The sequence below is a fragment of the Camelina sativa genome, chromosome 5 (assembly GCF_030686135.1).
Source record: "Camelina sativa cultivar CO46 ecotype springtype chromosome 5, ASM3068613v1".
Taxonomy (NCBI): domain Eukaryota; kingdom Viridiplantae; phylum Streptophyta; class Magnoliopsida; order Brassicales; family Brassicaceae; genus Camelina; species Camelina sativa.
In genome coordinates this window covers 36159235-36300418 of record NC_141884.1, presented here as the reverse complement: position 1 = coordinate 36300418, position 141184 = coordinate 36159235, and the positions used below count along the sequence as shown (strand labels likewise).

General features: G+C 35.1%; 18 protein-coding genes, 3 long non-coding RNA genes and 2 pseudogenes across 24 annotated transcripts in view; 17 read left to right on the top strand and 6 right to left on the bottom strand.

Moving 5' to 3' along the window:
* Positions 1–604: 604 nt before the first annotated feature.
* LOC104787900 (uncharacterized) lies at positions 605–2310 on the top strand. Of its 2 annotated transcripts, XR_015557763.1 has the most exons (4): positions 605–861; positions 1286–1442; positions 1712–1868; positions 1958–2310. XR_015557763.1 is itself a non-coding variant. In XM_087451143.1 (3 exons), the coding sequence occupies exons 1-3, from the start codon at positions 675–677 to the stop codon at positions 1767–1769; spliced, it is 402 nt and encodes a 133-aa protein (XP_087307269.1). In that variant the 5' UTR covers positions 611–674; the 3' UTR covers positions 1770–2310. The 2 variants fall into 2 exon arrangements, 1 of the variants encoding a protein (XP_087307269.1); XM_087451143.1 differs by having other exon boundaries at positions 611–861; positions 1712–2310.
* Positions 2311–6013: 3703 nt separating this feature from the next.
* LOC147944814 (uncharacterized) lies at positions 6014–6846 on the top strand. The gene is made up of 2 exons (XR_015598293.1): positions 6014–6249; positions 6373–6846. It is a non-coding gene; the product is annotated as an uncharacterized LOC147944814 (long non-coding RNA).
* A 4321-nt stretch (positions 6847–11167) lies between these two features.
* Positions 11168–12696, top strand: LOC147944813 (uncharacterized). The gene is made up of 3 exons (XM_087512731.1): positions 11168–11315; positions 11471–11740; positions 11993–12696. Exons 1-3 carry the CDS (start codon positions 11168–11170, stop codon positions 12694–12696), a joined length of 1122 nt encoding a protein of 373 aa, XP_087368857.1.
* Positions 12697–14592: 1896 nt separating this feature from the next.
* On the top strand, positions 14593–18935 carry LOC104787899 (alpha-xylosidase 1). The gene is made up of 3 exons (XM_010513556.3): positions 14593–15378; positions 15467–16128; positions 16852–18935. Exons 1-3 carry the CDS (start codon positions 15158–15160, stop codon positions 18717–18719), a joined length of 2751 nt encoding a protein of 916 aa, XP_010511858.2. The 5' UTR covers positions 14593–15157; the 3' UTR covers positions 18720–18935.
* Positions 18936–19892: 957 nt separating this feature from the next.
* On the top strand, positions 19893–21504 carry LOC104787898 (CBL-interacting serine/threonine-protein kinase 9-like; annotated as a pseudogene). The gene is made up of 8 exons (XR_015557762.1): positions 19893–20073; positions 20152–20241; positions 20353–20478; positions 20579–20686; positions 20790–20905; positions 20996–21068; positions 21149–21222; positions 21309–21504. The product of XR_015557762.1 is annotated as a CBL-interacting serine/threonine-protein kinase 9-like (transcript).
* An 11093-nt stretch (positions 21505–32597) lies between these two features.
* LOC104787897 (ethylene-responsive transcription factor ERF118) lies at positions 32598–34150 on the top strand. The gene has a single exon (XM_010513552.2). The coding sequence runs from the start codon at positions 32779–32781 to the stop codon at positions 33790–33792; it is 1014 nt and encodes a 337-aa protein (XP_010511854.1). The 5' UTR covers positions 32598–32778; the 3' UTR covers positions 33793–34150.
* A 914-nt stretch (positions 34151–35064) lies between these two features.
* LOC104787895 (tetraketide alpha-pyrone reductase 2) lies at positions 35065–36613 on the bottom strand. The gene is made up of 4 exons (XM_010513550.2): positions 36326–36613; positions 35870–36234; positions 35422–35774; positions 35065–35322 (listed from the first exon to the last, which is right to left on the bottom strand). The coding sequence occupies exons 1-4, from the start codon at positions 36429–36431 to the stop codon at positions 35181–35183; spliced, it is 966 nt and encodes a 321-aa protein (XP_010511852.1). The 5' UTR covers positions 36432–36613; the 3' UTR covers positions 35065–35180.
* A 6668-nt stretch (positions 36614–43281) lies between these two features.
* On the bottom strand, positions 43282–44307 carry LOC147944812 (uncharacterized). Its single transcript, XM_087512730.1, has 3 exons — positions 44105–44307; positions 43790–43927; positions 43282–43597 (listed from the first exon to the last, which is right to left on the bottom strand). The coding sequence occupies exons 1-3, from the start codon at positions 44305–44307 to the stop codon at positions 43282–43284; spliced, it is 657 nt and encodes a 218-aa protein (XP_087368856.1).
* A 4881-nt stretch (positions 44308–49188) lies between these two features.
* On the top strand, positions 49189–51704 carry LOC104787893 (3-ketoacyl-CoA synthase 6). The gene is made up of 2 exons (XM_010513549.2): positions 49189–50661; positions 50979–51704. Exons 1-2 carry the CDS (start codon positions 49617–49619, stop codon positions 51425–51427), a joined length of 1494 nt encoding a protein of 497 aa, XP_010511851.1. The 5' UTR covers positions 49189–49616; the 3' UTR covers positions 51428–51704.
* A 3027-nt stretch (positions 51705–54731) lies between these two features.
* On the top strand, positions 54732–57388 carry LOC104787892 (zinc finger protein CONSTANS-LIKE 6). 2 transcript variants are annotated; one of them, XM_087451142.1, is made up of 3 exons: positions 54732–55969; positions 56096–56295; positions 56709–57388. In XM_087451142.1, the coding sequence occupies exons 1-3, from the start codon at positions 54959–54961 to the stop codon at positions 56731–56733; spliced, it is 1236 nt and encodes a 411-aa protein (XP_087307268.1). In that variant the 5' UTR covers positions 54732–54958; the 3' UTR covers positions 56734–57388. The 2 variants fall into 2 exon arrangements, with proteins under 2 accessions (XP_087307268.1, XP_087307267.1); XM_087451141.1 differs by lacking the exon at positions 56709–57388 and having other exon boundaries at positions 56096–56526.
* Positions 57389–59407: 2019 nt separating this feature from the next.
* On the bottom strand, positions 59408–60874 carry LOC104787891 (LOB domain-containing protein 42-like). Its single transcript, XM_010513546.2, has 2 exons — positions 60388–60874; positions 59408–60120 (listed from the first exon to the last, which is right to left on the bottom strand). The coding sequence occupies exons 1-2, from the start codon at positions 60575–60577 to the stop codon at positions 59603–59605; spliced, it is 708 nt and encodes a 235-aa protein (XP_010511848.1). The 5' UTR covers positions 60578–60874; the 3' UTR covers positions 59408–59602.
* A 7646-nt stretch (positions 60875–68520) lies between these two features.
* LOC147944811 (uncharacterized) lies at positions 68521–68977 on the top strand. The gene is made up of 2 exons (XM_087512729.1): positions 68521–68673; positions 68756–68977. The coding sequence occupies exons 1-2, from the start codon at positions 68521–68523 to the stop codon at positions 68975–68977; spliced, it is 375 nt and encodes a 124-aa protein (XP_087368855.1).
* Positions 68978–69079: 102 nt separating this feature from the next.
* On the top strand, positions 69080–69976 carry LOC147944810 (uncharacterized). Its single transcript, XM_087512728.1, has 3 exons — positions 69080–69599; positions 69689–69792; positions 69884–69976. The coding sequence occupies exons 1-3, from the start codon at positions 69080–69082 to the stop codon at positions 69974–69976; spliced, it is 717 nt and encodes a 238-aa protein (XP_087368854.1).
* A 2632-nt stretch (positions 69977–72608) lies between these two features.
* LOC104787890 (uncharacterized) lies at positions 72609–73465 on the top strand. Its single transcript, XR_015598094.1, has 2 exons — positions 72609–72682; positions 72766–73465. It is a non-coding gene; the product is annotated as an uncharacterized LOC104787890 (long non-coding RNA).
* Positions 73466–81481: 8016 nt separating this feature from the next.
* On the bottom strand, positions 81482–82052 carry LOC147944809 (uncharacterized). The gene is made up of 2 exons (XR_015557069.1): positions 81876–82052; positions 81482–81717 (listed from the first exon to the last, which is right to left on the bottom strand). It is a non-coding gene; the product is annotated as an uncharacterized LOC147944809 (long non-coding RNA).
* A 7704-nt stretch (positions 82053–89756) lies between these two features.
* Positions 89757–92500, top strand: LOC147944808 (uncharacterized). Its single transcript, XM_087452813.1, has 5 exons — positions 89757–90428; positions 90836–90968; positions 91080–91662; positions 91750–92125; positions 92268–92500. Exons 1-3 carry the CDS (start codon positions 89905–89907, stop codon positions 91374–91376), a joined length of 954 nt encoding a protein of 317 aa, XP_087308939.1. The 5' UTR covers positions 89757–89904; the 3' UTR covers positions 91377–91662; positions 91750–92125; positions 92268–92500.
* Positions 92501–93880: 1380 nt separating this feature from the next.
* LOC104789706 (MADS-box transcription factor PHERES 2 pseudogene) lies at positions 93881–94816 on the top strand (annotated as a pseudogene).
* Positions 94817–95036: 220 nt separating this feature from the next.
* Positions 95037–95684, bottom strand: LOC104787889 (uncharacterized). Its single transcript, XM_010513544.3, has one exon. The coding sequence runs from the start codon at positions 95568–95570 to the stop codon at positions 95286–95288; it is 285 nt and encodes a 94-aa protein (XP_010511846.1). The 5' UTR covers positions 95571–95684; the 3' UTR covers positions 95037–95285.
* A 7219-nt stretch (positions 95685–102903) lies between these two features.
* On the bottom strand, positions 102904–104959 carry LOC104787888 (uncharacterized). The gene is made up of 4 exons (XM_010513543.3): positions 104690–104959; positions 104329–104537; positions 104169–104232; positions 102904–103773 (listed from the first exon to the last, which is right to left on the bottom strand). The coding sequence occupies exons 2-4, from the start codon at positions 104493–104495 to the stop codon at positions 103456–103458; spliced, it is 549 nt and encodes a 182-aa protein (XP_010511845.1). The 5' UTR covers positions 104496–104537; positions 104690–104959; the 3' UTR covers positions 102904–103455.
* A 5669-nt stretch (positions 104960–110628) lies between these two features.
* On the top strand, positions 110629–112929 carry LOC147944807 (uncharacterized). Its single transcript, XM_087512727.1, has 5 exons — positions 110629–111075; positions 111760–111980; positions 112100–112245; positions 112300–112832; positions 112900–112929. Exons 1-5 carry the CDS (start codon positions 110629–110631, stop codon positions 112927–112929), a joined length of 1377 nt encoding a protein of 458 aa, XP_087368853.1.
* Positions 112930–119235: 6306 nt separating this feature from the next.
* On the top strand, positions 119236–121069 carry LOC104787887 (zinc finger protein JAGGED-like). Its single transcript, XM_010513541.2, has 5 exons — positions 119236–119507; positions 119604–119698; positions 119818–119946; positions 120192–120276; positions 120377–121069. Coding segments are annotated over exons 1-5 (759 nt in total). The 5' UTR covers positions 119236–119505; the 3' UTR covers positions 120825–121069.
* A 12740-nt stretch (positions 121070–133809) lies between these two features.
* Positions 133810–135788, top strand: LOC104787886 (putative xyloglucan galactosyltransferase GT17). The gene is made up of 2 exons (XM_010513540.3): positions 133810–134982; positions 135292–135788. Exons 1-2 carry the CDS (start codon positions 134021–134023, stop codon positions 135701–135703), a joined length of 1374 nt encoding a protein of 457 aa, XP_010511842.2. The 5' UTR covers positions 133810–134020; the 3' UTR covers positions 135704–135788.
* A 4781-nt stretch (positions 135789–140569) lies between these two features.
* LOC104787884 (adenylate isopentenyltransferase 1, chloroplastic-like) overlaps positions 140570–141184 on the top strand; it is a 1648-nt gene continuing 1033 nt past the window's right edge. The window contains exon 1 of the mRNA XM_010513537.3: positions 140570–141184. This exon is cut by the window's right edge and continues 1033 nt beyond it. Coding sequence (XP_010511839.2) covers positions 140970–141184 — 215 coding nt within the window. The 5' untranslated portion in view covers positions 140570–140969.

Below are 141184 nucleotides of genomic sequence, written 5' to 3'. Positions count from 1 at the left end.
ATTAAACTGAAAAAAATATTAAACAAAATTGATCAAACAAAATTAAACAAATTTTTTTAAAAAAAAAAATGAAAAAAATTATAAAAAATTAATAAAATTAAATTTAACTATTGAAAAAAAATTAACTGATCAAACAGAAACTAAAAAAATAAAATTAAAAAATTAAAAAAAATTTAAAATTAAAAATTAGAAAATTAAAATTAAAAATTAACTGATCAAACAAAATTAAAAAAAAAAATAACTTTTGAAAATTTGCTAATTTTAGAAATGAGACACTAGACCAGAAGATATGTTAAAAATTGTATGTTAATAAAGGCAACAAAAAATGAAAGCTGAAAAAAATATAAATATTAAATAAAATATAAATATTTTAGGGTAATATTAGTAGATAGCACAAATATGAAGAAAAATAAAGAAAATACCACAACAACATTTTTTTATAGGTAAATACCATAGGACCCACGTTTTTTTGGAGTAAAAAGACACAATCACCCTTTTTGTTTTATGGTTAGGCCATCTTTATTGGTGTAACACTTAGGGTGTTCTTGGGCTTAAAAAAATTAGAAAAAATGATAAAGTGGGCTTAGATCAGTAAAACTGATCTTATTCTAGAACTGTTTTATGTGTTGTTCTTGTGTGACGTATTCCATTTGTATTGGAAACAAATTTTTGCGATGGAGAGAAAACTCTCGTATCAATTTCTTCGAAATTGTCGACGGTTCGTTTTTGTTCTCTCCCAAACGCCGAGACGGCGATTTCAACTTCTTGTCTTCTATATTGTGTCGATCTCATCTTCTCAATTCAAAACCTTGAGACCACTCTCCAGCTCTCTCCGTTCTTCTTCCGTCTCTTTCAGTACCGGTTAGTAGCTTTCTCCTCCCCTGTTTCTCAATTAAAATGGCGAAATTGAATTTAGATTATGTGAGAGATGCATTTTGGATTCAAGTGAATCTGAATTTGGGTAATCGTACTTATTCAATGGAATCAAACTAGGAATTTGATGAATGATTCTGGGTTGCTGTAAAAAAAATCAGTTGCTATAAATCTACCTTGAGGCTTCAAGTATTGTTCTTTTCTTCAGTATAGATGCGTATGTACAAGAATCTTAGTTTCGTGTTGCTAAAGTGAGTTCCTTTTGTTGATTTCGATCTCAATTAGTTCTGATATTGAATGAATTGTTGTGTCAAGGTTGAGTCTTGAGCATTGTTTGTGTCAAGTTTTGGTTATTGATGTGTACATGCTTTTGTTGATGTGACTAGTGGTGACCATGCTTCTGTTGTTGCAGCTGCAATGGCCGAGAGTGCATTAAGGAAGCGGGACTTGAATGGGAATGCTTCTTCTCTTCCTCGTCGTCCCAAGGTACCAAGAGGAAATTTGCCTCATTCCAAGAATATTCCTGAAACTATGGGTAATGTGCTTGTACCTCCTCAGCTCAAGGGAAGGTTAGTCCATCACCTTGATAATATTTTGGCTCTCGTTTCATTTACAATTTTCACTTTATTGAATACTATGGTGAAAAGGCTATGGAGTGTTATTGTTAACAATCATTGAAAGAGTTGAATGGGGACTTTGTGCGTGATTTGTGTTTTAGGAGGTTATGAATTGTTGACATTCTAGGCATCTTCATGAGAACTAGCTCCTGAAATAGATGCAGTATCTTGTTTAGAAACACTCTATGATCTGAATAACTTGTGATTTTATTTATCTGCAGGAGCAATTTTTGTTTGCTTTTCATAATTGGGTCATTTGTGAAGAAGGGAAGCCAATAAAGAGAGCTTATGATGGGTTGCTGCTTGATGCTGGAGGAATTCTTCTGCAATTGTCGAAACCTGTTCATGAAACCTACGCTTCCTTGGGCCAAAAATATGGTCACTTTCTTACACTCCTTTGATCTGTACCAAAGACCAACTTTTACATATTCTCCTTTAAGTTGATTTCTGTTTTGTTTCAAGTTCAGGTCTCAAGACAACTCCAGCTGAGATCAAGCAAGGTTTCAAGAGAGTTTTTTCTGCTCCTTGGCCTGAGAAGTTGCGTTACCAGGTCCTTGAATGAATGAGTGAATCTCTCTTTGTAACACAGATTATATATTTGGTCATAACTTCAAGTTGAAGCACACTGGTCCAGGGATTTGGTCTGTGGCTAATTCTGGTGATGATCTGTTTATGATGATCTGTTTATGATGAGAACTTCAATTTATGATGATCTGTTTCATGTTTTGGTATTAGTTCTCTTATTATTATATACCAAATTTTAAAGATTTTCTAATTGTAATATGATTGCAAATATTAATAAATCATATGATCTTACACATGTTCTCCCTATAATTAACTTTTGAGCAAAAGATCTTAAGTACTGATCTTAGATTATTTTCCTAATTTATATAATCTAAGAACACTAAAAAATGTTATGCCTATAAAGATGCCCTTAGATAGAAAGAGTGAAAGATTTGGTGTGATTTTTAAAAATAGCATATAATATTTATATTTTACATGTTTTTTTTTTTTTAATACGATACCGTTTTATATATCTGGAGAAATTGTTTTCTTTTACAAGTTACTGGAAGCAATAAACAAACGATTTGGGAAGCAGTTAGGACTGAAAGGTAGAGTGGAGGTTATGACGGTTGGAAGTTGGAGAACCAGTGGTGGAGATAAGTATCATTGATGTCTGAGGGTAGCAATGCGGAAGAAGCTCTATCCAATCCTGTGAGTTTTCATCTCATCAGTAGTTGGATATCTTTTCTTACCCTTGTCCCTGAGAGAATAGTTGCAGAGTGAAGTCGTGCATTCCTTTGAGCCCAGATGTTGTATAAAAGCGCTTGGAACAACAGTTTGCAAATTGTATTAAGCTTCCTATTTGTGGTAGGAGACTTTATCCAATTTAAACAACCAGTGAAGGTAGATGGTAAGTTCGGTTGAAGAGGAGCGAAGAAATCCAACCATAGTACCTTTGAGTATGGGCAGCTGAAGAACAGATGGTCTCTAGTCTCCTCCCCTGAAGTACAGAGTAGACAAGAAGAGGGCACTTGTAGATTCCAACTCCTCAGTCTATCCCTTGTGGTTAGCCTGCCTAGCACTGTTAACCAAGCCATAAACGCCATCTTCGGTATGTTTTCCTTGAACCATATCTGAGTGTGCCAAGAGACTGCAGGGCCCATAGGATGTAGTTTCCTCCAAGTATGCGCTGAATTGAAGGAACCTCCGGGTTGATCTTGTGTGAGCTTCCATCTATAGATGTCAGCCCCTTCTGGATCATTTGGTGGATTAATATTGAGCAAACAAGCTCTAAGTAATTGAATAGTTGGGTTCCTTCCCCGGGATATCGCCCATTCCCCGTTAGAAACAGCCTCAATCACCTTAAAGTGGAGTCCTATACCTGAAAGTCGCGGCCCCAAATCTCCAATTACATCAATAAGAGGTCCTAGTCCTGTCCAGTTATCATGCCAGAAAAGAGCTCCAGTTCCTGAAACAAGTTCACAATGAATAAAGGGTCTGGCTAGTTCCCTCAACTTTACCAACCTTCTCCAAATCCAACTCCCTATGCTCCTGAAATCTGAAGTCCAGAAACTCCTTCCTCTTATCAAGTATTTTTTGATCCACGATACCCACAGAGAACCAGCCAGAGAGAAGATTAACCAAATTAGCTTAAGACCGAAAATCTTGTTCCAGTCTATCAGCCTTTTAAGGCCTAGGCCTCCTGACGATTTCGGGGAGCAAACTATCTCCCAAGAGACCTTGGCTCCTCGAGCTGAATCTGACACTCCCTTCCACAAAAAGGAACTGCAAATACGCTCCAACTCTTCTAGACATTTGTTGGGGAGAAGGAAGATTGAATTCCAGAAGTTTATGGTGCTGTTAATGACTGATTTAAGCAATTGCAGTCTACCTGCAAACGAGAGATGCCTATGAGTCCAGCCAGAAATTCTACCTTTGACTTTATCAATAAGCGGTTGATAATCAGTCGGAGAGAGCTTTTGAGTAATCAGTGGAACTCCCAAGTAACGTACAGGTAAGGCTCCATGTGATAATCCTTGCCGAGAAGCTATTCCACTGATGTCATTTCCATCGAGGAACAGACATGATTTAGCGAGATTGACTCCTAGTCCAGATATTACCTTAAAATTCTCTAGTACATCAAGAATTGCAGCCAGGGAGGATTTTGTGCCATCGAAGAAGACTAGAAGGTCATCTGCGAAGCTGAGATGTGTAATGAGAGGATCAACACAGAGAGGATGAGGCTTGAAACTGTTTTGAACAGCAGCAATATCCAGCTTCTTTGATAAGATGTCTATGACTAGAGTGAACAAGGGTGCAGAGATAGAATCTCCTTGTCTTAGACCCTTCTTGCCTTGGAAGTACCCAACTAGCTCTCCATTTAGTGCAACCGAAAAGGAAGGAGAAGAGAAACAAGTTGTCAACCACCCCATAAACACCTCTGGTAGGTCATAGGCTTTGAGGATGTTAATGAGGAACTCCCAGTCGATGTTGTCAAAAGCTTTTTACATGTTATATTGAACTAAATAACGTTTAGTTGTAAACCCAAACCGACAAATAGTCTCGTTTTAATTGTAAAATCTAAACCCTAACCATCTAATTTCGTTTTAATTGTAAAATCTAAACCCTAACCATCTCATTTGTGAATCCAAACCGACCTATAATTTCGTTATAATTGTAAAATCTAAACCCTAACCATCTCATTTGTGAACCCAAACCGATATATAGTTTCGTTTTTATTGTAAAATCTAAATCCTAACCATCTTATTTGTGTATCCAAACCGACATATAATTTTGTTTTAATTGTAAAATCTAAACCCTAACCATCTTATTTGTGAACCCAAACCGACATATAATTTCGTTCTAATTGTAAAAAACCTAACCATCTCATTTGTGCCCAAACCGACATATAATTTCGTTCTAATTGTAAAATTTAAACCCTAATCATTTCATTTGTGAAGCCAAACCGATATATAATTTCGTTCAAAAAACAAAAATGACATGATATTTTTAAAAATAACATATAATATATGTAATGGGTATAAAGTAACTGTATATAAGGATAGAGAATGTCATGTGGGCCCTATGGTAGTGATTTTTGTGATTATATATTTTATCTGTCTTCAAGAAAATAACGGCACAAACATGAAGGAAATTAGAGATTTTAATATCTAAAAAGTAAAAAGGTAAAGTATAGAAGAAGAAAAAATTCGAAGAGGCAGAGGAGGAAGTCACGAGAATGGAGGAAGAGAATATAGGCAATGGCACTTACACGTGATGTGGGCCTTAACAAACCACGTGTTTAAGGCCCTGTTTCTTCACGCCCATTGGCCCACCCTTTCTCCTCCTAAGCATCCTTTATTAAAGAAAAAAAAAATTGTGTCAGGCGCAGCAGCACACATTAAAAATATCTTTCTGATTGATGATTTAACCGCCGTATTGTATAATTGTATTTGTATGTATCAGACATATATAGTTCAGCAAGATATAGAACATCACCCATGTTGTACGTATAATTAGATTTGTTAAAACAATTAAGAGTAAGGGGTTTATATAGTATAAATAAATTTAAACACATTTTGTGTAATTTAGCAAAATGTTTAAATAGCTTCAAAAGATTATCTATGTAAATAACTGGATCAAAAAAAAATTGTGATAGTGTAATCGATTCAAATCTGCACAAGTCGAGTTGTTTAGAAGTTTTGATTCTTGATATTAGCATCGAAAACAAAATTTATTGAATCTCTTTAACTAACTTTTTACTATGAGTTTACCAAAATGAACACCATATAAAGCCATATAGACTCATATACGATCAAAATGTGATTATATATATCCAAAGAAAAGAAGAAAACGAAATGGTAGTGATCGAGATCTGGAATAGAGATTTGTCTTTATATTTTAATGGGAGAAGGAGAAAGAGCCGAGGCAGAGCAGAGACGGGTGAGACCGTTTTGTGTCCTCGAGAACCACACTTATGCTTTCCCCCATAAAATCCATTTCTTGTCTATCGTCTCTCTACTTCTTTTTAATTTAATAACTACATTACTACTAAATTACTTATTTATTACGGTTCTGCTTTGTTAGTTCAAAAGAGTAAAAACCATACTCGTAAAATAGATATAAAAATTGTGTTTCGTCGGCCGGTGGAGATTTTGAAGAAAGTTAAACCGGTTGATGCCGACAAAAATAACAAGAGAAGATGATTTAAACCGACGATACATTATTGTGTGCTTTTTCAGCCGTCGGCAACGTGGTATACGTATACCTAACTTTTACAAGACCTATATTTGTATTACGTCTTTTTATTTTAGTTGAAAATTATATTTTAGTTTGTTCTTATTATTAGTCTATTTGCTTATTATAATTTTATATGTAGAGTTCAATGTTCGGAGTATGTTTCCAAAAAGAAGCCAGGTGATGGATGCATCTGAAATACAAATTTGGATCTCGTGAATCCTTCACATCATCAATACATGTCGATTAAATTATTTGTAGAGATGAAACAAACTAATGTGATATAGTACTTTAGCTTGTAGACAGTGTGCAACTCCGGAATCGAGACGCTACATGTATGATGATATCGATCTTGGAATCTTCTTCATTTTTTATATTTTTTCTTGCACTACCTTAATTACTCTTGTCGGAACTCCCTACCCAAAACTCAGACTTCGCATCTCGTATGTATTTTGTTTAATAATATCGTTGTCATGGAGTACTATCTATTTCATGCATGGACAGACATTATTTTGTTATTGACACCGGCGGTGAAATAATATAGCATTATTGTAAACGAAGTTTTGTATAATTTAAGACAAATGCATATAAGATTTTAAAATATATAGTTGAACGATCTCAAAACACATATATATATACACTGACAAGTGACAAACTACACTAGTTCAGAAAGTGATGCTACTATATATATAATGCAAAGCTAGTTACATTTTTTTTTAAACCGCATAGTAATTTTGTATATTGGTGGCTAATTTATATGTTTTCGTATTTTAGGTAGTTTTAGAATTTTAATTTATAGTCTACACTCTAGAGACTCTAGAGATGAGGGTTTTAGTAGTTTGATATATTATTTATTATTATCATATATCTTTAATTTAAATTTATTTATAAATGCAAGGATTTCTTAATATATAAAGTTATTTATATATTATTTGTGTCATCTTCACAAAGAAACTAAGCAAATGACAAACTTTGAAGTTGCTAAAGTATTCACCTAGATTGACTTGCACCAACCGTTTCCAGAATTTGTTAACAAAAGATATTGAAAGAGTTCTAACAAAAATACAAAACGCTCTCTGACCCATTTCATGAGGTAGACTTCTTTATCCTGTTTCTTTGATCTCCCTGAGCCGGTGGCGGCCACCGCCGGCGACTCTCTTTCTGATTATGGCCAAGAAAAAGCGTAAATCCGCACTACCTGCTCCTCTCCAGTCACTTTCTCCTCCCGGATCTGCTCCCCCTCTTCTCCCCACCCCAAAATCCAGAATTTGTTAACAAAAGATACTGAAAGAGTTCTAACAAAAAATACAAAACGCTCTCTGACCCATTTCTTGAGGTAGACTTCTTTACCCTGTTTCTTTGACCTCCCTGAGCCGGTGGCGGCCACCGCCGGCGACTCTCTTTCTGATTATGGCCAAGAAAAAGTGTAAATCCGCACTACCTGCTCCTCTCCAGTCACTTTCTCCTCCTGGATCTGCTCCCCCTCTTCTCCCCACCCCAAGAACTAAAGTAGATCTAATTGAAGATAGGGATCAGATCTCACCGCTTCCTCCCACAGTGGTAAAAAATTCAGCATGTCGAAGCCCCTCTCACTTGGGCTGAGCGTACATTTGGCGGACCTTGCTCTCTCAAAAAATGTGGCTCCCCTTTTCTCCTAAAATCAGGTGAGCTCTGTGTCCAAATCCCTAACAAGGTCATTGAGGAAAGTAAACCTCTATGGTAGAGTTTCATTGTCGGGCAATTTTACCGCAAGGCTCCCTCCTTTGGAAAAATTCGAGAATTGGTTAACCTAATTTGAAGCAAGTGGCAGCATGATATCACGGTCACAAAGCTTGACACCCCTAACTCCTTCCTTTTCAAGATCTCCAATGCCTCGACGAGGCAAAGGGTAAAAAAGGAAGGTATTTGGTCTATAGACGGCTCCACCATGTTTGTAGCTGAATGGACTCTGAGGGTTCAACCTTTGAAGCCGTCTCTCAGGACAGCTCCGGTATGGATCGAGCTTCGAAATGTTCCTTTTGAATTGTACAATCCTCTAGCGTTGAGTAGAATTGCAAGTATTGTGGGACATCCTATACGCCTTCACAAAGAAACTGAGCAAATGACAAACTTTGAAGTTGCTAAGGTATTCACTGAGATTGACTTGCACAAGCCGCTTCCAGATTTTTTTAACGCCCAGATCGAATCAGGTGCTACTAGTCGAGTTGCCGTCTCATGTCTGCATCTTCCCCCCATCTGCCCCCTTTATGGCGAAGCAGGACATTCCTCTAAGCATTGTACAAACGCTCCACCTCTTTGTACGCTTTGTAAGAGAGCATTTCACGCTGAGGAAATCTGCCTTTGGAGAAAGGGGAAGGAGAAAGAACCTCTTGTAGCCCAGGTAGTAAATTCAAACATAGCCTCTTATGATTCATGGAATATTCCCAAGGCTACAATCTGGATCAAAAAGGCGTCCAATGGTGCTTCTACTTCAAGGTCCACTGGGAATGAGATTGTTCTAAACTCTTATACCGCAGAAAGCCATGAGGTTATGGAAACTGCACAAGATTGCAACCTTGAAGACTCTTTGCCCCCTCCTGCTCATGTCAAGGAAGTGGAAACGAACAAGGAAGGGGAACCTGAACAAGGAGAGATTGTTGCTACCTCCCCTGGCTGCTCCCCCAAACCACCTTTTGCTCTGGTGCGTTCCTTGGATGAAGATCAAGGGGCATTTACTAAGGTCTTATCAAAGAGTCGAAAGAAGAAAATAAGAGCCAAACTCAAGAATGGCTCTCTTCAAGCGGGAAGGTTTTCCTTCCGTCACTAAATCCGTTTATATCAACAATTTTTTGTGATGCTGATGTTTTGTTGGAATGTAAGAGGGATCAATGATCCAGATAAGCAGCAAAGTTTTAGATCGTGATGCCAACGACAACGTCCAGTTTTTGGATGCCTTTTGGAGACTCACGTCTTAGAACACAACGGGCAGACGGTAATGAAAAAGATTCTGCCGGGATGGAGTCTTATCTCAAATTACGAACACTCTCATATAGGGAGAATTTGGGTTGTATCTAGTAAAGTTGTGAAGGTTACTCCTTATAAGAAGACCCGACAACATATCACGTGTGGGATATCTTGGCCTGAAAAGGAGATAAATTTCACAGCTTCTTTTGTCTATGGAGCTAATTTACGAAATGATCGCCTAGCTCTATGGAAAGATCTCATGGATATGTCACTACACACCCCTCTGCGAGGTCTTCCTTGGCTTGCTATTGGAGATTTCAATCAGACACTTTTACCTGAGGAACACTCATGAGGTGAAGATTTTGCAGTTTTCTCTGGAGGCTGTCGAGAACTTCAAAAATGCATGGATGATTCCGGTTTGATGGACTTTCCAGCTCATGGTCCTCTTTTTACTTGGTGGAATCATCAACAGAGAACTCCTATAGCGGAAAAGCTTGATAGAATTTTGGGCAATTTTTACTGGTTTGAACAGTTTTCGAATGCTATAGCTACTTATGAGGAACCTTTATTCTTTGATCACGCTTCTTGTTGTATCATATTCCAAGAGAGAGGTCCTAAGCCCATCAGACCTTTCAGGTTCAACCACCACTTAATGCAGCATGAGCAGTTCCTTCTCCTAGTTCAAGACAGTTGGTCCTCCATGGAGGTCTCTGGATCTCAAATGCTGCAGATAAACAAAAAGCTCAAACTCCTTAAGGGAAAACTTAGAGAGTTAATCAGATCAGCATTCTCAGGTATTGAGAACAGAGTGCGAGTAGCTTTAGCTGATCTGCGAGCAGCTCAGAGAGTCCTCCTCACCTCTCCAACCCCAGAACTAGCCGAAGCCAAAAGGAAAACTTACCTTCATTTGTAAAAACTGTCTGCTGTAGAGGCTATCTTCCTTCGCCAGAAGTCAGGACTAAAGTGGATTTCAGACGGTGATGAGAACACTAGTTACTTTCACAAGTCAATGTCATAAACAATGCATTCCATGGAATTAAGAGATTGCGTCTTGAAGATGGATCAGTAATCACAGACAATACTCTGATCAAAAATGCATGTGTGGAGTCCTATTCTTCCCTCTTTGGTTTACAAAGTACCATCCCTTGCCTCCGAGCCTCCATTCAAACTGTCCATCCTTTCAGGTGTTCAGAAACTCAGAAAGCCTGTCTAGAAAGAGGTTTTACTGCTTCTGAGATTAAGGCAGAATTATTTGCCCTACCTAGTGATAAAGTCCCTGGCCCAGATGGTTTCACTGGAGAATTCTTCAAGAACTGTTGGAGCATCGTGGGGGAAGAGGTTACATCAGCAGTTTAGGCTTTCTTCACTCAAGAAAAAATGGAACCTAGTTGGAACTCGACGGTTGTATCTATGATCGCAAAGACTACAACTGCTGAAGAGGTTTCAGATTATAAACCTATCTCGTGTCTGAATGTGATTTACAAGGTAATAAGCAAACTGTTAGCGAGAAGGATACATAACATTTTGCCAATGATGATCCAGGAAAACCAAACTGCTTTCATTAAGGAGAGACAGATTGTGGAGAATGTTCTTCTAGCTTCAGAACTTGTCCAAGGCTATAATAACAGTGGAATCTCCAAACGTGGTATGCTCAAGATTGATCTTAAAAAAGCTTTTGACTCTATTGAATGGAGTTTTATTCTGGATATCTTGCATGCGACAAACTTCCCAAGTAAGTTCATTCTTTGGATCAGTCAATGTATCAAAACAACTAGGTTCCCAATCTCAGTTAACGGGGAGCTTTGTGGTTACTTTAAAGGCAGGAAAGGTTTAAGGCAAGGAGACCCACTCTCTCCTTACCTCTTTGTTATTGGCATGGATATCTTCTCACGGCTCCTAGACCTGCGGTTCCAGTTGGGTCAGATAGGCTATCATCCCAAGGCGACAAATCCAAACGTTACTCACCTAATCTTCGCTGATGATGTAATGATGTAATGGTATTCTTTGACGGCGAATACTCATCCTTGAGGGCTATTGTCAACTTGTTAGACTATTTTTCCGGAATCTTGGGTCTAGTCTTAAACAAGAACAAATCTGAGCTGTTCCTAGCTGGCTCCACCTTGGCAGATCAAAGTAGAGCAAGTTTGGATTTTGTTTCTCTATTGGATCCCTTCCGGTTAAGTATCTTGGTCTCCCTCTGCTCCCAAACCCTCTCACCCGTTCTGATTGTGAGTCGCTGGTGCAAAGGATCAGAAATAAGCTTCAATCTTGGAAAAATAAACACCTTTCTTATGCAGGGGGATTACAGTTGTTAACCTCTGTTATTCAGAATATCACTGCCTACTGGTGTGCAGCTTTTATCCTCCCGATAAAGTACATTAAAGATATTGAAAAACTTTACCGCAGATTTTTGTGGTCAGGTGCATCTGACATCCCCAAAAAAGCAAAGGTCAGTTGGAGAATAGCTTGTACCCCTAAAGCAGAAGGCGGTCTAGGGCTAAAGGACTTAAGAGTGTGGAACAAGATTTTTGGCCTAAAGCTAATATGGCAGTTATTCTCTCTCTCGGGTTCTCTTTGGGTGGTTTGGTGCAGGAACCATAAGCTGAGAAGAAAGTGTTTTTGGAAACTCTCCTCTTCGAACCATGGGTCTTCTATGTGGAAGCAGTTGCTTAAGCTTCGGGACATAGCAAAAACGTTCCTCTCATGCAAAATTAGAGATGAGAAATCTTGTTCTTTTTGGTTTGATAAATGGACTCCTTTTGGAGATCTGTTTACATTTCTGGGACCTGATGCACATCTTTGACTTGGTCTACCTTCAGACTCTACGGTGGCACAAGCTCGAGCAAGACATGGGTGGATCTTTATAGGAGCTCGAAATCACAACGAGGAACTGTTACTGAGCCACCTCACAGAGGTTGATCTAAGTGATGGCGTCAAGGATACCTATCTCTGGGCTAGGCCAAACGGTGGTGCACAAGACCGATTTAGCTTTGCCGAAACATGGAACCTTCTAAAGCCTCCATCCACGGAGGTCACTTGGCACAAACAAGTGTGGTTCTCAGGTCATGTACCTAAGCACGCTTTCATTATGTGGCTCTGCTGTCTAGATAGACTCCCAGCACTGTCTCGACTCAGAAACTGGGATTTGATAGAGGATGATTCTGGTTACTTATGTGAAATCTATTTCGAGACAAGAGATCATCTCTTCTTGCAATGTCCATATGCTTATGACCTCTGGAGGTGGTGTCTTTCTAAGATGACACTCCCTTTCGTGGGCTTCAACACATGGGATCGGCTGCTCCTATGGCTCCAATCTTCCCCAAATGATCACAAACTGACTACCCTGAAGCTTATTCTAGCGCACACAGTTATTTATACTCTTTGGCATGAAAGAAATGTTCGTGTTTTCACTTGTACCCGCACTCCAGTTGAAGGTCTTTTCAACCAGATCGACAGGAGGATACGTGACATCTGCCTGGCAAGAAGCCGCTACCCAAAGCTTCAGGATCTTCTCTTAGTTTGATTTCGTTCTCTCTCTCCCTCTTAACTCTGATTATCGCTTATTTATTATATTGGTTCTAGTACCGGGCTTGTTCACCCCGGAGGTCGTTGTCGTTTTATTAGGCATTCTTATATCTAAACTACGTACTTCTATATGATGTTATAAAACAAGAAATTTTAAGAAAAAAAAAATTTATTTGTGTCATACTAACTATTTTTACTTATATCATATTAGCGATAAATAAATTTATTCTTTAAGACTCAAGACTATTTTAAAACTTTTACTTTTGGGTTTCTTTTTTAGAAATCGAATCTTAAAACTAAATTAGAAACTTTTCGAAGACGAAAGAGTTCCACATAGTCTAGTTAGATGTTAACGTATATATTTGTTTTGTTGAAAACGTTAATAAATTATAGAAGCGTTATGAAAATTTATCTTGTTTTTCCTTTGATGGAAAACAGGTCAGGCCTTTTTCACCCACGAATATTTCATGATATTTTGATAATGAAATTGTAAGAGTATAGGAAAAAAGAGAATAAAATGTGTAAGGACATAACTAACGTAGAAATTGAGCAGACATAGGAAATTAGTTTGGGAAGCGAGAATCACGCTTCAATTTAGAGACCGAGAGAGATTGAGATGTATGGAACCAGCCACGTTGAAACATATCACTCCTTTGGATTTTTTTCTTTTTTCTTTTTCTGCTTTATTAAATCAATATTTTTTCTTTCACAAAATTCAGTCTATTTCTAAGTTTATTGCTTTATTGGTCATCGCATTAATTCTCAAACAACGTAATAACAAGATATCTCTGGTCCATGTGATCATATCAAGATATTGTATAAAAAGTTGGAGAAAAAAAATCAAAAATAAAAAAACTTGTGTAATAGTTTAATGGTGAAAATATAATTTAAAATTTTTAACTAATATACAAACATTGTAATCTATAAATTGTCATAACATTTAAATAAACTTAAGTTATGCATATATGTGAATATATCTAATAAATTGAAACAAGGAAAATACTTCCTATGTCCTCAGTTACACGATTTTTTAAGTAAAATCACAAAGTTCATAAATCATATTTTTTTGTTATTTAACATAGGAGATAGGACATAGAATGTATTTATTTGAATATCCTAATTATAATACATTACATTGTATTTTAGGCTAATGGTGAATAACTCCAACTTTCTAAGTTCTTCTTCTAAAAGAAAAGCTTTTTTTATCCTTTTTTTTTTAAAAAAACGCCAATGCCTTTTTGGATTCATTACTATTTTACACTTTTATTTTTTTTACACTTAAATCATATAGTAATGCCTTTTTGGATTCATTACTATTTTACACTTTTATTTTTTTTACACTTAAATCACACAGTAATTAACTCAGGTCAGCACATTAACAAGCTCGAAAAAACAATCTGTAGAATTTTGAAAGATTTTAGTAAGTTTTTAGGAGAGTTGATTGTGTTTTAGAGTTTTTGTATTTTAAGAAAAGAAAATAAAATGTGATTCTGTAAGATTTGACTATTAAATTTTGGGTGATTTTAAAATATTTTACAACATAATACCAAAAGAAAATTAGATCAATAGTTGGAGCTATGTCCTCAGTTCATGTACGATGGTGATATATATATATATATATATATATATATATATATATTTTTTTTTTTTGTGTCCAAATAATAATCTGATCGAACTCTCTATGAGCTCAAGGGAGATTACTTATATCCAGAAACTGATCCAAACCAATAGAATTTATTATCCCTTTACTCTGCCTCTGATGATGCTGCGGCAAACCCAGAAAATTCGACGGCTCAGATTGAGACCGGTAGAGAAGGTGGCTGTTGATTGGTGGGGGTTTTTGACTTCAAAATCTTCAGTTTTTTTTCTCTGAAATCTTCAAAATTCCATCTCTATAGGTATGATTTTGATTGTCATATTTTTCAACTAAAAACAAAAGAATGTCTCTTAAAATCATTCAAAGTCGGAAGTTTTAAAAAAATTGTGAATATTGAATAACAAGAGATTTTAAATAGATTTTAAAAATTACTGATTGAATAACAAAATAATTTTGTATTATTTTAAAAGATTTTACATAATCTTAAGTTGAATAACATAGGATTTCAGAAGATTTTTAAAAATTCTTTTTTTTTTTTTTTGTCAACAATCCTCAATTGAATAACAAAGAATTTTTAAAATACTCTAAAATAACATGTCAAATTCAATACCCCTTGACACTTTTATCTTTACGGTTGGGCTAAACCGATTTACTGAAACGGTTCTTGTAAATTATTAAAATGAACAGCAAAAAAAAATCATTTTCTACTATTTATATCCCCTCGTTTAGTGTTCACAAAACTTATCAATAACTAAGCCTAAAAAGAGGGTTGGTTCTTTAAACCCCTCCCTCCCTCTCTCTCTCACCCCATTCAGTACACCACAGTGTAAACTGTAGAGTGTTAGACTAGAAACTAGTAACCATGGCCATGGCCTCTTCTTCTCTAGCTTTTTCTCTTTCTCTTCTTCTTCTAGCTTTAATCCTCTGTTTCTCACCCACCCAATCCTCCAACACCATCGGCAAAGGCTACCGTTTGGTCTCAATCGAAGAGTCTCCAGATGGTGGCTTCATTGGTTACCTCCAAGTCAAACAAAAGAACAAAATCTACGGCTCTGATATCACCACTCTTCGTCTCTTCGTCAAGTAAGCAACCATTCACAACTAAAATCCTCTGTTACGCTCCCTACACATCTCTTCTTGATTTCTAACCGTTGGATTTGGTTTCTTACAGGCACGAAACAGATTCACGTCTCCGTGTTCACATCACGGACGCAAGAAAACAACGATGGGAAGTCCCCTACAACCTCCTCCCACGAGAACAGCCACCACCGCTCGGCAAAGCCATCGGAAAATCAAGAAAGTCTCCGATTACAGTTCAAGAAATCTCCGGATCAGAGCTCATCTTCAGTTTCACAACAGATCCGTTCACTTTCGCCGTGAAACGTAGATCTAACCACCAAACACTCTTCAACTCCACAAGCTCACTTGTGTTCAAAGACCAATACCTAGAGATCTCGACTTCTTTACCTAAAGACGCATCGCTCTACGGTTTAGGTGAAAACTCACAAGCCAACGGTATCAAACTCGTACCTAACGAGCCTTACACTCTTTACACTGAAGACGTTTCAGCTATTAATCTCAACACTGATCTTTACGGTTCTCACCCCATGTATATGGATCTGAGGAACGTTGGAGGTAAAGCTTTTGCTCATGCTGTGTTGTTGCTTAACAGTAATGGTATGGATGTGTTCTACAGAGGTGACTCTTTGACGTATAAAGTCATCGGAGGTGTTTTTGATTTCTATTTCATCGCCGGACCTTCGCCGTTGAATGTTGTTGATCAGTATACTCAGTTAATCGGACGGCCTGCTCCAATGCCGTACTGGTCTTTAGGTAAAAGTTTCATTTATTGCTCTGTTTTTTTGGTTGTTGCATCTCTCTCTCTCTGTCTCTTTTGTCTTAATGTTTGGTGCTAACTTAATACGGTAGGATTAGTGAATCTGTTTGTGGTCCTGTGGTGTTTAAGTATTAGTCAATGTCTTAATGAAGAGTATTAGTATAAAGATTCAGGTTCCTATGAACTTTGACTAAAGTCAAATAAAGAGTCACGTGAAAATAGATTTTGTGTATCATTCATTTGTAGTACCAAAACGGAGTGATTGAAATTAGTTAATTAATGGTCTATTAAATTAGTATTAAGTGTTGTTGTTACAGTTTTGGAATGCCACATTTTTTTCATTGTAAAGAGTATCTGATTTTTTTTTTTCCGACACAACTTTTAAAAAGCTTTACCCCTTTTTTTGTGGGAGATATTGCAAACAGTGAAAAGTCTCGCTTTCTAATTGTGGGTTTTTTTTGGTCAATTAAAAGATAAGATCAACAAATGGCCTTTGCTTTCCTCTTTTGTGATCATTTTGCTTGTGTGGGGTTGGAAAAAATGATTTAAATGCGATTTTATTTGGCCCTTATAAGATCTTGGGATTGGACCATTGTAGCCATGGACCACGGTTCTTGAAAATGAATGCGAATCTTGATTTTGGCCATGTGATAGATTTATAGCACATCTTTGATTTTACTATTCTCTTTTATTTATTTCTTGATTTTGTGTTGTTGTAGGGTTTCATCAATGTAGATGGGGATACCGTAATCTATCAGTTGTTGAAGATGTGGTGGACAATTACAAAAAGGCTAAGATCCCTCTTGATGTGATTTGGAACGATGATGATCACATGGATGGTCACAAAGATTTCACTTTGAATCCTATAGCTTACCCTCGTGCTAAGCTATTGGCCTTCTTGGACAAAATCCACAAGATCGGTATGAAGTACATTGTGATTAATGATCCTGGTATTGGTGTCAACGCTAGCTACGGTACATACCAAAGAGCCATGGCAGCCGATGTGTTTATCAAGTATGAAGGAAAGCCTTTCTTGGCTCAAGTGTGGCCTGGTCCGGTTTACTTCCCTGATTTCCTTAACCCGAAGACGGTTTCTTGGTGGGGCGATGAAATCAAACGTTTCCATGATTTAGTCCCCATTGATGGTCTTTGGATCGACATGAACGAGGTGTCCAACTTCTGTTCTGGTTTGTGTACAATTCCACAAGGGAAGCAGTGTCCTAGTGGGGAAGGACCTGGTTGGGTTTGTTGCTTGGACTGCAAGAATATAACCAAGACGAGATGGGATGATCCTCCTTACAAGATCAATGCTACTGGAGTTGTAGCTCCCGTTGGGTTCAAGACTATTGCCACAAGTGCTACTCATTACAATGGTGTTCGTGAGTACGATGCTCACAGTATCTATGGATTCTCTGAGGCTATTGCCACTCATAAGGCCTTACTTGATGTTAAAGGCAAACGTCCCTTCATATTGTCACGGTCCACTTTCGTTGGTTCGGGTCAATACGCTGCTCATTGGACCGGAGATAACCAAGGAACATGGCAGAGCTTGCAAGTGTCTATCTCAACCATGTTGAACTTTGGTATATTCGGAGTTCCAATGGTTGGTTCAGACATTTGTGGATTCTACCCTCAACCAACAGAGGAACTCTGTAACCGTTGGATTGAAGTTGGTGCGTTTTATCCATTTTCAAGAGATCATGCCAACTACTACTCGCCAAGACAAGAGCTTTACCAATGGAACACAGTTGCGGATTCTGCTCGTAACGCTCTTGGTATGAGATACAAGATCCTTCCTTTCCTCTACACACTCAACTACGAAGCTCATATGACCGGTGCACCAATCGCTAGACCGCTCTTCTTCTCGTTCCCTGACTACACCGAGTGTTACGGCAACAGCAGACAGTTCTTGCTTGGAAGCAGCTTCATGATATCCCCGGTTCTTGAAAAAGGCAAAACAGAGGTAGAAGCATTGTTCCCACCAGGTTCTTGGTACCACATGTTCGACATGACTCAAGCCGTTGTGTCCAAGAGCGGGAAGCGTGTAACTCTCCAAGCTCCTTTGAACTTCGTGAACGTTCATCTTTACCAAAACACTATATTACCAATGCAACAAGGCGGGTTGATTTCCAAAGACGCGAGAACCACACCGTTTAGTCTCGTCATCACTTTCCCTGCAGGAGCTTCTGAAGGTTACGCTACTGGGAAACTTTACCTAGACGAAGACGAGCTTCCGGAGATGAAGCTAGGAAACGGACAGTCCACGTACGTTGACTTCTACGCTTCGGTCGGAAACGGAACAGTGAAGATGTGGTCACAAGTTAAAGAAGGGAAGTTTGCGTTGAGCAAAGGATGGGTGATTGAGAGAGTGAGTGTTTTGGGACTTAAAGGAACAGGACAAGCTACTGATATTCAAATCAATGGAAGCCCAATGACGGAGAAGATTGAGGTAAGCTCAAAGGAGCATACTTATGTGATTGGTCTGGAAGATGAAGAAGAGAACAAGAGTGTGATGGTTGAGATTGCTGGACTTGAGATGTTAGTTGGTAAGGACTTCAATATGTCCTGGAAAATGGGTATGCATTAATAATTTACATGTGAGAGAGTTTGGTAAAATTATTGAGGAGGAGAATGAGATTATTTAAGAACAAAAGGTATGCTCAATTCTTTTTCTACATTTCGGATTATAAGAAAGAAAAAAAAATATTAGAGGTTTGGTTTTTTTAGATTGTGTCTGTGTCTTTTTTATTAGAAGATGTTTTTAGTCTGAATAAAAATTGGAAGCATAAGTACTATTACTATCTTTTGGCCTTTGAGTTTGTGATTTTTTTCCTGACGATTAGATAAGTTTTTGTGAATTCCCAAAATGTTTCAGACTACAGAGGACCATATATGTTTTTTGTCGACATATCTTTCTACAAGATCGATGCAGAGAAATTGGGATTTTCGAAAAAGTCATATCTCGTATAGTTTTGTTTCACACATTTCAGCGAGGTTGGGCTTTGGGTTTAGGTTTGGACACTAATCATAGACTTTGGAGTTTCAGCACCCGACCACAACTAATTAGGATCCATAAAATACAGCTAAAAATAACACAAGTTACATAAGACTATACAAATAACAAACCATAATCTATAAAGTAGACTTTGCTCATTCCTTGTGCTGCCACCTCAGCATACCAATGTGTGTAATAAGGCCTTAACAAATCGAGTTAGCCCATTTTCGTTCTCGATTATTTCCTTTTTCTGTGTTTCCAAGCCCAGTTCATATTTTCTCTCAGGACCCAAATATCATTATCCGTTTGCTTTGTTCTCCAAATAAACCCTTTCTGCACGAATGTCTTCTCCACCGTCTTCTGCTGTGCGACCTCAACCTCCCCGTCTTCATGTTTCCTCCCTTCTATCGTTATCGTTTGGTTTACCTCTGAAACCGTCTAATCTGTCCTTCAATACTTTCTCTTTCAATAGTAGTCCCACTACTTCTCATTCAATTTTGTGTTCCGCTTAATCATTCCTTTAATGTTTTCTCTATAAATAGTAGTCCCACTACTTGTCATTCAATTTCTGGTATTTCAATTCCTATATAACGCCATCTTCTCCAATTTCATTCTTTTTACAATTCCTCCAATATCTGAAATTTCTATTATCTATTATGGATTCTAATGTTCTTTCATTCGCTAATCTGAAGGCCGGACGCCTACACCAACAGATTATAGGGAGGATGCAAAGCATATAAAGTGTTCTGTATGCGCTCCAAAGATAGAATCATATATAGGCTCTAATTTCGAGGGCATATTTGTTTAACTTGCGGGCAGGTTTTGTCGGACAAAGGCTATGACGGAGCAGCAGCAGATATCTGGTCTTGTGGTGTAATTCTATATGTGCTCATGGCTGGTTACTTGCCTTTTGATGAAGCCTAATCTCATGACATTATACAAACGTGTAAGTTTTCTCTTCCTCTGCTTCTTCTTACTTACTTTTCCTCAGTACTTTCTTAATCTCATCTTTGGTGTACTTCAGATATGCAAGGCTGAGTTTAGCTGCCCACCATGGTTCTCTCCAGGTGCCAAGAGAGTCATTAAGCGTATTCTCGAACCCAGCCCTGTAACCGTAAGCACCTCTTACATGAATGCATAACTTGAGATGTGTCAACCATAAGATCAAATGGTCTAAAATGTGCAAGAGCTTAACAATACTTCTTTTTTTCTGTCTGTATTGCAGAGAATAAGTATTGCAGAGTTACTAGAAGATGAATGGTTCAAGCAAGGATACAAGCCGCCATCATTTGATCAAGATGATGAGGACATCACCATAGATGATGTTGATGCTGCTTTCAGTAACTCCAAGGTAAAAAAAAACCATCCGCGCCATTTTCCCAATATTCTTTGTAGTTCATTTACAGTAAAGCAACTAATACTACTCTGCTGTGCATGTGTTGTTACTATAGGAATGTCTTGTGACAGAGAAGAAGGAGAAACCGGTATCCATGAACGCTTTCGAACTTATCTCTAGCTCAAGAGAGTTCAGTCTTGAAAACTTGTTTGAGAAGCAAGCCGTACGAACTCTTTTTCTACTTACTATTTGTTTCGATTGTCTAATATTATCATATGCATATATGGGGTAGTCTAACTAAAGCTGTTCTTTTATTGGTGTTGCAGCAACTTGTGAAGAGAGAGACGCGGTTTACATCTCAACGATCTGCGAGTGAGATAATGTCGAAAATGGAAGAAACAGCAAAGCCATTAGGCTTCAATGTCGTAAAGACAACTACAAGGTTTGTTTGTTCGTCTTCTTTATTTTGTCTGTGTCAAATTATGTCTTTGTAGCTCCAACATTATAAAACATTTGTTTGATAAAATCGCAGATAAAAATGAAAGGAGACAAAAGTGGTAGTAAAGGTCAGCTCTCCGTAGCTACAGAGGTAAGAAGAAAGATAGGTTTTGGTGATAACAACACTCCGGTTTGGTGAATACTGTTGTTTATCTAACTGTTTTGGTTTGGTCATCGATTTAATAAGTGTTTGAAGTTGCGCCATCGTTGCATGTGGTAGAGCTTAGGAAAACCGGCGGTGATACCCTTGAGTTTCACAAGGTAAATGTTTCAGTTCAATCTTTATCCGGTTCAGATCCGGTTAACACCTCGAGTAATTGGTTTATGTTTGAAATTATTTTTTGCAGTTCTACAAAAACTTCTCATCTAGATTAAAGGATGTAGTCTGGAATACTGATGCAGCCTCTGAAGAACATAAGCAATAAGATATAATAACAAATTGTTTATCAATTCAGATTTTTTTAAAAATTAAAGTCGAACTTGTATAATGAATAATTGGTAAAATTTGGAGTTGGCAAAACTAAAATATATTGCTAACAAAAAGAAGCCGAACTTATTAGAAGTGGGCTTATATGGAGGAGGTATAGATCCATAAGTTAGCCTTAGCCATATGCGATCTTCCTCAAAACTCGGTTTTGGCTTACTTTTATGTTCGACTCAAACGTCCAAGTCAAACAGTTAAATTAGTCAAACGTCCAATAAATGAAAGGGATCGTTGCGTCATAGTCGGGAAGTTCACTAATCGAGTATTGTTGAAACAATATTGTCACTTTATGGCTACGGTTTTGGCAAGTGGCAACGATTCACACTTCACAATAACACAATACCGATATGGAATACAATGATAACAAAATAAATTAACTGGAAAACAACGTACAAAGTGTGGATCTAGATTTTTTTTTTAAATAATGGATTGGTTAAGAAACTGCAATTCCAAAAGTTATTTTTATGCTTTATAGATATATATTACACACACACACAAATGTTGTATATATAACCAATGATAAGACTATAAATTGTCCATGTCAATGATAAAAACTTAGAAAGAAATTGTGGCGGATAAAAAAGACCTGAAAAAATTGTCGCTACTTTGTTGCTAAATCCATAAACTTTTCAAAACAGATGACTATGATTTGGCAACAGAAACATGTGTAACAGATAAATTGGTTGCGTATTAGCAATTTAACATAATCAATCTATAATAGTCGATATAAAAAGAAAATCAGTAAACATTTTGTCGTGGCGTTGTAATAGATTAGTACTGTGATTTAATATTATCCATTTAAATGGTTTTCAAACAAACACTGTATCATCTACTTTAATCGTTACAAACAAAAATTTAATTTAAGGAGTAATTCATACTTTTTATAGGAGTTAAGCTAAGCCTACACATCTGTTATCATTCAGCGTACTAAGTACTACAGTACTATGCATATGATATTACACGGCCAAAATAAACCCTTTTATCAATATCGTTTTCAATAGACGAAAAGGTTTCTTCCATCTCTATTTCATTTATCACTCCCTCGATTAAGGAATAGTTATCTAATTTGTGTGTTTTTCCTCTAGAGTTGTGTCATCCAAGGTTCGATCAATGTTACCCACCTTGCAAAATTTGAAGACTCGCTGCGTGATGGGGGCCTATATATTATGTTAGACTTTGAAGTCATCATAAGCAACTCATGTTTCAAGCTTACTTCAATATGTTTCATATCAACTACTGTTTTTGAAAAATTTGATGAGTCTTTTGGGATTTTCCCAAAAGAGTTTTTCAGGTTCCGTACTCATGAGTAGTTGATTTCTCTTGCCAACACCAATACTGATCTTCCAAGTCTGTCTTATTTTTAAACCTTTCAATGTTTCCTGCTTCCAATATTAATTAGATCTCTTGAAGCTCAGTTCCATAATCGATAGTCTGTGAGCTCGCTGCTTTTAGATGGGTCAACCTAAAAAAATGTAGACAATATTAAGAGTGGGCGTCTTCAATTTCCTTTGTAGACCAAAAATCACTTCTGTTGTTTTGTCAAGTTAACCAGTTGTCCCCCCTCATGGTTGCGTCTTAACTTTCCCTCTCTGCTCCCTCATTAGATGTCATGGGCCAAGTATGTTCAAGCATGGCATATAGAAATAGAATCACAGAGACCTTGGAGAGGATGTTAGTAGTCATGTCCCTTGAAAGGTTTGACCCTCTCTGACTTACACCTACTTCCGTGTACGCTGAATACAGTTCTTACATTAACCCTTTTTATTGCTTTTACACTTGTATTTTTTGTTTGGAAGCGGGGAGAAAGTTCGTCTCATTGCTTTTGACGATCACGCAACTTCACTTGAGAAGGTTTTGAGGGAAAAAGAAGGCGGGGCTAACATATTGTTGGCTACTAATTTCAACCCAAAGTTATTTGGAGGTATGTCATATTTAAAATCCCCACAACAATTCAGACTGTTTCCTTTACTGCATCTTAAACTAGGATGTCCACTAACGATAAGCTATTCACCAGGTGAACTTTACCTCAATGCTACTTCTGGGACCAAATTTTATTCAGATTTAGACTTCACAACAACTGCTCAGTTTGCCGATAGGTAGTGATATGTTTTATCCTGTAACGTTTTAAAATACTAATTCACACTAACTTCGACATGTCCCTTAACCATATTTTCGTCCATTAACAAGCAGGCTAAAGGGGAAACAGGAAAAAGACACCAACTATATTGCACCAATCCATGGTATTTCGAAGATTGAACATATATCTACCGACATCTAGATCACGGAAACAAAAGCTCAGTCTTATGTAGACAAAAAGGTCTCCTCGATATCAAGAACCCAAATATCTTTACAGTTGCTGGAGAATTTCACGGTCTTGGCAAAGATCAAAGCTTCGTCAGAGACTCTCTACACAGCCGTGGCGTAGCTTTGACCCATGACGTTGTTCTTAACGTAATCGGCACACTGAACCGAAATCGATTCCCACAGGACAAGATTGTTCATCCCCGCCATGATTTTGTAGATCGTACAAGGCAAAGCGATATCTTCTTCACCTGCTTTCTTGTGCATTCTTCACCTGTTTTAAACGTAACGTCTTGCCATCAAAGTAAAATAAGTAATTTTATTTCAAACATGTATAATTTTATTCTATACATATAGCAATTTAGATTTAATAAAACATAACACATACGGCACTATAACACAGCTCAATAACAGTTTATTCTACTGAAATGCAATTTTTTCAAAAGGATAAAAGTAAAGCGTGTACACTATGAAGGTCTGTTGCTGAAAAGATCCTGGGAGAAAAAGAAAGCAACATGCATATATACGGTAGAAAAAAATAAAATTCTTACACATTTTTGAATAAAAACAGTTTCGACACAATACTAACTGTAATTAGTCAAATTATACATATACCCACATTAAAATTTAATTTAGTTTTAACCAAAAAAAAAACAATTTACATATTTTGACAAAATACCAACTCATTCGAATTTTTCTAGACTTTAGTATAACTAATTTTCATATTGAGCAATTTGTTATACAAATAATCCTATTTTAATATTTTATTTTTAAAAAGGAAAATAAATTATACTTAACGCAAAACATATCTGTATTACAAATATCAAACAAAACAACATAAGCAACCAAAATCAAATACAAAAACCAAAAAAATAATAAGCACACCAAAATCCAAAACAAATGCCTCAAAATAATAACTAATCGAATGAAGCAAAGAAATCCGTTGATACGGGATCAAGAGAGAAATCAGTTGGATTTAAAATAGCAAACAGTTTATGAACAATGGTACAATTAATATTCAAAAAAATAGCTTAAATAATCCGGTTCTTTGGTTTTCATATTCAATGCTTCATCTTCCAAATTCATATATTATATATTACTTCTTACATCATACTATAATATTATTTAAAACAACCACAAGCCAGCGAAGCTCAAAACAACCAAAATATTAACAACATATATAAAACAATCTTCTCAAAAAAAAAAAACAACATTGCCATTCTGTAATTATCATTGGCTAATTCATTAAGCTATGAGTCACCAAATTTTACATATCTACCGTTGATTAGATGCAATCTAATGGTCGAAAATCAACACTTACCTAACCCTTCTTCTCTTATTTTATAACATGTCGAAAAATTTAAATTCTATTATTTTCCATCAGGTTTTTAATCTTCGACGCTTGTGTGCCAGATCCAAAAGGTTTAGTTCGTTTTTTCACAATCACTGCCAAAGGAAAAAAGGGTAATACGTTTCTTGACTGTTCCAACTCTTACGATTTCCTCATTTCCCTTTTGCTTCTCTTCTCCTTTTCAGGTTTTGACTCTACAAATCTTATAGTTTCCTTCTTTGTTCAATAGAAATCTCATGTACCAAGTTTATATTTTTTTAACTCTTTTGGTCAATTTATTGTAATAGATCTTCTCTTATCATTTTTAGGTTCTCGAGCTTCTCTTTTGGTGAACCGATTTTAAACATATGTAATTTTTTATTGTATTGAGTTTCTTAATTTTGTTAGTATTAAATTTCTTTATTTGATTGTTTTTTAAAAGAAAAACAAAAAAAAAGGAATCATTGCTATCAATACAGAGAGGATTTCAATGGAACCAAAATCTAACAAAAAAACGAAAGTATAAAATAAATATACAATACCAACATAATAATATATACAACAAAACTGATAATACACTTTAATCCAACTACCGCACGTAGCGCGGATCCATTACTAGTAAAAATATATTTTAGGCTAGGATGATAAAACCACTTACGTAAAATTAAAATCTATTACCCGATCGTACAAGACTATACTTATATCATAGAATTAAGTGAATATATCTATTAACTGATCGTATTACGCTTTCCACAATAACTATCCGATAATAACTTAACAACAATATTATGTATGTCAACATTTACTGCGCCATGCAATGTTTTCAAAACCGGACCGGACCGGCGGTCGAACCACGTTAACCCGCGAACCGGCAACATGTCCGGCTTGGGTTAATATCAAAACCAAAAAGAAATTGAACCGGTAAATAACCATATCAATCTGCCAAAAAACCAAAAACCAGTGAACCATTAAACCGGATACAACCGGTTTCTATTTTTTTTTATAAAAATGAGTGCAATTAATTTAATTAATTATCTTTTCTAGTTTTCTTTTTAGTAAATTAGCAATAGTAGGATTTCTTAGAGAATTGTTCTACACTCTTATTCTCTTATTGTTTTTAAATTTGAATTTCTAAAATATTTTATTAGTACTGGTTACACTTTGAGTTTGTTATACTTTGAGTTTATTACTTTTTAAGGTTTTTTAAAAATATTATGATTATTGAAATATTTTCTTTGGCATATCCAATTATATTATAGTTAATCATTGAAAAAAAATAGAAAACCTATTCATACCTATTATTTATAAAAATATCATTAAAATCAATTAAACCCAGTCGACCCCGGTCGAATCATGTTGACTCATGACCCAGAAGCTTTCCCGGTTCAGTTATCGGTCCGGTTTTAAAAACATTGGCGCCATGTTATCAATCTGTCGAATTGTATATTGCGTCACCAACTCACCATTAAATGTGGACAGTTATGTTCTAACTTGTATCGTTGTGTCATCATCATTCTGTATGTCTACACATTTAGTTCGTTTATGTTTGAATTTCGTATCTAAAGATGATGCAATCGCTTGAATATGTCATGTAACGGTCGATGATCTATGGTTTTTTTTTTCCACTCAAGATTGTTTTTCTTATAACCAACCATTGGCTACACAAACGTTTAATATAAAGTAGGATAGAATATCAAAGCCTATGCAAAAAGAGTAATGTAACTTATTAACTTGTCGCCCTCTTGACGGTCGACGTCCTTATCACAAAAACACATGCTAAAAATCTTATAGTAAAGACAAGAGAATCTAACAAAAGTTAGGCAAAGATCTGTGACTTCTCTCAACTAATTCCAAAAAAAGCCTAGTAGATGAAAAGTCCAGCCCAGAAGATCCAATATTCAAAGCCCCTACGACTTTTATAATTATTATCATGGCTCACACATCGATCATACAATAATTTTATCATACTACTAGTCTACTAGTATTTGCTCCCTTTTGACAAGTCGTTGTTGTGTGGGTTTAACTTAAAAAAAGGAATAGTTTAATCTTTACTTAAGAACAAGTAAGACTGTTACTGTACATAGTCGTGGTTGAGAGGTGGGGAAAAGAAGCTTCTACTCTCCAACAACTTTTGTGAAAAAACTATTATCAACTTGTCGGCTTTATACTTCACAATTCGTTTATTATTTGTTAGATCTGTCGATTATTTCACACACACTATTTGAACCTTTTTTTCAGGTATGTCACGAAATAGAGATTTAAAAAAAAAACACATAATGATATTATTAAACAGTTTGTTTTTAACCTTACCCAAAGTAAAGTAGTTTGAATAACGAATAACAATACCACTGCTGACAGTTAAAATATATTTTTGTTATAATAAGGTTTTGAGTTTTGACCATATTTCACATCATACCAAAAAGATAATAATATTAGTAAATTGTTAGTACTATTTAAAAAAACAAGTAGGCAATAGAATAAATGAAAATTAAAGTAAAAATTTCGGTTGTAATAAAAAAAGGTGACGTTGGGGAACGAGCGGAACAGAGTCCATCGGACAAGACGAAAGGACACGTGGAGACTGATGAATACGTGGCAGGAGATGAGAGATGGTTAGGTGTGGTTTAACAGGTTTTTTTTTGGGCGGCAAAATTAATTTTGGCGGGGAAATAAAAGTACAGAGGACAACAGACACAGTGGGTTGGGTTGCATTGAGCCACGCGCCACCGTTTACGTGCCCCACTTACCTTCTTCGTCCTTTCTCTGGTCCTTTTTTTTCCTTTAATTTCTTATAAGTTTGATTTTTTCTTTTCTTTTTTTTCTGTAAAATAGAAATATCATACAAAAGTAAATCTTTAAATTATTAGTATAAGATAACTGACTAATTATTTTTGGTCTTTATGCTAAAGCCGCCGGGACCTTTAACACCAATGACCAAACCAAACCAAACCAAACCAAACTAAATCAAACCGCTAGACTATGGGCTTATTGTGTGATCTCTAGTTGTAACATTTCATTTCCGGCCTTCATTTTGTATTAATGAGTGGAATTGTTGTTAGATACGTAATCTGAAACTAAATCAGTAAGAGGTGATGTTGAAAATTTCATACAAATTAAGTAAATAATTGGTTTAGTGAATAACAAAATTCTGATTTTTTTTGGGTTAATAAGTGTTTTTTTTCCTCAAAAGATTATGTACTAACAAAAAAAAACTACTGTAAAATACTAGTAATACTTTTGTCTTAACAAGAAAATGCTAATACTTACGAATGAATTCATAGATTTTTGTGTTAATTTGTGGGGTATGAACTGTTAGTTCTTTAATTATGGTACGTACGTGCAGTGTTTTCTGAGATTAGTGATTACTAATTAAAGAAATTAGCTGACAATTTAAAAATCAAATTTCTTTTGATTAATTAAGACCAATTTACTACAAATAGAGTAGTTGATCATGAATGCATGCACTGACCTAACACATCTTAATCAAAACGGCTTATCACGCACCAAAAGAACATTTGGTTATAACTTATAACGTGACAAAAAACAAAAACAAAAACATTTGCTAACATGTTCATTCATGTTATAAAATATTAATAGTTTTGGATTTTGGAATGAATCTTGTTGTGGGGGTACACTTTTTATGGAGCTCACGTGATACAGTGCAAGGACCATTAGAGGACCTTTCTGCCCTCTGCGAACTTGGCAGGTGGCCAATGAGTCGATGCTTCTTCTTCTTCTTCTTCTATACCTACGTGGTTCTCCCATGAACCCATATCTTCATCTCACGTGCATCTCACATGCCATCCACTTAGATTCTCTTTTTTATAACTCAACTTTTCTATATTTTGCTACTTATTATTACCCACACTGGGGTCGTGTTCGTGGCCATATTAAATTTTGTCACACATCTAGATACTCTCTTTTAACCAATTGTGTATGCAATATGCAATTTAATTTATATCTCTCTTGGTAAAACCGAGTATACGATTTGTTATATTAGTACGAGGAAGAGCGAAGAAAAGACCTAAATGTTAAGAAAATTGCATTTCTATATGATAAATACGATAAGGTAAACTAAAAGTAGGACACTCGCTTTGTGTTTAACACTAATAGTAATACATAAACCATCTCTTTTTTTTTCTTTTTCTTCTTTTGTGAATTCCTGATTTCACTATCACTTTTACAAAGAAAAGGGTATTATGATTACTGTTATGAGGTTAAATTGTTATGATTGATGATAGAGAGATATACTAAAAACTCGCTTTTAGTAAGATTGAAGCAAAACATAGGAAGGATCTTTTTCATACACGTGTCGCATGTGTCATAAACATTCTTTGCTAAATCTAAACGAAAAATTCTACTAATATAAAATTAGCACTCTGGTTCCACACCTCCAGTCCAATAGATTTGTTATAATGTTGTTCCTTAAATTGACAGCTTGTTGATTAATTATTTTTTACTTTCATATACCAATTCCACGACCACTTCACTACTTTTTGTTAAAAGATTTAACAAATTTCTCAAACATTTGAGATCATAGAGTGAGTGAAAGTCAAGACTCATATCATGCATTATTTCTTGAATTATTTTTGACAACTCTCAAGATTCTCTAATATCCTAGGTTCAATTTGAATTATTAAAAATATTTCTAAGTTCAATTTGCAAAACAAATATATATATAATCATACTTGAAAATAAATTGGAAAAACTCATCACTACGAAGTCAATTTATCATTACAAAGTCCATCCCTTATTTAAATGAGCATAAAAATTTGACAATCTAAATGGTATGTCTTGTCCGCTCAAAAGTTTTGAAGAAACATAATTACAGTCAGTAATATTTTTAAAAAATTTAACCATAGTTTTTTTATAAGTCTGTAACATTTTGTTAAAAGTTAAAATTATATATTGTATAGACGAGAACTCTTCAGCCGGCGTAATGTGATTTCCATTTTCAATATCGGAAAAGAACGAAGAATATTATATTTCTCTTCATTCCATAATTTTTTTTTATCATTTGATAGTAATAATTTTTTCTCTACATTCTTTTACATTCTTTCAAAAATAAGGAACAATATAATAAAACTGTTCCTCCTCAAAATTGATGAGGAACAAATGGAACAGAAAAAGAATAAATATTAAAATTTATTTTTATATTTTAAAATAAATAAAAATATATTTATTAATAATATTTCAATTTTCTAATATAATAATTTTCATATTTTTATAATGTATTGACAGAAAAAATATTTATAATATGAATTTCATGTTAAATTAATCTTAAGGTTCTATTTGAAAATTATATGAATAATAAAATAAATTTAAAAGATTTATGTTTATATCATAAATAAAAACTAAAAATATTTTAAATTATCTTTAAAATTGTATTGTAGGTTAATATTAAAAATTGTATTGTAGGTTAATATGACATATCTAAAATTTAATTTAAATTTTTTTTTATTTTTAAAATAAATGTAAAATTCATTATATATACATTAAAAATAGTATTAGTATACTATTATCATTGAATTTGATTTATATAATATTTAATATATTTTAAAATACATTTTTATTGTTCAGTTACCATTTACTATTTTATTCATTCTCTACTAATTTTTCTTTCATAGTTACCGGTAGAAGTCTAGATTCTTGTTTTTAGATTACAACAACTTGGTTAGTTCAATTAATTTTTAATTCAACCACAATCTAAAACCAAATGTGGAACTATTTGATATTCAATGTTTTCACATATGTAAAAAAAATCTAATGAAAATTACATATTTAATTATTTAGGTTGAGATATTTTTTTAAAATATAGTTAAGATTCTGTACCAAAATTGAAAGATTTGTAGATAGATATATATCCAAATACGATTACACAAAAAGATATTCATAAAAAAATGGTCATATATACGAAGATTTATTTCTTATTTGTAAAAAAAAACTGTTTTTCAAAAAATACAAATGAATCTTAAAGAAAAATCAAAACACTAATTTTTTTTTTGATACTCATGTAGAATCTGTTTATTGAAAAATGTATAAAAAATGTGAAAACAGAAAGAAAAAAAGAGAGTGAGGTAGACGCGCTAGGATTCTCTTCTTTAGGCGGGCCATGATAGATGCATGAAGAGAGAGAGAGTCATGCGCCATTAATGTTTTTCTTTTCTTTTTTGTCCCTACTTACTTCTTTTTCTCTCACCATGCCAGCTAATAATATCTTTCTTTTTCATTTATAAATTATAATATTATATGTCTCCCCAAATGGAAAATATTTATTTCTAAATATTTAATACTCTAATATGTAACGCAAAAAAAATTAAAGTCAAAAGGAGCCACTAAAACAGTGTTAAATACTAGTACTGTTTTTTTTTTGTTAAGTATATTAAAAACGGAAGGTTTTTATTTAATTTCGAATACATTGAATAGGGGGAATTAAATCTTTTTTTAATTTCTTTGTGGTTGGGTCAAATTAAATGTGAATTTGCTATAAATTAGGAAAAGAATATATTTTTATTTCCTTACATTTATCACCATTTTAATTTACTGGGCTGTTACCAAATATTTTTATTTCTCATTTTTCCCTTATAAGTCGGTCTTTTCTTTTGACCGTCATTGAAAAAAGGGAAATAAATCACTAATTGTGTTTTTTTTGTTAAAAAATTCTCAATATAAAGAGCGTGAAAGCTTTTATTTTTATTATTCAGAGCAAAAAAAAAAAAGTGACAAAGAGAGAGAGAGAAGAAACAAACATCAACAAGGTAAAAAGAATCATTTTCATCTTCTTCATCTCCTTCTTCTGCTTCTTTGTGATTTGTTTATTGTTTATGATTTTTGTTTTGCTCTTCTTCTAGAGATTTGCGTCGTCTCTGAGGTGTTTTGTATAAACCAAAGCTTTTATTTTTTTATTTTATATATAGAAAATTGTCACGGATCCTTTGTTTTTTTTAATATACTGAGAGAGAAAAAATAATCTCATCCCCAGATTTCTTACCCATCTATCTTTTTGTTTATAGGGTTCTGGGTTTTAGCTGTTTGGGTTTTATTTGGTTTCTCACTATTTTGTGTTGTCTCTTTTGTCTTTTTGAAGAACAGGGGTAAGAAGAAGAAAGAGAGAGTGTGTGAAAAAGGTTTGGTTTTTTTTTAGGGTTTCTTGGTTAAATCGGAGTTATTTTCACCAAACAACAAAAAAAAAGGCGTTTGTAACGCTTTGATTTATGTCGGCTGGGTTTGAATCGACTGTGATTTTGTCTTTGATTCATTTCTCTTCTCCGATTTATTACTCATCATCATCATCTTCTTCTTCCACAACACCTTCGTCTTGTTTGAAATCTGGTCTGCTCAACGCTCTTCACTTCTGCTCTAAGCAGAGGCTTGTTCTCCAGACTCCTTCTCTTTCCATGCGCTTAAGACCCAAAAGGTTTCATCTTTTTTTCACTTTCACTTATCTCTCTGGTTCTGTTTTCCATTTTTGTACAGTCCGATCTGAGACTTTATTGCTTGGTTTTGTTTACAGGACTTGTTCTGGTGTTGAAGTCTTTGGGGGTTTTCACATAAAGCAGCAAAAATTTTCTTTTTTCATAGTTCGCTGAGAGTTTTGGGTATTTGATACACAAAAAAAAGTTTTGACCTTTTTGAGTGATTTTTTGTTCGTTCTGTATTCTTCTTGGGTATATTTTGTGGAGTTGGGTATAATAACAAGACAATGGTTGAGGTTAGAAAGGAACAGTCTTTGAGTGGTACTACTACTAGTGGTGGTGAGATGAAGAAGAGAGCTAAGAGAAACAACACTTTATCATCATCATCATCATCATCCCTTCCTCAAGAAACTCAACCTTTGAGAAAAGTTCGTATCATTGTGAATGATCCTTATGCTACTGATGACTCTTCTAGTGATGAGGAAGAGTTTATGATTGTTCCTAAGCCAAGGAAAGTGAAGCGTATCGTTCGTGAGATTAACTTCCCATCTATGGAAGTTGTTTCTGAGCAGCAGCCTTCTCAGAGTTCTTCTCAGGACAGTACTAAAACTGTTAGCAAGAAAGCTGCTGCTGCTGGTTCATCAGAAGCTCCTAAGGTGGTTACTAAGAAGCCTGTTGGTGTTAGGCAGAGGAAATGGGGGAAGTGGGCTGCTGAGATTAGACATCCAATTCTTAAAACTAGGATTTGGTTGGGTACTTTTGATACTCTTGAAGAAGCTGCTAACGCTTATGATCTTAAGAAGGTTGAGTTCGATGCACTTGTTGCTAAACCTGCTGTTTCTTCGTCTGAGACGAGTCAATGCTCTCGTTCTTCACCTGTTGCTCCTGTTGAGCAAGATGACACTTCTGCTTCAGCTCTTACTTGCGTCAACAAAACTACTGTTGAGGTCTCTAAAGAAGAGATCGTTGCTCCTACTCCAACTCCAAATGCTGCTGCTGGTGGAGACAAGGAATCGTTGTTCGGCTTCGACTTCACTGATCTACAAATCCCTGATCTTGGTATCTTTGAAGATGGTCCAAATGGGAATGACCTTGACTTTGATTGTTTACTCAATGATGATCAGTTTGATGGCTTTGGCTTGCTTGATGACATTCAAGGATTTGAAGATGACGGTCCAAGCGAGTTACCAGATTTCGACTTTGCGGATGTTGAAGAGCTAGCTGACTCTAGTTTCGGGTTTCTTGATCAACTTGCCCCTCTCAACATTGGTTGCCCATTAAAAAGTTTTGCAGCTTCATAGGGATACTTAAAAATGTTTTCGAGTGAGAAGAGTCTGTTTTTATCGTTTATGTTTTAGTAAAAGACATACAAAAGTGTGTGTTCCGGAGAGTGGTAAGATCTTAAGACATAAGGCCGGGTTTTGCAATTAGGAGTTGAGTTTAATTTATTAGTTCTCTCGTTTTCTTAATGATGTTTTGCTGATTCTGTTATTCTTTCAACCTCTCTTCTTCACTTTGGGTTTTTCCATTGTGCTTTTTAGAGCCGTCCAAAGTGATTAAAGAGTTTGATTTATTCCATTGTCAGTTTAATTACATCATCTTTTCATCTTTTTTGTTAATGATAAACAAAGTATCAATGGAAGCTTTTTTATATTTACAGTTTCTTTGATGTTATCGCCTTTTTATTTGTCTTCCTTCGATTGAATCCATATCTAGTTGTGGGGGGGTTAGATTCTGACGTGTTGCGATTCTAAAGAATCTAATGGAAAATGACAAATGCATGAATTTGGTATGGTCACTGTTTCTCTGCTGATTCGCCGCATCATCACAAAAACATCCATTATAGTTTTTATTTTATGGTTTATGATTATAGTTAACATTATTCTTCTCTTTGAAGAAAGGTTTGAATAGTAGTAGTAGTGAAGAGAGAGTGGGGGAATTAAAGAAGAGTATACACGGAAGTGGCAACAAGTCAGGGGGTTTGGTTTTGTCAGGTTTTTCTTATTAACTTCCAAAACACTATTTTATAACACAGCTGTATAGCATTTGGGATTTAATTATAAGAAAAAAAAAAGAGGTTGGTGATTGGGAATAAGGAAAAGTCAAAGGAGGAGTGTGTGTGTATACTGTTTATAGTATATTTAGTAACACTCTCCCACTACTTTGTGGTAGCACATGCTCTTGTAATATCTTTTTCTGTACGTGCGCGGTCAAGCATGTCTCCAGCACGTGATGTACTACTATAAGAACGAGAGGTTGAAATGCACATGAAAGTAGAGACTATATAGTATAAAGAATGTTCAGATTCATTCATACACATAATGAATCCAAGTGCTTTGTGAATTTGAGAGATTGTATTGTTTTTGTATACTAATACTGTTTTAAGTCTTTAACCTTTCTGGTTGAGTTTTTTTTATGTATTGGTTAAGGCTAAAAGGAGAGAGCCCATTTGCTTAAAGGCCATTGTGATTGTGAAGTAGAGAGTTCTGAAGTTTTTTTCTAGTATAAAATTTGATAGAATGCTGGTAGGATTTCAAGTGTAACAAGATGTTGTAAAAATCATGAGAACAAGATTAGAGCAAACTACTTGATCATCAGCTTATTGAATTTATACTACTTGCTAGAGTTCAATCCAACAGACATACATCGATCCATAAGTCAACAATACGATTGTAAATATATGTATTATTCAGAGCAGACCCTTCTTCTGAAAACTGATGATACAGTCATCAAACATCTCAGGTAGTGACTTGAAGGTTCCAAAACCCAATTCTTGTATCTTCCTTGTATCCATACTATGTGGACTATTGTCCCCTTCTTTGTTACTACATCTGAAATAATAAACAAAACACAAAAAAGAATCAACCAACCAACCAACCAACCAAATGTTATCATCGACTATAAATAAATCTAATGAGATTGAGATTTACTTGTTCTCAAATGGGTAATTAGGATACTTGTTTCTCATCAACTCAATGATCTCAGACCAATGAGCAACCGAACTCGAACATATGATTCTCCCTGATGCTTTAGGCTCTTCCATAGCCAATACATGTGAAGCAACCACATCATCAATATGCACAAACCCGACCGTGAAATTCGGGTACTCTCCAGCAAGACCCTTGACAATGGCGAGTATCATAAGAAGAGTACTTGTTGGTTTTGGTCCAAGCAATGGACCAACAACAAAAGAAGGATTCACAACTACCAAATCCAATCCTTTCTCTTCAGCTATCCTCCAAGCTTCTTTCTCACCTAGAGTCTTTGCATATCCATACCAAAGCTGTGCATTCATCATTCAAATTCACACAAAGTCACAACAAACCAATCAGTAACATGCAGAGTAAAAGATAAAAGAAGTGTTTTGTTTAATCTCACATTGAAGCGTTTGCAATATTCAGGATCACTCCAATGAGACTCATTGAGAGGGGAAGCTTCAGTGGCATCGAAACGGTAACGTATCGAAGAGCAAGAAGAAGTAAGAACAATCCTTTTCAATGTGGCTTTGGACTTAGCACAAGAGCTCATCACATTTGTTGTACCTTTTATAATAGGATCAACTAATGTCTCTTGAATGTTATGATCATTTGGAACAAGAACAGGGGAAGCTGTGTGGAATACTCCGTCAACACCATTCACTGCTTCATCAAAGCTTCCTTCAACGGTTAGATCAGCTTGGAGAATCTTTAGCCTCTGTTTCGCTCCTTGAAACTCCCATAAAAATCCAACCTTTGCTTCATCACCTTTTGAGACATAAGCTCAAATCTAATCAGAACACAGAAACTAAAGGTGGAAACTTTGTTGTGTGAGAGACAAAATTTGGGGGGACCTTACGTGGGTTTCGGACAGTGGTTCGAACGGTGTGACCGAGTTCGAGAAGTGATTTGATGATGTAAGAAGCAATGAAACCTGTTCCTCCAGTTACCAAGTACTCTGGCATCTTCTTTGTCTCTGCTACGAGTTTTTGGATTTTTTTTTGAAATTGCAGAGAGATTGTGATTAGGTTTTAATAATAGTGATCTTTGTGGATGTAAAAGAAGAGTGGGTGATTCATCGCATTCGTGTTTGTGAAATGACAATTTGTTTAGTGTTTAATCAAGAAGTGCCAGTTCACTATGATCTGGACCAAATATTATATTATAGACAGTTAAAGCTGAAGATGAAATTTCTAAAGGCCCAATCTCGTTGGGCTTCAAAGGTTTGTGATGGACAGATGGATTGTCCATCATCATTACTGTCGAATATTTCTTAAAAATATATAACCTACTCTACATAATATGATCTAGTTACATTAGCACTATTTTATAACTAATGTAATAATTTATAATGGTCACATCATTATTCATTTACAGAAGTTTTACTGTACTGTTATATCACAAATTCAAAATTTAATTCGGTAGTTTGTGTAAGTGAATTAAGAATAGCAAATTTATAAAAATACAGATGATTTTTTTTGTTTTTAATGAAAACATCGTCCTAATTATAGCTAGGATTGAGGAAAAATATTTAAAGTGGGGGAGGACAAAAACTAAGTTTAGATATATTTTTAAAACTCGTTTGTATATCCTACTATATTAATTGAGAAGTACAAATATGAAACTAACCTTAAAATGTGTAGAAAATTACATTCAATTGCCATTAGAAAAGATTAATTAAACTTAATTAACTAATTTAAATAAATATAATTAATTAAAAAACACTCACAGATTAAATATTAAAAAATCTAAAAAAATCTAAAAAAATATTTTCTCTCTCTAATAAATTATGGACGAAATTACTAATGATTTTTAAAAAAAAAATATATAAATCAATCAAAATTTCAAAAACTAAGATTTTATATCCAAGTATACAATACAATTACTTTTAATAACTAAATTCGAAAATTTTGTTAAGTTTTCAAATTATGATTCTCCTATCATCTTTATTTTATTTTACTTACAAATTGTTTGAAATTTTCATATAATACTTATAATATAAAATGCATATTTTTTTTCTGCATATGTTGTGATTTGATTTTTTTTAAAACTAAGATATATTACTCATTCTATGAAAATGTGTGTTTTAATTTCCACATTGGCAGGTTGGTAAAACTAAATTTATATAAATGATAAATTAATAATTTTTATTTGCTCATAATTAAAATATTTAAATTACGATTTTATATTTCATAAAATAATGATGCAAATACAACAAACAAACAATATAATATTGTAATAATACGTCAAAAATAAAATACTATAATATTGTAAAATAATTAGTATTCAAATAGACTAATAGATTTACATAACAATTTAAAATAAATATTATCTCAAATAAAATAACTTTTTTATATAAATAAAACAATAATTTTATTATTATATTATAATTTTTTCTTTTAAATGTTGACCCGTGCTTTAATCACGGAATATATCCTAATTTGATATTAGAAAACAACATATGTTAGAGAGGGGTCCAATATAGTCACAAATATATTATTATAATATTTAATAAAATCGAAATCAAAATTAATAGAGAGATATAGTTGGGAAGATGCCCATAATGATCAATCAAATATCACCCAATAATGTTTAACGTGTCACTTCACCATTGCTACTTCAACTATTTGTTTTCTTCTACAATTAAATCTCTATAAATTAATATTTGATAAAATAATATTTATCATAAAAAAAAAGTTTCATCCCAAAGCCAGTAAATTTTGAACATAATAAAGTAATATATTTAATGAAAATCCTATATAAATATATGGTTCATCAGTATTGTAAATTAATAATTATTTAAACTTATCAATATATATAAACATATATTAGTGAATATGACTCTTGCGTTATTTAATTTTCTTGAATTTATGTTAGTTTTATTAGAGTTTAATTCTAATATTTATATTATATCTAAACCTTTTGGTGTCAATATGATAATTGATTTTTTTTTCGTAACTAATTATACAAAATATTGGTTATAACCAAAATATTTTATTTAAAATATGTATATATATATATATGAAAAATATATATATATATATATATATATTTGAAAATATCACATTATAAAAAACTTTTTAAATTAATCTGATTACTTAATACCTTTTTAAATTTATCTGATTACTTAATACCTCTTTAAATTAATAAAATATTTTAGTTCCTCTGTTCTTAATTTATAGATGTATTACTATAAATTAATTGACTGGAAAGCCAAATGCAAGGAAATTAACTGTAACAACCGATAAAAGATGAAAGATACTATAAATAGAACATAATCTCAATGATAAATGGGAAAATCTAATGTATTGGATTTAGTTATAAAACAATCTCCTAAACTTTTTTTTTTTTTTGACAACAATAGAATCAGCTCAAAAAGCCAATTTGTGGGAAAAGAGTTCACAGACAAAACATGTTGCGGTGATAGTCGCGCTTGGCGTGTCAGGGAATCCGCTATGACATTCGCATAATTTCCTAAACTTTGATTTTCTTACTACACATAACAACAAGTACTCCATCTGCTTCTAATAGATTGATGTTATAGGATTTATTTGTGTTTCTAAAAGGTTGATTTTGTAGATTAAAACTAAAATAATTATTCTCCTTTATGCTTTTTCTTACATGACATTTATCTAGTGGGTTTTTTTTTCTTTTATTTATCTATCAAAAAATAATTATAAATTAATTTATAAATAAAACATAAATTTTTTCTTAATATGTGTGATAATGTTTAAACATCAATCTATTAGGAACAGAGGGAATATGATTTAGGAGCCGGAGGATTCTCGTAAACGTATCAGTGTTCAAGATGCTTTTATTGTTATCTTGTTATGAATTAGAGGATTTAGAGAACAAAATCTCTTGTTCTTATTATTCATAAGGTGTCTGAGGTAACATATATATAGTGTTACATAAGTCTTAAGCTAAACCGACCTAAAGTAGAACATGGCCGATGGGCCTTGGTCCAATGGACCGTAAGTATGGAACTCATAGTGGGTAGGTTATAGAAGTCCATTCCAAGTGTTTTACAACACTCCCCCTTGGATGATATAACCGTGCCTATGCTGGAAGGGATCGATGCAATATGCTTGGGGATGCTGCCTCATTAAAATCTTACCAGGAAAACCCAGTGGAACAAAACCATGGTGAAGGAAAAAGAGTATAGCACACATCACTCCCCCTGTTCCAAGCATCACTCTAAGTCCTTAAGTTTCCGCATTCCAATCTGGTGCGTGAGCTTCTTGAAAATTGTTGTTGGTAGTGCCTTGGTGAAGAGATCGGCTGAGTTGTCGCATGATTGAACTTGTACCACTTGAACTTCTCCGGTCTTTTGTAGTTCATGTGTGAAGAAGAACTTTGGTAGTATGTGCTTCGTCCGATCTCCCTTGATATAACCTTCCTTGAGCTGTGCGATGCAGGCCGTATTGTCTTCATAGATGACCATTGCTTCCTTGTCATTGTCCATGCCACTATCGGTCCGAATATGTTGAGTCATAGACCTCAACCAAACACACTCTCTGCTGGCTTCATGAATTGCTAGTATCTCTGCGTGATTTGATGAAGTCGCCACAAGACTTTGCTTCATAGAATGCCATGATATCGCTGTACCACCATGCGTGAATACATAACCAGTTTGTGACCTTGAATTATGTGGATCCGATAGGTAACCTCCATCAGCAAAACCAACTAAACCTTCTCTATTATAGTTAGTATAAAATAAACCAAAGTCTGTTGTTTCTTGTAGGTAACGCAGAACATGTTTAATACCGTTCCAGTGCCTTTTGGTTGGACAAGAGCTAAATCTTGCTAGGAGGTTCACGGCAAAACATATGTCTGGTCTAGTGTGGCTAGCCAAAAACATTAAAACTCCTATAGCACTGAGGTATGGCACTTCAGGACCAAGAACTTCTTCATTGTCCTTCTTTGGACCAAATGGATCTATATCCAAGTCAAGGCTTCTTACAACCATTGGGCTGGTCAATGGGTGAGCCTGGTCCATATTAAACCTCGTGAGTACCTTTTCTGTATATGCCATTTGATGCACAAGGATTCCATTATTTGTGTACTCAAGTTGTAGCCCCAAACAGAACTTAGTTTTTCTTAAGTCTTTCATTTCAAATTCTCTCTTTAAATACTCTACTGTTTGGGAGATTTCACCAGGGATTCCAAATATGTTTAAATCATCAACATAAACTGCTATAATAACAAACCCTTTGTTTGCAAACTTCTTAATAAATATACATGGACTGATTGGGTCATTCTTATAGCCTTCTTTAGCTAAATATTCACTTAATCGATTATACCACATTCGACCACTCTGTTTCAGTCCATAAAGGGATTTGTTCAGCCTAATGCAATACTGTTCTTGAGAACCACTCTTATCTTTGAACTCAATATCCTATGGTAATCTCATATAAATTTTATTATCCAGTGGACCATATAAGTATGCGGTTACAACATCCATTAACCGCAAATCCAGTTTTTCTCTTATAGCCAAACTTATTAAGTACCTAAATATTGTTGCATCCATCACAGGGGAGTATGTCTCCTCATAGTCTATTCCTGGTCTTTGAGAGAATCCTTGTGCTACAAGCTGAGCCTTATATCTCAAAATTTCATTATTCTCATTTCTCTTCCTCACAAAGACCCACTTGTGTCCAACTGGTTTAATTTCAGGTGTTGTCCTTAAGATCGGACCAAACACACTTCTCTTCTTTAAAGATTTTAACTCCACATCAATGGCTTCTTTCCCCTTTAGCCAATCTTTACTTTGAGTGCACTCTAATATAGACGTGGGTTCATGATCCTCATTTATCTCAAGTGCTACCTTGTATGCAAATATTTCATTGATGTCGACATCCTTTCGGTTCCATTGAATTCCAGACATGATATAATTTATTGAGATCTCATTATTATCAATACCTTCAGGTTCTTGAGGTTCAGCGTCCCAAACCTCATTGGTACCTTAGGATTTGCCGCAGCTATGTCTGTATTTTCTGTAATTCACTTAACCTCGGTCTGTTTTGCACCTTTAGACTTCCAAGTGTTCTTATCTTTGGAACCTAATGGTCTACCTCGTTTCAAACGTGGCTTAGACTCTGTAGCAACTTGATTATTCTGTTCCTTTTGAACATCAATACGTACTGGTGCATTACAAATTGGTATGTACGATTTTGTTACTCTCTTTGGGCCAGCAAAGGAATCTGGCAATTGATTAGCTAGCTTTTGTAAATGAACAATCTTTTGAACCTCTGCATCACATGCTAGAGTTCGAGGATCTTGCCAATTTAAGGATGTTTGATTCCATGTTAATTCCTTGACCAGCTTGCTAGTCTCACCACCTAACATAGGGAATTCGGACTCAACAAAGTTACAGTCCGCGTATCTAGCCTTAAATAAATCTCCTGTGGTTGGCTCAAGATACTTTATAATAGTGGGAGACTCATATCCAACATATATTCCAATCCTCCTTTGAGGTCCCATCTTAGTTCTCTGTGGTGGAGCAATAGGTACATAAACGGCACATCCAAATGTTTTGAGATGGGATATGTCTGGTTCTTGACCCGATAATAGTTGGGATGGTGAATATTTGTGTTCACTAGATGGCATGATGCGTATAAGTTCTGCTGCATGTAAGACTGCGTGTCCCCAAGCCGACACAGGGAGCTTCGATCTCATTAGCAATGGCCGAGCTATCAATTGTATTCGTTTAATGAAGGATTCAGCTAATCCGTTTTGTGTATGGACATGTGCCATAGGATGTTCCACACTCACCCTCATGGACATACAATAATCATTAAACGCTTGGGATGTGAATTCACCAGCATTGTCTAGACGTATAGTCTTAAGTGGAAAATCTGGAAAATGTGCTCTTAGCCTTATAATTTGAGCGAACAGCCTAGCAAATGCTAGGTTCCTTGTGGATAACAAGCAAACGTGTGACCATCTGGTTGATGCATCGATCATAACCATAAAATATCTAAATATCCCACAAGGTGGGTGTATTGGTCCACATATATCACCTTTTATCCTTTCCAGAAAGTTTAAAGTCTCTTTAGTGACTTTTACTGGTGATGGCCTTATGATAAGTTTCTCTTGTGCACATTCTACACAAGTGAGATGTTTAGGGATAACTTTTCTCTCTTTAAGAGTGTGCCCATTCGAATTCTTAATCAATTTACGCATCATGTTCGAACCCGGGTGGCCTAGCCGGTCATGCCATAGAGTGAATTGTTCATTGAACATTTTGTGCTTTGCCAAGTTAGCTTCTATCATATTGATCTAAGCATGGTATAAACCAATGGCTAGTGCAGGTATAGTCTCTAAGACTTTCTTATGTCCTTTCACATTTTCTGTAATGTATAGGAATTATTTATTTCCTTCACCCTTGGTTTTAATATGATAACCATTCAATCTAATGTCTTTAAAGCTCAATAAACTTCTCTTAGAGCTGGGTGAGTACAAGGCATCACTTAGTTCAATATGTGTGCCATTAGGTAATAATATGTGAGCTTGGTTGTAGCCTTCTATTAAGCTTGCTATACCCGCAATTGTACTAACATTGGCACTTTTCATTATGAGGTTTATGAAATATCTTTTGTTCTTCAATATTGTGTGGCTGGATCCACTGTCCACCACTAGTACACTCATATCCTCAGCCATTTCTATATAGAACAATAATTTGTATTTTAATTTAATAAGGCAATCAAGTATATAAAATAAAATATTTGAATTTAAACCAAAGTAATTATCCAATACATTGACTGAAATTAAAGCATAAAATCATAGAAATTAAACCAAAAATAAAACCAAAATTCAATCATCATTCTTAAGGCAATCGGAAGTCTCATAGGCTAGTGAGTCATCATTCTCATAGTCGAAGTCTCCTTCACCATCGAGATGCACATAGTTGGCTTCTGGGTTCTTCTTCAAGACCTCTTGATATGCATCAATAAGATGTTTGGGTGTTCTGCAATTCTTTGCCCAATGATTAGACATACCACATCGGTGACAAACCGATTTTGCCTTGGTTTGTGGTTTAAAAGACCCACGGCCTCTGCCACCACGACCACAACCTCCACGGCCGTAACCATCAAACCGGCTAGCTTGGCCTCCTCGACCACCACGTCCTCTGCCACCACGGCCACGGCCGTAGTGTCTTTCTCTGTGGACATTGTTGGTCTCCTTAGGCTTTTTGGGCTCCTTAGGCTCTACAGAATTTTTCTTTGCCAAATCAACCTTGTGGGCTTCTGGTAATGGGATTGTACCAGGAGGTCTCATAGCACTATTCATCAGCAACAGCTCATTTTTCTGCTCAACTAACAGTAAACACGAGATAAAGTCCCCATAGTTGTCAAAACCCTTTTCCTGATACTGTTGCTGAAGGACTATGTTGTGAGTGCTAAAAGTAGACAATGTCTTCTCTAGCAGCTCTTTCTCTGTCACTTCAGTACCACACAACCTAAGGAGTGAGACAATCCTAAAAAGCTCAGAGTTATACTCATCCATAGATTTGTAATCCTGGATCCTTAGGTGTTTCCAATCAAACTCGGCCTTTGGTAGGAGCACCTTCTTTTGGTGTCCATATCTGCGTTTAAGCTCTGTCCAAAGGCCAAGGGGATCTTCTATGAAGAGATACTGATTCTTGAGACTCTCAGCAAGGTGATGGTGTATGTGCTGAATGGCCTTGTACTTTTGCTTGTCAGAACACTCATTATCTTCTTCAATGCATTCGAACAAGTCCTTTGATTTCAGATGGATCTTAGTGTCCAATGCCCATTGCAAGTAGTTGTCTCCAGAAGCATTCAAAATACCATACTCTAGGTTTTTGAGTCTTGCCATCTGCATAAAACAGAAATAGACAACCGTTCATTAGCATGCGGTATTAGAGACCGAAACATGCAATCAATATTAATTCAGGTCATGCGGTATTTGAGACCGAAACATGCCTTAGGCCATGCGGTATTTGAGACCGAAACATGCCTTGCCTTACTTATAATTTTGTGGTTTAATTTATGCATGCAAGACAACAAACCTAGATAGGTACTAGCATGCAACAATTTCCTTTTTACTAGATAGAATTTCCTGCTTAAGTTTTCCTTTTCAAATTAGGATTTTAGTAAATATTGTTCTATGTTTTTAGATAATTACTTGAATTAATTTTAGGAGTTATCCTAATCTATGTTTAATTCCGATTTTCAAGTTTCAATTTTATGTAAGATCAATCAGATCCAATCCTAGAACAATAAAGCTAATGTTTCTTAAACTTTTAGGGTAATTACTAAAATTTATTTGGGAGTTATCCTAACAATTTTAACAACCAAAGAACATATCTATGCATTCGATTTTAAGTTTTAAAGTCATAGGGTTTAAGCATAAAACTTGTTTGTTGATTGTATACTTTGTAGTTTTAGGGTTCCAACAAGTTTTATGGATTGAATTCGATTCATAGGTTCTTAAGGAGGTTTTGATCTTATTTACCTTTCACCAATTGGATCTGACTGGATATGAACCGGGAGCTAACAGACCTCGGTTGTACCTCTCTCACTCGATCACGAACCTCGGACAAGAATCGAACAAAACTCAAGCGGGAACCGATCTCCTCGAACAGAACTCACCCCGAACCAAAGTAGACCACGAACTCGGATAGGAATCAAGCAAGGACAGATCGCCGACAGTAACCACGAACAAGGGAAGAAGGCGGCGGTTTTTAGGGTAAGGGTTTTCTCAGCTGGACCTTAGAGTCTATTGTGCTGATAACGTGTTATGAATTATAGGATTTAGGGAACGAGATCTCTTGTTTCTATTATTCATAAGGTGTCCGAGGTTACATATATATAGTGTTACATAAGTCTTAAGCTAAACCGACCTAAGGTAGAACATGACCGATGGGCCTTGGTCCAATGGACCGTAAAGTATGGAACTCATAGTGGGCATGTTATAGAAGTCCATTCAAAGTGTTTTACAACATATCCTACTATATTAATTGAGAAGTACAATTATGAAACTAACTTTAAAATATGTAAAAAATTACATTCAATTACCATTAGAAAAATTTAATTAAGATTAATTAATTAATTAATTAAATATAATAAATTAAAAAATAAAAATGCTGACAGATCAAATTTAAAAAAATCTAAAAAGGTAAAAGAAATCTATTCAAATCAAAACTAATATGTACTTAAAAAATTATAAAAAATAAAAATTAACTGTTAAGATTTTTTTTAAATACGGATAACTTTTTTTCAAGGAGACTGTTTTTTTTTTTTTAATTTTACATTGTCATGCCAATGATTTTAAATAATTATTAGTTTAAAAAAAATATTTTATCTCTGTAATAAATTATGGACGAAAATTACAAAATATTTTTTTTAAAAATATAACAAATCAGAATTTCAAAAACTATCCAAGTAATCAATATAATTATTTTTAATAACTAGATTTCAAAAATTTTGTTAAAATTTCAAATTATGATTATCCTATCATCTTTATTTTCTTTTATTTACAAATTGTTTGGAATTTTTATATAATACTTATGATTAATAAAATGCAGATTTTTTCTCCATATGTTGTGATTTGAATTTTTAAAAACAAAGATATATTACTCGATCTATAAAAATAAAATGTGTTTTTTAATTTTCACATTGACAGGTTGGTAAAACTAAATTTATATAGCTGATAAATTAATAAATTTTATTTGTTCATAATTATAATAATAAAATTACTACTTCATATTTCACAAAATAATGATGCAAATACAACAAACAAACAACATAAAATTTTAATATACGTCAAAAAATAAAATACTATGATATTCTAAAATAATTAGTAATCAAAAAAACATATATAGATTTACAGAACAATTAAAAATAAATATTATCTCAAACAAAATAATTTTATTTAAAAATATAATAATAACTTTTATTATTCTATTATATTTTTTTTTAAAAATGTTAACCCGTGCTTTAAGTACGGGATATTTCCTACTCTTACATTATGTAATATGTTTAATTTCTTACAGTCAATTATATTCGAATCATTGGGGATAGAACTTTCGAAGAAAGAATATGAAAAATCTACACAAAGTTAAAAGCAGACATTTTGGTAAATTTAAATTTTATCAGATATATTAAAATTATAATTTTATATAAAATAACGTATTATCGGATATAGTAACATAAAATATTTTGAAAATCCATCGGTAGGTGAAAGTACTATATATTCCTCCTCTACGATTTACAAGAAAATGACAATGGCGATAAAAAGGAAGAAAAGGTTTGGTGCGGCGGCTCTAGCCTCTACCATTTCAAGCAGTCATCGGTCATATTTTGTTTTGGTTAAATTGGCTAAAACGGCTTTAAGTTTGTTTGCCATAAACTTTGAAGAATGATTTAAAAATCCTTTGCTTGACCAAAGAAAAAAAAAAAAAAACAAATCTGCCAGGGTAAAATAATTGATTTCACAGAATTTAAAATAAATTCCTTTATAGGTCGTGTCGTAAGATAGCAAACTAGAAAACAGCAAACTAAAAAACAGCAATTGACAAGTCAAAAGTGTTTAGGAGAACTGCGAAGTTTAAAAATTATATGCATACGGAGAGGCATTACAACAAAATGAGAAAATTTTATACAATAAATACAAATTCTAAAATAGTTGAGAGTTGCAACGAATTCCTACAATAGAGACACATAATTATACATTTATTTGTTTTTGTTAAACGTCTTAATAGGTGGTTGGCCGCTGGTTGGTCTGAGTTATACGTGTATTGATTTTATGACATCACACTGTCTTTGTGAAGGGGCCGTTGTATTATGTACTTTGTTGTAAACTTACGGCCGGGGTTTTATATTGACTATGTTAGATTTAGATATATATTACGGGGAGAAGAAGACCGGCTCACAAAGCAAATCAACCCAAATCTAAGCATCATCTTACATGTAGTGACATACAAAGTTATGTAAAATAACTATAACTAATATTGTTTTTAAAAATGATGATCAGTAGGTCAAAGTGATCACTAATATCCCGTACTCTATTCATGGTCCATAACTGGTAGTATGGACTATATGCCTACACATGTTTATTTATTCCGGAAGATGATGGAAGAACTGGTAGTATGGACTATATGAAAACGGTGTGGCTAATGAAATAGTGACACACTATATCCATATTAAATGTACATTATGAATGGTTCCAAACTAAACTTCTCCATCAAATTTTGCTGGCATTAATGATTTCATTATGGAACAGCAAAAATTCTACCATGTTCACCTTTGAGTTTAGAAACATATCCTCTTACTCTATTATGCTGGGTTACTAATTAGCTTTAAAAGTTTTTTTTTTTCTAATCTCAGTTTCTATATACAGTACGATCTTACAGTCATAATCAAGGATAGAATAAAACTTCTGTTTAGCAAAAAGAATCATGGCAGAAAAGATTTTGGACTTTATTTGAGGTTTTGGTGGATTGTGTCTATATGTGAAATCATGAGATCTCAAGATTTGTCTTCTTTCAGTTTCCAAGTCAAACATAGTAACTACTACTATTTGATTTCTCATGCATGCTTTTCGAATTTTCATCGATCTTCAAGATTTGTCTTCTTGCACTTTCCAAGTCAAACATCGTAACTACTGTTTGATTTTCCCTCGTGTGTTCCCTCTTTCAAATGACACTATTTGACCCCAACTAGAAGAATTTCATAGTAATTTTGAAAAGATTAATTGTGTAATTCACAGTCGTATTTTGATACCATTTTTTTTTCTCATGTTTACACTTATTGTTGGTTTGGTTCAATGAAATAATGGAAAGAATTTGCTCATGCTTTTCACAACTTTAAAACTGTTTTTTTTTCTAAATGTAATTCAATGCATTTTTTCGTTCGTCGTATATTACTTACATACATACATTATCTTTTAACATTTCATAAATGATACAAAAAGTACAGATGAAAAGTAATACTAATAGAATTTATGGATTTTGTATTCAAATAGTTGGTTTTGTAGCTTAAGTTGGCTCACTAACTTGCACATTTTGTATCCGTGAAACAAAAAAAATATAGGATTACACAAAGACATCATATCCTATAATGTCTCTGATTTTCACGCTACCTACCACGTATATGGGTGATAGGTCCAAACTCACAAGTAAGTTTACGTACAGTCAATTCGTCTTTTCCGGTATGAACGTACATTTTATTTTATACGCGTAAGATATGATTGCTAATTCTTTCATTTATGGAACTAGACCGAGTTAGCGCAATATATGCTAACGCCTCGGATAAAATATTATTTAGGGGTGGACACAAGGCAATATATGCTTTTTAAGGTATATTTGCTATTTGAATCACTTTGCTTTGCAGAAGGGTACTAAAATTATCTGTACTTGCTTAACATAAACGAATCCATAAAACTAGTTTATTTGTGGGTTATTTAATTATTTTGCTACTTGCAAATCACTTGCGCATATGTCACTTGTGGTACTTTTTCAAAAAAAATATAAAATAAATTAAAGCTATATATTTAATCTTGTTATTTGGCACATACTTGTGAAACTCATAACTAAATTATGTTACTGCTTTGATAACGACCAATTTTGTTTTTCCCATAAGCAAATGTAAAGTAACATGTACGAGTGATAAGTACCAAGTATTTATGTCCACCCATAGTAACAGTACTATATTGCGCCTACCGGGCAACGTGAACGTGATCATCAAATCAAAGTAGTCACCAAACGCTTTGATCTCCATAAAACCAAAAAAGCTGACACGTCTTTGCTGTTTTCTATTTATTTCCCTCACAACAACAATTTTTGATAGATTGAAATCTTTTTTATATCAAAAGGGAACAGTCCTTATCATTTGCTCCCATCACTTGCTTTTGTCTACTTACAACTGGAAATCGAGGAGAATTGTATTACTACAAAACAACATTTTCTCATAATAATAAAATATGACAAAAAAGAAAATTAAATAGATAGGCAAAGCAAGAGCGTTGGGTGACGTTGGTATCTTCATTAACTCCTCTCATCTACCCCTTTCTCTCTTCGCCTTTATATCCTTCACCTTCCCTCTCTCTTCTTTCATTAAACTCAAAAACCCTAATCACATTTTGTAAAACCATAATACAAATTATACATTAAAACTCTCCCGAAGATGCCTCAGGCACCTATGCCAGAGTTAACTAGCTCGGTGAAGCTCAAGTACGTGAAACTTGGTTACCAATACTTGGTCAATCATTTCTTGAGTTTTCTTTTGATCCCGATCATGGCAATCGGCGCCGTTGAGCTTCTTCGGATGGGTCCTGAAGAGATCCTTAATGTTTGGAATTCGCTCGAATTTGATCTAGTTCAGGTTCTATGTACTTCCTTCTTTGTCATCTTCATCTCCACCGTTTACTTCATGTCCAAGCCACGTACCATCTACCTCGTTGACTATTCTTGTTACAAGCCGCCTGTCACGTGCCGTGTTCCTTTTGCAACTTTCATGGAACACTCTCGTTTGATCCTCAAGGACAAGCCTAAGAGCGTTGAGTTCCAAATGAGAATCCTCGAACGTTCTGGCCTCGGTGAAGAGACTAGTCTCCCTCCGGCTATTCATTATATTCCTCCAACACCAACCATGGACGCGGCTAGAAGTGAAGCTCAGTTGGTTATCTTCACGGCCATGGACGATCTCTTCAAGAAAACTGGTCTAAAACCTAAAGACGTCGACATCCTCATTGTCAACTGCTCTCTCTTCTCTCCCACTCCATCTCTCTCCGCTATGGTCATCAACAAATATAAGCTTAGAAGCAACATCAAAAGCGTTAATCTCTCAGGGATGGGATGCAGCGCGGGTTTGATCTCAGTCGATCTAGCCCGAGACTTGCTCCAAGTTCATCCCAATTCGAATGCGATCATCGTCAGCACGGAGATCATAACACCTAATTACTATCAGGGAAACGAGAGAGCCATGTTGTTACCTAATTGCCTCTTCCGCATGGGCGCGGCAGCCATACTCATGTCAAACCGCCGGTCTGACCGGTGGCGAGCCAAATACAAGCTTTCCCACCTCGTCCGTACCCACCGTGGTTCCGACGACAAGTCTTTCTATTGCGTTTACGAACAGGAAGACAAAGAAGGACACGTTGGGATCAACTTGTCCAAAGATCTCATGGCCATCGCCGGTGAAGCCCTCAAGGCTAATATCACCACAATAGGTAATAATAATACAACATCATTTTCTTTCACTTTCATACCATAACAATGATATATATATACGGTGAAAACTATATTAAGGGCCGGGTGGGGCATTCAGACTACACATCAATTTTGTTTTAAATAAAAGAATAGTAATAACTTAATACTTTCTTGATAAATGTCACGTTTGTATGAAAGTTTAGGTTACTCGAGTCGGTTGCATTGAATTCTAGTCGTTCGGTAGAAAATTTATTCGGTTTTATAGTAAAGTTTGGTTTGGCTTAGGTTATATAACATTATGGTACGGTTGAGTTTGATAAATGAACTGATTGAACAGGTCCATTGGTCCTACCGGCGTCGGAACAACTCCTTTTCCTCTTGTCCCTAATCGGACGTAAAATCTTCAACCCGAAATTGAAACCATACATACCGGATTTTAAATTGGCCTTTGAACACTTCTGCATTCACGCGGGAGGTAGAGCGGTGATCGACGAGCTCCAGAAGAATCTACAGTTATCAGGAGAACACGTTGAAGCCTCAAGAATGACACTGCATCGTTTTGGTAACACTTCATCGTCATCGTTATGGTACGAGCTAAGCTACATCGAGTCTAAAGGGAGAATGAGGAGAGGCGATCGAGTCTGGCAGATCGCGTTTGGGAGTGGTTTTAAGTGTAACTCTGCCGTGTGGAAGTGTAACCGTACGATTAAGACACCTAAGGACGGACCATGGTCCGATTGTATCGACCGTTACCCAGTCTTTATCCCTGAAGTTGTCAAACTCTGAACTAAAATGAAACGTCTTGCATGGTTTTAGTGATGGGGTTTGATTTTGTGTTACGGTTTAGGTTGAGATTGTCTCGGGATTTGGTTTGAAGGGATTGAGAAAATGGAAGTTAGAGGAGAAGAAAAGAGCAAAGCATAAATGTTTGTATTTAATTGCTCTGCATATACTCAAAATCTCTGCTTTTTCATTTGTGGTAATTTTTTTTACTTTTTAGTTTTTCGTGCTGTAATTAATAACTTGTGGTGTATCAAATAAGAATATTTCCTCTGTTTTATTATTTGTTTTTATCCGAGAAAAAGTTTCTTTGTTTTCATCGCTGTACGTGGTCCATAATTGCTTATTCCATCTTATTTGGTTTTAATATCAACACTTCTGGTAAAAATCAGTGTGAACTTAACCACCAATCTAAATTAAAACCAAAGTTTCAAGATCCCACATGGCCATAAACTGGATTAGCCCAGTACGTTTTACCTAATTTATGCTAATATTATGACTTAATTTTTGTATGTTGCTTTTTAAGACCCTACAACTTTTGTTCATGTATTTGGCAACGAAGACTTCATTACAACAATACTTCCACAAATCTAGTGAAGAATTTGTTAATCATCTTTATCTCTTATCTTTGTTTAACCATGTCTTCTCTTTTGTCTTTGGTTCTTTTTTAAGTTTTCTTCCTTCTTTTTGTTTGCTTTGTTCAGAGAACCATGTATGCATGAGTTTTGGATTGGAAACTCTCATGCTTTTGTAGGTTTGATATTTTATTTCCTTTAAATGTGAATTAAGCAGATTAAAAGGTAGCAAACTTACCATAGACTTTTAATGTGGTGTAACTTGATCTGTTTGTTATGATCATGTGTCAAGAGTAAAAATGTCCATCATCATAAAGATTGTGAATGTATTTCTTTTTATGGATTTTTGTGGTACATGTAGAATTGTCTGAGTCGTCGTCTATATAGAACTATCGTTGTCTAAGTGTTGCATGAGTTTGTTAGTGGTGATAATCATCATTTATAATAGCACTAAAATACTACAATAATATATTTTCCAACACTGCCACAAAATGACTTGGGCCTATATCAATAAGTGAGCCTGAAATTTCAGCGTATGGCCTTACTTCGACAGAGAGTTGACCTTCCAACCAACGAATCATATTATATGGCCTCTTTGCTCATCTTTGTCAGACGAAAAAAAGGAAAAGGAACACGAATATATAATTTGATCTCTCTTTAGTTTTTATGATATAAGAAAACTGAAAATATAGATATAGAGAATGAAGAAACAAATAATAAACGTATACAAAGAAAAATATATGATGTATATGTAGTGGAAAATAAATCTTGTAGCATGTGAGAAAAAAGTTTGAATTTAAACTTTCAAGAGCACCGTCACATTAATTATAAGTCTCCATGGTGGTGCTATTTTTAATACAATTATGGGCAATTCATTTTTTCCAAAAATACCACTTCTCATTATTTTTCAAAAAATACCATTAAATGTATTTTTTTTTAAAAATACCACAAAATTGAACAATTTTTATATATTAAAAATTAATCCCTAAATCTAAAACACTAAACCCTATACCATAAAATATCCTAAATCTAAATTTGTCAACCCAAACCTAAAAAAAAAAAGTTATACCCAACAAAAAATCAATTTTTTGTGTTTATGGTATTTTAAAAAAACAAAACTTGTGTGGTTACTTTGGAAAAAAAAAATTAAGAGTGTATTTTCGGAAAAAATACTGAATTGTGGTATTTAAATTTTGAGGAATTTCTCTATAATTTTACTATAACAAAATATATACTATTAAACAATAAGAATATGTAATGTTTCTATGGAGTGATAATCATAATGTTCTAAAAGAATCAAGACACATGATTTTAAATTATAAAAAGTTGAAAATTATTTCGTTTTTAATTTGAAGAAGTTTCTGCAAATAAACATATATGTGGATATAGGATTCAACAAGCTTATAATTTGATTTCATGAGAAGAAATTAGGTTAGAGTTAATTTAAAAGTCCGATAAAAATTTAATTAAGAGTGTTCGTTAAAAAATGAAACAATTAACTTAGGATAAAATATAAATATACTATGTAAGTAAGAGTGTTCTAGGTGTTTCTTTTATTTATTTATTTTGTATGGCAATATATTCTCTATTGTTACGCACAAAAAAAATGTTGTAATTCTTGACTCTTTATTCATCCGTAATGGTGGTATATAGATTTTTTAACAAAAAAAAATGGTGGTATATAGACGTACGTATCACATTGAAAATGAACCATGCACGGTTGTGTGCAATCATTTTTCTGCTTTAATTTTCATTTTTTAGGGTAAAGATTTTGAACATAGTTCTAATACTATGAATGTTCTGTCAAGATACATGATTTCTTAGATGGGACAAAAGTTTTAAGGTTTTAATGATCTCTTATTGACTTTTATCAATAATCAAGTCTCCAAAATCTTAGCTCCTACAAATGCCGTAAACAATATAAACATCATTGTCCAAGTACACGAATATTGCCAAGAGTGTTACATGTTGTCCATCGAGCCTCTTATCTTCTCAAGAAAAAGGTTGATGCCTTTGTTTTTGAAATTTTCTGCATATTGATGTGGTCCAGAAAAACCATAGTTATCCATTTTATCTTTTAACGCGACGTTTTCAGGTATCTCTAATTCTCCATTTATTTTGGGTTTAATCGGTGATATAAGTAAACTAGTACAACATGCCTGATTAATTAGGAACGATAACTAAAACACTAAAAAGAGATAATAAACCTTTTTTTTTTTTGTTAACTCTTATTATGCTTGCTATTTTTTTTTTTTAAATGGACTCTAGTTATTAGTTGTAATAATTGGGGGTTTTAGTGACTATACATATTTCAGTACAACTTCATGTGGACATAGAAAGCTGTATAAAGAAAGAAGATGAACATGTAGTTTGTAGATGTAGATATATCAACACCACGTACACCAAGATCTCGCTTTCTCCAAAATCACGAGAATAACTCCACACTGTTTTAACTTTTCCATGGAAAAATCCCGAGTTATAGCAAAAACGAAAAGTAACAAAATCCAAAAACAATGAGTGACTAGGCCAACGAAAACAACAAGGTGGACCATAAAGATATCCATCTGATTAAGAAGCTGGCCAATCAAAACACTAAGACGAGGATCAACTTGTAGAACTCGGCAAATCAGAATCGAGATAAGGCCTCTTCATGGCCCTCATGGGGTACAAGCGACCAAAAAGTGCATTCATTTTTTTTTACTTTAATAACACTCTCGATGATAAGCAAGAAAAAAACTCACATCGTGTGGGACATGTACTAGCCTACAACGCCTCTAAATTTAGCTCCTCACTGCCTCATAAAAAGAAAATGTAGTCTCTATTTTTCTAACCACTTCTCCAAAACTGAAACCTTTGTAGAGAGAACTCATAGTTCGATAAAACATTCTTTTTGCAACTGAGACTTGGCAACTTGTTTTTGCTCAAAGTGTCACTCCTTCTCGTTGATGGTGATAAGTATTATATGATGAAAAGTTTGGCTAGTGCGGTCGGTGGGAAGACGGCGAGGGCATGTGATAGTTGCGTGAAGAGGCGGGCACGTTGGTATTGCGCAGCTGACGATGCTTTCCTTTGCCATGGATGTGACGGTTCGGTCCACTCTGCGAACCCTCTTGCTCGTAGGCACGAGAGGGTCCGCTTGAAAACGGCTAGCACCGGAAAGCATCGCCATGCAGATGTTTCCTCTCCCTCACCACCTCATCAAGCTACGTGGCATCAGGGATTTACTCGTAAAGCTCGGACCCCACGCGGAGGAAAGAAGGGCCACACGATGGTTTTTCATGATCTTGTGCCGGAGATGAGCACGGAGGATCAGATGGAAAGCTATGAGGTGGAAGGGCAGCTCATCTTTGAGGTGCCGGTGATGAACCCGATGGTTGAGGAGCAATGCTTTAACGAATCCGTCGAGACAAAGATCGAGTTTCCGATGATGCCCGTGTGTTTCAAGAGCAGCGATGAAGAAGACGAGGATAACGCTGAAAGTTGTCTGAATGGTTTATTCCCAACCGACATGGAACTGGCTCAGTTCACAGCTGACGTGGAAACTCTCCTTGGTGGGGGGATAGAGCGAGACTTTCATCCCACGGAAGATCTAGGGTTAGGTGAGATGTTGAAGATCGAAAAAGAAGAGGTTGAGGAAGAGGAAGGAGTCGCGACCAGAGATGTGTGTGATCTTAATGAAGTTGATGAGACTTCTCCATTTGAAATAAGCTTTGACTACGAATACGCATCCAAGAGCACATACGAAGAAGAAGAAGAAGATAATGAAAAAGAAGACGTGATGAAGAATGTTATGGACATGGGAGTGAATGAGATGCGTGGTAAAATTAAGGAAGAGAAGAAGGAGAAGGCTCTTATGCTTAGATTGGACTACGAATCGGTTCTTTCCACTTGGGGAGGCCAAGGGATCCCATGGACTGCTCAAAAGCCATCTGAAATAGACCTCGACATGGTTTGTTGTCCAACCGATTCCATGGTATGTCTACCACGCTTTTATTACCAACGGATTACGGATCAGTCAATTTTTAATACTATTTACTATTGATATAAAATAAAGCATTGTCTCTAATTAACAAAACTTATTTGTGTTGTGGATATTAAGGGTGAAAGTGGAGCAGATCAAGCTCACCACTACAACCACTTTCGTGGCCTAGGGTTTCACATGGGAGAGGCTGGGGATGGAGGAAGAGAGGCCAGAGTTTCAAGATACCGAGAGAAAAGGAGGACAAGGTTGTTCTCCAAGAAGATAAGGTACGAGGTACGCAAACTGAATGCAGAGAAAAGGCCTCGAATGAAAGGAAGGTTCGTGAAGAGATCTTCAATTGCTGCTGCTCACTAAAGAACTTGATTAATTATGGAATTTTTTTCTGCTCTCTTCTTGCTTTTTTGGTGATAGTTGCTAGCTTTCTTTTTCTGCATTGGTAGAGATTTTTGCACGTTTTGTGAGCTACGTATGTACATATGATATATCACCAAAAATGTGACTATCTTGTAAGCACCGATCTATATAGTTTATATACCGTGAATTTTGAATGCTGTACACCAAAACAAACATATGGGGACTGTCACAAATATCCCACTGAAATATCAAAAAAAAATTAGTATTTTATTTTTATATAAATGATAATATTATTAATTAATTTAACTGTTATATTATTTTTATATAGATGATAATATTATTAATGATAGTATTTTATTTCTGAAATGCAATATAGCGGTCTCCTGGGGAAAAAACTTTAATGCGGTGGGAGGAGCTTGGATTGTTCGCGATAGTCAAGGTCAAGTCATGTTTCCATGCGCGAACGGCTCTAGAACAGACAGAAACTACGCTTTTAGCAGGACTGAAAGTTGCTAGGTGGGTTTTGGAGGCACTGCAGATTTTACAGATTCCTCGGGTTGAAATGGTGATGGACAATACTGCAGTGATTGAGGCGATAAATAACCCTGGGGAGTGGCCACGGTATAACATCATATTGCAGGATATCACACAACTCTTGTCCAGCTTTGAATATTGGGAGTGTCATCATGTGGCGGTTTCGGCGAATAAGGTTGCTATGGCTATCGCCAAGAGTGTGACAAGAGAGGGAAGGGTTCAGTCATATCTTTCTTTGGGAGGACCAGCTTGGCTCCATGACCAAGTTAGAAGAGATATTGGAGAGAGCGACTAAGGACCGCAGCTACACAGTCTTCTCTGTCTTTGTGGCTTCCACTTGGAGGGTCGATTGACCTCAGTATCAAATGTGATCTTGTTTTTGTTTTTTGATTCCCTTTCTATGTTTACATTATATTCATTTTTTATGGTTCTATCAGATGACAAAAAAAAAAAAAAAATTAATTTAACTGTCGGCAACCAGAACAACGAATCCCACGATTTGAATCCAACATCTTCTCAAAATATCACATTCAGGTAAAAAATAAAAAGAGTATTTCGTTTAACACCGGGTGAGAGATATCTTTACGAAGTGTTATTTCAAGAGTTCATACGACGACTTGGCTTGGAAAAATAAAATTAATAATTGATAAGATGAAATCATGCATATAATTTGTGTGGTGTTTTGTATTTCTGATTTTATTTGGCTATAGTTGTATTTATGCAATTATATGTGTTTTTTGGACATTCAAACCATCTTCTTCTTCTTTTTTATTTTCTCATCATTTCCTTTGTTTGTTGTAGAAAAACACTCATTTTCATTTATCATGTGTAACTATACAAAACAGCCCAATATTTAACCATACATGCAAAACCAACAAAAATGTCTTAAAGCAACACTTAGAAGGAAATATCCTTCAATATCTTAATTACGCAACAAGCCCCTTGGACATATTAATGATGACAATTTTGAATTTAGGAAAATAAGTTAATGATTTGTGCATTAACGTGTGTGGTCCTTTCTAATAATTCATACAATTTGAGTTGCTGGAGACAGTCTCTAGCTTATGAGGTGTGGTTTGAAGTGGTACAGAGAAATTCCTCACAAATACTGATATCATTGTATTTAGTCATATCAAATTAACATTTTTATTGATAGAAAACAGTTAATTGGATTATATGTGTACTGTATCTCAAATGATTGAGTATCTTAATTTTGCGTGTCAATCTTTTTATTATTTTGAACATATAATTTTTGAAAATATATATATAACATGTAGTATTTTATTCCCTTTTATTCCCTATGTATTTTTACTCAATATATTTCTAAGAAAATAATTTTACATCCGATATATAATCAATATGTTTCTTAAAAAATATAAAATTTCTTAAGAACAAACGTCCGATATAATCGGTATGTTTCAAAAAAAATATATACTTTTTCTTAGGAACAAATGATTTTCTGATACAATTTTTTTTTGTTCCGTATGTATTGGTTTTCTATGTTGTACGCAATTTTTAGTAATTAGTGTTGATAAAGTTTAAACTTCAAATACTATTTATTAAAAATATTTAATCTTGCTGAAATATTATTAGTTCATTGTTATGAGAAAATATTTAGTGTGCGAAAGTATTTAACTTATAACTAGACATTATTTCGTAAGAAATTGTGTGAAACCTCGAAAAAAATCAAGACTTAAAATTTTATTTTATTTTATTTCTCATACATTATTAATTTTATTTCGAACACTACTCTATGTTCCATTATAAGTATTGTTTGTTGTTTTTTCAAATAAATTAAGAAAACAATTAAATTTTCTTCTATTAGTAGTTAAAATATTATAATTTTTTTAATTGGTTAATACATTAAGATATTATGGCTAAATCTATAAATTTTACCAAACATCTTCATTAAAAAAAAAAAACTTTAACTGAAACAAAATTTAAAGTATAAAACGACAATTAGCTCGTTTAAACTAATCTTTTGTTGACAAAAAAGTATAAAAAGACACTAATATGAAACGGATAAATTGGTATCAGACTTTTAACTGACAAACAAACTTGTTTAACTCGTGAGCTGATTACCCAATAAGTTTATCAATTAATGTGCTAGTAATCTTTACCATGTATATTATGTTCATATTAGAAAATCACAAGTAAGTGTTACTATCTAATCACAAAAGTTTATATATATATGATGAATCAACCATATGAAGAATATGCAAAAATTTAAGGAAGTAGAATATGTATTTTTGTAATATAGTATATTTTATATAGAAAACAATTGATGGTTTGAATTGGGTATGCAACCTTTTTTTAAATGAGTACCAATTTACTTTGATTTTTTTTTTCTTTCAGATTATCCTAGTATTCTCAATTTCATGTTACTTTGATTGTCTTTTTTTTCAGATTATCCTAATATTCTCAATTTCATGCAAAAAAAATTCTTAGAAATACAAGTCACTTTGCCCCCAAAAAAAATAAAAGTACAAGTAACTATGAGATATCAACAAGATAACAACTCTTTTAGCTAGGCGTTAAGACTTTTATAAAATGTACCATAACCTTATGATTCACATTAATTAAAGCCAAATTTTATACACTTTTAAGCTAGTAGACCAAGTTTGATTTGCTCTTCCTCTCTTTTTTTCCTCCTTTTATATAGAAAGTGAAATTATTAATTTAAAAGACATAATTATGATAATAATGCTATCTATTTTTTGTCGCTGGGCAAAGCTTCTAACCAAGTCTGAGCTCTAAGCCAACCTCGTTGATATCGACTTGATCATCAAACCCAAGATTCGAAGAACTTTGATCAAGTGGAGCTTCCCTTCGACTCTCCACAGTCTCCAACGTGAAGTGACCATAGCCATGCGTAGCACCAGAACTTGGGAGTTGCCATGTGTCATGACTACATTCGCCTAGTTGGTTCACGGACTCAGCATGGCGTTTGAGTCGGCCAGTTTGTGTCTTGCCCTTGTCAGCGTTAACACGTGTGGCCAGACTCTCCGAACTGTCGCCGCCGGTTGTTGGATCTTTGGCCACGTGGCGTATGTCGTAAGTCCTGTGAGGAGGAATGATCTGATGAGACGCAGATGCACTTGGAAGAGGTGTGTGAGTTATGGGTAAGCCGTTGAGCACCGCATCAACGGCTGCCTGACATTGGGCCCAGTTCCCTGACCACATCAAACCCACCGAACCATCCACAGGATTCACGATCCGACCACACGCCTCGTACAGAAGTGACCTAAATATTGCTACAATACACAACGTCGAAGGTTATGAAATCAAATCCAGAAAATGAAAAACAATGTACATTATAGTGATGTGATGGTGATGGTGATGCGTGTGTCTGTGCATGTAAGACTTTTGTGACAAAATCTAAAAAACTCATTAAGATCCTTGTATCCAAGATACATTGTAAATTTTTTGTACTATTTACTCACTGGATAATTCAATGGACCGTTGTATAAAAATAATTCAATGGAACATGAGAAAGATAATTGTTGGCTTTCAGAGTGTACCGGGACGAAGGTGATCAGGACCGGATTCGATGAGGTTAAGAAGACCGGCTCGGCCGTAGAACTTGGCAAGGAAGAGTGTTGCATTAGCTTGGGAGTCTGCGGATTTGATCCATTGAAGACATGGTCTTATGGTGCAATCTTGGTTGCAACCTTTGCGTAGGACCCTACACCCGTTGCAGCTGATTCTCATTATATCCCTCTATATGTTTAAAAGTGACATATATACTAATGAGATTGCGTGTTTGTGTTCCGAAGTGAAACTCAAGGAAGTTGTAAACAATCTGAATTTATAAGGAAGAAGTTACTCATGACTCATGAGTCATAAGTGAATATGAGCTGGTATTTTTCAACTTTTGCGTTTCTTGGAGAAAGTGGTGGAAAAAAGAAAGCTGGTGCAGTCCAGGCTTTTATGATTTTTAAATAAAACAAATACATTTAAGATAATTTCCTCTCTCAAGAGGTAGTAAAATATTTGTGTTGATTTCTCAAAAGATAAAAGAAAAAGGCCAAGAAATGAGGGGAAGGAGGTTGTGTGTTTCAGTGAAGTTGGCATTTTGTTTTGGCAAAAGTTGGGGAGTTCCTTCTTCGGGAATACCAACTTCTCTCTCTCTCTCACACACACTTTTCTTCTTCTTTTGGATTTGCCATCCATGCATTCCAATATTACGACATTTACCACTAACCCATTCACCCAATCAAGCCTTTTCGTTAACACTTGTATCTTAACGAGTATTTTAGATTCAAATAAATCAAACAAAAAAAAAGAAGAAGAAGTTAAAGACAATAAAATAAGAGATAAAAAAATGTGAGGGTGGTTACGTAAATTTAATTGAGTGTTAGCAGAAATTTAATTGAGTGTTAGCAGAGAGGTTCAGAGGGGGTGGAGATACGAGGAAACTTTGGAGATGAAAAGTGGGAGGCATGCACGAGAACCACCCATAGATGATATACCGACAAAAACAAACAAGCCAAAAGAAAAATCTACAGGTTTTAAAAATTTTCTGAAACAAAAAAAATGTGGCACACGGGAAACAAAAAACTACTCAATGCCTCTTTTTGCTCCAGGTTTTAGGGAGATTGTACCGTAATTATACGTGGGAAAATACAGTATTTTGTATGTAAAAGACAATTCTGAAAAGCGTTAATGACTTAAAATTCAAATTCTACTTGTTACGAACGTTACAAACAGCATGAGGCGCCTGTCCAAAAAAGTTAGCCACTCGTTTTGGTACAAGCGAAAGAGGTTTTTTATGCTTATTGGCTCTTACAATTTGATTTAATTAAGGATTTCTTGAGTTTTCTAAAAATGTTTATAAAAAGGTTTAGCATCTTTTTACGTTATGGTTAGATTAAAAGTAAGGTTTTCTTCAGTGCCGGTCTTGACCTAAAACCCGTAAAGCAAGGGCTTTAGGCACCAGAATATATTAGTGATTTAAGGGGCATCAATTTTCAAAAAGTTGTGGTGGTATAGTGGTTCGGTACGCCTGTATACTCCATCAGTGTTACGAGTTCGAGCCTGTGTGTACCAGTTTTTGTAACTTTTTTTTTTAGTGTTTATTAATGGGCAAAAAAAATTTTTTTGCTTTAGGCAGCAAAATTGGTTGGGCCGGCACTGGTTTTCTTGGTTATATTGTTATAGTCCACGTCCGAGTCCTTTTTTACCAGTTAAAAGACTCTTTCAGAAAGAGATGATAAAAGCCCGACGTGTGATTGATTATGTACTCAGTTCTTAGTTCTTACACATGCATAACGCATATAATATGACGTAAGAATATAGGGTTGTTTTTTGTTTTTAATAGAAAATATAATTCATTTTAATGATTTTTCTTTTAAACTTAAAAGAAAAACAATAACTTTCGTACTTCATCGTTCTTAAACCATCTCCACTGGGAGATTTTTTTCCAAATACGCTTATTACAAAAATAATAATAAGAAGAGAGAAGAGAAAAGAAAGAAGACCGAAACGGTTTTCACAACAAATGAGACATATGTTATTTATTATGTGGAACAAATATTAAAAAAAATAAACAAAAAATGAAAATTTGTGAAAAATGATTTTTTAAAATTTTTTTTTGAGAAATGTTGACCGTTACTCTAGTAAAAATGTCCTTAAAAGAAGTTTATGTTTTTTCACAAAAATTAACAAAAGAAAAGAAGAAGTAATTTTTACATTTTTCATAATTTTTATTAGTTTAATTCTATTAATTAGGGATGGACATTTTAACCAAACCAAATCGATCCAACCAAACTCAAACCAACCTAAACTAAACCCAATCTTATACTCAAACTATTTAGTTATGTTTCTTCTCATGTCTGGTTTGGTTTGGGCTTAATTGAACTAATAGTATGTTTTTTAAAATTAATTTAGTAATTATAATAAATAATAAGCGTTTAAATTAGGGTACTACTCATAAAACCGGAGGATCATAGCCACATTTTAAACATATACCTTCCAAGAATATCTACTGCAGACAGGTTAGTTTAGAGTTATACTAAGTCAGGGGTGTATACAGTAAGAAGGATATTGGCTTTCAATGCACAATCCAAATCAAAATAACAACTTACCTCCAATCCCCCATGGGTTATACTCAAAAACAAAATCTGAAAAATTAATATTCTCCCCAAAGTGAAACATTTTCTATGGCATCTACTATCAAAATCTATACCTACCATTACCCGTTTAAACACTAGGGGAATGCATTTAGACCCGGTTTGTACTAGATGCTTTCAGAATGATGAAACCATCAAACATATTCAGTTTTCATGTCCCTATTCTCAGTCTATATGGGAACTAGCCAATATTCCAATAATCATGGTTTATTCCATATCATTAAGTTGTGAAACATTGATAGAAGTAATTTTTGAACTCCAACTGGAAAATGACATATCTTCACAAACAAAGCTATTACCTTTTTGGCTACTATGACATATATAGAAGTCCCGGAATAACTTCATCTTCAATGGTATTCAAGATAATCCGAATAATATTTTCTAACAGCAAAGGCTGATGTTCGAGATTGGATTCAAAGTAGTGACAACTCAGGAAATAATAATACTGTAACTTGTGATTCAACATTTCACTAGTGGACACGACCATATTTTTCTTCTGTTAAATGCAATTATGATGCAACTTTTGATCACCTTACTAACCAAGCAAAGAGTGGATGGATAATCCGGAATCATGATGGGACTACACAAAACTGGGATCAATGCAAATGGGATCTGTTTCCTCATCATTGGAGGCTGAAGCTAAGGCTCTTCTCACTACAATGCAACAGTGCTGGATCAGAGGATTATGAAATGTCATTTTTAAGACGATTGCGAGACCTTAATCAAAATTGTTAATAAAACTTTACTTGATATCTCAATTGATACTATTTGCCAGGATATTATTTATTGGGTCAAGTTTGTTTAACAATGTCTTATTTGTTTACTCCTCTAGAACTTTAATAAGGTAGTTCATTTACTAGCTAAATATGATAGTCTGTAAATATTTTTTTATTCTCAATGTTTTATACCTCCATGCTGGCTTTTAAACCAGTGGTATGAAGACTATTCTAATTCATTAATATAAATTCCTTTTTGACGGAAAAAAGAACGACATTATTTTTGTTTCTTTTTCTAAAAAGAAATTGCGCAATAAATATAGTCGTGTCTTTCACATTGTGCCGTTTTAAATAGTGGGCTTGAAGTTCAAATCGGCCCAATTATAAATGTTTTTGGAAGTTGAGATTCACATTGTATAAAGAGACAATTGCAAACAGACCTACTTTTCTCAAACTCCCTTCCATCCACACCCACTTGTTGAGTATGGTGTACTTTTGGAGGTGTGTTTGCTAGTTGTGCATCAAACCAAGACATATTTGCCCATGTCGTTCATTTTGAGACATAAGAAGTTACAATTTTGGTAACTTTTCCTAACCATTCGATATTTACAAGGAAAATAGATCCAATGGACACAAAACAATGTCGGAAAAAGATGGGACTCAATATTTAAAAACAAATTAAGACAGACTGTTTCGTAGAAAGAAAGGATTAGGGTTTTACGACCCCAGAACGAAGACATGGCTGCGCAGGTTGGTGTTTTGTGGATTGGTTGTCGATATTCGAGACTCTGTGGATGGAAAAACTATTGGATTTGTCTGAAGAACTTGTTTTGGTTGTTTATGCAGGTCGGAATTCCTGGGATCTGTGTTGTGATATCTGGCAATTGGGGCTGCTCTGCTGAGGGAGTTTGGGAATTTAAAGTTGACAACAAACTTCTGTCGAGGGTTGTTCCAGTCAATTATACTACAAGTTTATGCAAACTGGAAGATGTTGTTATCGAAGAATTTGGCTTGGTCCAAAAGATGGCAAAATTTAGTTACTGCATCCCGACGTATATGGAATTCACGACGGGAGTGAAGACTCCATCGGTGATTGTGACAACGAACGTTGATCTTGACCAGTAAAAGATAATGTTGCGTACAAACCGAGGGTTAAATTTGTTTGCTACATTTGAAGAGTCTAAGAAAAGAGGTAATTCATAGAAAGATTTGCAGGTTCCATAGAGAGAAGAGAGAGAAGCTTTAGGGGATGGGTGTGTTAAGCAGACATGTGGATTATCATCTCGTATGAGACCATGATTATCGGTAGTATATTAGAAGGGGAGTTCTTAAATTTTTTATGAATTAATTGTGTACTGTTTGGAATATAAGAACTCATGATCTCTTAGATAAAATTTCTCTTTTATTGGTAGGTTCTTATTTTGGGTCTCTTATTTTTGAAAATATTGTTTTTTAAAATTTAAAAAATTTAAATAGAATAGAAGTGGTATAAATATGTAAACATTTATGATTTTATAAAATTAGAAAATATTGCATTTTAATTAATTTTCAAATATACAAAACATAATAAAAACATTAATACATATTACAACAGAAGTGCAATTTATAAATGGAGAAAATGATTAATTTTAATACTGATTTGCTCCAAATTTTGCCCAAATATTCTCAACCAAATCATCTTTATGTTTATGCCTATGCTCTCTTGGATGTATCAAACTAATACTCTCGTACATACATTTCCAAGCATACAATAAACAGGAGTTAGATTTTAAGATTGTTGTTAAACGTATTTGCTACAAACGTGGACGACGCTTACAATTGAGCTTCTTCTCTTTATCAGTGCATCTTGATTCATCAAATTACTTAACTCGTTTAGCAATCAGTTTTCGTCTTTAGCAAGTATAAAGAAATGAAGATATGAAGATAAGATCGATCAAAATACTTATCATTGCCAAATATCAAATTGTCCAACACCTTTAAAAAAGCCAAAACCAAGAAAATCTCCCCTTATGATGATGATATGCCTCCTAATGATGATGTTCACACAAGACACCAATTTATTTGCATAAAATAGATAGATTTTGAAACAAGAAACGATCCAAAGTGTTTTTAGAAACCGTGGATTATCAGTAGTATGATAATTTGAGAGCTCACACAATCGTATAATACAAAAAGAAACTCCATCCAATGAAGCTATACTTGTGATCACATTCACACGTCATTGTCTCTATTCTGATGCTCCAGGAGCAATTGTTCCAACTCTTCCCTGCGTCTAGCTATCTCCTGCAACAACAGTCAATGATTTAGAAGCCATTTGAGGAATATGATAATGGTAATGATGCAGATTATAGAAACTAGATGATACGGGAACCAGAGTTAACTGCAGTTGATGAAGGGTATCGTCAAAAACAGGGGTTCTCCCTCCACCATTGATGATCTTGGTGGAAAAGGAGGTCCTGGGATCGCTTATGGTAGATACAGATGTTCTGGATATCCCTCCTAGATTGGTGAATAAAAACCTCAAGCACACCAATGAAACTGTCTGAACTAGACGACATGACCGGTTTCTTTGTTCTGGTTTCACCATTGCCATTCAAATGGATACTACCGTTGACGATTGATGCCTCAGATTGTGGAGACTCCATAACAGGATCTGCAAACAATAAAAGACAACAGGTTTCAACTGGAATCATCCATAATAAAATAAAACAAACAGACCTTTTGGTGTTGGTTTATATTCTCTAGGTAACTAACAAAAGAACACTCATTCAAACACAGAAAACAGAATTTACTAAGTGAGTCAAATCAAATCTCTGGCGAATCATAGAAATTTAAAATGCTGCAATCAAAGAAAGACTGCTAAGCACTACTCATCAGTCATCAAGCTGGTTACCAATACTGAAAACAAGTAAAAGACCAGTCACTATTACACTACACATACCTATGATCTATCCATAGAGAATATAGGAACTGGTAAACGAAACTCTGGTAATTAGAATGACAGAAAAGAGTATCATACTAGCTGCAGTGCCGATAGTCCAGACCCAAAGGATCTTCAAACCATGACTCTTCTCTCTCCCCATTTCCCCTAGCATCATCACAAATTCATTCCAGACCTTTTAGCAGCACCAAACTAAAAACCCAATTATAACAAGGTTTTAGAATAAACAAGAAGAAGCACTCAATCTAGCTGGTGGTTTTCGAAACTAAACAAGGTTCACTTAGTAATCAACCATTGCGAAACAAGATCAATCTGTAGTAAGCTTAAGGTGATCTAAACGAGTTCTGCATAAACACCTTCCACCTAAAACTGAATGATTAAGATATATATACACATAGTCGAAGCCAGATTACGAAAAATCTCGTATCACACTGTAATCCCAACACATAAGAGCCTCAAGAACTCTCAGATTTCAGAAACGAAACTGGTTACAACTAATCGTTGTTTCAAAACCCTTGATTAGAAGAAACCCTGAACCCTGAACACATAAGAGCCTCAAGAACTCTCTGATTCCAATCTCGTCTGATTCCATTTCCAACGATTCCGACCGATTCAATCTCCTCGGATTGAGAGGTTCGCAAGAGAGAGCAAGAGAAAGAACACCGATCGGGCAAAAAATTTTTTTTGTTCTCAATAAAACTCTTTATCCAACCATGGGCTGACACGTAAGCGTAGTATGCTATATAAGAGGAGCTCTTTTTTTTTTTCTTTCTGATTTATTTTTTCTCCTACTTTTTCTTAAAACCCCTCTTAAAACCTCTCTTACAACCCCCGATAAACATGCCCTGAGTAATAGCGGTGTTGGGGAGGATGTTTTTGGTGAGGCTTCAACTGCCGGGTCAAAGACATTTGTTGTTGAGTCAACCCCTGTAGATGAGGAATTTATGGTTGGGGTAGCGGAAATTGAAAGGAAATTACAGGAAGAGAAAAGAAACGTTCCTGATGGTTTGATTGAAGATGAATCCAGCGCTAAACTTAGTAATAATTATTCTGCTGAAGAGAAAGTCGTGTTAGGGGAAGAAGAAGATAGTTTTGATGATTGCAGGGAGGAAGATGGCGTTAAAATTAGCGAGTTGACAGTAACACCGAAATCTTATGATAAAGAGTTTTGGGGAAATTTCATAGGTGATCAGTTTGGGCGAGTGAATGTTGTCGAGGTTATGTGTAGTACAAATTCTTGCTTTGATCATACTGTGATTTTGAATGGTGGGGTTCCATTTAAGGAGGAAGAAAAGGCGAAGCCAATGGGACAATCGTGGATAGGTAATGGAGGTGGACAGAGGAGTGTACCCATTGAACAGGGAAGGGCCTCTGTTTGGACAGAAGACCGTGGACAGAGGAGTGTACCCGTTATGGATACAAGAAAGCTTGAGGATATTGATGACGAGGAGTTTGATATTCCTCCTTTGTTTGACAACACAGAATATGAGAGGGACGAGGTACCTGATCTTGACATTGATGATGATGGTAAAGGGATTTACAAAGGGAAAATCTTCGCTAACAAAGAGGACTGCCAGATTGCTATAGCCATCTATGCTATCAAGAATATGTTCCATTTTACACATACTACAACGAAGAAAGATTCGTTTGTACTTAGTTGTTCTGGTGAGAGGAGTGATTGGAGAATACTAGCCAGTGAAATGAAAGACAGTGGATACTATGAGATAAGGAAAGCTATTTTGGAGCACACTTGTCCAATAGAGACAAGGAGAAATTACTTGAAAAAGCTACATCTAAGGTGATCGCAGCTGTTTACAAGGCAATAGTGATCCAACAAAAGGTCCAGCTCCATTGGATCTCCAGCAGATGATTCTTGAGGATCTTAGGATCACTGCATCATACAACAAATGTTGGAGAGCAAAAGAAAAAGCTATAGAGGGTATTTTTGGTTCAGACGATGAATCTTTTGAAGATCTTGCTGCTTATTTGTATGCATTGGAGCAAGCAAACCTAGAGACGGTGACCGATATTAAATCTGAAGTGTTAGAAGATGGCATAGAAGGTTTTTGTATATGTTTTGGCTTTTGGGGCATCTATTCAGGGGTTTCATAAGCTACGTCGTGTTATTGTTGTTGATGGGACACATCTAAATGGGAAGTACAATGGTGTGCTACTGACAGCTAGCGGACAAGATGCAAATTTTCAGGTTTTTCCACTAGCTTTTGCAGCCATAGACAGTGAGAACAACGATGCTTGGACATGGTTTTTTAGAAAGTTAGAGCGGATAATTGCAATTATTTCTGATAGAAACGGATCTATCTAATCAGCTAAGAAGATTTTTTCCCCGTTAGCACATTATGGAGCATGCATTGTCCACCTGGCCAGGAATGTTAATGCTCGGTTCCATAATAAAGGGCTAGCGAAAATGGTCACCAATGCAACATTTGCCTATAAAGTAACTGGGTATCAAGAGATATATAGACAGATCAAAGCAAAGAACTCAAAATGTTCTGCATATTTGGATAAGATAGGAGCTGCACATTGGAGTAGGGCGTATTTCCAGGGAGAATGTTATAATCTAATAACTTCAAACATTGCCGAGTTTTTGAAAAGAGCTTTAGGAAAGGCTCGAGGGTCACAAATTATTGAGCTTTTGAAGTTCATTTGGGATATGCTAACAAGATGGTTTAGTGCAAGGAGAAAGAAGGCAGAGAAGCACGTTGGAATGACAACACCAGAGGTTGATAAACAGATGCAGAAGAATTTGGGAATTGTTAATGGTAGTAGAATTGGTACAATCTCTAGTTGGATTTATGAAGTTGTTGGGTTGCTTCATGGGAAGCATCATGTGCTGCTTGATATGAAACACTATACCTATAAGCAATATGATCGAGTCAAAATCCCATGCGGCCACGCCTTGTTAGCAGCGAACACACAAGCATACCGTATAATAGCTTTGTTGGTGATTATTATATGACGGAATAGTGGAGAGTAACATATGAAGGGGTAATTAATCCTGAGATGTTTGATGTAGACATACCTGCTAAGATTAAAAATCGGGTGTTGTACCTACCAAAAGCACGTAGACATTCTGGGAGGCCGAAAGTGCTGAAAATTGTCTCGATTGGTAAACATCCCGTAAGATTATTTTTTCTCCAGTATTTAATTTGGATCTTGTTAAGGTAGTAATCTTGTGTCTTACGCTCTGTATTTTGTTGATTATTTGCAGAAAACTGGAGGAGGGAAAACGAAGGTTAATAGGTGTGGAAGATACAAAGAAACTGGACACAACATGAGCAGTTGTTCAAACCCGTTGCCGTGATCAGTGACAATACCTTTTGGAGCAAAAATCAATGGTTTGGATCAGTTTTGGTGTCCAATAGTTGCTGGTTGTTTGAACGTTTGTCCACTATATTATTTGTTTGGTGGATATAGGTTTGGCTTATGTATAGTTTTTTTTTGGGAGTACATGGGACCATTTTTTGGGTGTATTAGTTATCTATAGTAGCACAATCTGTGTAGATACTTAGTATAACAAAACTTATTCATTTGAATAGGCGTCTTGGGAGAATATGATGGATGATGATTTGGATAGGATTATCTAACTTTGTTTGGTGTGTTAATTTTTTTGGAAAACAACTGCAACACCAAATTCAAATTTCGGGGTATTAATTGTTTGTGTTTATTGTTATTTGATAAATATACGTGTAATGATGGGTATCCACATGTATAATACCATAAAAATTTGACACAGCATGGATTACAACCCAAATTTGTTTTTAATCAAATTGGTTTAGCCCAGCTTAGATTGATAGGACGACTTATATCCACATGGACTTATCCAAAGCGTTTTTCAAATGCTGATATAAGTCTGTATGTGTACAAAGTGTAGTAAAATACGTCATATCAACATGGATATATCCACGACACAATTTTAATGACCTGTTTGAAAGGATTAAATGTCCAAATGAAGTCCACATGTTTCTGAGTAGTATCTTGATTTTAGAGCCGGTGGGAATTGTCCCATCGTTAGCTGTTATCTATTAGTAGGTAGGACATCCTTATCTATTGGCGCTATTATGTTCGTAGAGTAGGCAGTACAACCTCTCCCTGCATGGCACTATTATATGCCTCTTTTTTCAGCAGATATCGATGGAGATAACATGTTGGGACGGTGTAATATAACGAAGATGGTCCTACCTGGATATAAGATTGTCTTACCAGCTTACCAATCTACTCCTGAACAATGTGGATATCCATCCAATTTGTTTGATCACGTGGATATATTGATTACTTTTACATTTCCTCCCTATGTAACAACATTGATAATTACTTTGACTTTGACCTCTAAGAGTCCATGCCTCTTTAAACACGTGGATACTTACTTTATTCAACATGAGTATACCATTCCATAACTTATCGATGTTGATTGTAAATGTTTACCCATCTACTCTATCTTGAAGAAGTGGTCATTGCAAACTTAGAATATCAAACTAGAATATCAAACTGAGAACATCCCCATACATTACAACCCAAAGGTGATCTTTTACAATAAAGTCATAGCAAAACAAACAAGTTTTAACAAACAAAAAACACTTTCAAAGATTCAACATAAACATTGAAAAACATCCAACATAACAAACTCTCTCATAAACTAAGACAAATATATTATATCTCTCTAAAAGTAAAAATAAATACACTCCATGCATCTCTCCCCGTTGTATTCATCAAGCATGTCGTGCTGCGACCAACACTCAGGGAAATCTTCAAAATGCAGTCTTCTCGTAAGTGCTCTTTTTTTGCAGTTCCATGATGTAAATGTGGTAAGTCAAACTGTCAGCCAATTTGTCAGCCTCCCCAAAATGATACTTCTTCTTGAAGTTCCAGTACACATCCATATCCAAATTTCCGGCGCAGCTCTACAACATAATCCACAAAAGTTTCGCAATTGGGTACACACCTTTGATTGTTTCCACCAATTCAATTGCCCTTTTCAAGTCGAGGCATTGAAATGCTAGGAACAAACTTTTCACATACAAAGCGTATGGGTTCTTCTCTTATAGACACATTCCAAAGAAATCATAGTAGACAGACGAAGGCCTAGACCATTTCACAAATTTTGAACTACGATCCAACCTGACAGACGAGAGTGTCTCCGGCGACAAAGCAGCTATTCTCCCCGCCCGACCGGCAATTAAACAGTTTTTCAGCGACTTGGGACCATCCTGAGCTACCAAACTAACATTTTTTTGCTAAAATTGGAGCTGGAATGTGTAAATCTTTCCGCACAGGAGCTTAAGTATGATTTTTTTTAATTATATCCCTCAACCAATGACCTATAACTCATGGATCTGAATTTAAAATAGAGTATAGGGAAGACAAACCTGTAAATCCAGTTGTACTAGTGTTTCGCGTATTTGCTCCGGATCTGGTTCACGGTCAGTCCTCCGGGTGAAAGCACTATGCGGGCGAGGGTAATTTCTGGTCCGCGGCAAAAGTGGAGCATGAGGCACGGTTTTGTATGTCGACACCATTTCTTACAAAACTTGTTTAACACTACAAAATAGTCCCTTATAAACAAACTTTGCTGTCCTTAATTTGTTAATTTACTAGCTTATATCCACGTGGACATAGTGTCCTTGCAAATTTAAAACACACACAGACCTTATCAACTTCTGCTTTACCGTGAAATCATAAAGCCTCTTGTAATTTCTACAGTTCCCTTCTACAATCATAAAGCCACTTGTAATATCTCATCAACTTAATAGCATACAACTACTAAACTGTTGGACAATATCAAACATCCTTAGGTGGTTTCAACCATATTGAAACGTAGCTATCAATCATTTAATGTTAAAGAAGAGGGACGTAGTCCAATTAATTTTATCCACATGGACATAGTTTAAATACCCTTTCGTACTATATAAAGGTTATTGACAGTAGTACTAGATAATGACGGTGAGGCAGGAATCCACGATTATAGACGTTACTAATGACAAATTGTCATCGCCAGGAAGTCCTTTTAAGGGTAATATTCGTTTACCTCCAACTAATCCATGTAATTGTTGTTGATATTCAATGTTAATATCAAGTTTCCCTTCCCCTTTTCAGGAATCATCAATAACAGAGTTTCACATGCCATCTGAGTTGCTTGCCAAAGTTGCTAGTTTTTTGGGAGAAGATGGTGTGGACGGTTTGAAGAATTTGCTAGCTGCTGGTAAACAAGGTTTTGATGTTGTGTACTCCCACGAGTGTCTGTCAACCGTACGTATTGACAAGTCCGAAGAAATCCTATGGTGGTCAATGAGCCACTCGAAATACTATTCATTCTTCGCGAAATGTCTAATTCATGGGAATCCTTACGCATTGTGGGCTCAAAATAACAAAAGACTTGCTTACGCAGACTTCGTCCGTGCATGTTATAGAGGCCAGAGCTGGTCGGAAGCTTATGTAGCGGGGTCATCTACTTATGAAATTGATTACCATGTTATTTCACCACCGGCGACGGATCAGAGAGTGAGTCGTCCCCGATGCCCACGATGTGCAAGAAGAACTACTCGTCGGCATCACTTCACAAACGTTCCTGAATGTGGTCATCAATTCCACAACTAGAAGGGGAAACTTTTATCAATCCCTTGTTATCTTATGCTCTTTAGAATGTGTTTTGTTTGTTTTCCCTTCTTTAAAAATGTTGGTTTCGAGAGCAAACCCATCTAATGCTATTAAGTATGTCTATCAAATATGAAGAATGATCGTAGCGTGGGTGTTTTTTTTTCTAAGCTTCAAAGGGTATGAAATTTTTTTTACAAAAGGATGTGGATACCAATCGTAAGTAGGCTGTATTGATACATTCCTATTACTAAATCAAACCCATACGAATCCATGCGTCTTTGAACTCATGGAATCTTATTTTGAATCAAAGGAAGGAAATAAAAAAGGCATGGATTAGTAGGGGATGAAAAAGTGGATGGGTATCCACGTGGATGCATCAACATGGTTAAACATAATAACATACCCACGAAATCAATACACTTTGTAGACAACATTCCAACGCTATCCATCTACCTCTATCCACATGGATGCCTAAAACTCCTAAGACAGGATGAGTAGGATTCAAGTTGTTGACCATATGGTAAGCTGTAATCGATGAATATTGTTAGCTGTATGCATACTTAGTTGTCGTCCATGTTTCGTAGGTGTTGTCACTATCATGTAGATAAAGTAGGTATTACAACCTATTTATGTGGGTGACAGTTTTGTCCAACAGATATCGATGGGTTCAAATTTTTTTACCAGATTGTGGCGACATTTATAATTGAAAGTTAAAGTTAAAGGTATCACCATGGATTTGATGTTTGAGAAAGTTAAAGGTATCCACGTAGAGCACTCCATATGGTTATTATATAATTATAGCCAACATGATGTCCATAAAAAGGTAAGAAAGAGGATGATGTTAGAAAATTAAGGTAAAATTAAAGTTAAACAATACATTAGGTATCAAATGATAAAAAATAGGAATTAAGTGCATAATGACATTAGGTATCCATTAGAGTTTGTTTTTGTGGATATGGAAATTAACTAAATAATGACATGACAATCAATTGAAACGAACATTAAGTTTACACCAATCAATAGGAGGAGAAACCACACACTGTTCGATATCGCCCGCCGCAACCTCTCTCATCTCCTCTAACCTCTTGTGCTCTGTTTTGAAGTCGACAAGTTGTTGACCCAAGATTTGATTCAGTTGGGATAGTTGAACGTCGATTAGTTCCACTTGATGGACGAGGGCGGTAGCCTCTTTCTTCTTCATCATATGATCTTTCATCATATGAAGAATTGCTTTGAAGCGATCTGTTGTCACCGCCTCAGTCACGACTCTCGTCTTCTCAAACGCATCTTTCATGGCCTCTAGTGCTTCCTCTTCCCATTCGAAATCAGAATTGCGTAAAGGACGTTTACTGGAACTCTCTCTGGCAATGTTGATGGGCGCTATTGCTTTGTCTTCCCACTCTGACATGCGTTTTGAACGTTTTCTGGAACTCTCTCCGGCCATAGCTTGAGTCTCAAAATGAAAACAACCGTAACCAACTTATAGGTGCAATGAGCGAAGAAGAAGATGCAATAGATTGAGAGGAGATTGAGAGGATATTTAAAGGTGCAATGATCGAAGAAGAAAATGAAGAGAAGGAAACGATACAATGAATTTAGAGATATCCAAACGACACAATGAATTTAGAGAAATCGAAACGATACAATGAATTTAGAGAAATCAAAACGGTACACTGAATTTAGAGAAATCAAAACGATACCTCTTTACGGCACATGTGTTATTTGTATTTGGTCGATTTTAGATATCCACATGTTGATCGACAGCATTTGTTATAAATACTAAGCCATCCACCGCTTAGTGTCAACGTATTAGCCATCCATTGATGATTGACAACGTGGATATGTTGCAAATGTGAAAGATTATAGTGAAACAACACATTAGGTATAAACTGATGAAAAATTGGTATTAACTGCATAATGACATTAGGTATCCATTGGAGTTTGGTTTTGTCAATGTGCCATAGATGGAACAGATTTAAAGAAAAGTGTAACAGCAAGTTCTAGTAGGTATGTGTTAATAGGAGAATGGTACAAGAAAATGTTAAAGGTGTCCATATAAGTACAGTCCATGACTGAGTAAGTTAAAGGTGTCCGTAAGTTAACAATAAACCAGAAAACCTAAAACGTAAACCCTAAACCATAAACCCTAAACCCTAAACACTAACCCCCGAACCCTAAACACTAAACCATAAACTCTAAACAGGAAACCGTAAAACCCTAGTGTAAGGGGTTTAGGTGTTTTAAAACCTAAATTCTAAACCCCTTAAACATATAACCTAAACCCTAAACCCTAAATACTTAACCCTAAACCTTAAACCCTAAACCCTAAACCCTAGAAAGAGTAAAACAACATCTTATACCCTGCTGGTTGAACAAACGCAATCCACCGAGCCAAATCCACATGGATAAGTAGATAGTGAGAACTACACAGTATATTCAATGAGTGTGAACTACACATGGATATATAGTGAGAACTACACAGACAATTCTACCCAATCCACTAAAATGTATCCACATGTACTATGCAACGCAGCCCAATTTTCCCAATACACATGGATATATAGCGAGAACTACACATTATTTTCTATAAGTGAAAATAAAGGAAAGTGCTAAAGAGGACTCCTAAAGTTTAAGATGTGAGAGTACCGGTGGATTAATGACAAGGCAGAGTAATGTTACATAGTACACCATAACAAGGAGTAACGTTTGAAAAATACAAAGCGAACGATTAAACATCTAGGCGTAGATGGGTGGCACAAAGTGTTTGACTATGTTGAACGCGTATTGTGCCCGGAATTGATCAACAATGGGCGCGGTGATCAATGCCATCGTTTCTGGCCCAGATACTGTTGCGTGAATTTCCAGGAACTTCATGGCGACATGGCCACAATCACCGCATCTTTCGTTGACGTACACATCTTTAACCCTGGACCAAGTGAAAGGGGTGAATCTATGAGACTGAGTAGCGTGTGGATTGCATAGTCTATGAATAAGGTACGGTAGCATCTCTACGAATGGCGCTATGTGATTAGCTACATCAACATCACTGTTCAAAGGGCTATTGGGGTCAAGGATCTTATACTCCAATTTGAAAGGTTGGTGACTAGTCCGACTTAGTGAGAGTCACCCCAAATCATTGGAATGTACAGCATGTTTCAGAGGTCAAACCACTCAGACGGAGCCCCGCTATTGGATCGCCTAAGCTGGGAGTCCAACTTTACTCGCTCTTTTTTTTTTTTTGCTTGGCTGAAAGACTTATACTTCCCTTGTAAGTAGTGCCCAAGCCATGGTGAAAGGAAGATTGAACGCTCTATGGAAAGGACATCTGAATAACTTTTTTGTAACAAGGAGACTAAAACTTCCATGTGCTGCAAAAAAGGAATCGGGACGTATATAAACATTGAACTTAGAAAGTAAAAGGAACTGAAGGCGAGAAAGGTACTGAAACATACCAAAGTGCTAACCCAGTTCTTCTGCTTCACAAGTTGTAGGAGGAATTTATTGTCTAGTGGGTATCCACATTTGGTTAAGTGTTTCCTGCAGTAAAATTTGGTTAGGAGGTTTGTTTTGTGAGTGATCTATTATTAGAAAGATGGTAGGAAAGTATATTACGTGTTAGGGGCAGACTTGAGCGTTTTTTTGAATAGGGATACAAATTCTTTCTCAACACATGGTAGTATGTCAGGCTGATGGGACGGTAACGTTTGTGGCATCGCTACTATTACAGCAAAAACTTTCGCTACTCCATCAGACAGAACACTACCTTCCCTCGCTCTGGCAGGAGAAGAATCACTGAGATCAACATAGGGTGGTGGCGTACGATCAGTATCCTGTAAGTTTATAAGTAGTTAGTTGGATATCCACTTTTTACGTAATTTGTGGATAGCGGTGGAGTTAAACCTGGGTATCATCACTATCTGAATCATTGCGCTTAATGGGGGACTCATCTCCATTTTCCTAATAAGGGAAATAGTTAATAACTATATTTAGAAAATGGCTAATTAGATTAAGGGTGGAATATGGGAGAACGACAAAGATTTAGTGATCCTTGCACATCAGTCGTATCCTGGCGATAAACAAACAAAAAATAGAGTCAGAATATTAGCATTTCACACAAATTCTTATATTAATCCTAAACCCTAATTCCTAAGTATGTGGTTACAGTAATCGTAAACATTAATTCTAAACAGTAAATATGTGGTTGTGTATGGGTGTGGAGAGCTAAGTACGTGGATATGATTTAGTGGATTGGAAAGAATAGTTTTGGATAGGAGTGGGTGTGGATATAATTTTTGTGACATGATGATGGAAGATGATCAATTGTGGTGTGGATATATGATTTGTGGATAGAGGGGAAAGTAGGTAGTGTGGCGAAAGCGTAGAAAGCTAAAAATTACCTCTGGGCAATACAAACATAAGTCAAGTCAAGGATTAGTAGGAGGTTCGAAAGTTGACTCTTTGAATGGACGAGTCGGTGGATGTTTCATGAATCGTATGTGTGTCGTGAAGGACAGGATTGTCAAGGGATCGTCGTGGAGTAGATGGCAAGGGATCGTCGTGGTTGATTTGCTGCAAATTGTTATACATGTTTGCATTCTATTGCTAAAGAAATGAACGTCTTAAAAATGAGAAAAAAAAAAGATACGTATGGTAATTTGAACCTCTAGACTCCCGACGTCGTCGCACATAACCGCAACATTGTTATAAGATTCATTAGCTGGTAACTAATAAAAAATTTAATAGAAGTCGGAAGGGAAGAAATCCATATGTTTAGTGGGAGTAAATGACCATACTCACTTCATTGGGTGTATGAAAGGTGACATTTGAGTGATGCATAAAATCCTGTAACAAGGTGGTATATGGCTGGAGTGTTGTTGCAGTTTGCTGGTCTGTCCAGTTACCATCTGCATTTGTTGCCAAAAAGTATGCAATGGATGTATCCACGTGGATATGAACAATCTGAGAGTATTTGAAAACTAGGGAATACAACAAAACATTATATTTACCGGTGAATCATCAGTTGGAGAAGGTTTGCTGACAATGTCATATAGGGGGATAGCTGATGCAAATGTCAAGAAGTGCATTTTAGAAAAAAAGGAAAGTGTAATAGACAAAGTAAAAGGGTGTCAAACCTTGGACTCAGTATCATAAATAGGTTTGAGACTTGTGTCCGACTCCAATATTAATGAGTCATCCTGAAAAAAGGAAATTTGTTAGTGAGAAGATTAGTATAGGCATATGGAAGTTCCTAAAATTTATACTTAAAGTCTTGCCAAACGGCTGGACATATTGATTCCTATTGTGACCATTTAAAAGTATATTATCATGAGAGGTAACTGCTTTGGTTGGAGATCTGTAAGGAATTGATGGTGGTGTCCGGACAGATGTAACCTAATCATCTTCAGTTGCGTGGGTGTCTGATGAAAGATTCTCGACCGGTTTTCTGCGTAACCGGAGGGACTTGCGAAAGGGATATTTGAAAAACCTTTGCATACGGAGTGCTCTAATCGTTGCTCGAAGCTTATTGTTCTCATCTTCTAACTGCTTAAACCTGGATTATGTCTCTTTCCTAATTGATATAAACTCTGCCTCCACAGCAATTTTGAAATCGGAGAAAGAGATATCATCAGAGTCGCTGAATCTTTGACGAAGAAGGGTAGAACATGATCAAATTGGTTTGGATGGAGTTCTTTTTACGCCAAGTTTGGCAGACACCTCCCTTCGCCTTAGGACAATGTGCTTCTTGTGAATAACATTGTCCTTCTTCTCCGGAACATATATGACAGGCAAAGAAGCATCACCACCAGGCCACATCTTTTTGTTGAAAATACGACCATTCTCAATCTGTGAAACCAAGTATGAAATCTTTTTGTCCTTGACTTCATCATCCCACTCCCCCCAGCCCTCTTGCTGTGGACCAACTTCGAAATGAGGAGCAACAGAAAGCTGGAAGAATGATGAAACTTTAGTGTTGTGGATACTAATGGTTTTACAAAAATATTACTATAGACGTGGATATGCTGGAAGAATTATGACAATTTATGGTTGTTGATACGGATGGTGTTACGGAGAATATTACTATCCATGTGGATATGGTATATGATAAAGAAAGAAACTTACATCGGATGAACGCTCAACATAGTGGACGCCGGTAAGAGGGAGATTATTCTTTGGTAGGCCAACTGAATATCATTCCAATAAGGTGCGACTATCAGCAGAGCGTGGAATCTTGTCAAGTAACCCATAGATGTTCCTATATGCAAGCAATTGAAGGGAAAAAGGAAAACCATGCAAACGGAAGGACTTCTGTTGCAACTGTGTTTTGAATGTATCTAAGACGTTAGCGACCTTAGATACCTTGTCCTGAAGGCGAGGTCTCTTAGCAACTGGTTTTGATGGGGGATTGATGTCATGTCTCATGGTTGATATTGTTTTCAATAAGGATTCCCTGTCCCAAGGAAAAGCTAGGAACGAATCAATATCTTGAAGCATCTCAACATACTTGAAGGTTGGTCTATGTGTTTGGCTTGAGGCTATGAGTACACCATCAACAATGATAAGAAGCGCTAGGCGGAGCTTTCTATCTGGATCATTTATAGTTGGATCTTCGAAAATCTTGGGCACATCAGCTAGAGTGGCCTTCCGATCATCGCCAATCAACTGATCCCAATAACAGATGTCATCATAGGCAGGAGCAGGGTCGTACTCGGGATCGTAATCTTCAGGATATTTGCCACATGGCAAGCCAGTAACTCCACCAAACTCGACCAAAGAAAACCTCATGGGGTATCCACGAAACACAATCCACATCTCATATTTTTGTTTAGACAAAAGCTGCCTACAGAGGAGAGCGTGAACTAATTTGCAAGATATAGGACACTCACTAATTTTAAGACTAAAAAGCGAACCCAAACTTGAATTCAAAATCCTCTCCATCTGTTCTGTGCCGCTAAGTACCTTGCATATCGCAGTGAGGATGTCAGGTTTGGAGTAGACATTCAGCCTTGCATCTGGGTAATGGTCGGTTGCGAATAGTCGAGTAGGAAGATGCTCATCCAAGTCAGCACATTCAGGTGACGGTTGCTCGGTAGAAGCAATCGGAGGAGTATTGCTTGACGAAGGTTGGTCTGGGTTCTGTTTGAAGAAACGAGTAATGCATCGATTATCTTTCATACTCTCCGGTGAAAATGACAAACTTCTATCCGAGAAGAAGATGCTGGGGGAGATTCCTCTGGGCAGAAGCAAGTGATTCCGTCAACGGGAGAATTTGAAGTCGTTGATGTCGGAGAATTAGGGTTCGAAATAAGGGGATCGACGAAATTGGATTTGGGAAAAGGAGCAGAGCGACGTAATTTTAATACTCTCCAGTGAAATTGACAAACTTCTGCAAGTGATTCCATCAACGGAAAGAATTCGAAGTCGTTGATGTGGGAGAATTAGGGTTTGAGAGAAGGGGATCGACGAAAAGGGAATTGGGAAAAACAGAGAGACCAACGTAAAAATTTTTTTTAACTTTCAACCATGAATATAATAAAGTGTTAGTGGGTAAAAATTGTGAGTTGAAAAAAAAGTAAAAAGTGAGTGAAGAAATTGGAGGGGGTAAGATGTAATTTCATAAGAGTATAGTAGTAGTAGAAAGTGGGTGTGTTTGTTATTAGATGTTTAGAAAGTAGGTGTAGATGCAATTTTCTCTTGTATAAATACATATAGACATAGACAACTATCTCGCAGGATTAGACGATTTTGTTATCCTATATAAATACTTCATTCAACTAATTCAGAGTAGTCTTAGTTATTTATTTTTGAAAAAGAAAAAAAAACCTAAAATTACTAAACATTATTCAGTATGGTACCATGCAAAATAATAACTCGGAGATTCGACTCTATTATCGTGTTTCCGTCTAATACTGCAACATCTGTTATATACTGTTAGTACATAAAATAGAAAAGCTCTTACATATAATCTCTAATAATAACGCAATGGAAGCCTTTTGTGAAACAAACTCTGAACACCTAAAGGCAACCTCAATGGGGGGTTATCTTTTTGGGGCACTTGTAATTTTGAATTAATATAAGATGTACTTTTACTTGAATAAGAACTTTGAGAAGCATAATTAAAATTTTTCCCTCCAATGGTGGGTTCTTATTTTGAGTCTCTTAATTTGAAATTTTTTTGAAAACATTAAAGAAATTAAAGTAGAATATGAAATTATTGCATAGTAAAGTATATGTTTATAAAATTATTGCATTTTATAAAATTTTAAACATTGAAAACATTAAAACATAAAAAAATAGAAGTACAATTCATGAAAAGGAAAAATGGTTAATTGTATCCTCTAAATTTTGCCCAAATATTTTCTATATTTGGTCATGATTTGATGAAATGTCCTTGTAACTTCCTTGGCCTCCTTCCTTAGAGTGAGTACCGAGTCTGATCCAACAACAATACGCCTGTATCAAGAACGACTATTGATTGTTTAATCCCTTGGACTAATTTTGGAGAGCAGAGAGCAAAATGGGTCACAAAAAAAAAGTGACAGCGCACTTGTTGCAGTGTTTTCTACAAGTTCTGGAGAAATCAAAAGAGTCAGCTGAAATAACCAAATTACCAGTCTCCATCTGCGGCTTTAAGAATCCTTGTTAGCCCTTTCAATTGACTGATCATCGTGCCATTCAATGTTCTACCGAGCACTTCCTTCAGTTTCAATCAATCAGACGCAGGAAACAAAGAATCAAAATAAGCTTAAGAAAATTTCAATCAAAATCACAGAACTGAAGGAAGATTGTTAAAGGGAAGGTTGTTAAAGGGTGGGGACCAGGGTTCGAGGAACGCTTGGCGCACCAATAACCTACTGGTAGATGTGGATTTCCACAGTGATGGGCTAGGATCGATGCCCTGCAGGGCCAGCTTGGAGTCCGTTGGGACGGCTAGCGGTGGGCTAGTGGGGTCCACGGATGGTCCGTTGGGGCAGCTAGCGGTGGGCTAGTGGGTTCCGCGGGACGGGTTGTCACAACAAGAGAGATAAGCGAAGAGTTGTCTGCTCGATCAACGATCTCTACAAAAGAGAGAGAGAGAGAGAGAGAGAGAGAGAGAGAGAGAGAGAGAGAGAGAGAGAGAGAGAGAGAGAGAGAGAGAGAGTAAACACGAAAAACCCATTTCCAAAAATCGTAGTTTTATTTCGTTAACATGCCCAAATGAAAGAATACACTTCTCAAACATATTTTTTGTAGAAACAAACTTCTAATTAACAATGCCCAAACCCACACAAGAACACAATCAGACCCAATGAGAAAAGACATAGTAGAAGATATATCGAACAAGAATACAATCAGACCCATCAAACAACCATCAAAGAACCCTAAGTTGCGAACACAAACCCAAACAACCCTAATCCGTATAACTAATCGCGAATTCATACTATTTTTTTTTGTGTGCAAAGGTCTCATACTATTTTTTTTTTTGTGCAAAGGTCTCATCTCATTCATTCATTCGGATACAAACTTACAAAGCTTAAGATTTTTTGCCAATACAAGACCAAATTCAAGAAGGTTACAACCATAAGCATAAAGCGTTAAAAAAGATAGATAATTCGACAACATTTCCAAGAGATATCGGAGACAAGGGCGGTGAGCCACCAAATCACAAACAATTCCAAGGGAAGTCGAAGCCACATTCACGAAAAAAGCAAGAATATGGTGAATTGTCCTTGTCTTTATCAATAGACATTGGGACGTTGAAAAGGGTTCCATGGCCAAGAGGCTCAAAGGAAAGGCCTGCTCATTAGCAATGAGGAGGGTGGATTCAGTTTTAAGGTTGGGTAAGGATTGCTTGGAGATGTTACGGTAACCACCATTTCTTAGAGATGGGAACATAATGTCGTACCTCTTCAAACTTTGGGTTGTGAGAAAAAACTTCTGGACTTTGATAATTTGCTTTTGACAGGGCTCGGGAAGCAGGGGAGATGGTAGGAGAAGGTTGAGGGAGGTGCGGTAATCTCCTCGCAATTGGTAGGAGATCATAATGGCGCTCTTCCTCAAGCTTTGGGATCCCGGACAGATGATGCAACAAAGCAATTGAAAGGACTCCGGGATCAGATGAAACGGAGAGGAGGAAAAGTTGGAGAAGCTTTGGTAACCACCGCTCCTTAGAGACGGGGTCATAATGCCGATATTCTTCAAACATTGATAAACATGAATAGTACCCTTGGGTGATTCTAATGGCAAGGTTTTCAAATAAACATTATATCCCATAGCAACATTGAGTGATTATGTCCCAAATGCAGTCTTCGGACAGATGGTTCTATGTATCGACACAATTGTATGTTACGGGAAAGCAATGAAATATTTAGAACGAACCTGGACTTGTGAAAAATAAGGTTTGGATCACATGGCCTCGATGAGAAAATATGTGGGCCAAAGCCCAGTTGGTAAAAAGCAGGGTCCACTCGAGGGGCAACAAGGGACGTTAGGGTTTCGCCGCCGCCGCTCATTCTCGATGTCATCGCCGGAGCAAAGCCCGGTCTGAACCAATCTGACGGTAGGACTCTCGATAGCTTACAGCCGAATCTTGAGGGATCAGGCTGAAACCGAGGGGGAGGTGTGGAGATCAAAACCGGCAGCGAGATCCGGTAAGGGAGGTCTTCAAGAGGAGACAAAGGAGACCCAGCATCTTTAGATCTGGGGAAATTGGAGATATTCACCTCAGATTCGAGAGTTGAAACGCCGCTGGACAGAGGGGACTTCTCTAGGTTTAGGTGCAACGGAGATAGGGGTATCAGCGGTTGGGGTGAGAGGAGATTCACCGGGAAAAGCCTCTCAAAATTACCAGAGAAGTTCAGGTCGCCGTCGATAAGAGGTTTACTGGAGAGAATTTGAAAAGATTGAGAAAATGGCCAAATCGACATTAAAAGAAAGATCTTTGAGAACCACGAGATGAAAAAGTTGCAAGAATCCCGACGCCGGCAAGCATAAGCTTTGCCGGCGCCAGAAGAGGAGGCTAAACGGAGATTCTCGATAGTCGGGACAGAGGGCTTTTCATTCTAGTTATTTGGTATCCTTTTAAATATATAAGTAGTTGCGAATTCATAATATTAAACTGATAATTTTATCTTCTGATTCCAATTGCTTCAATTTCATCCGAATCAATCCTTCGTCAATTTTGAATTTTGATCGAGAGAGAAAGAGGGAGACAGAGAGATGAAAGAAAGAAAGAAATATTCGACCCGTGAAAAAAAATATCCTACTTCTATTATTCTCTTTGGCCAATGAAAAATTGACACGTATGGTCTCTTATACAATAAACGAGTCTACTAAATAAGAGGCTTTCTTATATTTTTTTTATTTTTCTGATTTATTTTTTCTTTCTTTTCAACTAAACCCCCATTGGGATGACCTAAGATTTAATAATGTAATATGCATAACAAGTGGATCTTACATGACATGTAGTAATGTACAAGTGGCCTTTGTACTTTTGAATCTTTGATTGAGCCGTTATAAATTTGCAACTTGTTTTCTGTTATAACGACACAACTAGCAATTTTAAAATATCAAAATTCATTTTGAGTGAGAAAATAATGAATTCATGGAAAGGTCGGTATTATAATCCAAAGTGTTAAATAGGTCCACATTTCTTCTGCGTATTTATAACGGAAACGTTAGAAAAAAAAGGAGGAATGTCGATTTGTAGTAGTAAGACTGTAGCAAATAAAAAACAAGCGAGCGATTCCGGCTGATAAATTGAGGACAGGGAGAACATAAGAATATAAGATGGTTATAAAAAATGAAATTACCTAAAAAAATGAAATTACCTAGAATGGCATAATAAAATAGTAAAATAGTAAAATTACCTAATTTTGAAAACTCTAATTAAAGAACTAAATTATTTCATAACACATGTATGTCAAATTATCAATTCCAAGGATTTTTATAGTGGATCAAACAATATATGCTTTTGCTATATGGGTCACGTACGGACTCAGGATCATGGGAATTACGAGACACACAAAGTTAGAGCGTAGAAGAAATGAAGGGCTAATAGTTTATTACAAGTTACCTTCTCCACAAGTTGATAAGATGAGATAGATAACGGAGGTGTGCCACGTCGCCGAATCTATGGTCCAACAATTTATGATAACGATCTACGATGGTTTCATTCAAAACTCTTCATTTTATGAAAACGTCCGATCATGTGGCTCTCGACGCTTAATCCATCTAATTAAATTGAATGTAAACCATTGCAATCGTGGAAAATGATAATCCCAACATTTTCAAGATTAAAATTTTCAAAAAGATCGAAATAATTTGTGTTTATGTTAAAGACGTTTTGGGGAGGTAAGCAAGAGTTCATTGCATGCATGTCAATTCTAGATTCCCACTAGAAACGTTAAACATAAGAGTACTTTCTAGATTCCTATTAGAAATTTTCACATTTCAATATTAATTTGTAACCATATACATTGAGAGGTAACCAGTTACGTAAGGATCTATACAATAACGTGTTAATTAATGGTAGAAAGTAAAATGGTTAATGTATGTTGATTGGCAGTTTCAAAAGTGTGCCTGAGATGCAATGAGCAAGGTTTGAATTATTATTATTTTGAGTGTAAAAATATTACAAAAATACAATTACAGAAGAAATATCTTAGACATTGATCGATTGGGTAGAAGCAAAAGTTGACTCCCATCAACAAGTAAGCGATACAAAAGATGAAATAACATGAAGCCAAAATATGAGATTAGGAGCTGATCAAGTGACAGTTTGAAATTTTATTTTTTCTGCATAAGCATCCAAATTTTTTTTGTATGTGGCTTACAACTAAAATGTTAGACTTGCATAAAGCCCTCAAAATTTTTTATATATATTATCTTCCAATTGGAAAGTTACGCTTAAAGATACACAAACTACGAGTGTATGACACTCATAAAAAAAAAATAAAAAAAATAAAAAAAAAACAAAAAAAAAAAAAACCTTTTTTAAAAGAAATTATAATACATGGCATAAAAAGGTATAAATGAGTTTAGACCCGATTAAAAATAATTTTATTATTCATACAATAAGATCCACAATTTCAGATGATTTAATGGTGGGAACCATTTCAAACTAATCTTTGTATTTAACCCCCAATATAATTGTGATTTTTTTTTATATGTTTTTTATGATTTTGAAAATTGGATTTCTCTTAGTTTCCTTTGGTTAGCATTCATATTTTAGCATATAATATTGCATTCACATTTGCATTTGTCATTTTTAGATGCATGGAGTATTGGAGTGAAACATGTAGATTTAGAGGCATTTGGAGTACTATGAGTTCAAAGAAGGGAGGATTCGGCAATGGAGGGGCATTTGGAGTACTATGAGGTTGAGCTAAAAGAAAAGAGAATTTGGCAATGAGGAGGTGGAATGAGGCTGAAAGATGAAGGAGAGATCAAAAAATAAAAAGAAAGAGGAGTTGATCAACCTCGAGGTCAGGGGGAAACAAAACAACACGTAGATGAAAGCTTAATCGATCAGCTGATTGATAGATCATAATTGTGTCTTCAAGGGACCATTAATCAACCTCATAGTCATTAAATGCTCGATCAAAAATCATTTATGTTTGTTATTTTTCGGATCCAATTTGGTTTGCTCATCATTGATCCAATAATTTACAGATTAATTTATTATATGTTTAACCAAATTGTCTTGGTCATTTGAGTTCCAATCTATATATAATAGCAATCCGAATAAATGCCAGCAAAAGTTGTGTTTTTTCAATCGTACATTTTGGATAATTTTTTAAAAAAATCTGTAAAATATTTAAATTGTGTGTTTTACATAAAGTTGTGATTGTTCATTCTAATGTTTTTTTTGTAAAGTTGTAACTGTTCATTTTAGAGTTCTGTTTTTCGAATATCGTACCTTTTGAAAGCTATATATATTTGTCTGTTTGAACTGTTTTCATTTTTTTGTCATGACACAAAATAATATAAAATTTCAATCTCAACGGTTTTTAGAGCTTTCTAAATGATTCTCTAGCTAGCATTTATTCTTTTAATAGTAAAGAATTTCCTCCAATTTTTGATTTAACAAAAAATTTTTGAAATGATTAATCTAATTTATAACTTTTAGTTAATTTTAAATATAAAAACTTAATGAAAATTTTTAGAGTTTTTTTTCCAAGAGTTAGATGGATTATATAGTGAGCTTTTTGAATTTGACTTTTCATTGTGGTAATAAAGATGTCTTCTACTCAAAAGCAATTTATATGGGTTATTAGATATAAATATAATCAAGTGCAGACACAACAATTGCGATTTTTTCATAGTATATTTTCGTAAAATTTTTGTTTTTTTTTTTTAAGTTCAAACGGTTGTATCTATTTATTGTAGAGTTGTGTCTTTTTACTATATTTTATTTATATTTTTTCATCACAACTTTTTGTTATAATAGGTGTATCTATTTAAATAGTCATATCTTTTGATTTCTCTTTATATTTGTCTTTTCATTAGTAATGTCTGATATCACCTCCATCTCAGAGGAAGCAGTCATTGAATCGAGAGTGAGAGAGAGAAAAAACAAATACTCTTTGCCGGAACAGAGTTGGTTTGTAATATTTTTCAAATCCTTCTCTGTCTGTGTGATTAAGAAAATTCAAAAAATTATATTTGTTACCTCTATTAAAAAAAAGAAGGAAACATTATTAAAGGTTCAAAAAGAAAAAAATAAAACATTTGTGCACACTAATAAAAATGTCAATCTTGTTTTTAATTCAATATTTGTTGACTTTGTTTGGTTTATAAAAAAATTGTTGACAATAAAAAGAACATAAAAAAAAAAAAAGAGATATTTTAGAATACCTCCAATGGTTTTTAGTTCGTTGAAACAAATTTTCCATTTTACGTTGAATCTAAATAATTGATGATTAATATCTAATATTCAACATTATTCTATAATCTGACTAAAATTTTAGAAATGATTATAGCAATAGAGAAATTTAATAAAACTTAATATAGAATTTATTGTTGCGTCTATTTATCCTAAATTTTCGTTAAAAAATAGTTTAATAATTAAAAATAATAATAACAATCTGAATAAATGCGAACAACAGTTGCGACTTTTCGTAGTATTTTTTTTTTAAATTTTTTTTTTTTTTTTTTAAACTCAAACAATTGTATCTGTTCATTGTAGAGTTGTATCGTTTAACTATATTTTATTCATATTTTTTCATCCTAACATTTTGTTCTAATAGGTGTGTTTATTTAAATAGTCATGTCTTTTAAACTTTTTATATATTTATCTTTTCATCAATAACTAACAAATTATTGTTCGTTGAAATAAATTTTCCATTTTATGTTGAATCTAAACACTACAAGAAAACAGTCGATTAGCGACTACAAGTAGCGACTACATTTGTAGTCGCCAAAAATAACGACCACATAGTGACCACTTTGCGACTATGTTGTGACTACAGTAATTTAGTCGCCAATGAATCACTACCTTACTGACCACAGTTGATAGTCGTAATATAGTCGTCAAATTAGCGATTATTCTGTGACTCATTACATAGTCACCCCGTAGTCGCCAAATAGTCATAAAAGATAGTTAAAAAAACATGTTTTTCATGTGGGGGTTGGTGTAGTCTTTAAAAACAAATTGTACCCATTTTTCATCTTCATTCCAACACAAGAGGTTATACCCTTCCCCAAAAAAAATTGTAGATCCAAAAAAAAAAAATTTGGCTTTATGAAAACTTTTATTTTCTCCAAAAAAATATATATATAGTTCTTAAAAAAAAACACAATATATATATATATATATATAATGTCGGGAAATTTTTCATTAGAATTTGAAGTGGGGTTGGACCAATTCTTATCGTTTGCAAGTAGTCAAGATAAAGTTCAGAATAATGGCGGTAAGTTTCTCTGTCCATGTAGTGTTTGCAAGAACAATAGATGTCTCTCGGATAGAAGAGTTATGATGCATCCGTTCGATGCATTTAAACGATCGTGAAGTAGTCAGCAGTTTAGCTACTAAAATGCGATTTATGGTAAAAGCTTCCAAATTTAACCATTATTATATATATACATACATAAGAAATTCTAATTGATATAATATATTATAAACTCTAAAACTTATATTATAAACTCTTAATCTTGAACTTTCAATTCTTAATCTTAGAAATTAATTCATAAACCATAAAATCAAAACTTAACCATTATTATATATATATACATAAAACCAAGGTTTAATACTTACATAAGAAAGTCTAATTGATATAATATATTATAAACTCTAAAACTTATATTATAAACTTAATTCATAAACCATAAAATCATAAATTATTGAATTTAGTTATTTCTTAATCTTAAACTTATAAATCAATTCTTAATCTTATAAATTTATTTAATTTAGTTAAGCCCAAATCCAATTGAATTGAGCTAGGCCCAAATCCAATTACATTCTCTTAGACAAAACCCTAAAGCCTCACTCCTTAGACAAAAAAAAAGAGCTTCTTCTTCTTCTTATCTCCTCTCATTCCACGAAACCCTAAAGCCGCAATCGTCACTCTCTCTTCTCAGTCTCTCTTCTCAATCGTCATTCTCTCCTCTTTTCTCAATCGTCGTTCTCTCTTCTCAGTCTCTCGTCTCAATCATCACACGATGCCTAATCGAGGAAGAAAGAGAAAACTTGTTCGTAATGTTTCTCAGATTCCCGGAGGGTCAAGACTACGGCATACTAATCTACGCAGTCAGTACGACTTCACGCCGGCAGTCCAAGCTCCTCATACGCAGCAGACACCTGAAGAATTCCCCATTTTGCCACAACATTCAAGGGAATCCCAGATCCGGGACTATCCTCCGCCTCAACAACTATTTCAGGGCTCCTTTACTCGCCAACCTCAACCTCAAGTACGCCGGTCTCCTTCAGAAGAAGTTAACTACAATCCAGCGACTCATGCAACTCTTCAAGATGACCCTCCGCCTTCTCCAGCTCAGCGCTCTCAGGCTCGTAGTCATCCATCGCATCCATCGTCCCAAGGCAACAACTTCGAAGAAGAAACTGCTACGGTGTTGCCGGAGCTCCAGGAGGACGTGGTTCGGGCTCTAAATGCCCTGCTTCTGGTGCCAGGTCGGGATAAGTTCACCACGGTCCTCTCTCCCACACCCATACCGAACACCCAATGGTATGATTTTGCTCTCTTCACATGTATTTGTAATGGTGTTTTGTGAATGTTAGAATAGAAATCTGTAGGATTGTGTCTTTAGATTCATGTTTATTTCGTTTGGTTTATGTTTATTTGTAGATTCATGTTTAGAATTGTTTGGTTTATTGTGTCTTTAGGATTGTGATTATGATAACGAGAGTAAGTTTATTATGATCTATTGCTTGTGTATTGAGATTCATGTTTATGTTTACTGATTCAAGTATAGATTGTGTTCATGCATCAAACCGTAGAAACTTTTTTGTGAATGTGCGTATTGTTTCTTTTGACTCATTAATTGATGCCTCTTTTATTATTTCTTTTGGTTCATGTGTATGGAGCTTTCAAGTAACCTACTGACAAAGACTTATTTGTTCATGTGTATGTAGGTTTACTCGTGACAAAGGGTCAAAACTTGTTCGGAAGATTACTAAAATTCTTCTAAACAAATTCGAAGGTCCCTTCTACAGCTGGACATGTGTGCCGCGAGACAAACAAGAGAGATACTTCATTGAGTTTGCGGTAAGGATTTATGTCACATAGCTTTACATGTCTTCTTTTCACTCACAATAAGCCTTATGTCACATAGCTTTACATGTCTTCTTTTCACTAACAATAGCTCCTTTTTTCTAGAAAACCCACACCTGGGATCCTTTGATAACTGGAACTGTTCAAGCTTATTTTGAGAAAATCTGTCAAAAGCGGATCAAAGACATGGTTAGCAATGTGAGGACTAGTCGAGTTCAACCAAACTGGATTGGAGACACTCTCTGGAGCACTATGGAGGATTACTGGGACACTGAAGAAGCACAACAAAAGAGTAAAACCTACTCTGATGCCCGTATGTCTGACCGTAACAGCCTAGGTCCTCACGTCCACCTCTCAGGGCCTAAGTCGTATCGTCAGCTTCAAGACAAAATGGTTAAGTAGCTGTTATTTTGCCACTTTCAATTCTTACATAACTGTTATTTTTTTTTAGTTAATCTCTTCTGAGGAATTGGGAAGAGAAGTCCGACTTGGTGAGGTTTTCATCAAGGCACATACAAAGCTTGATGGTACATATGTTGATCGGAAGGCAGAGAAGATTGCAGAAACATATGAGAAGACTGTTCAAGAGAGGTTGTCTCAGCTCGAGGCAGAGTCTTTTGCTGTGTCAGATGGAGAATCACGGCCACGGGACCTCACGACAGAAGAATATACAGAAATATTCCTGGAGGTAACTTTTTTAAAAAACCAATACACATTTATAGTCTTGGAGTTTAATTTGTCATCCTCTAACCTCCACTTTTCTCTTATTTTCAAGTCCACTGAGAAGGATTCAAGAGGAACACCTTATGGAGTTGGAAGCCTCAAGGACTGCCTTGTTCATGGAACGCATAAGCAAGCATGTGGCTCATCTACCTTTGTGGCTCTCGAAGAACAGTTGAAGAAAGCTCAACGCATGATAGAAGTACAAGCTGCTCAACTGCAGCGGCGTGATGCAGAACTTGTTGCGCGTGATGCAGAATTTGCTGCGCGTGAAGCTGAGCAATTCAAAGTTATTGCTGCCCAGAAGGGCAAGATTGACCAATTCTCTATCGTGGAAGAGTTTCTGAGGGAATGTGATCCGCGGTTTCAGAATTTTGTTGCAAGCCATTCAGCTAAAGAGACAACTCCAACTCCATCAACATCTGCTTAAGGTACTCTTCACTTCTAGCTCATCTTATACAATCATCTGGATAACAACTAAGTTGTTATAGGTTTCAAATGGGATCATTTCTTTTTCCTTTTTTCAATAGTGAGATTAATTTTTCTTTGTACCTTCTGTTTTCAACTTGGCAGAACCTTAAGGTATTGTGTTATAACACGGATCAATTCCTGATTTGAGAAGGATACAAGCACAGGAAGCCTAACTTGGGAAACGATTGGAAGAAGCCTTTCTTGTTGTTTTCTTGATCAATGTTTTTTCTTTTTGTTATCTTTTGAACTTGGGGTTGTAATGAATATGATGTTTCTTTCTTTTTGTTATCTTTCGAACTTGGGGTTGTAATGAATATGATGATATTTAAGATGTGTTTTGTTTATGTAATATTAATTGTAGTTATTTTTATAATTGTTCAAATATAAGAATTAGATGTAAATCCAATTAAAGAGAATTTGTAAAACAAAATATAAAATTTTAGATAAATCAGAATAAATATTTATATAGCGAAATTATAAATATTTATATATAATATTATTTAAACACATAATCATAAATTATTCGTAAAGTAGTCACTACATTTAGTGACTAATTGACGACTAAATTTACGACTATACAAATAGTCTTAATATAGTCGTAAAGTAGTCACTAAACGTAGTGACTACGCAGACTAATTTACGACTGATTTACGACTACACAAAATTGTCATAATGTAGTCGCCATTTGGCGACTAATTTTACGACTATTTATTTTAGCGACTCTCGATTAACGACTACTGGTTTTAGTCGCTATTTAGTCATAACACACCTTTTAGCGACTAAATAATGACTAATAGCATAGTCGCTATTGGTTTGTTTTCTTGTAGTGAAATAATTTGGATATTAATATATAATATTCAATGTTATTCTATAATTTACCTAAAACTTTAGAAATGACTAGGTAATATCTGACATCAGCGGTAGGGATATGCGGCTTTTTCTGTTCTTGCTTCGTTACCCATTTTTCTAGTATTTCAAATTGTGCTTAGTCCTAATCCTTGTGACGTTACGTTTTCTCTTTGTTCTACAATTTACATGTGTCATACCAAAGATGAACATTCTTTTTTATCCATATAAACTATCATAAATTAATTAATAATCAGACATCTAATCTAATTGATGTATAAGCCACTATAATAGTTGAACAAAAATCGAGAGTGTAGATGGTTCTTGTCGTTTAAATGTCTTACAACTGATTTTTATAATATATAATATAGTTATTATCTATATTGTTATTTTCTATTCCACAAATATATATTTTTTTGTAATTTTTTTTTTATCACTTTACGTTTTATCCATTTAAATTGGTATTTAATATGAAAATTAAAAAAAAAATAGATTTATATATTGTAAATATTTTAAATTAATTTTCATACAACTTTTTACTAACGTGGACATCCTAAATAAAAATACATCTCACATTACATATGTAAGTGCAAAATTTACCCTTAATACAATATCTCTATCTTCACGTCCCATAAAAAGTATAATATCTAAACAGGATTACTAACTATCTGCAAAATGATAGGGTTATCATTTTATACTCAATTGAGTGCCTACACATAGGAGTGGAACGGATACGATATCTGAGATTCAACCAAATCTAAAGCTATGAGTGAGCAAGAAAATAAACCCTAATGGGCAGAAAGCACATTTCATTTCCTATATAAACACCTCATGCCAACAAAACAAGACACACAACAAAGATAGTGAACATGAGAAGAAAAATGAAGCATTCCCTTATAGAAAATGAAGCATCGAGAAAAAGAAGCTTCATCAAACGGAAAAAAGGGATGATGAAGAAACTTGCTCAGCTGTCGACTCTCTGTGACATCAAGACGTGTGCGGTTATCTACAGTCCATACAACCTAGACCCTGAGGCTTGGCCATCAAGAGAAGGCGCTGAGAAAGTGATATCAGATTTTATGGAGGTTTCGACGGGTGATCGGAATAAAAGGATGTTTGATCAAGAACGTTTTCTGCATGAGAGGATTGCTAAAGAGGAAGCAAAATTGCAAAAAATGCATACTGATAACCAAAATTTTGAGATTCAAAATATTATGTTTGGTTGTCTTAAAGGAGAGATTGATGTGCATAAGCTTGGTGAAAAGGATCGTCAAGATTTAAGTTCTTTTATTGATACCTATATAAACAAGCTTACTTGCAGGAGGCAGAACCTTATGGAGAATGGTGAATCTTCTTCTCGTTTACCTCCTTATGTTGTTGCAGATGCAGTTGTTGTCCCAGTTGGAGATTATGATCACGTGAATCAAAATCAAAATCAGCAGAAATCGATTCAACGCCAAGGTGATCTTCTTATTGAACCTTTTCAACAGATTCCACAGAAAATTCATCAATTCAATATGAATGTGAATCTGGATTTGAATTTGAATCTGAATATGAACTCGAACCAAAATATGATTTTGGATTTGAATCAAATTCCTAATGTTGAAGAGGATGGAGACCCCATGGACTAGAACCATCACCAACCTAAAACTGATGATATTGCTATCACCGATGCTGATGTTGGTGTTCCTAACACCACCAACAATTGATTTAGAGTTAAAAAGAGAGTTGTTTTTTTTCTTCTAAGTAAAGTATTTAATCGTTTGTAATTGTGTTTTTGTCATTTGAAAAGACAAATTTTCTATGTGATATCTTTTGGGTTTCTATTTTTTTTTTTGTAATAATAATTAAAGGTTTTGCTTTTAAGGTCATTTTAATGTTATTATGATTACTAGGTATATATGTATTTTCTTGGAAAAATCTTATTTTATTTTAAAATTTTTAATCATATAGAAGAAAAGAAACTAGCCAATAGTTATGTTTCAATTGTAGGTTTGGTTCATCAATTCAATGTGTGAACAAAAATAATAGAGAAGGTTTTTTTATTAAATTTGGCTACTGATTTTATTCCTACATATTGTCGAGAACTATATTCTAATATCATAAATAACACATAATATTATGAAAACAATCTATAAACCCCCATAAACTTTCATATAGTACCACAAACCCACAGATTCTGAACCTCAATCTCTGTCCACACAATTTAGAAGTTAAAATCCAGTTTCCCTTAATTCGAAAGTTTGAATCCTTGGTAAGGAGTAAGGACTATGATTATGAGGAATGAGCTAAGTTATGGATGTTCCAAATATCATCGTCCCAAACAACATCATTGAACAAGACACCATAGTTTCTTCCAACGAACTCAACGTCCCAAAAAGGCAACCACACAGAGCTCCACGACATCTCCTCTACAACTCCACCGCCCCAACATTGCTCCTCCTCCTCCGTGGCTGCAGCCGCCGCTGCGGCAACCGCAACCTCCATCGCTGCAGCAGCCAATGAGTGATCATTATCCGTGCCTTCCTCTTCCTCCATATCTTTTCTCTGTCTCTTCATTATAAAAATGTTGGTTAGTGATTGGTGTTGATCTAAATTAAAGATGAAGAGTGAAGTCAGAGGATTATTTATAAGGGAAGTGGTTAGTGGAAGAAGACATATATGTGAGAGTTGGATGTAGAGAGAGACGTGAAGATTTGTTTTTTTTTTTTTGAATTCTCTCTTACCGACATTGGTTTCACGTAAACTCAGTTGCCTTACGTCACACTCACAACATCTGTCTGCTTCCTTTTGCCCTACGTGTCCTCCTTTTTTTTTATTGTTTCCCCTTTTTTCTCCCCACTCCAAATATCTTGTGCAGTTGTTAAACCAAAATATCTGGAGATTCTATAAAATATGATACATAAGTATATTACATTGATTAAATTCAGATTGGGGTGATTAAACTAGTTCAAATTATATCAGTTAAATGATTAACCGGTGATGACTCGTAGGAGTATTTCTTGTTTTGTACAAAGTAAATAATGATGTGATCAGTTTATATAAAAATAAAGTATTTTATTTATGAAAATATGTAACGAATATAGTATCTAAAACATATTACTATGTCAAAAATCATTTGGTTAAGTGTTTTTCGATTTGGAATATTTTTAGTATTAATTTGTTCTGAACATCTGAGTTCTAATATTTTTTAAAAAAGTATATGAAATTAAATGAAAAGGCTAACATAGCAATATTGTATATATGTTAAAATAAAAAATTTGGTAGTGATATATTGTATATCTATAAACTTATATACAAGTTATTGCTTAACTTAAATTGAATCACGCTTACAAAAAAAAAAAGTTGAACTTCTACTTAAGATTAATCGGGTCAGTCTAACTTTTAGTAAATACATAAGCGACTTCTTAATGGAAAAAAATAACTAGTCAAACTTTTGAAATAATCAGCGAACGATTCAATCTGTAACTTTATTCATTGATTAACTATTATTGTTATTATATAAAGAAATGAGCATGCTGCATGCTTAACTATATTCTTCATTTACTTAAATTGTTAAAACAATTGATTTGGTTGAGAAAGAAAATTAATTCCAAAAATAGAAAGATATAAAGTAGAGAGATTAAAGTGTTTTCATGTTCAAAGAAAATGGTCACGAAGTGGCGATATGCATTGTATACATCTTTATCTCCAAACGTAGCGTACGCAAGGGACAATAGAGACATGTACGTATGATTCAGGTAACGTTCTTTGTAGAGTTGTAAACTATGTGATCAAACCAAAAATTAGTGTACTACGATTGACATGTATGTAGTTATAATTCAAAGAAATTATAACTTTAACTTTTTTAATTATAATACATATTTACGAAATAATAAAGAAAGTAAAATTAAATTATAAAAGCGAATGATCATATTCTCTATATAATATTAATATTAATCTAGGCCTATTATATTAGTAGTTAGTCATAGGTGGAATTTTAACAAAGTGCCTAGATAATAGTACTTTGCTTTCAAAAGTGAATTTTGTATGGTTGAGTTGGAATCCAATGACCTTCAGACTTTGTAACTCAGTGTCGACGGCGTTTTTTGTGTTAGGTTGAAACTCAGCCACGTTTTATTATGTGCCTACTTCTGCACGCCATATCCTCTTATATTAATTTTAATTGGTTTTAGTTAAATTGTAGTAGTTGGTAATATACTTTTAGCGCATCATCGACATATTTAGTCTTGGAGATCATCTGGACTTCCTTTTCTGTTCGTGACGGCAGGAGATAGTCTTGTTTTTTTCTGTGTGCAAGAAAAAAAAAGAGAAGATAATTTTGTCTAAATATGTTTTTATCACACATTTAAAATATAATTTAAAATTACTAGTAACGAGTTCAAACTTGATCCAAACTGATCTTAGATGGAACAATTTTATTATCTATTTTCTAATAATTGCTTGGTTAAAATATATATATATAAGAAAAAATTTAAATAATATATTTGAATCGAATTATATTTGAATAACCCGTACACCCCAATTATATCCATATATAATTAATAACTGTTATTTTATGTGCTACAGAAACAGGATGCAGCCTCTTCTGGTTATTTCCATATATATCTATTTTATTTAAGATAAACCCTATATCAATAAAGGTTTTTGTTTATTATTTTTTTTGTTCAACTACATACAAACATATGTTTTTTATATAATTTACTTTGAAACTCAAAGAGAAGGAGCAAGTGAGTCAGTAGTATTCACCTCTGTTTTCATTCTCATCAAATCCATGTTCGAATCTGATTTTTTTTAAAAAGAGGCTTATAATTTGCCAATTAAACAATGATGACAAACAAAAAAATTTGAAACTTCAATTTTGTTTTCTTTATTAAAAAATTTTTAAAATAGAAATTATGTTTTATTCGATGTCAAAATTTTTAAGTCCAAACAAATCAACCCGCATATATATAACCAATCTTAAATTTCGGACTGAACATTCTACATCAGTATGGTAAAATAACCTTTACTATTATTATTATTATTTTTTCTGTCGACAACCTTTATTTAACGATAGGTCTATTATTGATAGGTATGTCTTCATGTACATGTTGTGTTTTTCTAGTGGGGGTGTAACTACCCGAAATGGATTAGGGAAAAAAAACAATTTCTAAAAATAAAGATAACAATGTGAAAGAAAAAAACAAATTTGTGTATTTTAGGACTAGGACAGGGTCAAGTTGAATATTGTATGTGGGGATCGGAAGGGGCAAGTGGCAATTGGACCTTCTCTTCGTCTACTTTCATTTGCTTCTCTCGGTCACCATCAAAGGGCTATCACCAGCCACGTTTTGTTTTGCCGATGGGGTTAGTTCAATAATTGTGTTTATAATAAATGGCCGATAAAGTTTTGAGTTGGACTGTTTTGAGCTTTCGTTTGAGTTTTAGAACTTTTTTTTGAATTAAAGAGCTTTCGTACAAACATCAAATAAAAATAATCTTTGCATTACAAATATTTACGGTTTAGTTATATATTGATTTAATAAAAATATATTTAAGGTGTTGAATACTCAAAAGGAGTTTATGAGATGTAATCGATTTTGTCGACTAAACTTCCATCTATTTAGACATAGTTTAAGTGTTTAAACTACCTCTGAAGCGTTAAACCAAAAATAAAACCACACAACTTGTAGCATTAAAAATTAACACATGCCCGAATCCGAGTCATATCCACAGCATTTAACAATAGAATTATTTAAGTTCTTACATAAACATAAGAACGTACATGTGTGCGTTTACTTATATTATATCCAACTCAATCTAAGTAAATACTAAATACTCAGAAAATTAATATACTTATTTTCGTATCCACCTCGATAAAGTTTTAATTCAGCAAATTAATGAATTAGGAGATGCCGACTTGATATTATATCTCCAACATTATCCAAAACACCTAGAGCAAATTTATAGTATTCATTTTTGTGCAGAGCACTAAAAGAATAAATATGACATAAAACTAAAACTTGTGAAAACCATTAATGCCTGGTTTTGCTACAAAACTCCACCAACACATGCATCCTTATCTGTCCATTATCTACCAGCTCATAAGCTAATGCATATACCAAAGACATGCTCAATTTCATGATTTTGTTTCCAAATCATATAATCTTAATCGATTTTTTGTAAATTTTACACATCCCTTGTGTTAAAAAACCAACACGATTTCTAATGGCCTATAACTGTACACAAAGCTTAAATGGGCCACATATCTTAGGTAATTAATAATTTGGAACCTTATGTAATGGCCAACGTAGATTTTAGGCCCATATAATTAATAGCCATTACTATCAAAACATTCAATCATAAATATTTTGCCTAGTCTTTAGAACTACAAAAATTATTGGTGAAGAATTGATGAATCAAATTTGTGACAACAACGGTGTAATTTTTTTAAAGAAAAAGTAGTGTTAAGCGATAACAGAAAAGTAAAAACTGGAAAAAAAAAATTTGTTATTAGACAAACATATACTTAAAAATAAAATATTAAAAAATACAATTTTATTTTATCACCATATATATACATATGTATCTTGATAAATAATAATATATTGTGTTTAATAATGAATACTTATAATTAGTCCCTAAATAATATAATAAATATCTAAAGTTCCAGTACTACAAATTTACACAATTAAAATTCGTTTAATATGTTTACTTAAAGTTTTGGTTAATAATGATCAATAAATTTTTGGTCTCAATACATTTGTGTTGGTACATATACTATTTTGTATATATAGATATGATACATATAAATAAAAATAAACAAAAATATTGTTTGACATCAAATTTTTGCATTTTAATGTTTTTTTTTTGCGGTTTATTAAAGGTTTTTATGCTACTCTATTACAAGATCAACAATAAATCAAAAGAAAGAAGAAAAACATTATATTAGGACATTTTTGAAAATCATCATGTAATCGTTTACGTAAATTATTGGCAGGAATAATAATAAATATTTAGTTGTTAGTTTTACTTTTACGAGAGGTTTATATATAGAACAAAGAAAAAAAAAAGTTAGATGGTTGTTTGTTAATTCACAATTTATCTAGGGTGTAACTGTGATATTATAAAATTGGTTAGAGATCATTAAATAAGAGAAAGAAGTAGGAAGAAAGAGGGAGACAAATGTCATGTGAGAATGGGTTGCACAATTCTCGAAACCAAACTGCTTACTTACTTCCCCAGTGAGTCAGTGACCCTTTCTCTTTGGTCAGTTTTATCGGCGCTCCACATTTTTCCGCTATTTTCATCCTTTCGCTTCTCCCAAACTTTATTTATATAAAATATTATTACTATTATACTATGGGTGTGAATGGTTGCAGCGGTCAGGGCGGCCAAATCTATCTGCAGACTGCACCGCTTTTAATTTACCATTCAACAAATATAGTCCGCAGTGGTGCGGTCCAAATAAAGTAGAGACAAGACTGCTGCGGACCAACTGCGGATCATTTTTGTATATAAATAGAGCTGGTTCGCAGCGGTCTGTAGTCCGCCCCAAAAATAGAGCAGTCCAGACTGCAGACAGATTTAGCCGTTCTGAACGCAGTTACCATTCAAACCCTATGTATTTTGATAAATGCATGTCTGTTCTTTGTCAACTTTAATAAATGTTTTAGACAACATGTTGAATCGTTGATAAATGATAACTCTCTTCTTCAAACTATAGCTCTGCTTTTGTTTTCCTTTTACTTTATTTTTTCACAAACCTCTACCTCTTGCTTGCTTTGTGCTATTTTGACTGCGATCAATATTTGTGGATTTAAATCTCTCTGGGATTATAAAGACAAGAATGGACTATGAAAGCATAGGATCAAGATCCAAATATAACGGCAGCCTATGTTTGTTAATTATCAGGGTGTTATTATATTCTTAGATTAATGTTGCAAGTATTGGAGATCTATTCTTAATACTCTGAATTATGATTTTAAAAATAGCTAAAATAGAGAAAATATATGAAGCGGAACTTATAAAACATATTAAAGTATATGAATGAGACATTGAGACTACAACTGTCTAGGTAATTAGAGACTGTCGTGGAAGTTTTCTAACACATACATAGTCTTCGCCTATATTAGTAATGTTATTAGATACGGAAGTGAAAAAAGCTTCCAGTGGGCTTTAGAGAATATGTCCAGTCTTTGAAATTCCATATGTGATTTTTGATCCGTGGACTACTCTACTTTGAAGGATCTTCATTCTTCAACATATAGGAAAATGCATCAAGTATCAAATCTTCAATCACTAAGAAAGGAACACTTTATTTTAGTCGTTCAAAAATGTAACTCTAGGAGGGTAGGATGCAATTTATCCTGATTGGGGGAAAGATCTCTTCTTCTTTTTTTTTTTTTTTTTTTTCTTTTCAGTTCTATGTTTAATGGGTAATATTATGTTGGTATTTTTTAAAGGTTTTTGTTTGTATGAGATATTGTTTTGAAACTATATGTTAAAATAGCATATATGTTAACTTGTCAATAGCTGAACAAAAATGAAAAAAAAAATGTATTGATATTAAAAACTATTTCTAAAATTTTTTTTGGAAAACCTAGAAGTCGAGACCATATAACATGTAACCAGATAGTTTGTTTGTTTTTTTTGTTATCGAGTGCGACATAGTAACCAGATAGTTTGTTTTTACGTACCAGTGATAAAGTTTAACAGTTATGTCTGATAGTAAATATAAAGCTTATATAGCAGGATATTAAAAATTCAACAAAGCTTCATTTCTTATTGATCATAACATAATAAACTAATCTTAATGCATACTTGGAGCTTGTCCTCAACCTCCATCTTTCAGCTTCATCGCTTTTCAATTTTAAAATATCATGATGAACAAAAATGAAAAGAAAAATTATATATCAATATTAAAAACTATTTAGAAATTTTTTTTGAAAAACTTAGAAATTGATGGTTCAAGTGGCGTTTGGTACAAGACCATATAACATGTTATTGTCTCGGGACGAGATTCGGCCAGAACTTTTTAGTTATTAAAAAAAAAATAGAAAACAGAAAAGCAAACAGAACAAAAAGATATATAATTACCATATTTTAAACATTCTCTATTTTTTTCGATATGTTAAAATTCTTCCTATTTTGGATTATTCTATGTTTAATCGGTAGATCATTCTTATCTGTTTCTGTTAATAACTAATCTTTTAAAGATATTAGTCATTTGATTATTTCGATTATTTTTTGTCTAAATTTAAATACTTTAATTATTTTAAAATTACATAAATAAAACAATTTATTTTTATTATTTTTCAGACATTTATATACTTCAATTTAGTTTTTACCAAAACATAATAATAACTGGTGAGTAACTAAACTATATAACTTTCAGTTGTAAAAGGATATATTAAAAGAATAAAAAATTAAATGGGAGCAGTAGCAGAGTGTCAGACTTTCACAGATCTGACGATATTCTTGTAACCAAAAGCGTAGAAGATGCTGAGAGAGACCGCATGTTCTTTCTTTTTTCTTCCTCTTCTTCTTCTTTTTAAAAAAAAAAAATTATAAACACATTTTCATTTACCTATATAACACTTTCTCAAGTTAATTTATATAACTCTTGATTTTTTACTTTTTTCACTAATTTATTTCAACTTTACAACTACAAGTTACAATAACTCTCCTCTGTTTAAACCAATTGAATGAAGTCATAACTCTTAAAGTTTTGTTGCTGATACCACATTAGATTTTTTGGTTATGAAAAGTAAAAAATAATAATTAAATCAACCAGATATTTTGAACTTAGTCTCCAACGTCTGTGAAACACATGGCACTTCTCAGTTCACAGCTTTTCTCTTTCTTTACTCATTACATCATCTCTTTCAGAAACAACAAGATTCGCTGCTTTCATAAGTAAAAAAATATCATTTCAATTTCTTCTTTTTGTACAAATTTTTTCTCATCTTCGAAACTGACTCTCAAAAAAAAAAAAAAAAAAACCTAATACCCAAAATATCTTTCTTTCTTCTATCTCTGATTAGGTCTCAAACCTTTTCTTTACTTTACACAAATGACCCATACAAAGAAACCTTCCCAAATATATTTAATACTTCTCCCAAAACCTAAACTTTTATTTTTTCCTCACCTTAATACTTACAAGATAAGACCCATTAAAAAACACTACAAACTAATATAAAAAACTTAACCCAGAAAATTTGCTCCGTTACCTATTTACACTCTTGAAAAAAAAAAAGGAAGCAAACTCCAAAAGATCGATCTCTCTCGTACTCTTCTTCTTACTCTGTCCCCCTTCAAAAAGATTCCACACAACATCTCAATTCTCCTTAACACTTATATTTACGACGCACCACTAATTTGGTTTTCTTGTTGAGTTAATTCAAAAGAGTATATTGTATGAAACCCCCTTAAAGGGTTTTTGTCAAAGGGTTTCGAATCTCTAAGCCAAGGCAGGGATAGAGCAGTTTCTGCTGTCCCTGTCAAGACAATCAAACCCTTCAATCCTAACCGCTGGGCTGTTACCAAAATTGCCTCTAACAACACACCCTCCTCCTTTCCTCCCAGAGGAAGTAGTAGAAGAAGGGGATGACTGAGGTAAACCCACCGGTGGTGAAGAGACCAGTACGATGTCATCTCTGAATCTTGCATCCTGTGTTAATGGGTTAGCGACTCTGCTCGGCGGCGACCCACATAAAAACGGGGACGGCGAGTCTATTACCTGCTGCTGCGTATTAACTTGTTCTGTACCATAACCATCCTGTCAACCAAAAACACATCATCATCAAAATCTCCTCCTCCATGATTATTATATAATTCATACACTTCTTTTGGCTAAATAAATAGTTTAAAGAAACATAGGTGACCCACACTATGTGCTGTAAGGAGTTAACTCGAAGAAGACGTCTTTATTCCTAAAGTATTCGACAAAGTCCTTAATACACACACACAACGATCACATGTTCCCTTTTTTTATATATAATCAAAAGAATCGTACACGATTACTACTACTTTTAATTTTCTTTCTAGAATAATATTTTCAAGAAACCGACTCGTTACTAGTTTCTTTTAATTGAAAAAGATCCTTTACCAAAGTTTCACCTACCAAAAACAACTCAAAATTAAGGAGAACGAACGAAGAAGAAGAATACAAACCTTGGTGAGTATGATATCTAAGATATCAGTCTCTGCTTTAGATTCACATAACTCCAATTGATGACTGAATACACACAAAAAAAAATCACAATTAATCTTATAGGCAAATTGAATCAATCAAACACACGAACGAGTGAGGATTTGAATAATTCAAACAAACCTGAAGTAGCAACGGAGAGATCGAGAAGGATGATGGTAGTTACGGAGACCAATACGACGTGGTTTTGGGCAAACGACGGTGGTTTGATCTCTTTCAACAACTGAAACAGAGCTTCTCAAATCTCCACCAGCTGCGAACGCGTTTGGTTGTACCGCAAAGTGATTCATCTTTTTCGAATTTTTCAAACCAAAAAAAAATTTAAAATAAACCTGATTCACATGAACACACAGATTTTGAAAATTAGATCTCTAAACACAAGATCTGAATCTGAAATTAACAACAAAATCGAGAACAGATCCGTTAATTTTGAAAGGCAAAATTCACAGATCTGAAGGATTTAAGATAAGATTCGTGTTCGTACCTTAAGCTTTTAACTGTACAGCTTTGTTTAAAGGGAAGTGGAAGCTATGGCGGCGAAGGAGAGAGAGGGAGGAGCTTAGATGATGAACATAGAATAAAAGAGAGAAGGGATGATGAAAGGTGTGAGAGAGAGAGAGAAGAGAGAGCGTGAAGTGTGTGGTAGTGTGTGTGTATAATGTAATGTAGTTAGGCCAAAGGAGACGACGACGAGAGAAGAGGACATTGTTGAGGTCCCTTTGTTCATTTATAGGGCCATACCCATTTTTTTTCCTTTCTTTTTTTTTCAAAAATTGATAAATATTTTTATATTGAAATAAAATATTAAAGGGTCGTTTGCTCGATGGATATGTTATGAATTTATTAAGTTTCTATTTTAATTGAGATTTCTTTTGGTATTTTATAGTAATAATAAATTATGATATACTTTTTTAGGGAGTTTTAGTTTAGGTATGATTAGATTTGCGATGTTTCGGTTTGTTCTTTGTTAACTTGATAATAATATTATTTTATGTGAAAAAAAAAACAATACAGTTTTATATGATATAAAAGGAACTATATATATTTAGTCTAGTTTACTTGTTATATACAATTTCGAAAAATAACAGATAAAATGGACTAATCACTTTGTGACTGAAACGTTTTTATTTGCTATATGATAAACAGTATGTTATATCTTATACAATTACAATATGGATCGTTACTGAATTAGTAAAAAAAAATATCAACAGTAAATGAACAAAACTAATTAAAATTTTATAATTTACCATTAATTTACCATTTTTACAATAATTTTATCAACATATCATTTATTGAAAATATATTTATTTTGTGTAAAATGTTTACAAAATTGTTACTTCTAGATTGCAAAATAAAACAAATGTATTTTAGTGTTTTTTGTGAGTGATAATTTTTTTGTTTTTTCAATGATTTTGTTTTTGCATTGGCATTTACATAGTTATATATGATTTTATCTTTGTTTTCTATCCTGGACACAACAGTCATATGTATGATGTATCTAAACCATTTTTTGTGTTACTCTATAAATTTCGGTTATTCAAAAACCATACTTACTAATTTCTAGGACATGTATAATGTATTGTGTCAGCTAGTTTTTTTTATTCATACGAACAACCGGTTTTTGTGTCTCAAAATATCTAGTTATCAGTTTTAGTTTTGGGTAAGCGAGCTCATAATTTTTTTATCAAATAGAAACAATTTGGCCTCATAAAAAGTCAAGCTGCTAAGCGTTTCCTCAAAATAGAAACAATCCAGTCTATCAATTGTAGAAACGTTTTTTGTTTGCTATCGTTGGGCCACAACTGACCGGTCCATTAGCCAAAATTCTTATATTCATAAAAAGCAGGATTCATATCTTGGTGTGATGGTATTTTCTACAAATAAACTTACTTCATGCCACTACACTAAGATCACTTTACTAAAATTATGTTTTCTTATGACAAAGTTTAATATTTTTGACAAAATAAAATTACGTTTATCACTAAATTATATGACACTTACGCTGACGCTTACGTTTCTAACTTCTATAACATACCGTTATATATAACTTTAGGTAACTAGCTGATAATTCAAAGATAAATATAATTTTAATGCATCAGTTAGAAAAACTTTATATGGGATGCGAAGTTTGAAATATACTAAAATGTCATTTCAGATTACTTAATAGAAAAAAAAAAGTGAGAGAGCGGCGATGACACATGCGATTCTAGGGTTTTGATTTTTCGGATGATTCAGGGGATCTGGCTGGTTGAAGGTTGTGGTTTTCCATGGGTTTCTCTGGATCTGTTGGAGGTTGGCTGTGTTGTTCTCGGAAAATCTTCTTTTGGTGGATTTTTAGGGATTGTGTTTCGGGAATTTGGGGTTTTTTGGGTTAGCACATCTTTCGGGATTGTGCTACTGTGGATCTCTGATTCGAAAGGCGGATTTGGAGATTTTTGGTGTATCTGGATTTCTATATTGTGGCTCTCTTCGGATTGGGAGAGATTGGTGGTTCTTAATGGGTGGGATCCGGTTTCTCGGGGGCTACGGGATCTGATGGATTTAATGGGCGATTCCGTGCAAGATTTGCTAAGGATATGTTCTCAGGATTAGGGCTTTACTGCTAAGGATTTGTTGTTGGTCGGAATCGGATCCTTTCTTTTTGATCTCGCTTTCCTTTTTCGATTTCCCCTCTGGTTTTGATTCCCGTTTCACCCGGATATGGGTTTATTGGGTGATATTGCACATGATTTGCTGGGGATTTGTCTTCCGGATTGGGGAAGTTTTGCCAGAGAATTGTATTTGGTTGGAATCGTATCGTCTCTGATTGATTTCGTTTTCCTTTTCCGACTCTCTCTCTGGTCTCGACTTCTTTATCAGTGGGTTTTGGCAGCAGTTTGTGCCATTCATTTCTTTCGGTGTTCTTTGCGGGAAGTTTCTTGACACTTGTCTTGCTTTCTTTTGTTTCATCACGTCATGGCTCAAAGTGGTATCATGGGGAAGGGGTTAGTTGGCTTGTCGGAGGATGTCGCACGTCCACAACGGAAGATCATGATTCCATTTTTTGATAACTCCGCTCTCATTGTGGGTTATTCTAAGACTGTCATTGGGCGGTGTTTTAATCCTCAAGTCAAGGATTTGAAGTCTCTGCTCATTGTGATGCCACAGATTCGGCGGGGTGGAGGGCAGAGTTGCGGGTGCAGAGTTGGGTTTGGGAAAAATCCAATTCGACTTTGATGAGGAAGCTGATATTGTGGAGGTAATGAAGAAAGAGCCTTTTCATTTTGACTCTTGGATGGTTTCTTTGGTTCGATGGACTCCAGTGGTGGATCCGGCTTATCCATCATCATTGAAGTTCTGGATTCGTGTCTCTGATGTGCCAATTCAGTTTTGGGCGGAAACCACTTTTCGTGTTATTGGTTCGGCTCTGGGGGTTGTGGAAGCTGTGGATATCGACAGAGGGAGGGTTCAGGTAACGATTGATGGTCTGAATCCTCTCTGTTTTGAGACAGACATTGAGTTTTACAATGGCGAGGTGACGATCGTTAAGCTTATCTACGAGCGTCTCCATGGTTGGTGTAAGACTTGCTTTAGTCTATGCCATGATGAATCTGTTTGTCCAACTTTGGGTTCTTTGTCTTCTGGAGGAAGTGGGGGTGGATCTGAGGTGAGTAGCGACCAGGGACAAGCGTTAAGTTACAAAGGGGCAGTTCTAGCAGATGCTAGAGGTGGTATTGGTCCTCATAAAGGGCATCACGAGAGTAACACACAAGGTTCGTCTAAACCGAGAGTGGAGCAGGTGGCTGGACCTTCCTATAGGGCTAAGAAGTCCTCACATGCAGGGACTTCGCAGGACTCTCGTGGCCATCATGGGATGGCGAGGGGACAGGGACGTCATCGGGATGAGCGGGTCAGAGATCCGGTTGTGGAGGAGTTAGGGTCGCAGCGGGTGCTTTCTCACCCGTAGAAGGTTGTCCGAAAATCTTTGTTTCAGGAGAAGAGTGCGGTTGCGGGTTCATTGCCGCCTTCTGCAGTGGGGGGGGCGAGGTCGCTGAGGAGGGCCAAATTATGAACGCCTCGACTGAGTTGGTGGAAGGTGAGGGGATGTTACACGGGTCGGGTGACATAGTCACTACTTCTGCTGCTGCTACGGGGTCATCACAGGAGGCTTCACGGGCTGAAGTTAAGGCTCCCGAGGAGCCTCGGCTGGATGTTGTTGTGGTTCCCACAGCGGTCTCCAAAGTTGCAGACGCAGTTGGTGTGGGCTATCCAGATCAGAACTTAGCATCAACGATTGTATCGGATGAGGCGGGAGCTCAGGGGCGTGAATTGGGTTCTGGAGGCATTCGGAGGGACCCTGTGGGGGCTGGAAGCGAGGGTGGTAGCTTGAGTTTGGATGTCGGGGTGATGGAGGAGGATCCTGATACCTTTGATGACTTAGAGGATGATTTAGGGGGTGAGGAGGGTGTTATCGAGGAGGTCGTAATGGAGGATGTTGGGTTACAAGCGGATGGGGCAAAGGTGCGGAAGGGGCGTGGTCCAGTGTTAAGAGGTGTAAGTGCGAAGAAGCGCAATGCGCAGATGTTGCTATCCCCAAGGAGACGCCCTCCGCATGGGCCGAATGCTGTCGACAGTGGAATTGCTCCAAAGGCTCATGATGGGGCCAAAGGCGGGCTCGGGGGTACCAAACCACCCAAACCCAAAGTTGTTAAATGAATGTATTAATTTGGAGTTGTCAAGGGCTTGGTAATAAGGTCTTTATAGGAAATCTTAGGGATCTCTGGAATAAACATAGGCCAGATTTTTTATTTCTTATGGAAACAAAACATTCTTTTTCTTTTTTGGAAAAATTTGTAGGCCATTTTGGCTTTACTGATTTGAAAACAGTGGAACCTATTGGTTGTAGTGGAGGATTGGCTCTATTTTATAATAAAGATGTTTTTAATGTTTCAATTTTAATGGAATCAAACAGATTAATTGATGTGGAAGCATGTTTCAAAGGCAGTGTAATTAATTTAACCTTTGTTTATGGGGATCCAGTCCCCAAAAATCGAGATTTGGTTTGGGAACGGCTAATACGAATTGGTACAACTCGGTCTACACTTTGGTTTCTTATTGGAGATTTTAATGAATTAACCGTAAATCATGAAAAGCGCGGTGGGAGGTTACGTCCTGCTTCCTCTGGGTGATTGTTTTTCTTGGAAAGGTTGGCGGGATAAAAAGCATATTCGTTGTCGGTTGGATAGAGCTTTGGGTAATGAGGATTTGCATGATTTATTCCCGGATACGGTGACTGAATATTTACTAATGATCGCGTCAGATCACATGCTCCTGGTGTCTAGTATAGGTGCGAAGAGGCCACGAGGGAGGCGGAGTTTTATGTTTGATCGGCGTTGGGTTGGCAATGCCGGTTTAATGGAGGCGATATCGTCTGGTTGGCATGCTGACCAGGATCCAGCCTCGTCAGGATTTGTGGATAAAATTGTGTCCTGTCAGCGGGCAATTTCTCGCTGGCGTAAGATGCAACCTCCATATGGTAGGGAGTTGAACGAGGATCTTAAACGGCAGTTAGAAGTGGCTCAGGCAGATGATGCGTCTACACCGAAATTAATTTCCGATTTAAATTCCCGGTTGCTAGAGACATACCGGGATGAGAAAATTCATTGGTATTAGAAGAGTAGAAATTGGTGGATGCGGGTGGGGGATAAAAATACAAAATATATTCAGGCACAAACTAAACAGCGCCGGGCTCGTAATAGGATTGTTGGGCTTTACAATAAACAGGATGTTTGGTCGACAGATGATGCGGATATCTATGATACGGCAGTCTCGTATTTCAAGGAACTGTTCACTTCGATTAATCCAGCTAATTTTGAGGATGTTTTACGGGAGGTTAACACGGTCATTACAGATGCGGATAATTTTTGGTTAACTGCCCCGGCTACGGAAGCAGAGGTTCGACAGGCTTTGTTCATGATGCATCCGGATAAAGCTCCAAGGTCGGATGGGATGACTGCTTTGTTCTTCTAGATGGCATGGACCGTAGTGAAAGCTGATCTTGTATATATGGTTAACCAGTTTCTGGAGGAGGGTGTTTTTGATAAAGATTTAAATCGGACGCATATTTGTCTTATCCCTAAGGTGGCCAAACCGACGCGGATGGCGGACTTGCGTCCCATCAGTCTGTGTAATGTGGGGTATAAGATTCTCTCAAAGGTTTTGTGTCAACGGCTTAAGGCTCTTCTCCCTGGTCTCATCTTGGAGACGCAGTCGGCTTTTGTTCCGGGTAGGTTGATTTTGGACAATATTCTCATTGCTCAAGAAATATTTCATGGGCTGAGGACGAATAATTCGTGTAAAGGCAAATTTATGGCAATAAAGACGGATATGAGTAAGACGTATGATAGAGTGGAGTAGGGTTTTTTGAAGGCACTGTTTTGAAAAATGGGTTTTTCTGAACAATGGATCTCCTGGATAATGTTCTGTGTCTCTTCGGTGGAGTATCGAGTTCTTTTCAATGGGCAACCAAATGGATTAATTGTCCCGAAGCGGAGCCTGCGACAGGGGGATCTGCTGTCTCCTTATTTGTTCATATTATGTACTGAGGTCCTTATTGCAAATGTCCGGAAAACAGAGGCGGATAAGCGGATTACTGGTATTAAGGTGGCCAATAAATGCCCGCCAATTACTCACCTATTATTTGCGAACGATAGTCTTTTCTGTAAGGTTAATACGGATCAATGCAGGGTGGTTTTGGATATTCTACGGCAATATGAAGGGGCCTTGGGTCAACAGATTAACTTGGCCAAGTCTTCGATTCAGTTCGGTCACACGGTTGACGAGGTAGTCCGGACGGAAATACAGGGGGTTCTTGGGATCACCAATCTAGGGGTATGGGTTCCTATTTGGGAATTCCTGAGAGTCTGGGGGGTATAAAACTAAGGTGTTTTCCTATGTCAGAGATCGCCTGCAGAGCCGCACGACTGGGTGATCAGCGCGATTAATCTCGAAAAGGGGGAAGGAGGTTATGGTTAAATCTGTTGTGATGGCTGTCCCGACTTTTGTGATGTCTTGTTATCGTCTCCCAAAGACAATCACATCAAAACTGACCAGTGCAGTGGCCAATTTTTTGTGAAGTACGAATGGACAGTCTGGGGGTATGCATTGGATTGCCTGGGAACGACTCTGTTGTAGCAAACAGCTGAGTGGTCTGGGTTTCAAGAGTGTAGATGATTTCAAATCATCTCTGCTGGCTAAGCAATTGTGGAGACTAATAGATCATCCGGACTCCCTATTTGCCCGGGTTTTTAAAAGTAGGTGCTATCGGAACTCTGATCCTATGGATCCAATACGATCTTATTCACCCTCGTACTCGTGGAGGAGTATCGTTTCTGCTCACTTTCTGGTGAATAAATGACTTATTAAACGGGTTGGCACAGGGACCTCAATTTCTATATGGAATGATCCCTGGGTTCCAGCCCATTTTCCAAACCAGCCTTAAGTAATGGTCCTTTTAAGGACCCATCTCTACGGTTACCGCATTTCATTGATCGTCATACTAATCCTTGACGTAAGGATCTACTAACCCAGCCTTTTGATCCGTTGGATGTCGCACTGATTGAGGCTATCCCTCTTGGTAGTGGCACAAAGGATGATTATTTAGGGTGGCATTTTACTAAAACTGGGAAATATACTGTTAAATCTGGTTATGAGACGGAACGGTTGGACGTCCAGGGTCCTTTTCGGGCAATGGGCTTTGGGCCAGAGGTTACCCCCTTCTTGCGAGGGTTTGGCAGGTGCATTGTCCACCAAAATTACAGCATTTTTTGTGGCAAGTTTTATCGAGATGCATATCGGTATCGACTAACTTACGCCGTCGGGGGGTAAGTTGCGATGTTGTTTGCACGCGGTGCAGGATGGAGGCGGAAGATATCAACCATGCCATATTTTTGTGTCCGCCGGCCCGACAGGTTTGGGCCTTGGCCCATGTCCCAGTGGGACCACATCTTTTCCCGACGGGGTCTGTGTATGCTAATATGGATCATTTCCTAGATCCGAAAGGTCTGGGTTCATATGTCTCAGCTTTTCCTTAGCTGATGTGGTATATTTGGAAAGCTAGGAATGCTTGTATTTTCGAGAACCAGGATGAACGTCCGGATGTGGTTGTCCGGGTGGCAGAAGGCGAGGCTTTAACCTGGCAGGAAGCTCAGGTGGATGTCGAGGGAGAGGAGATCCCCTTCATCCCTCCGCGCCCATTATCTGGGACTCGCATGGGAATACCACTCCCTCGAGAATTAACGGGTCACAAGTGTTTTGTGGATGGCTCCTGGAAGGCGACGAATGTTTTTGCAGGTGCAGGATGGTGTTGTCACTCGTCACAAAGCTCGCCCCCGTTGCTTGGATCGACAAATTTCTGGCGAAGTTTATCCCCGTTACATGCTGAGGTTGAAGCTCCCCTCTGGGCGATGCGCTGCATGATAGGACATGACTTCCGGGATGTGGCCTTCCTTACCGACTGCTCAGACTTGGTGAAGATGGTGTCTTCTCCTACTGATTGGCCAGCTTTTGCAACATACCTCGACGACATTCAGATGGACAGGGAGGAGTTTTCTTCCTTCTCTTTGATTTATGTCCCAAGACAAGCTAATGTACGAGCGGATTCTTTAACACGCCAGATACGTGTATTTCTGCATCATGTTTTATTTGTAGTTGTAGATAAGTTTCCCTCTAAATTGGCTTGTTTGAGCTTATTTCCTTTATTGATAAAAAAAAAAGAAATATTGGTAACTATTCATAATAAAATGAAAATTTAATAAACTTAAATCTGGTACTCAAGTATTTTAAAATAAACAAAACAGAAATACATAAAAATGTCGATAACAAATCTCATTAATTCTTAGGTATATATTTTTTCTTCTCGTGTAACAATTCTTAAGTATATATCTATGAGATCTGAGGGAGGGGAGAAACAATAAACAAAGGTCAGATCTGTTAATAAGCTACGTGTCATTCGACAAATCAATCTAAAAACATACTTAGTCATAATTTATAAACTACCGCATTCTTGGGAAAACAATCATAAAATATCATTGGCATGTGAATACTCTTTAATAATTTTAAATAACATCTTGCTTTGTGTAAGAATTAAATAAAAAATTTTAAAATTACTAAACAATAGCTCCCACTATCTTTACATTTCTCTCATTCACTCCTAATGTCCCACCACTAAAAAACCAATTAAAGTATACCATAAATAAATATAAATCAGAAGATCTTTAATTTTTAAGATTATATACAGTAGATCTTAAAAACCTTATCATTATTATTTTATTTGCTCTGTCACACAAACTTACTACTACAAAAATAATTTAATTTATTTATTTTAATTATGTTATCATCTACCCACGTTCAAGCGGTCCCCGTGCTCCCGTGAGAAATCTCATCGGTATAAGCGATCTTCTCAAACTATTGTAATAATTAAATGTTTTATTTTATTGTTTCAATTTATGTGTTTTTCAAATAACAAAAAATATCTTACCAAAATAGAAAAAATATCAAAGAGAACTGGACCGCCTTAAACGCAACAATCACACGCGATCTCGTCCGCTAAAAGATAAGACACGTGTACGGTAGCCAAAGGATTGTTTTGGACTTGGTTCACATGATTGTGTTTTGTGATTGTCTCCGTGACTGTTCCTTTTAGCGTTTGGGAAACCCACGTTTAGAAGTTACCGTTAGTAGATTCTTTGTTTTTACTTGTGCCGATCGACTTGAACTAGCTTTTACTATCTTTTATCCTTTTTAAAAATTTTGTGGAGACTGAAAAGTTAGCATATAAGAAAAATATCGATGATCTTCTGATTTTATGTAAATCGGTGAAAATTATCCGTTTTGATTCGATTTGAGATATCAGAATATTCATAGTGGTTCTAATCAAGGCAAACAAATATATCCATTACAAATCATAAATTTATAATGGTTTTTTTTACTATAGAGTAATTATAAATTTTAAAAATCAAAATTTTCTTAATATGTGTACAAATATTAAACCATCAATTTATTAATAATCGAGATTAAAAAAAAAAATCAGAAAATTTCATATTAACAAAAAAGAAAATAGAAAAGGTTTATGCGAAATCTTATGTAGGTAACAAGTTTTCCCTATTGGCTTCATAGGATTGTTGTTGATGAGAGAGTCTCCTCTTTAAGTGTAAGTTTTTTGTTTGGCCACTCTTTTGTCCTATTTTTGACTTTCTTTGGTAAATATCTATCTTTTAACATTAATCTGTATATATATATCCACTTTGGCTTTAACAAGGTTGGTTTGTAATGGTTAACTTCTTCATCTAATACCTAAAACTAAACCAAACTTTACAATTATTCACCTAAAATAAAAGAGCATAATTTTAATTGTATTGATGTATTCTGATCCCAATCTGACGCAGCACTTGTCAAGTGTAACCTGTTTAGGACCAACCATTCGTTATTTAAACAAAATATATCAAAAGTAAAATTTGGTTATAAACTCTTTTTGTAATGAAATATCGTCAGCGTATATTTATGGGACCCCATTGCTATCAAAATGTATCATACACACCCACTTGTTGAGCATATCAGACCTTTTATAATTATACCCTCCCGTACGCATACTTTTCCAAAAGATACGTTGATATAGCTAGCATAAATAAAACCAAAACAAAGTCCCATAATTGGACTCCAACAAGAATAAAAATAAATCATCATCATATATATTTTTGTTTTTCTGTTTTTATCCCAGAAGCCCAGTGGGCTTGTACTCCAATTCCAAAATCAAAACCGAGGATCAAAGTGCAACCCATATAGATGGGATCACTAGTCCAGTTTGCGTTTCTCATTTTACCGAAATCACGTACATTAGAAGTTTAGAACCATTGTTTGATATCACAAAAATATGTGATAAATGTTTTTTCTAGTTTAATGAAAAACAAATATTACAAGCGATAGCTCATTGGTTTATTTTATTTTGGTGTCAAAGTAAGCTAAATCATAAAAAGTAAAGAGAGAGTTCAACTTGGTATTCTATATGACTTCTATCTTCTAAGTAAAGATCACTTGCGAGTTTCATGTATCATCAATTTCTTGTACGCATATACTTTGTCTAACCCTTCTCTAACCTCCTTTATAAGGTTTGACATTACGGCAGAATGATATTTGGGTTTTTATATTGACATCGTCGAAATGGCCCATTAACTGACACGGGCTTAGGACTTTCTTATACAAATCCAACATATCAATGAGACTTTTCTTGTACAAACCCAACGTACCAGAATTGTTGCATTTTATTTAACGTGTTTCATCAAGTTTCTAAGACTTTTGTACTACCCTCCGTAAAAAAGAAGAAAGTTGATATTGACTATGTTCAAACATTCACACCTTATAGAGCTTGGATGTAGAAGCCACTAGCCATGAAACAAAATGTGCTTATCACGTAGCAACACGTAGTTACGTACTAATATAAATAGATATCAAGATAACCAACGGTCAAGTAGGTGATTTTTTTTTTGACAAAAGGTCAAGTAGGTGATAAAAAGGTCAGTTTATTACTCATTGTTTCACCGTTGTAAATCGAACGTTCAACATTTTAATCGTAGTATCGTGTAGTTTACATTTTGGCACTTATTCAACTTGTTGCTTTTATAAACAACTTGTTTCACATCAAGTCATCAATCACTAATGCATTAGTAATATATATGTATATTTTGGGATGTACAACATCAACATGTCATATTCTCACGCACTACCAGATTTTATTACGAGTTATGACAAGGATGATACAGAACAATCAATAATTATGCTCCTACTATTTGAAGTATCAATATACAAAATTGTGTATTCTTCTTCATCTCAACCATTACAAAATAAATATAGGGAAAAATTGTGAAATAAAACAAAGGAAGGACCACGTAAGAGAAAGGAGTAAAAAGTATGATTGTCCGAAAGAGAGTTACATGAAGAGGGAGAGATTAGAAGTTACATGAAGAGGGAGAGATTAGAAGTCGTAGCTTACTAGCCGTGACAGTCTTGGAGTAGTAGTGTGGTCCTTCTCTCACCTGATCCTCCTTCTCTCTCTCTCCTACTCATAACTTATGCAAATCATTATAACAAAAAAAAATAAAAAAATTATGGTTTTTGGAGCCTCATCATTATCATTTTAATTAATTGTACCCTACATTCATGTATTTTCTTAATATACTAGGTAACAACCCGTACATAGTGTGGTATAAAATAATTATTTAATATTTTTACTGTAATTTTTATTTACAAAATCTGTTATATATATGGGTAATTGAAATATTTAAAATTCGATTGTATAGTATATATCTATAAAAAAAATTGTATAATAATTAAAATTTAACCCGTGAGAGTTATTATAATATCAATCTTATATTATTATATCATATGAACAAAGGGTTTTAAAAATTCATTTTAAAGACTTTATGAAAATATAATTAAAGGATATAATTAAGTTAATATAAAAATTTAATTTTGAGTGTTAATTGTATTTATAAATGTAAATATTTTTAAAAGCTGATGACAAATAAAGAAAATAGTGTCCTGAGCTCTGATGGTAAATAATGCTAACACCTCAACTTTTTTGCCAAAATATTCCTCTATTAATATATAGGGGATTGGATACTGAAACAAGTAATTGATCATCTTACCTAATATAGAAGTTATTGACCATGTCACAATTCATATACAATTATCGACTTATCCCTACTTTATACATATTTGACCCAAATAAAACCAAAAAAAAAATCTATTATACAAAATTATTAATTAATAATTCTATACTAATTCCTTAATATCAGTATATAAAACACAGAAAAAGTTAGTTAAAGAACTTGTTTTTTTCGGGGTCTATGAAAGAACTTGGTTTCTTTTTTGAATTCGCTTAAACTACTATAGTGTTTTATAAAATAAAAAAAATGAATGTTGATAGTTTTAATTCAAATTATAAAAATAGTGATTAACAAACGAACGATGGTGTTGATGAGCGAAATTGTAATTTAATGTATTCAAAAATAAAAATATAGTGATATATATATATATATATATCACGTAATTAAGATTTTCGTCGACCAACTTTTGTTGAATTTACAAAATACAAATATTGGCATGCAATTTTTTTTTTTTTTTTGATTGCTTATATCTTATGATTAATACACAATTAAGTCAGATTAAGTAAATGACCAAAATCACGACAAAGAATATATGTTCCTAGCTAGTGTCGAGTTGTCGACTATGATTGGGCTTCTTCGCCATTGGTTTTCATTTGATGAACTCGAAATTATCAATCTCCGTCCCGTCACCCACTCATGCTCATGGAGTCATAGTGCTTATCGTATTAACATAAGGCCTTTAGGCTTGACTTTTTTTATAAACAAATATTCCTTTTTATTATGTAGGTCGGCACGAGCATATATGTACCTTTTCTTTTGGGTTTTGAAGTTTTTGACCTTCAAGCCACTTGGCACGTGACACGCACGCTTCCGTGACCGTGAATTGTAAAATTTTGAGCATCTCACTTGTCCAAGTAGAGAGACAAGAGAAATATGTGTATATTGAACGGACACTAATTTATTAACTGATCCTCTTCATTCTTTTATTGATGAAGTGCATATAGAGCATCAAGTTATATGTTTTCTTCATATATTTAATAAGCATCGCCATGCGCACAATCTTCATATGTTTAAGGAACCGAGTTCTAAGCAAAAACATGTTAATATATATTGGATGGGGAAAGAACATGTTATGAATCTTACGTTAGTTCTGCAAAAATATTAGCATGTCTTTAGTATAAATAGCATGTGGTATAGATGGAACTTGATATTATTTCAATATTTTAATATTGATTGAATTACATTAACTAGGATAATTTACGACAAGATTAACTACGTGATATTGAGGAATTAATAAAAACAAGTAATGGGAAGGTAAAGGTAAGGATAATAGACGACATGCATATCTAAGTTAAGATCACAAAGGACCCTAATAATTAGTTATGTGATAGCAACACTTGCATGTCCCATTTGCAAAACCCTAGGGTACAAAAAACAATTTTGAAAGAAATTTTTTTGAAGTGGATGCCCCAGGAGAGGCCTAGCTATAGCATTACATTGCATCTACATATGGGGGACCATTACTAGCTAACATTTTTCTCACATTTATATACAAATATTTATTGTAAAACTTCTCAAAACGTATTGTTCAAAACAGCAGGACCATAGAACTAGCCATGTCTCGGATTGTCCTTAAAAGTATAAAATCTATTCTCTTTTTGGTTCTTTCCTCTGTATGCTTAAGTGAGGATCACAAGTTTATCAAGGACCATCTTGTAGCTGCAAACTATTCATGAAAGATTCTTTATCAAGAGACAATGATTCGCTAGATGTGTCTTTCCACATTTAATTCATTGTTGAAAAAGTACTACTCTTGTTTTTTATAAGACGCCTTATATTTTAATTAAATTTAAACCTAATTAAAACCCAACGTTTCTCATATTCTTTAGTTTATTCTTCTGATAAGTTACACTTAATTAATGTTTCATTCCATTATGTGTGCAATTTTGAGGTTAATTTCATGTGAGCGAGTCATATGTTTTTTCACATTTTCTGCTCTAATCTTCAACCAGAAAAGATTACAAATCTAAAATTCAAAGATCTTTTAGTTGTGTATACATGTATCTTGCAAGTACGACTAACTTAACTAGTTGAATTTCTATAAAGATACATTGTATACACAACTAAAAGATCCAAACTCATTGATTCTTTTTGAGAAAAAATAGTTCTTTCAAAAAAATATTAAGAGTTTGTCTTTTTTAACATGAATTAATTGTACAGTAATAGGGTTCTAGAGTAGTAGCCCTAGCATCTCCTTTCACTCAGGAAATGTCCCTCTCATCTCTCTCTTTCATCACACACACACACACACACATACACACACACACACAAACTCAAACACAAACACTTTCTCTCTGTTTTAATTAACCCCCCTTAAACCTACATGACCACCCTCTTATATTTTTAAGGTCACGAGACCCACTTTGCTAATTTAGTTTCCACACGCAGAGAGAGAAACAAAGAGAGAGAGAGATGGGAGGGAGGGTTTGTGGCAGATAAACTGATAGAAAACTTTCGAACCTCTCTTATTTAACTTTACTACTCTCTACGTTTTTCTCTTCCTTTTGTGGTGCCGCCTCCAACTGAAAGTCTTCTAAAATATTTTCTCAATTATTGTAGCTCTCTTCGGGGAGAAGTCTTACCTCACGCCAATCTCACCATGTATATGCCCCACCAGATCACTTTCTTAGTTCTATCTTCCATTAATAATTTCCTAAATCTTTATATTGACACTTTCTTTATTGAAAATTTTGGCAGGAGGCATGAGGAGAATTACTTAGACCTCAACAATCTTCCAGATGATTTTTCCAAAGATGGCAATAAGCAAGCCCTCGAGGAAGGTTCTTCCTCTGGTAGGCATACCATAAAACCCTAACTTTTTTTTAAAAAGATTGCTTTAGTTAAATAGAACTTTATTAGAGTATACTAGAATTACTGTGTTAATATGCTTTATTTCATGGTTGATAATTAGGTCAAAGAAAGAAGAAAGGTAGTAAAGAAAGGAAAGATGAGAGTGGGAAGGTGTACGAATGTCGATTTTGTTCACTCAAGTTCTGCAAATCCCAAGCTCTTGGTGGCCACATGAATCGCCACCGACAAGGCAAGTCGATTTTTATACATATATTACTCTCTCCTTCAACCTCTTTTTAAACTTTCATATAATCCACATTTCATATTCACACTTTTCTAGTTCGTCCAAATAAACCCTCTCTTTGTCTTTTGATAAATGCTTGATGTCACATCCATGCTTTGACTACAACTAAACACGAGTAGATTTAGCTTAATCGCATTTAAGACTAAAACTCTTTTGATGTGTCCTTTTTTCTCTATGAACTTATATTAAAGAGAGGGAGACCGAGACATTGAATCAAGCTCGTCAATTGGTCTACCGTAACGATACCATAACCCCACCTGGAATTTCACCTTTCGGGTATACTTTCTTTTACCTCTTCAATGTACTTAACATCATTATTTTCGTGTAAATATGTGCTTTAGTATCATATGAATGATATAATTGGAATTATTGGCAGCTATCACACTACAGATCCAACAATATACCGGTCGGTTTACTCATCACCAATGCTATACCCCGGAAGCTCCTCAACAAACTTGGTTCCACAACCCCCCATGCCTCCACCGCCGCCATATCCATACTCTTCAAACCAATACTCTCCTCACAACCACTTCAACGACTACTACTTAAACCCATCTTTCCGAGGGAGCAGAAGCATCTCTCCAAACCCTAACCTCCCCGCCGCAACCACTGTTAATTACATGGCCGATAGTCCTGTGGAACCGAGCTGCTACACTTGTGTAGGTGCACCCGTTGGTCCGACCGGTTTCCCTAGCCGTGACTCCGCCAGCGTCCGTGCGCCGCTCGAACCGCCACAAGGTCGTGATAGTGACGCTTCACGGCAGCGTTTGGATCAGTCTCTTAGGTTCCCCATCAATCGGTTCCAAGATCATCACTCGCTCTGAAATATTAAAATAGATTCCCTCTGCTTTTCTTTTTCTTTATCTTCTTTTGTTATTTTGGGTATTTTTCTTCTTCTCTTAATTTGTTAACTTTGTTGGTTCTATGTAAAAGTGGGATCAAGAATTGTCTAAACGTTATATGGATCCTACATGTGTTATTACCATAATGACCTGTTTTGCTGTTTTTTTAAATTATTTGTCTAGTTGAATATCTATATTTAATCTCAAACGGTTTTGTTTTGTGATTATTATTGGTATATCGATCTAACATAATGAATTGTGTTGTACTCGAATTTAGTGCGGTATAAATACAAAAATGAAAAATTATCGTACTGAATCGCAGATGCAAAACGATGTTAAACCAATTCATTTAAGACTAAAGTTAACATAGTTAGAAGATGAGAGGGACCATCATGGATGTGTACTATTGGGTATAAATTAAAAGGTGAACGTTTAACAAAGTTTCCATTTATGGATACACAATGGAAGTGATTACTATAAGCTAAAAATAAAGCTTTTGCAATATATAATATTAGAGAACAACGAGAGGACAGAGGAACCGGACAAATGGGTCAGAGAGAGAGAGAGAGAGAGAGAGAGATTGTCTTGATAATAATATATGATACAATGTGTAGTGAGATTGGAACAGCCTTTATCTGAGCTCATCTAGAACTCTCAGCTACTTTGGCCTGAAGCTAGCTGTGAGGATTGGGGGGATTGGAGGGACTTGGTTTATGGGTTTTGGTGTTGGTTGTTCAAAATCAAAATTTAAAAGGACATTTTGTTACATATAAAGTTATAAACTATAAAGTGTAAGAAAGAAGTAACTAGATCCAGATGGAGACCGTTAGATGCAAGCTGAATTCCCTAACTAGTAAAACTTCCGCTTTGTATTTTCAGCTCCACTCTAGTTCCTTTCAACTACTACTTCCCTTTTTCTTTTTTTCTTTTTTTAAAAATCCTATTAAAAAGCAACTCGACTCGTTTTTTTATTATGAAATAAAAATTTTGTTCATCCCAACACTGACCAACAATTACGCCCTCTTTACATGCCACATATTTATTTGTTATTCATAAACGGCTAAGTTTTTTATTACATTCGAATATTATACAACTATATTGATACCATAGAGAAAAATATAACTTTATATAACCAAAGAACCTCGTTCGAAGAATTATATATAGTGAAAATATTTATTTTGGATGATAAAAAAAATAAGGTGATAATTTCTTGAAAAATTCTTGTTGAGACATATTATATGTGGTCAGGGGGTAATGGCCATGTTATACGAATCATTGTCTACATGTATATGAATGTATATATACTGTAACGTCATCATGTGGGTAAAAACCATTCAATCTCGGTTGATTTGTGAATAATGAGTCATGGGACCAAGCGTTTTTTTTTTTTAAAAAAAAAAATTCTATCGTTCTATAGTAAAACATATTTAGATAGATGAAGTTATGAAATTAGAAGTGTGGTTTGACATGTAAGGGATCACATTAATCAGCCCTCCAAACTTTTTATATTTGTCTCGCTATATATAGTTAACCCAAACCGGTCTATCAGTAGCCCGACCTGATTGGACATTTTTCTTATGTAGGTAGCTTCGGCCGATCCTACTTCTGCTTCTTCTTTTTTATTATTGCTATCGTTTTATGATTTTATTCTCTCCGGGTGATGTCAACTCAAAAGTATGTTGACCAAGTAACTTTAATTGATATTATATAGATTGGACGAAAGAGCTGTGAATAGTTTCCACGGCAGCGCCGTATAACAAGGCACCTATTACACTTTTAGGTTGTCTTGTTGAAATGCTTGAGACTTTGAGTGAAGATTGCAATATAAGATATATATATATATATATATGTATATATTATAAAACGTTCTAGATATGCTGTATACGTATTTCCTAAATGATATTGTGAATATCTTATTTATATTTTAACCTCACAAAAGCTTCTTGTTGGTGAAATTTTGTATCAAAGTATATCTAACAAAAAAATATGAAAACATTTGGAGTAGTTATACATATCCATGTGAATTATAGATATCGTAAAAGCCATTATCCGGCTTAGCCCGACCCTGAAAATACTGTTTAAAAGTAAATATTTACGCTAAAAGTATGTTTTAACTTTTAACCCTTGACTTGCTCGACATGTTTTAACCCAAACACATGATTAATGTTTTTGGCGATTAAATAACTAAATTTGATCCCTGGTCTTTAAGAGCTAGTTTGGACCAGATATAAGCTTTTGAACCTAATTAACATTCCCGTATACCGTTTTTTCCTATGTTAGAGATGCTTCGATAAGTAAATGCTTTTAGTATAGGTCAATACTATATATTGTGTTTGATTTAGAGTTGTAAATAGCATGAGTCAGTTCAATGCGAGTTTATGTTGGTTATTGTAGTTTTCTTTGGAAAAGAGACTTAGTTTTTTACTGGCCATACGAGATTAGTTATAATTTCGACATATGATTACTATAATGAATCATTAGAAATATACACATCTAGAGAAATTAAAGATGTAATATGGTTGACTCGTTATCCCTCAAAATTTGAATACTTCATAATCTTTTATCATAAAATTATCCTCAATTCCCCCATGATTTATCCGGTAACAGCAATTATATGTTTTTCTTCTATTCATTTTGTATAATCAAGATTTAAATTTTGAGAACAATTTCTGTATATAAACTGCATTATTCAGTGATCATAAAATAGAAAAGAAAGAAAAGAAAATAGAAAGTTATAAAAAACTTGAAGCACGAACGAAAGATGTGAACAAGTCACGGTTAAGACAAAGAAAAAGAGAGAGAGAAAGCAATGTGAAGACAACTTTAACTAATTACAAATCTTTCGTATCGCCGCTAAAAGCCAACACCACACACGTAGAGACAGATCCGTCAAGCAAAAACGTTTTCGTCCCGTACCTTTCTTCCGATTTATCTCGGGATTCTACGTCCGTTATCCACCACATCTCTACATGTAAATCTAAATACATACACAAATATGCTTATACGTATAGATAAAATACGTAGATATAGGAAATATGTATGTATAGAAGTAGGAATGATATATGCCTAGTGTGTCTACGACAGATAGGCTCAGAACTACACTAAAAATGTTGCAGCTAACTGTTAAATAGCAATCAATCTACACTGCCATCGATTCAAAACATACTGGACCGTCGTGCACTCCAAGAAGCAGAAGAATGTTTAAAGTTGCCTGCCTTAATATTTGTTTTCTCATTTTGCATTTGTATTTCTGTTTACATTACATGCATGCTCTTAATTCTTCTTTATTCATTTTCTTTGTTCATTTTATTTATCATCCTGTTGATGATCTCTTATATATATCTCTATGTTTATGTCTCTATATACTTCATTAATTACGAAGATATCTTGCTGGAAACTAGTGTAGAAGTTTTATATAGTCACGTGGGGACATGATCTCTTAACTTGCAGTTTCAAATATTTTTACCAATTTTTTTTTTTTTTCATAAGTATCTTTGAGTTATAGTTGAAATTTGAAAACACCGAGTTGTTGTTATCATTGTGAGTAAATATATTTTTGTTGTAACTCGAAATTTTGTATCTTTCTGCTTCTACTGAAGCTAGGAATAGAAGACTAGTAGGAGCTAGGTTATGTGTGTGTATATTATACACCCTCTTGCCAAATAGTACAATATATATTGAGCAAAAAAATAAAATAGTACGATATATATATATGGGTACCCTATATATATATATAATATATTCATGTGTATAACATATCGATATTTTGGGAATAATTTAGTCTAAGATATGTAAAATAATAAGTCGAATTCAAAATTCTACAGTTGGAATGTATTATGTATATGTTATATTATATATATATATATATATATATAAACCAATTTTTCTTAGCTTAGATAATAAATGTATATGATATAATACTTATGTCGAATTCAAAATCTATGAATAAACCAACTTTTCCTAGAGTCGTTGAGATATTTTAATATATACAGAAATTAGTAAATATACATAGACAAAATATTAATATTACTTACCTTACATGTTTGGATAAACATAAGTAAATTCATGTATTAAAAACCTTGAAAATCCATAATCCCTGAAAAACCTAAAACATTATCCTACCTAAAATAGAAGCTCTATTAGAAAAACACAAAATAAAAATTCATATTAATCCTAATTATATAACTAAAATATTAAAACTTGACGTTATAGAAATTTATACGATTAATAAGAGTTGCGGTAACTTATATTATTGTTATTTTTACCTGTAGCTATGATGAAAATAGGAAAGAAGAGATTTTCCATTTTGATATCTGAAACAGTTATAATAATAGACCTATACTAGCCTTGCCGCATGCAACCATGCTACTCTACTTTATACCCATTAATTAGCTTAGCCTCGTTGTTTTTATTCTCTCTCGTTTGTTTTCTTCTGAACCACACACAGAAGAAAACTCTCATAAAACAATTTCCACCAATTTATATATATATACGTAGCAATGATGTGGATGAATAAATTAGTCATCGTCGGCCTTATCAATTTACTGAGCTCTATCTATCTCCATTCTTCTGAAGTAACAAGGCCCAAATTTTTAAACAGGGCCTCAATATTTGGAAGCCGAGAAGAATGGGCTTTATTACGTAACACAAATGCATCTTCCCTTGGCGCTTTTTTACTCGCCGTGGACAAACAAACGGAAAACTAACATCGACAAATGTGTTTTCTGAATTGTCTTCAAAGGAGGGTTTAGTTACTTATTTTTCTCCGACAAAAGGCCTTTAGGACTTCTGAAATCTAAAATTTGGAAACTCAACTCGGTTGCATCTCCCTCCAACCTCATCGGGCCTCTCCTATTTGGACCATCGGTTGATTCAATTCTCCTACTCCTAAACTTATTTTCTCTAATCACTCAAAAAGATTAGTAACTTATCTTTTGCGGTTTTTGTCTTTTAATCCACTGATATATTTAATATATATGCTTTGATGTACAGAAATAGCTTGTCGGATCTATGTTTTTGAGTGAATAAGGACAAGTTTTGGATGACAACATACACATGGAGTTAAGTTAGTAATTATGGTTCATAGTGTTTGATATTTGTTCATAGGCTAGATGGAAACTATCTTGATGGGTTATCGATTTGAAGTCTTCTATTTTCTTGGGTAAATTTGAAGTCTAATAATAATAAGTTTGTTAGCTTGTCTTCAAATTGAACTTTTATCGGTTAATGATAGTTTTCATGCGTCACAAGTCATTAAATTCATGGTAGTATATTTATTTTATGCAGTTTTGTAAATATATTCTGACTTACATACACATAATTTTTAAAACAAGCAGTCAGACACAATCACACAAACAAATCGATATGAGTTTTATTTATTTATTTCATCACGTTGTAGATCTAAATAAAATTTTAGTTTACAATGGAGCATTAATATTAGCATGTGTGGCAAGTTAGCTGTCTTTGTTTTGCTAATATCATTAATAATGAAAAGTTTGGCTATGAGCCTTTTACAATTTGATTCCTTGGCAAAAAGAATAAAAACAAGGGATCAAAATAGGAGAAATCACTGGGGAGTGAAAATCATGTTAACCAGGCTTGCAACAACTTTTGAAATCGCTTTTGGTGAAGTTTTTGCAAAGATGATATTTCTGAGATCTTTATCCAAGAGACGGTAGGTGACTGCAGGTGAGTGTGCGGCCTGATTGTGGACGAGATTGTTCCTCTGCTTCCAGATGTTGTAGACGACAGCTTGAGCAACGAGCTTCCTTAGGAGAGACGGTGTGGATGGCGAAGAGGCTCTGACCCAAGATAGCAGGGGCAGTCGTGAAGGGTCTAGTTTGGCGAAGACTCAAGTCCAAATTTCATTTGCGAAGGTACATGAGATAAAGAGATGGTCCCTTGCTTCATCCACCAAATCACAAAGAGGACATTTTGAAGAAAAGGCGCTTCTTTGTAGGGAGTCTATTCCGCTGAGCAAGCCACATCATAAACGAGTGCTTTGGAACAGAGCCTTATAGATCTAAGAACTTTGAATCAAAAATAAGAATAACTCTCTTTTATTACTTTAGGAAAAATAACTCAAAAACCTAAAGCTCTCAAATCTCAAATCTCTCTCACAAGGTTTTACAACTCTCTTGCATCACCTTAAATATAAAAACTCTCAACACCAATTTCCTAATCTAGAATAGGAAAGATAACTTATTTAGATTATCCTAGAACAAATATGTATATTTAGATTATCCTCCTAAATATACTTTTCTTGGGCCTTAAGCTTATTTCAAGCTTAATCCAACATTCTCCTCCTTAAGCTTGAAATCACTCTTCTTCAAGTCTTGAACTCCAATGAACTCTCTCATCCCCTTGAATTTTATTCTCCCAAGTGCCTTAGTTAATATATCCGCCTTCTGCTCTGTTCCAGGAACATGCTCCACTTCTATTAGACCATTCTCGACACATTCTCTTATGAAATGATGTCTCCTATGTATATGCTTGGTTTTGCCATGATACACCGGATTTCTTGTAAGCTCTATCGCCGATTTATTGTCCAGTAGAATTGTGATTTTCTCACTAACAGAACCAGTCACTTCGCTAAGCAAGTCTTGAAGCCAAATTGCTTGCTTCGCCGCTTCAGTACAAGCCATATACTCAGCCTCACATGATGACATAGCAACCGTAGATTGCTTCTGTGTACACCAAGTAATTGGACTAGCACCTAAATAAAAAATGTGACCTGCTGTACTTCTACCATCATCTTCATCCGAGTTGTGGCTGCTATCACCATATCCGACCAAGCTGTTTTTCCTTTCACGATTATACATAAGACCAAGAGAAGTGGTGCCTCTTAAGTATCTAATAACCTGTTTCAAGGCTGCTTCATGGGATTCTTTTGGCTCTTGCATATATGTACTTAACACCCCAACACAATAAGAAAGATCAGGTCGAGTGTGGAGTAAGTATCGAAGACAACCAATGCTTCGTCTATACTCCTTCGCGTCAATATTTCGCTCATGTTGTGCTTTAGATAACTTCAAGCCAGCATCCATGGGTATATGAACAGAGTTACACTGTTCCATTCCAGCTTCAATTAAAATCTTATTCGCATATCTCTCTTGGCTCAAGGTAATGCCATTTGCGTGTTGCAGAACTTCGATTCCAAGGTAGTAAGTGAGCTTTCCTAAGTCGCTCATCTCAAATCTTGATGCCATATCTCTTTTGAAATCAAGTATCATGTTTAGGTTAGAGCCACTTACAAGTAGATCGTCGACATAAACTGCCACGACAAGAAGATCCTCATTCTCTTGCTTTCGATATAGTGAGAGTTCCTTGAAACACTTAGTGAAGTTCAACTCTTTAAGGATTTGATTCAGCTTATTATTCCATGCTCTTGGTGCTTGACGTAACCCGTATAGTGCCTTGTTAAGCCTATACACCTTATCTTCAGAACCCCGGACCTCAAAACCTTCAGGTTGGTTCACATAGACTACCTCTTTTAATTCTCCATGAAGGAAAGCCGTTTTCACATCGAGATGATGCACTTCCCAGTCGTTTGAAGTCGCTAATGCAAGAATGAAACGGATTGTTTCGATGCGTGCAACTGGGGCAAATACTTCATCGTAGTCTATGCCATGTTTTTGCACATATCCCTTTGCCACAAGTCTTGCCTTATACTTGTTTATGCTACCATCGGAGTTCCGTTTGATTTTAAACACCCACTTTAGTCCAATAGGTTTAACTCCAACTGGACGCTCACTCAAAAACCAAGTATTGTTCTTTGTTATGGATCCTATCTCTTCTTCACAAGCTTCGATCCAATGTTTTTCTCCTTTTGCCTCACTAAAATCCCAAGGTTCTTCGTCCATTGCAAGTAGAAGTCGTTCACCTTCAATCTCGGCTAACAAAACGTAATCACTCAAATAATTTGGCTTCTTCGTTTGTCTTCCTGACTTCCTTACCGAGACTTGAGCACTCGAATATTCTCTAGGATTCTCTGTTTCCTTAATGACCTCATCGTCAACACAATCTTCTTCACTACTCTCCTATGTTTCGTCTATCTCCTCTGTTTCTACCCCCTTCTCTGTTTCGTTTGTCTCTGGTTCTTGAGCTGTTTCTATCTCCCGAATGCCGTTATTACCAAATTCCTCAAAGGTTATGCTGAAGTTTCCCGAATCAATGACTGTATCTTGTTGTAGATTCACCCAGTTCCAGCTTTTACTCTCATCGAAGACCACATCTCTGCTTACTATGATCCTTCGACTTGATGGATCCAATAAACGGTACGCTTTTGAACCAGGTTCCGTTCCTAAGTGTATAAGAGCTCTTGATCTGTCATCCAGCTTTTTAAGATGTGGAGTTTCTGTTTTCGCATATGCGATACAGCCAAAAACCCGTAAATGCTCGATGTTTGGTTTCTTCGCATTGAAAGCTTCATAAGGAGTCTGATCAACCAAAGTTCTTGTTGCAACCCTATTGATAAGGTAAGTGGCATGCCTCACTGCTTCTCCCCACAGGTAATTTGGCAACGTCATGTGTTTTAAGATACTCCGTGTCATCTCCAATAACGTCCTGTTTCGTCGCTCAACAACACCATTTTGTTGAGGAGAATACGGTGCTGTCAGATGCCTTTTGATACCGTTGTTATCACAGAAAGTTTGAAATTCCTGTGAAACAAACTCACCACCCCGATCAGTTCGAAACATTTTAATGGAAGTCCCTGTTTCTTGCTCAACCATCGATTTAAAAATCTTGAACTTGTCAAGTGCTTCGCTTTTATCTTTTAAGAGGATCGACCACATGTAGCGGGAACAGTCGTCAATGAGTACAAAAATGTATCTTTTCCGTGCCGGTGTAGCAGGAGTGATTGGTCCACAAAGGTCTCCGTGTATGAGCTCAAGCATGTGTGTGGCTCGATATGATGTTGCTTGAGGGAAAACTTTCCTGACTTGTTTCCCAAGCAAACATGAAGCACACAACTCCTTATCAATCTCGAAACTCGGCATCCCTGTAACTAATTCTTTCTTCACCATTGTCTTCATGCTCTCTAACCCGATATGTCCTAACCTTGTGTGCCATTTTGCTGAATCACTCACTGTCTGAAGTTGTAAGCACCACTTTGTATGCTCTGTTTCCATAGTTACCTTGTACAAACGATTTCGAGACCTATTTGCCTTTACTAAGAGTTTACCATCACGGTCATGTAGAGTTAGGAAGTCTCATTTCATTCTGACATTGCAACCACCCTCTGTGGCTTGTCCAAGACTAATTATGTTGCTCCTCAAGTCTGGTATAAAGTAGACATCGGCTAGCACCTTCCTTTCTCCATTCTTCGTGACAAATAAAATAGATCCCTTTCCTTTTATGTCAATGCGTGAGTCATCTCCAAATCGGACCTTTCCCATGACCGTCTCATCAATCCTTGAGAAGTATGACCGATTTCCACTCATATGGTTGCTAGCACCATTATCCAAATACCACACATTATCACCATCTGTTTGTGTTTCAAACTCATTAGGTTTCACATTCCTTTCATTGAGGTACACCACCTCGTGCATCATCAATGCATCAGCTTCTTGTGTCTTATTCTGTTCACTCTCGAGTGTCTCTTGAAGTTTGAGAAGTCTATCTGGGCAATCCGACGCATAATGTCCTGTCTTATCACATCTGTAGCAGACCACTTTAGATGTATCTCGCTCTTGTCGGTAGCCGTTGTTTGGAGGATAACCGTAGCGTCCACGTCCTCTTCCCCGTCTATAGAATCTTCCACCTCGTCCTCGTCCAGCATTATAAGGAGCTTGATATGATTGTGATTCTGTAGTAGCATACATGAGCTTTCCTTGATCTTCTTGATTGTCTTCTTCTTCGGAGATTCTTTCTTCGTAAGTTTTCAACCTACCCACAATATCTTCAAAGGTTGTTGTTTTCAAATCAAGAACTTGTTCAAGAGAAGCCACAATGTGTATGTATCTTTTCCTTGGTAAACTTTTAAGAAATTTCTTCACAATCTTCGGCTCTTCTATGGTTTCTCCCAAGGCTGCTGATTTTGTAGACAATTCCGAGAGTCTACCAGCAAAATCATCAATCTTTTCAGACTCTTTCATCTTCAACCTGTCGAATTCAGCCATCAAAGTCTGCAGTCTAGCTTCTTTGACCCTCTCTGCTCCCATATGTCTTGTTTTTATGGCTTCCCAAACAGCTTTTGAGGTTTCAAGGTTTCCAACTTGTAGGATCAAAGCTTCAGGTATAGATTGAAACAGCAAGGCTTTCGCCATATTGTTTTTCTCTTCGTCGCTTGTTCCAGGTTCAATCGACTCCCATACTTTGTGGACTTTAAGCGTCAAAGTCATACGCATAGACCAGACCGTGTAGTTGGTCAAGGTAAGCATCGGACACTTGATGGACGAGGAGCCAGCTTCCTGCGGTGTGTTTGCTGCGGTCGAGGTTGTAGTTGAAATTAATTCACTCATGTTTCAACTTCACAGATTAACGACTCTCTCCTTCTACTAAACGCCTTTAGATTCTAGCTCTGATACCAAATATAGATCTAAGAACTTTGAATCAAAAATAAGAATAACTCTCTTTTATTACTTTAGGAAAAATAACTCAAAAACCTAAAGCTCTCAAATCTCAAATCTCTCTCACAAGGTTTTACAACTCTCTTGCATCACCTTAAATATAAAAACTCTCAACACCAATTTCCTAATCTAGAATAGGAAAGATAACTTATTTAGATTATCTTAGAACAAATATGTATATTTAGATTATCCTCCTAAATATACTTTTCTTGGGCCTTAAGTTTATTTCAAGCTTAATCCAACAAGCCTTTGAACCAAATGGCATCATGCCAGTCTACTCGCTCTGCTCTCGGTCTTACCGCTTTCCAGGTTTCCGACGAAGAAAAACCTTGACACCTGACCTAATCTACCATCCAAAAGTATGCGTCTGGGATAGAAGCTGAAGCAGGACAGGAGGGAAGCTGAAGCAGGACATCCAAAAGTAGCTGTCTTTTTCACTTTCTCCCAAATGTGGTCTTTTGAAAAAAATTTCTAGTGCTCCACTTGTTTGCTTGAAAATTATGAGTTCAAGATTTCGACTTTTTTTGCTATTTTAGTTGTTATTTTGTTCCGTTAGACCTTTTGTTTTTATAAATTTGTTTCTTATGTCACAGACTCCAGACTAAGATTCGTAAGAGCTTTTTTATGACCAGACATTATCACTCATTTTTCAAACTTTGGAGTTGTTGTCTTGTTGAATATGTTAGTCTCTTTACTTACAAAGCCCTTCATCAAATGAGTGATAACTATGGATGCTTAACGTCAGCCACTTTAACATATTTTTACTACGAATACTGTACTGTAGCATTATTATGAGTGATAACTATGGATGCTTAACGTCAGCCACTTTAACATATTTTTACTACGAATACTGTACTGTAGCATTTACTTTACATGAGCCAATCATATTTTTCGTTTAATTTGCTTATTTGGTAGATTAGTATATTATTCTAGTGAATTTGATCAAACCATAGGTTCTTGAGACAAAGATATAAACAATTAAAGCAAAAAAAAAAAAAACATTTAAAGCAAGACCCATTGAAATCTTGCTGGAGATCGATGTTGTGATCATGAGTAGTTAGCCTAAAAGTATATATTTGCTAACTTTTTGATTTGAGCCGAAAAAAGAAAAAACATCAATTTGCAGTTAGAGCTTGACTGGTTCTCCCGCTAGCTCCCGCAAACGCTGCGTTTGCGTTTGCGGGCGGTTGCTAGCGTTTGGGGCCAATCACACAAATCGCTCCTAATCGCTTCCAGTCGCTCCCAATCGCTCCCAACCGTTGAATTCCAAAAGCTGGTTCCCGCAAGCGTTTGCGGTTGCGGGCGTTTGCGTTTCAAATTTTTTTTTTTTTTTTTAGAAAAAATTTGAAACAAATCAATGATAATGAAATATATTTTATATATATTTTTTACCTAACTATTTTATTCATTAAGGATGAGAGAAAATGAAGTACGGATAAGATTAAAAATATTAAAAAAATAAATAATTGGAAGAAAATAATATTTCAATTAACAATAACCCAGAAAACTTGATGTAAATTTAATGGCACATCGCACATAAGTTCAAAAAAATCTAAATAAATATAACGTTTCATCAGAAATTTAAGAAAATAAGATTATTTGTGAAAAATAAAAACAAATCACGAGTGACTCTTCTCAACTCTCATTTGATCATTACTACCGATGCAAATACTGACCCACAAAACTTATTGAGTGTGTGAGATTTAAGAAAGAAGATCTACGATCTAAAACATATGTTTTAGTCATTTATTAAATTACTTAATTAAAGTTTTGGTAAAAATCCAAATGCATAAAGTAATAAGTATTTCATTATGAAATTTATTTATTTTTTAATAATTATTTTAGTATTTTTAATGAATTTTAATTATAAATCAAGTTTAATAAAGTTTTTGATATTTTAAAACATTTATATAATTATATATCACATTTATTATGTTCCAACCGCTATTGCACCCGCTGGTCAACCAGTCGTAAACCTCCCGCAAATGCACCAATTTTAAACCACTAAACCAGTCGTTCAAAACGCTTAATAACGCTTGAAACCGCAATCGCCCGCTTCCGCAATCTCCCGCAACCGCAGCGTTTGAACCAGTCAGGCCCTTAAAAGGAAGCAGTGGCTAATGTAAAATGTAACTTGGACACGATAAGTTCTTAAACTTTATTTCATAATTGGAGCAGGCATATAATATAATAACACATCTCTTAACAATGGTTATCAATGAAGGTTAAAACCAAATTATGGTTATGAAATTTCTCCATCACCATTCACCAAGACAAGTTGTTACCGAAATTTTTTATCCAAAGATAGAACAAAAAGCAATTTCAAACAACTTTTAAAAGGGAGAAAAAAAAAAAAAACTGGAATATAACTTTCTTATATTCATTATTGGTTAAATATTCTTCGGAAGATAAATTTTTAAATAAACAAAACAGTGAGAGTTTACAAGTGGATTGTTCTTACATGATCTATACAAATTTTGAATATAAAACACATAAGAAAACAACAAAGTCCCGGGTTTCATGTTCCACCGTCAAAGTAAAGGTAAATAATAGTAACGCTCTTTCTTTAAATATCTCACTTCAGCTTTCTCTCTCTCTCCATTTACAATGACTTACACTAAGTTGAGACAAGTCAAAATCGATCTCTGGCTGGAGAAGAAGGACAAAGAGAAAGAGAAATACCCAAAAAACAAAGAAACCATTAAGCTGATAATTCTCACTCTGCTTCTCTTCTGCTCCGTTTGTTCCCTCTTCCTAATTCTCCATTTCCCCTTCCCAACAGAGTTCACAGCCTCACTCCCACGCACGTGCCACCACAATTTCACCGTCTACGTCTACGATCTTCCCAATGAGTACAACATCGGCCTCCTCCAAAACTGCCGGCACTTGAACATCTACACCAACATGTGTCCGCATGTGACCAACAACGGTCTCGGTCAGCCTCTCCACCGCAGCGGAAGAACGTCGTGGTTCGCTACGCATCAGTTCATAGCCGAGATGATCTTCCACGCGCGTGTGGAGAACCACCCGTGCCGCACGCGGAATCCACACAATGCGGACATCTTCTACGTCCCTTTCTACGGTGGCCTCTACGCTTCAAGCGTGTTCCGAGAACAGAACCTGACCAAACGAGACGAGCTAGCCGTCAGATTAGTCGACTACATTAGTGATCAACGGTGGTGGAGGAGAAGTAACGGTCGTGATCATTTCTTGGCCATAGGGAGGACAGCTTGGGATTTCATGCGCTCCTCTGACACTGACTTTGGAGCAAACATCCTCATGCAAATGCCACGTGTCATGAACATGTCGGTGCTGACCGTGGAGAGGCAGCCTTGGAAAGGTGACAATCACTTTGGTATACCGTATCCTTCTTATTTTCATCCGTACACGTCAGCAGAGATGGTGACGTGGCAAAACAAGGTGAGAAGAGTCGAGAGACCAAACTTGTTTAGTTTTGTCGGTGGGCCGAGAAAAGGGTTGGAGAAAGCCGCCATTAGAGACGAGCTGATCAGACAATGCGCCGGGTCAAGTCATTGTGAGCTTCTCAAGTGTGAAAATGGAGGGTCCAGGTTTTTCTCTTTACTCCTTTTTTTTATACGTTTTTCGCAATTAAGTATTATTTAATACAACGACCACAATTTTCATATTGGGGGGTCCATAATAATTAGACAGTATTTAACTTTTATTGACAACTACTGCCACGTTTGGAAACTTTATCACATTTACATTTTCATTGGTTAACACTCTCTCAACTTATTTGACTAAGAGAGTAAGAGGTTAACAATAATTCAACTAGGGACTTGGTAGTTGAACTGTATTTTGAGTGTCTCATTTTTTTTGTCTTCAATGTTTTAACCTTGATTATTTCGTCAATCTAGGTGCCACGACCCAATGACGGTACTAGGAGTAATGGCTCGGTCACGGTTTTGCCTACAAGCACCAGGGGACTCATTCACGCGCAGATCAACATTTGATGCGATATTAGCTGGGTGCATACCCGTATTTTTTTCACCCCACACGATGTATACACAGTACATGTGGTATCTTCCGGACGATAAAAGAAGTTACTCAGTTTTCATGGACGAAAAGAACAGCACTCAAATAGAACAAGAGCTCTTAAGGATCTCGGAGAGTGAGGTTGTTCAAATGAGGGATACAGTCATCGATTTGATCCCGAGACTGACTTATGCGCACCCAAACGCTACGAACTATGATTTGCCAGATGCGGTTGATGTAGCTTTAGAGGCACTAGCTAAACAAGCAAGGGCCAAGGTTATGGTTTCATTGTAAGCCATATATACCCTTGTGTATTTTTCAGATGTAATTAATCCTAAAGAATAAAGAATTTGTAGTGGCCAGGGATCACGCCAAGCAACTATTGTTGGTGATTATATTTTCATCTACATCACCTTCCTGCTGCACTGTGGGATCTGTGACTTTATCTGCTGCTCCATGAAGTATCAACATTGGCAATAACTTAGACATTTCACAATTATGCATTTGTCTATGATTTAAAACATTCCGTTATGTATTTTCAACAACTGACGACCTTATCAACTTGCTTCTCGATGTCTCTTATCACATCGCAAGTTACAAAAGCGATTTTTGGACACGTTTGGTCCTCGTAGCCAACTCACATTGTAGTCTGGCACCCACAGTGAACAAAAACATCAAAGAGGAAAGTGAGTATTGAGACTACTACAATTACAATTACTTGAGATTGTATAACTTTTGGATAATTCGCTAGAAAAATAGCCCTTGACTACTTTAGAGGGCTCAAGCCCAATTTAGAATAAAAAGTAATATTTTCTTGACTATCATATATATAAGTATGTACTTGGGCCTTCTACATAAAAATGGATGGTATTTGCCTATTTGGACCAAGAAACCAAACTATATTTTATAATATAGTACTAATCTATAATTAAATAACAATTTGCAAGAACATATTATAACTAATGCCCTTAATTTGTTTTTAGTAATTTATATATTCAAAACTTATATTTTAATAAATACCTCAGTACTACAAAAATTGTTTTCTTTTCAAAATATTAAAATTTTAAGAATTTTGATGTTGAGTTTAACTAAGTTCGCTAACTAATCATTGATATTTGTCATATGAAATCATGGAAATTTGTTAACAACATAATCAAATAACTGGGATTAATACAGCCAATTGATAAGTGATTTTATAGCAGCATTTTCTATTAAAATTCGTATAGGTTTCATCCAAAATTCAACGAGACCTATATTGGGTGCTTAGTGTTACTGTTTACTTGAGTTGAAAATATAATTAAATAGGAAAATGATTAATTAAAACTACGCTGTACTTTTTTGTTTGAGTCTCAATACAGTTTGTTTAGGGACAAGCGTGTGGAGAGGCAGAGCATGGCAGCATGTGGATGCTCAAATTGCAGAGAAGTTTAAACTATGATTGTATATCACACTATAAACAATTATTTAAATTTTATAATTTAATGGACATCATCATAATGTTGTGTTTCCCTTGTAAACATTTGAAGAATATATAAAGTGAGTTTCGTTTTTTTACAACATTTTTGTTTTGTCTCTATCTATTTGTTACGTCACGACTAGGTACCTAAACCTCGTTCTGATCAGCTTTAATAAATTACAAAACCCGACATATCGTTCCATTCAACTTAATTTAAACTACATCTACATGGCAGCATGTCGTATACTCGTATATAGATGGTACTATCTATATTGAAGCACCTTGTCGTTTATTTCAGCGTGCAACAAAGGTTTGGTAGAGTTCAAAAATATAGTCGTCATGCTATTTTCAATAAACTAAAAACGGGATTAATTTTTTGGGATACCACTTAATTATTGTCGAGTTTAAGTTTAACTTGGTTTCATCATATTACCACACAAGATCGACGTATACGTATAGGTGAAGTGCATATCACGTATTGGATCGAATGTAATTATAACTTGATGTCATTTATATATGTTGAGTTGTAAATTACGGACGATGAGGCCATATGTTAATCGACTTCAACCGGTTTAGTCAAAACATAGGGGTTGGAATGGGGTGATTATGTCCCCCGACAAAGTCTTAACTCTTCTTAACTTAAGAGATGTTCTACCAATATTTATCGTTTATGCTCATATTGTGGATGACCATTTCACTAAGCAATCCATTGTTTATGCATATATTGTGGTGCATGCATAGTTCGGGAAGATAATTTTTAATCACATTAAAAATTTTAGCTAGTCTTTTTTTTTTTTTAAAGGGTACTAAATGAATGTCTAGAAATTCAATTTATTTGTAAATAATTTTAACATATATGTGACTCATTATTTGACAAAAATGTGTGGGTGTGTGTGTGATAAATTGTGGTGAGTGTTTTTTTGTCTAACTTGCCGAAGATTAACATACAAAATATTACGTTGTAATATATAACTACAGAAAAATATCACATCACAGTTCAAATTAATTTTAAGCATATGTAAATGGCATGATTCGGTCTTTGACTACTACTTTTATTTAGACCAATTTAATTTGTTTTCTACATTGTATATTGATTGGATATATGTTCAAGTCGTTAACTGAATATGAAACCGATAAACCTTTGTCGAAATTAAAGTGACTTATTGTATATTCTTTTCCCTTTTTTGACTTGGAAATTAAAGTCAGCTATATACTATTCAGTTTTATATAATTCGAGTTGTATCAGTTGGCTGACTATTATTTAATATACGTAATGATTATTCTATAAGTTCAGTTCTAGACTTCTAGCGGTATACTTTTTTTGGACGTATAGTGTTTAACTATTATTATCCTTTAATTATTATTTTTAAACGAAGTTAAGGACTAAATTAATCTATTTTCCATAAGAGACAAGACCTACGGCACTTGGATCATGATTAGAGCAACAGGTTTAACATTAATTAGATACAGATACAATACAGGTCCGGATGATGAATGAACCGTTGAGTTGTGCAGAAGCCAAGTGGAGGCTTTGTCTAATTTTTTCTTTGTCGTCTATTTCTCAAGTTTTCTAATTATAAGGATTCTTTCTGATAATTAATTTCTCACCATTAGGCATTAGCCTCTAATAATTAATAAAAAGCTAGTTATAATCCAACGGTGGAAGATTTCTCTAAGAAAATAATTATCATTATTTTATATCATTTACATTATAATTGGATCTTGTTTAAATTTTTTTTTGATACGTGCATATCCATATAGTACGTACGTATGTCCTTTCATAGTTGTTGTTTTTTTTTTCAAATCTCCCGTGATTATTAACTCAAATAATTCACATATGACCATCAATAAAAACCCGTGTGGATCTAGACACGCATGTGTGCATACAAATATAACCCCTCGTGTCTATAATTTAACCATAGAGTAATATTCTCTCACATACATACATCTCCATATTGTAATTTATGTATCCATTTGAATCTGTGACATGAAGAAGACCCAGTTTGGACTTTGGACCATTATTTCATATCATCTAACTAGAAAACATTTTGAATCTTAGTGTAGTTGTATTTAGTGTCGGTTATATATCTTATTATAATTGATGATAATGTGGGTGAAAGGGAAAGTTTTAGTTAGTTAAATAAATGGATAGGAAAACCTGATTAGCATTAAGAAATATTATAATTTCTCTCGTATTGGATTAGAGAAGCCATTGACTTTGCATAAACATTGGTATACAATTGATAAAATACTTAAAAAAATTTAAAAATAATATATTTAATACTTAATCCACAAGGAGTAGCTAGCTAGACGATAGCATACATCAACATCATAAGCCTACGACCAAAAACAAAAGGAACCATCTTGCTTCAACGTAAGCACGTATAGATTATTCTCGTCGGTTATGTCTTCGTTGCATAGAATAAGCTTAATAACGAATTTCGCAGAAAGAGGCCGTTCAAATGTGTGGTACGTACGTCATTATCAAGAAAAGAAACAAATGTGCATTACGCATTCTTAGAAGTGGACTAGTCAGATTTTTGTCCGAGGAGATAAATAAAAATTGTGAAAAGATGAATTGTGTAGTACGTAGGAAGAATACAACAACATACATGCAGTATTCAAGTGTTTTTTTAACGATAAAACTTCAAATCACACACATCATAAAGCTAGGTAGGTCCGAGGTTGTTCATAGTCCGGATGCTCTATATGCACATGTTGATTGTTTATCATCGTGGATTGATATATAGCACGGTTCAATAACTTCAAAGAGATTGTATATTTGATGAACTGCGCAATCAATTCACGGTTTTGCTATATCAAACCGAGTTTTCTAGTACCATATACATAAGAACGTTATCGAATAAGAGGTTTCCATCTAATGCGAATGTGAATATAATTTCAATGTCATTTTTGAAGAAGAACTAAGCACAAGTTAGATTAAATAGTCATTTGACATGACTTAAAACTCGTTACAAACAGATATTGGTGTTGGTGTCAAATCGTACACATACATTTTGTCTAAGAAAAAACTAATAGTATAACCAAAGTCAGAGAGATAGTAAGAGTAAATGCCATAATCACCGGGAGCATTAATAATGCGAGCTCTCATGAAGGATGTTTCATAAACACGATCGTTTAGAGAGAAAAGAGAAAGAGAATTGCTTATAAGTTAATACTAGATGAAGATTATTATAGGTGCATATAGAGTTTAAACAAAGAGGGAAAAAAAAAACACAATCAAGAGAAGCATGTGATGTTATTGTAGTTCTCGCAAATCGCAATAACCCCAATAAATCAACCCACGCGTCTCTCTTTTACCTCACCCCTTCTTCACTTGTTTTCCTCTCCCATTCTTCTTAGTCCTACCTTATACACACTTCCAAAGACACGTGGCATCAGTGTTTTTCAAAAAACCCAAAGCTATAATTCCTTCTTTTGCCATTTGGATGATCTATCTATTTTTGTCCTTTCTTTCCTATTTTCAATGAGAAAAAACACATTTGTGTGTTACAAAAAAATAATAATGATGGGAAACACATTGAAAACCCAACAAAAAAAAACAAAAACAAAAAACAAACTCTCTTATTTTTTTTATTTTTTTCCTTAACAAATGTCAGAAAAAAACAAAGGTTGTATATATAACCTGAAAACAGTGATGTTTTTTTTTTTTTTTTCTTTCATTTCATCGGTATGTCTTTGTTAATCTCTAGGTTATATCATATTCACGTCTATAGATTTTTAAAACAAATGGTTCTTTAAAAAATCATAGACAGAAAAAAAAAAAAAAAAAAAAAAACTCTCTCTTTGTTGTTTCTTAATCATGCAACTAAGCTATTCCAACAATTTCTATCTCAATTTCACGATTTATCTCTCCTCTAAAACCCTCTCCCAAACCCACAAGTAGTGGTGATACATTACAGGTCAGCCACCTCCATTGAAGTGAAGAAGCTCTCTCTTACCCCAAACCCTGCCCAAACCCAAGAGAGAGAGAGAGTAGTGTGGTGCATCGTTACAAAAAACACAACACACACAAAAAAAAAGAACCGTACGAAAACTTTTTTGTTTTGTTTTGTCTCTTTCCGTGTTGTTGTTGTTTAGCTAATGACAGAACTCAACTTCCTCCTCCAAACAACAATCTCCGATCGTCTCATCACCACCACCACCACGACGCCGTCTTTCTCATCATCACATTCTTCTGCTTCTTCTTCTTCTCGCATCATCTCTTTCACCAAACGAAGACGAAAACACCAACCTTTAGTAGTATCCATACGCATGGAGGATCAGTACTACTACTCACGGCCAAAAGACAAAGTCGT

Coding starts and splice junctions, on each gene's coding strand:
- LOC147944812 (XM_087512730.1), bottom strand. CDS start 44,307: ATGGCAAGACTCAAAAACCTAGAGTATGGTATTTTGAATGCTTCTGGA. Junction 43,928..44,104: donor GCTGAGAGTCTCAAGAATCA/GTATCTCTTCAT, acceptor CTCACTCCTTAG/GTTGTGTGGTACTGAAGTGA. Junction 43,598..43,789: donor GACTTTATCTCGTGTTTACT/GTTAGTTGAGCA, acceptor CCGTGGTGGCAG/AGGACGTGGTGGTCGAGGAG.
- LOC104787886 (XM_010513540.3), top strand. CDS start 134,021: ATGACTTACACTAAGTTGAGACAAGTCAAAATCGATCTCTGGCTGGAG. Junction 134,983..135,291: donor TGTGAAAATGGAGGGTCCAG/GTTTTTCTCTTT, acceptor TCGTCAATCTAG/GTGCCACGACCCAATGACGG.
- LOC104787897 (XM_010513552.2), top strand. CDS start 32,779: ATGGTTGAGGTTAGAAAGGAACAGTCTTTGAGTGGTACTACTACTAGT.
- LOC104787900 (XM_087451143.1), top strand. CDS start 675: ATGGAGAGAAAACTCTCGTATCAATTTCTTCGAAATTGTCGACGGTTC. Junction 862..1,285: donor TTCCGTCTCTTTCAGTACCG/GTTAGTAGCTTT, acceptor CTGTTGTTGCAG/CTGCAATGGCCGAGAGTGCA. Junction 1,443..1,711: donor CCTCCTCAGCTCAAGGGAAG/GTTAGTCCATCA, acceptor ATTTATCTGCAG/GAGCAATTTTTGTTTGCTTT.
- LOC147944808 (XM_087452813.1), top strand. CDS start 89,905: ATGCCTAATCGAGGAAGAAAGAGAAAACTTGTTCGTAATGTTTCTCAG. Junction 90,429..90,835: donor CCCATACCGAACACCCAATG/GTATGATTTTGC, acceptor ATGTGTATGTAG/GTTTACTCGTGACAAAGGGT. Junction 90,969..91,079: donor GATACTTCATTGAGTTTGCG/GTAAGGATTTAT, acceptor CCTTTTTTCTAG/AAAACCCACACCTGGGATCC.
- LOC104787888 (XM_010513543.3), bottom strand. CDS start 104,495: ATGAATCACTTTGCGGTACAACCAAACGCGTTCGCAGCTGGTGGAGAT. Junction 104,233..104,328: donor TCTCTCCGTTGCTACTTCAG/GTTTGTTTGAAT, acceptor GTGTGTATTCAG/TCATCAATTGGAGTTATGTG. Junction 103,774..104,168: donor TAGATATCATACTCACCAAG/GTTTGTATTCTT, acceptor TTTGGTTGACAG/GATGGTTATGGTACAGAACA.
- LOC147944807 (XM_087512727.1), top strand. CDS start 110,629: ATGGGTTTTTCTGAACAATGGATCTCCTGGATAATGTTCTGTGTCTCT. Junction 111,981..112,099: donor TTCTTGCGAGGGTTTGGCAG/GTGCATTGTCCA, acceptor CACGCGGTGCAG/GATGGAGGCGGAAGATATCA. Junction 112,246..112,299: donor TCATTTCCTAGATCCGAAAG/GTCTGGGTTCAT, acceptor ATATTTGGAAAG/CTAGGAATGCTTGTATTTTC.
- LOC104787899 (XM_010513556.3), top strand. CDS start 15,158: ATGGCCATGGCCTCTTCTTCTCTAGCTTTTTCTCTTTCTCTTCTTCTT. Junction 15,379..15,466: donor ACTCTTCGTCTCTTCGTCAA/GTAAGCAACCAT, acceptor GGTTTCTTACAG/GCACGAAACAGATTCACGTC. Junction 16,129..16,851: donor AATGCCGTACTGGTCTTTAG/GTAAAAGTTTCA, acceptor GTGTTGTTGTAG/GGTTTCATCAATGTAGATGG.
- LOC104787887 (XM_010513541.2), top strand. Junction 119,947..120,191: donor CATGAATCGCCACCGACAAG/GCAAGTCGATTT, acceptor CTTATATTAAAG/AGAGGGAGACCGAGACATTG. Junction 120,277..120,376: donor CCTGGAATTTCACCTTTCGG/GTATACTTTCTT, acceptor AATTATTGGCAG/CTATCACACTACAGATCCAA.
- LOC104787889 (XM_010513544.3), bottom strand. CDS start 95,570: ATGAAGAGACAGAGAAAAGATATGGAGGAAGAGGAAGGCACGGATAAT.
- LOC104787892 (XM_087451141.1), top strand. CDS start 54,959: ATGATGAAAAGTTTGGCTAGTGCGGTCGGTGGGAAGACGGCGAGGGCA. Junction 55,970..56,095: donor GTTGTCCAACCGATTCCATG/GTATGTCTACCA, acceptor GTGGATATTAAG/GGTGAAAGTGGAGCAGATCA.
- LOC147944810 (XM_087512728.1), top strand. CDS start 69,080: ATGGTCACCAATGCAACATTTGCCTATAAAGTAACTGGGTATCAAGAG. Junction 69,600..69,688: donor AGCGAACACACAAGCATACC/GTATAATAGCTT, acceptor TGTTTGATGTAG/ACATACCTGCTAAGATTAAA. Junction 69,793..69,883: donor TCTCGATTGGTAAACATCCC/GTAAGATTATTT, acceptor GATTATTTGCAG/AAAACTGGAGGAGGGAAAAC.
- LOC147944813 (XM_087512731.1), top strand. CDS start 11,168: ATGGTATTCTTTGACGGCGAATACTCATCCTTGAGGGCTATTGTCAAC. Junction 11,316..11,470: donor GGCAGATCAAAGTAGAGCAA/GTTTGGATTTTG, acceptor TTTCTTATGCAG/GGGGATTACAGTTGTTAACC. Junction 11,741..11,992: donor GCAGTTATTCTCTCTCTCGG/GTTCTCTTTGGG, acceptor GTCTACCTTCAG/ACTCTACGGTGGCACAAGCT.
- LOC147944811 (XM_087512729.1), top strand. CDS start 68,521: ATGATTCTTGAGGATCTTAGGATCACTGCATCATACAACAAATGTTGG. Junction 68,674..68,755: donor AGCAAGCAAACCTAGAGACG/GTGACCGATATT, acceptor GCATCTATTCAG/GGGTTTCATAAGCTACGTCG.
- LOC104787891 (XM_010513546.2), bottom strand. CDS start 60,577: ATGAGAATCAGCTGCAACGGGTGTAGGGTCCTACGCAAAGGTTGCAAC. Junction 60,121..60,387: donor TCCTGATCACCTTCGTCCCG/GTACACTCTGAA, acceptor TGTGTATTGTAG/CAATATTTAGGTCACTTCTG.
- LOC104787893 (XM_010513549.2), top strand. CDS start 49,617: ATGCCTCAGGCACCTATGCCAGAGTTAACTAGCTCGGTGAAGCTCAAG. Junction 50,662..50,978: donor GGCTAATATCACCACAATAG/GTAATAATAATA, acceptor CTGATTGAACAG/GTCCATTGGTCCTACCGGCG.
- LOC104787895 (XM_010513550.2), bottom strand. CDS start 36,431: ATGCCAGAGTACTTGGTAACTGGAGGAACAGGTTTCATTGCTTCTTAC. Junction 36,235..36,325: donor AACCACTGTCCGAAACCCAC/GTAAGGTCCCCC, acceptor ATGTCTCAAAAG/GTGATGAAGCAAAGGTTGGA. Junction 35,775..35,869: donor AATATTGCAAACGCTTCAAT/GTGAGATTAAAC, acceptor ATGAATGCACAG/CTTTGGTATGGATATGCAAA.